This window comes from Oncorhynchus gorbuscha, linkage group LG11 (assembly GCF_021184085.1).
Source record: "Oncorhynchus gorbuscha isolate QuinsamMale2020 ecotype Even-year linkage group LG11, OgorEven_v1.0, whole genome shotgun sequence".
Classification (NCBI taxonomy): Eukaryota; Metazoa; Chordata; class Actinopteri; order Salmoniformes; family Salmonidae; genus Oncorhynchus; species Oncorhynchus gorbuscha.
This window is the reverse complement of record NC_060183.1, coordinates 27,245,123-27,367,997: the sequence shown is the minus strand read 5'-3', so window position 1 is coordinate 27,367,997 and position 122,875 is coordinate 27,245,123. Positions and strand designations below refer to the sequence as shown.

At 42.3% G+C, this 122,875-nt stretch overlaps 2 protein-coding genes and 1 long non-coding RNA gene across 3 annotated transcripts; 1 reads left to right on the top strand and 2 right to left on the bottom strand.

Annotated features, from left to right (window-relative positions):
* Window positions 1-10,088: 10,088 nt before the first annotated feature.
* LOC124047996 lies at window positions 10,089-15,545 on the bottom strand. Its single transcript, XR_006841154.1, has 3 exons — window positions 15,265-15,545; window positions 13,362-13,617; window positions 10,089-10,620 (listed from the first exon to the last, which is right to left on the bottom strand). It is a non-coding gene; the product is annotated as an uncharacterized LOC124047996 (long non-coding RNA).
* Window positions 15,546-18,765: 3,220 nt separating this feature from the next.
* gpam (glycerol-3-phosphate acyltransferase, mitochondrial) lies at window positions 18,766-59,983 on the bottom strand. The gene is made up of 21 exons (XM_046369201.1): window positions 59,831-59,983; window positions 48,033-48,161; window positions 47,621-47,740; window positions 47,046-47,119; window positions 46,222-46,335; window positions 45,452-45,601; window positions 44,967-45,066; window positions 41,467-41,603; window positions 40,990-41,089; window positions 36,651-36,863; window positions 36,346-36,459; window positions 33,573-33,658; window positions 33,155-33,270; window positions 30,884-30,954; window positions 30,143-30,407; window positions 29,678-29,829; window positions 26,469-26,546; window positions 26,151-26,288; window positions 23,414-23,603; window positions 23,007-23,065; window positions 18,766-22,774 (listed from the first exon to the last, which is right to left on the bottom strand). The coding sequence occupies exons 2-21, from the start codon at window positions 48,126-48,128 to the stop codon at window positions 22,658-22,660; spliced, it is 2,490 nt and encodes an 829-aa protein (XP_046225157.1). The 5' UTR covers window positions 48,129-48,161; window positions 59,831-59,983; the 3' UTR covers window positions 18,766-22,657.
* Window positions 59,984-71,997: 12,014 nt separating this feature from the next.
* Window positions 71,998-76,486, top strand: LOC124048422 (60S ribosomal protein L19). Its single transcript, XM_046369200.1, has 6 exons — window positions 71,998-72,058; window positions 73,218-73,324; window positions 74,574-74,696; window positions 75,234-75,354; window positions 75,764-75,874; window positions 76,112-76,486. The coding sequence occupies exons 1-6, from the start codon at window positions 72,054-72,056 to the stop codon at window positions 76,236-76,238; spliced, it is 594 nt and encodes a 197-aa protein (XP_046225156.1). The 5' UTR covers window positions 71,998-72,053; the 3' UTR covers window positions 76,239-76,486.
* The last annotated feature ends 46,389 nt before the right edge of the window (window positions 76,487-122,875 follow it).

Below are 122,875 nucleotides of genomic sequence, written 5' to 3'. Positions count from 1 at the left end.
CTAAAAATTAGGGGTTCAACAAGGGTTCTTCTAAAATCCTCGAAGTTTTCAGAAGAAACTTAGGGTTCTTGGCACTGAAAATGGCACCCAAAAGGGTTCTTCCAAGAACCCCATAGGAGGTGGGGTTCATCGAGGAACCTCCTTAGTTGGTGGGGTTTCTTGCAGGAAACTAACTGCCCAACTGAAACATTTGGATTAGAATTTGAAAGGACAGCAGGTGAAGGCACTTAACTGAAAAATGTAAATATCTCCTCAACTTAAGGTAAGGTTTGTCCCTTGTACATCGATATTGTTTCATAATGATACCATGTATCTTTTCATATTTGTGCAAATCTTTTGAAAACAGAGAATGGACACAAGTCAATGGATATCAAGCAATGAAGAGGTAAGAATGTGTCGGCTATGAGAATATGTTGAAGGCTAGCTGTATTGGGTGCAGATGACTGCTCACTTTAGCATCTGTGTCTGCAGGTATACAGACAAGGACCTGTTTCCACAGGGAATTGTCACTAGATCCTTCAGTAGCTCCAGACAGATCGAGCAACTGATCAAATCCATGGCCTCTGCCATTTTGATGCACACACTAACAAATGTAGCGTGAGAGCCAGAGATACAGTAAATGTCGTTTTCTGAGGAGTAGGACTGGCTTGTATTCCGTCGACGGTGGCATCCTGGTTCAGATGTCAGATCCACTCTGTGACGACCCTCCCACTCTGTCTGCCGTATTCTGTCTTTGTTCTTGTTTCCTTATTAGGATGCCGGTGGGCGGAGTTGAGAGGGTCGTCAGCTACATGGGAAACACCTGGGCCAGGTGTCTCCCAGGATAAATAGACCTCTTCAACATTCATGGAGGAGACTCTCTCCATGCAGACACCTGTTGTAGATTGTGGTGTGGTTCTTGGTGGCCTTTTGTTTGTGTGCTTTGGCACCTTTCAACACCCTGCATTATCACATTCATGCATGCAAAACACTCACTTACACTACGGACTACTGATTACACACACCATTGGATATTTTCCTTAGTTGCTTTAGTTAATAAATATATCTTTTGTTACTCCTTATCTCCACGTTGTCTCCCTTTGTTACGGGCTTTGAGCCGGTTCGTGACAACTCTAAAAAGAGAAGGTTCCTGGAGTATCCTTTAGGGGTTATTCCAATTGAAACTGTGCGGTGACCCCTAAAATGGATCCTCGAAGAACCTTTTGAAAAACCTTTTGGGCCACACCCCTGTTATTGTTTTTGTTATAGGTATTATTAATAATACCAACATAATATTTTAGTTCTCAGTGTTTATTATGATTTTGTTGACAAAGCAGAATAAAAAATAAAAAATCCAAATATGAGGTAAACTCCCAACAGAGCCCCAAGTCCAATGGGTATGTCCTCTGGAGTTTTGATGCTAATGTGTTGATGCTCTCCGTATCCATAGCCAGAATGATTTTGCAGTGCATGGTGATCGAACAGGTTTCCTGTTATATTCATAGAGGTGTAGGTAGGGTGAAGTCTGAATCCCCAAAACATTTGAATGATACAGATTAACAAAATATACAACAGTATTCATGCCTTGGTTTCTGTGGAAAATGTGAATGAAAAAAACTGCTTTGATAATAGTTTTCATACACATAACTTGTCCATAATGTAGAGGCCTATGGGATATTAATTGAAGAGGTAAGGGAGGAGGATGGTAAATGTGATCGGTATAATATCATGCAAATACCAATTGACATACCTTGTATACCTACTGGGCTGTATTTAGGGCTGCTCAGATCAGGAAGGGAAAGAGTCTGTTGCACAACTGAATGCATTCAACTGAAATGTGTCTTCCGCATTTAACCCAACCTCGCTGAACCAGGGAGGTGGGGGGGGGGCTGCCTTAATGTCCACGTCATTGGTGCCCGGGGAACAGTTGCTGTTGGGGCTTAACTGCCTTACTCAAGGACATAATGGCAGATGGCAGATTTTCCACCTTGCTGGCTCTGGGATTCGAACCAGTGAATTTTCGGTTACTGGCTCAATGCCCTTAAGATGACCTTGTGCTGGGGATAATAAAAGGCCACATTAAAATGAGCAGTTTGTCACACAACACAATGCACAGATGTCTCAAGTTGAGGGAGCGTGCAATTGGCATGCTGCCTGCAAGAATGTCCACCAGAGCTGTTGGCAGAGAATTTAATGTTAATTTCTCTACCTTAAGCTACCTTTAACGTCGTTTTAGAGAATTTGGCAGTACGTCCAACCGGCCTCAAAGCCGCAGGGAAAAGTACCCATTTGTCATACTTCAGTAAAAGTAAAGATACCTTAATAGAAAATGACTCAAGTAAAAGTGAAAGTCACCCAGTAAAATCCTACTTGACTAAAAGTATTTGGTTTTAAATATAGTTAAGTATTAAAAGTAAAATGTAATTGCTGAAATATAAATTCCTTATATTAAGCAAAACCAGACGGCACTATTTTCTTGTTTTTTTAATTTACAAATTAAGCATGTGTTTAGTGAGTCTGCCAGATCAGAGGAAGTAGGGATGACCAGGAATATCTTCTTGAAAAGTGTGTGAATTACACTTTTCCTGTCCTGCTAAGCATTCAAAATGTAACAAGTACTTTTGGGTGTTAGGAAAAATGTAAGTAAAAAGTACATAATTTTCTTCAGAAAAGTAGAGAAGTGAAAGTTGTCAAAAAATATAAATAGTAATAGTAACCCCCAAAAACGACTAAAGTATAACTTTAAATTATTTTTACTTAAATACTTTACACCTCTGCGTGTAACCATGCCAGCCCAGCACCTCCACATCCGGCTTCTTCACAACATTGGCAGTAGAATGTCCTTCCTGAACAGCTCAGTGACTTTCAATGTGGCACCATCATAGGATGCCACCTTTCCAAAAAGTAAATTAGTCAAAGTTCTGCCCTGCTAGAGTTGCCCCGGTCAAATGTAAGTTCTGTTATTGTGAAGTGGAAAGGTCTAGGAGCAACAACGGCTCAGCAGCGAAGTGGTAGGCCACATAATCTCACAGAACGGAACCGCAGAGTGAAGCGTGTAAAAATAGTCTGTGTGCCTCTGGAAGCAACGTCAGCACAATAACTGTTTGTCGGGAGCTTTATGAAATGGATTTCCATGGTTGACTAGCTGCACAGAAGCCTAAAATCACCATGCGCAATACCAAGCTTTGGCTGGAGTGGTGTAAAGCTCGGCGCCATTGGACTCTGGAGCAGTGGAAATGCGTTCTCTAGAGTGGTGAATCACGCTTCATCATCTGGCAGTCCGATGGACAAATATGGGTTTGGCCAATGCCAGGATAACGCTACCTGCTCCAATGCATAGTGCCAACTGTAAAGTTTGGTGGATGATGAAAAATGGTCTGGGGCTGTTTTTCATGGTTCGGGCTCGACCCTTTCGTTCCAGTAGAGGGAAATCTGGGGAAGGCCCTTTCCTGTTTCAGCATGACAATGCCCCCGTGCATAAAGCGAGGTCCACACTGAAATGGTTTGTTGATTGGTGTGGAAGAACTTGACCGGCCTGCAGAGCCCTGAACTCAACCCCACTAACACCATTGGGATGAATTGGAACGTCGACTGATAGCCAGACCTTACAGCCCAACATATCAGGGGGGGAAACTTGTGGTTGAAGCTGGATGAAATCCTGAGGGTTTTATGGGATGGTCTAAATTATAAGGCAAAGGAGTGTGCCCTGCCACTTTGTTTATCCTTATCTCCATGACCACTGTGTCATGACTCCTTCCGAAGGTGGCTCCCCTTCCTGTTCGGGTGGCGCTCGGCGGTCGTCGTCACCTGCCTACTAGCTGCCACTGATCCCTTTTCCCCCTTTTCTGTTTATTCGTTGCACCTGTGTTTAGTTTAGGATAAATGGTTGGGCGTTATTTACCAGCCGGCCCGCTTGCTGGTTGTGCGGGATTATTTTCAGTGGATGTGTGTACACGGCTGTAGGTTACGGTGTCCGTGTATTTTGCTGGACTGTTTAGTTCCCCGTGTTTGGGGCGTTGGTTTGGGTTGGCGTCGTTTCACGGTTGTGGTGTATTAAAAGTAGCGCTACCCTGAACTCTCTGCTTCCCGCGCCTGACTTCTTCCTCCACAACACTCCGGGCGTTACACACTGATTACTTCACACCGAAGTTGACTACAACGAAACCTGTCAATGTCTTTGTAATTGTTACAAACAAGCAAAGGATAAAAACACACTTCAAATGAAAATCGAGACGACTGCATTAAAATATAAATAGCCTACCTACGGTATAGGCCTATATAGTTCGATGATATGTTAATCAATTCCATGTTCATTCAGTTGTTTTATCTTGCCATTTGGCTGTGAAATGTTTTGCCTCAATATATTTCCTGATGTTTAGCCTAACGTGCGCATTTATTTGCCAAATCCTGATTTAGTGCATTATTATAGGGTAAGCATTAGAATCTCTCTCTAGGAGCTGACCCGTCGTCAGTATTGTGGCATAACTCTGTTAAGTTTGAATGGAGGAAGCGGATCAGAATGCAGCGCTGCCTTTCTATCATATCAGTATCGACACATGCCTCAACGATGATCTTAGCGAATCTATCTCTGCGTGTTTAGTTTTTTTGGTAAACGCATGTTACATCTTCTACATCAGTGGTCACCAACCTTTTCTGAGTCAAGATCACTTTCGCAGTCGAAAAGCAAGCTGAAAACTACTGCTTACATTAACCTCACACAAACAGTTTTGTAGGAACGAGGTTTGTGCACTAGGCCTAATACACTATCCCAGCATATTGGCAATATGATTGGCTGCCAATATTGTTAATCAGACCATATTATATTTCAAAACTCGAGCTTTGATAACAATATATCCGTTAGTTTAGCACTTGTTGAGGCACTGTGGAGCATGAATTGAAATTATTTGTTTTTTATTTTATTTTACTGGTCAACGAGGTCAAATCACGACGTCAGTGATCTTCAGGTCGAAAAGTCGGAGCTCTGGAAAGATGCCCGAGTTTTCGAACTTGGAATTCCGAGTTGGATGATAGTTCAAAACAATTTTTCACAACCGCCTCTCACGGTCCCTGCTCTCTCCTTCCTTTCCTCCGGGAAGACTGACCAAAGAGAGGGGACACCGTCTTCCACCTGATGGCGAAACTCGAGTCGCACCGCATCTGCCTCATGCACAAATTAATGTTGTTCCAATGACCAGAGAATGTTAAATATTCCTTCATATTAAAATCGACACGACGAGCTGCTAATAATAATACAAATCAGTGCTATCGATACTTGGCTACTCGTTCATTGCAGCTGCAGCCCGAGCGGAAGTACGGAGAAGCGCGTTTTGTAATAGTGTTGAATAGTGGCAGTGCTGAATATAACCTTAAACACGAACTCACTCATAAAAACCGCAGCTTTTTGCTGTATTCATTGACAGTCTCTCCGTGGTCATCGTTTTAAAAGTTATTCAATCTTACATGGAAGCTCTGTAGCCACGGTGATTTGAGCTAACCGATTGGGCAGCCCAATAGATGCACTCGATTTCAGTCACAGATCGGCCAGTCTGCCGAATAGGCGACGACAGCTTTACATTGATAAAGCTATGAGTCTGCTGGTATCCATGTATTATTGTAAACTTTACTGGTTTACTGCTGATTTAGGAAAAATATTGATTTGAGATTGCTGATGTCATTGAGTACTGTGTGATATATTTTTATTTAATTTATTTCATCTTTTTAACCAGGTAGGCTAGTTGAGAACAAGTTCTCATTTGCAACTGCGACCTGGCCAAGATAAAGCGTAGCAATTCGACACATACAACAACACAGAGTTACACATGGAATAAACAAAACATACAGTCAATAATACAGTAGAACAAAATAAATCAAAAAGTCTATATACAGTGAGTGCAAATGAGGTAAGTTAAGGAAATATTTGCTTAATTTGCATGTGCAGAGTTGTAAATCAAACCAAGTGTAGCAGAACTGATTGAATGGCTATTTTTTTACCCTGTAGCCATCTGCAACTTACCACAGGTTAGATAAGTTACACAGTTAACAAGAATCACTTTCTGCCAACCCAATACATTTTTCTTGGTCCTGTGAAGTTGTCAATCAAGCAAATACAAGTGTGAACGCCAAACATTCTTTAAATTTCCATTTATTTTAGAAGAAATAGTGAATCATGCAAAGGTGCCAATATATTTGACCGCAACTGTTACTACCATCTAAATGCATGGGTCATAGGGACACATTGTAAAGTAATACCATTAATTTTGTTATAGACCAATAAAACTGAGGCAATGATTTGTTGTTATATTATTAAGATTTCTATTGCACAGGATCTTTAAATAGTATTTTTCTTTACTGTATGAGTCCTTGCCCTGCCAGGTGCTCCTGTTGACTAAAGCATTTGCCACAATTCTTCTCCAGTGTGAATTACCCGATGACCGCTAAGTTTAGTCGACATCATGAGCACTTTCCACATCCAGGGCATGGAAATTGTTTCTCTCAATGAGTTTGCCGCTGGTGGCATTTGAGATCACTGGTCATTCCTAAAGTGCTTTTCACACAAAAGGCACACGTGTGGTTTGTCAGTGTTGTTTTAGAGCAGGTGCTGTTTTAAATCATTTTTCACACCAAGTGCATTTATGTGATTTCTCCTGTGTGCACCCTCACATGATTTCTATGTGCTGACTTTACATTAAAGCATGGGCCACATATTGTACGCGTGTGATTTCTACCCTGTGTGAATTGTCAAATGGTCTTTGAGCCTTGCCTTCCTACCAAAGTACAGTGCATTCAGAAAGTATTCAGACCCCTTGACCTTTTTTACATTGTGTTACATTACTCCTTATTCTAAAATAGATTTAATAAAAATAAAATACTCAATATTCTACACATAAAACTGGTTGGATCCTGTGTTTTACATTATAGCCATTAGTATATATATGATTAAATATCATCTGATGTTGGTTGTGTGAGGTGTCTGCATTTGTGCACTGGAGCATCATTATGAGATGAAACAACTGTTTGCTACTTGCCTGTTTGTGTGTGACAAGAACCGAGTAACATGGTGTAATATATATAATATATGCCATTTAGCAGACGCTTTTATCCAAAGCGACTTACAGTCATGTGTGCATACATTCTACGTATGGGTGGTCCCGGGGATTGAACCCACTACCCTGGCATTACAAGCGCCATGCTCTACCAACTGAGCTACAGAAGGTGTGACCTGCATGTTGCAAAACTGTAGATAACAGCCCAGCAGATGCTTTGTCCTTGTGTTTGTATGTAGCAATATTGAGCACATGTTGTGACTTGCTGTATCTTACAGAGTTGTGATAGGGAGGGGTGGTCATCACGAGGTTTAACTGAGATGGAAAAATACTGAACAACACAATAGCAGGAACTGAGCAACTGTTCTAACTAGGCTGCGATACCAGAACAGTAAGGATCTATACATCGACGGAGGGAGAACTCCAAGAAGCGCCAAGAGGCGGGGACCCGCCTGAGCGCCTGCAATAGGCTGGGCAAGTTTAAACCACGCCCAGTCTCTACTGTGATAGTTCCAACCCGTCTGTTGGCCTGTCTGTCACAGTATAAAGAATACTGTTTACATACATCTTGTCAGTTCTCTGTTCTACCCTGCGTGGCATTACAGTGAGCCCGTATATACGAAAGTTGCATTTGCCATTTATTACTTAGCTAATAAAAAATACATAGTATAAAATCGGTGACTCATTGTTATATTTATCCTGATACCAGATTTGAATTTACGCAACTCTAACAAACTCCATAATGACAAAGTGAAAAACAAGTTTATACATATACAAGTTTATACACATTGATAAAAACAGAAATACCTTATTTACATAAGTATTCAGACCTATGAGACCTGAAATTAAGCTCAGGTGCATCCTGTTTCCATTGATCATCCTTGAGATGTTTCTACATCTTGATTGGAGTCTACATGTGGTAATTTCAATTGATTGGACATTATTTGGAAAGTGACAGACCTGTCTATATAAGGTCCCACAGTTGACAATGCATGTCAGAGCAAAAACCAAGTCATGAGGTCGAAGGTAATGTCTGTAGAGCTCCGAGACAGGATTGTTTCAAGGTACAGATCTGGGGAATGGTACCAAAAAATGTCTGCAGCACTGAAGGTCTTCAAGAACACAGTGGCCTTCATTATTCCTAAATGGAAGAAGTTTGGAACCACCAAGACTCTTCCTAGAGCTGGCCACCCGGCCAAAGTGAGCAATTGGGGAAAAGGGCATTGGTCAGGGAGGTGACCAAGAACCTGATGGTCAATCTGACAGATTTCCTGGTCTGATGAATCCAAGACTGAAAGCTTTGGCCTGAATGCCAAGCATCACATCTGGAGGAAACCTGGCACCATCCCTACGGTGAAGCATGGTGGAGGCAGCATCATGCTGTGGGGATGTTTTTCAGTGGCAGGGACTGGTCAGGATCGAGGGAAGATGAACCGAGCAAAGTAGAGAGAGATCCTTGATGAAAATCTACTCCAGAGCATTCAGGACCTCAGAGTGGGGAAAGATTCACCTTCCAACAGGACAACGACCCTAAGCACACAGCCAAGACAATGCAGGAGTGGCTTCATGACATGAATGTCCTTGAGTGTCCCAGCCAGAGCCCGGACTTGAACCCGATCGAACATCTCGAGAGACCTGAAAATATCTGTGCAGCGACACTCCCCATCCAACGTGAAAGAGCCTGTGAGGATCTGCAGAGAAGAATGGGAGAAACTCCCCAAATACAGGTGTGCCAAGCTTGACATGTCATACCAAAGAAGAATCGAGGCTGTAATCGTTGCCAAAGGTGCTTCAACAATGTACTGAGTAAAGGGCCTGAATACTTCTGTTAAAGTGATAGTTTATTTTTATAATATGTGCAAAAAAAACAACCAGTTATTGCTTTGTCATTATGGGTTATTGTGTGTAGAATGATGAAGAAAAAAAACAATACATTTTTTAGAATAAGGCTGAAACGTAACAAAATGTGGAAAAAGTCAAAGGGTCTGAATACTTTTTGAATGAACTTTATTTGCCACATTCTGCGCAATAACATTTTTGTCCCGTGTGTATCCTTAAATGCATGTTCAGGGCGCTTTCGCAGCAGTAGTGCTTACCACAATCATTGCACCGAAATGTCTTCTCTCAATGTTTGAGTGCGCTGGTGTTTTTTTTAAAGATAATTTGCTGATGTGTAACATTTCCACACAACGGGCACTGAAATGATTTCTCCCTTGTGTGAATTCTCTGATGTATTTTTAAACCTGAATGCTGTGCTTATGCCTTTTCTGCATACGGGACAGGTATATTTTCTCTCTGATTTGTATCTCACCTCCCCAGTGTGAATCTTAACATGTTTATTCAGTTTTCCCTTACTGCTGAAACATTTCCCACAGTCTTTGCATTGAAACGATTTCTCCTCTGTGTGAATAATTCCATTTGCTTGTAAAGTGTATGCTGTCCAAAAGCCTTTTTGGCAAACATAACACGTAGGCTCACTCCCGTGTGTTAGATCCTAATGGCACTTTCAGCTCACTGGTTTTCCTGCCATTGGTAGACATTTAGAAGCTTTGTTCCTTACATTTACATTTAAGTCATTTAGCAGATGCTCTTATCCAGAGCGACTTACAAATTGGTGCATTCACCTTATGACATCCAGTGGAACAGTCACTTTACAATAGTGCATCTAAATCTTAAAGGGGGGGGGGGCGAGAGGGATTACTTATCCTAGCCTAGGTATTCCTTGCAGAGGTGGGGTTTCAGGTGTCTCCGGAAGGTGGTGATTGACTCCGCTGTCCTGGCGTCGTGAGGGAGTTTGTTCCACCATTGGGGGGCCAGAGCAGCGAACAGTTTTGACTGGGCTGAGCGGGAACTGTACTTCCTTAGTGGTAGGGAGGCGAGCAGGCCAGAGGTGGATGAACGCAGTGCCCTTGTTTGGGTGTAGGGTCTGATCAGAGCCTGGAGGTACTGAGGTGCCGTTCCCCTCACAGCTCCGTAGGCAAGCACCATGGTCTTGTAGCGGATGCGAGCTTCAACTGGAAGCCAGTGGAGAGAGCGGAGGAGCGGGGTGACGTGAGAGAACTTGGGAAGGTTGAACACCAGACGGGCTGCGGCGTTCTGGATGAGTTGTAGGGGTTTAATGGCACAGGCAGGGAGCCCAGCCAACAGCGAGTTGCAGTAATCCAGACGGGATTACTGCCCGAGTTGCCCGAGTTGATTCGAGTGGCTTTAGTTTTGAGATAAGTCCTCCATTTGCCTCCCCATCAACACAATCCCCGTTTTCACTCTTTACTGCAGAACAGTTTGGGTTTGCTGCAGAGGGGCTGAGAGTCACCGGTTGGTTCCTATACTCTGTAGTCCTCTCCATCAACTTCTGTTTTGATCTCTGCACTTATGTTGTTGGGTAGACGTCACTCTGGGTTTTCTTCACTTTGGGTTTGGTAAAGATGTGAAGCATAAGATGGGTCCTGATCATTATCAGATTCACTTTTCACGCTGGAAGGCGTGAATAAGAACACTGAGGTTTCAGAGACCTGTTCCTCTCTAAACGGTGTGGGCTCTGCATCCTCCTGCTTCATATTTGCACTCCCCTTCTGCTCACAGTGCAGCTGATGGGGGGCTAGAGAGAAGGATGGAAAAGTGAGTATCAATGAAGAAACAAAAACTGACACATCTAGGACAGAATAATGAATAACTTGCGTGCTTGGTGAAACGTTTTGGAATGTTTAGGTTGTTTCCAATGTATTGATACAGTATTAGTGGATGCACGTGGCATTCCAGCAACTTCGAGAACAAATATTTTATATCGGAGTTGTGCCTGTCGTTCACAAGCGTATCTGCCCTCTCGTTGGCTAGAATGGCCCCGCCTGCCCTCTGCCTTTGCGAACATTTATTTCCATTGTCAGTCCAGTATCTTGTCAGTATATACAGTACCAGTCAAAAGTTTGGACACAACTACTCATTCAAGGGTTTTTCTTTATTTTTACGATTTTCAACATTGTAGAATAATAGTGAAGAAATCAAAACTATGAAATAACACATATGGAATAATGTAGAAACCCAAAACAACTGTTAATCAAATCAAAATATATTTTATATTTGAGATTCTTCAAAGGAGCCACCGTTTGCCTTGATGACAGTGTTGCACTCTCTCAACCAGCTTCATGAGGTAGTCACCTGGAATGCATTTCAATTAACAGGTGTGCCTTGTTAAAAGTTACGAGGAAAGAAATTCCACAAATTAATGCATTTGAGCCAATCAGTTGTGTAGTGACAAGGTATGGGTGGTTATACAGACGTTAGCCCTATTTGGTAAAAGGCTAAGTCCATATTATTGCAAGAGCAGCTCAAGTAAGGAGAGAAATGACAGTCAATCATTATTTTAAGACATGAAGGTCAGTCAATCAGGAAAATTAAGAACTTTTAATGTTTTTTCAAGTGCAGTCACAAAAACCATCAAGCGCTATGATAAAACTGGCTCTCATGAGGACCAGAGTTACCCCTGCTGCAGAGGATAAGTTCATTAGAGTTTCTAGCCTGAGAAATTGCAGCCCAAATCAATGCTTCAGAGTTCAAGTAACAGACATCGCAACATTAACTGTTCAGAGGAGACTGCATGAATCCGCTGCCTTCATGGTGGAATTGCTGCAAAGAAACCACTAATGAAGGACACCAATTAGAAGAAGAGACTTGCTTGGGTCAAGAAACACAAGCAAAGGACATTAAACCGGTGGAAATCTGTTCTTTGGTCTGATGAGCCCACATTTAAGATTCTTGGTTCCACCCGTGGTGTCTTAGTGAGACACAGAGTAGGTGAACGGAAGATCTCCACATGTGTGGTTCCCACCGTGATGCATGGACGAGGAGGTGGTGTGATGGTGCTTTGCTGGTGACATTGTCTGTGATTTATTTAGAATTCAAGGCGCACTTAACCAGCATTGCTACCACAGCATTCTGCAGCGATACGCCATCCCATGTGCTTAGTGGGACTAAGCCCCCTTGTGCTTCGTGGGACTATTATTTGTTTTCAGCAGGACAATGACCCATCAAACCTCCAGGCTGTGTAAGGGCTATTTGACCAAGAAGGAGGCTGATCGAGTGCTGCATCACATGACCTGGCCTGCACAATCATCCGACCTCAACCTAATTGAGATGGTTTGGGATTAGTTGGACCGCAGAGTGAAGGAAAAGCAGGCAAGTGCTTAGCATATGTGGGAACTCCTTCAAGATTGTTGGAAAAGCATTCCAGGTGATGCTGGTTGAGAGAAAGCCAATTGTGTGCAAAGCTGTTCAAGGCAGGTGGCTAAGGTGGCTACTTTGAATTATCTAAAATATATTTTGTTTAACACTTTATTTTTGGTTACAACATGATTCCATTGGTGTTATTTCATAGTTTTGATGTCTTCAATATTATTCTACAATGTAGAAAATATATTATTTAACACCATACCTACTGTGAAGCCTGGGGGTGAAAACATCATGCTTTGGGGCTGTTTTTCTGCAAAGGGACCAGGACGACTGATCCGTGTAAAGGAAAGAATGAATGGGGCCATGTATCGTGAGATTTTGAGTGAAAACCTCCTTCCATCAGCAAGGGCATTGAAGATGAAACGTGGCTGGGTCTTCCAGCATGACAATGATCCCAAACACACCGCCCGGGCAACGAAGGAGTGGCTTCGTAAGAAGTATTTCAAGGTCCTGGAGTGGCCTAGCCAGTCTCCAGATCTCAACCCCATAGAAAATCTTTGGAGGGAGTTGAAAGTCTGTGTTGTCCAGCAACAGCCCCAAAACATCACTGCTCTAGAGGAGATCTGCATGGAGGAATGGGCCAAAATACCAGCAACAGTGTGGGAAAACCTTATGAAGACGTACAGAAAACGTTTGACCTCTGTCATTGCCAACAAAGGGTATATAACAAAGTATTGAGATAAACTTTTGTTATTGACCAAATACTTATTTTCCACCATAATTTGCAAATAAATTCATTAAAAATTCTACAATGTAATTTTCTGGATTTTTTCTCATTTTCTCTGTCATAGTTGAAGTGTACCTATGATGAAAATTACAGGCCTCATCTTTGTAAGTGGGAGTACTTGCACAATTGGTGGCTGACTAAATACTTTTTTGCCCCACTGTATAACAGAAAGGAGGATTATATTCAATGAGACAACTTGGCCGTGAATGTGAAAGCGCAAACGTGATTATTTGTGGATGCCAATATCACTGCATTTGGTATCTTCACTTGTAAATGCTATGGTAAAATGTTGAATTTACAGCTTGGGTTTAAAACAATGTCTTGCATTAATAAACAGAGATACAATAATGTTTTATTGACCATAATCACATTATGAAATAGCCTACCTTTTGAGCGGTGTAGGTTCCATTTACACTGTGTTCCACGATTCTTCAGAGTTGTTGATGGTGGTGATGAATCTGCAACCAACTCATCCTCAACTGCTGACACCGATACAGGCACAACCAACTCATCCACAACTGCTGACGCCGATACAGGCACAACCAACTCATCCACAACTGCTGACGCTGATACAGGCACAACCAACTCATCCTCAACTGGTACAGGCACATCTACTTCAGCTCGTTGGTAGTTGCTCAGGGTCTAAATAAAATTAGTTAGATATGTCAGACCCTACATCATGTCATACATTTATTATACATGTACATTATGAAAATCATAACATGTACAGGGTACGAAATGCCATTCAGTCAATGCAATATCACAGAAATGTTTCTGGGAGACAAGGATACACAGATGAGATGCTAAGTAGCTAACAAACTAGTTAGGTGAATAAATAAAACATTTAAGATAGCCAGCTAGCTAATGATCTTGGTCAAATAACTATCATACTGAATAAATAAATTGTACTTAATAAATCAAATAATTCCTACCGACCCATTTCCAGTTTTTGTGCTGATCGAATCTGGACATTAGATGATCTATGTGGGGTGCTTAAATGAGGTTGTTGATGATGTTAAACGCAGGGATCGGACAGAGTGGGGTAGCAGTCTAACAGTTCTCTAAATCCCATTTGGAATGATATATCTCCAGGTATATAATCTCGGTCGGTGCACTACACACACGATGGGATGGGTTTATAGAGGCTGCAGTCAGTCAGGGTTGTTAAGTACTTAAATAAAAATACTTTAAAGTTTTTTTTTTTTAGGCATCTGTACTTTATATTTGACAATTTTTACTTTTACTCCACTACATTCCTTAAGAAAATATTGTACTTTTTACTCCATACATTTCCCTTGACACCCAAAAGTACTTGTTACATGTTTAATGCTTAGCAGGACAGGAAAACAGTCCAATTCACACACTAATCAACATCCCCGGTCATTCCTACTGCCTCTGAAGTGACGGACTAAAAACACACATGCTTCGTTTGTAAATTATGTCTGAATGTTGGAGTGTACCCGGGGCTTTCCGTAAAATAAAATAAATTGGTGCCACCTGGTTTGCTTAATATAAGGAATTTGAAATTATTTATACTTTTACTTTTGATACTTAAGTATATTTTAAACCAAATACCTTCAGACTTTTACTCACGTATCATTTTACAGGGTGACTTTTACTGGAGTCATTTTCTATTAAAATATCTTTACTTTTACTCAAGTATGACAGTTTTCCACATCTGGCTGTAGTGAAGTCCAATAGTGTCTGATTGAGGCCCGCAATTCGGGGGGCGTTCCTGCATGTGGCCATTCCTGAATCTGGGAACGTGCCTAATTCTAGTCTTGGCACGTGCGTTCGAGATAACAGCTCGCAGATATAGCGCGGTAGGCTAGTCTACATAAGATTATTAAGGATAAGAGTGAGAATATTGTTATTTATCAAACGGCAGTCAAGCATGGATCATCATCATGTCACCAGAATCAGACCCTCAAAATGTATAGGAAAGGAGTATCAAGATCACTGACACACACACACACACACACACGATATCATCGAGTGATTCCAAGTTTACGTTACGATGGTCATTGTATCCATTTTTGCATAACTAATTGTACAGGAATAAAAAGATACCTCCATGTTGAACAAACAAATTCTGTCGCATTTATACACATTTACTGAAACGTCCTTTTTCCATCACAGCTGTCGTGATTGTTTGTGTACGGTAAGACTTTGTTCGCATAAAAACAGGATGGAAACGTGGTTAGTGTAGTAAAATGAATGTGCAATTGTTTAGCTCAAAATGTATGTGTAATCTGTTGGTGCGTTGGATAGCAGATGTAACAGATTTACCAGGCTTTTGAAGCTGTGAGGAAGCGATGTAATATGTGATGTCCTTGCTATCCGGGATCCTTGGGACACAGACGTAGAACTGCAGGAAAGCAGTGTTCGGCGTGGGCAAAGGACACTGTCTAGCTACCAGTGTCATTCATCCCCATCTTTATTTCATTTTTTAAAATGTAAGCTTTATTTAACTGGGTAAGTCAGTTAAGAACATTTTTTGGAATGTTTGGTTTGTTAAATGTGATACGCCGTGTGGAATGTCTATTTTTATTGTTTACTTCGCTACCCGAGTCATCTCTCTCCGCACTGCTTTCCACACAGACCTAGCCCCGCCCCGCCCCGGTCAATAATGCAGACACTTGCGTTGTGTGTGTATGGTCAATGCATCACATGCAACAATGTTGATGACAACGATGCTATTTTCACTTTGCTTCTTAATTAATATAAATCCAATAGCATTCTATAATTTAATTATTAGTTTGTTTTTACATCTTCAAACAGTCTTTTTTTTTGTTGTTGTAAATTGGGCCTAAATATTGTTAGCTGCTAATCGTTATCTAGCTAATAAATGTACTGAGTCTGAGCAAACGTAACTAGCAATACAACCTGATAATACCAGTGATGGTGTAAACCTACATCTGCATGTTTTTTTAGCGCTACAGTATCTTCTAAATCAAAGAGGAATTATGTGAAGCATGAATGTTAGCTACATGAGGTAGTGAAATGAAAACATTGAATGTATCATAAGATTACAGGGTCCCCTAGGAAACACATATCAACACTTTGATTCCAACTGTCACAATAACTCCTCCCTGGCATTTTAATTTATTGTCATGCCAAACACGATTCAAAGTGCCCCCTATTATATACTATATAATTATAATAATAAAAATAATTATATTTCCAGCAGTTCACCCAAATGTTTTGCTCTAAATCACATCAAATCTCAACAATAAGATTAGGCCTAGATTGTTTTCCCATATTGTGCAGCCCTACATGGCAGTGTAGAAATGACCTCAAATAAGTGCAGGACAAAGCTAGTGGTCCCAAAAGCCAATGGGGACATAAGGATCTGTGTGGACATGACTAACTTGAATGAGGCACTCTGCAGAGAGAGACAAATCTTACCATCAGTGGAGCAGTCACTGGCTCAGTTGGATGGCTCACAAGTCTTCACAAAGCTGGATGCCCGCTCAGGTTTCTGGCAGATACCGCTGTCATCAGAAAGTAGGGCGCTCACAACGTTTTAAACACAGTTTGGCCGTTACCGTTTTAATGTTTTGCCATTTGGAATCGCTTCCGGTCCTGAGCATTTCCAAAGACGCATGTCCCACAGCAGTTGGATGGGCTGAGTGGTGTCATAGTCCACGCGGACGATGTGTGCGGAAGGGACAGAGCAGAACATGATGTAAGGCTCACAACAGTTCTGACCCGACTCCAGGAGACTGGCCTGACACTCAATATAAAAAAAGCACTTTTGCACAGTCAGAGGTATTGTTCTTGGGACGCAAAATCAGTGCAGCTGGAATAGAGCCAGACCCGGAGAAGATCAGCTCCATCACAGATATCCCCAGTCCCCAGAATGTGGCTGAAGTCAGGACCTTCTTAGGCATGGCCACATATGTGGGTAAGTTCCTCCCACAGTTTTCAGATACAACCAAACCCCTGAGATACTTACTAGCCAAAGAGAATGACTGGTCATGGGGTCACATGCAACAGGTGGCGTTTGACAAAATCAAAGGAGACCTGGACTCACAGAGAGTGCTGGCCCAGTACCGTCCCCAAGCTAAGTCAAAGGTATCAACAGATGCATCATCCTTTGGGCTAGGGGCGGTCCTCGCACAGATGCAGGACAACATGGAGTGGCGTCCAATAGCATACATCTCCCGAAACGTATCCGACACAGAGCAAAGGTATGCTCAAGTGGAGAAGGAGGTGTTGGCTATCATGTGAAAGGCTCAGCCAATAGCTTATTGGCCTGCAGTTTACAGCAGACCACAAACCACTGTTGGCTCTGTTAGGGACAAAAGCACTGGACGACTTGCCTCCCAGAGTTCTGCGCTTCCCCCTCAGATTACTGAGGTTCACCTACAAGATGGTGTATGTGCCAGGGAAGGCACTGATCACAGCAGATGCACTCTCCAGGGTCCCAATTAAACATCCATTATTAGGAGGAGGAGCAATGTGTAGAGGTTGAGGTACAGGTGTCCATTAATGCAATAAGGGACAGCCTACCTGCATCTCAGACCAAACTGCAGCAGATTGCAGAGGAGCAACAACGAGACCCCATCTGCCGACAGATAGTGCAGCAGTGCAAAAAGGGATGGCCCAGGCAGGAGGAACTGCCTCAGCTGCTGAAGCCCTATTGGGTGCACCAACGTGACTTCCACTGTAATGGAGACCTTCTCATGAAAGGACAATGGATAGTTATCCCAGAGATTCAGTAATTCACAGCTGGTTTCAATCAGACTGGGACATTTAGGTTAAACTATATCACCATCTAGTGACCACAAATGATACAATATTTGGTTCAAGATTCCCGTACTGAAGGTCCAGATTAATTTCCTATTTTGGAACAGAGTCTAGTCATAATTTACTGTTGAGAGTTTGAAAAGTAGAGTACAAAAGGTGCAATTTCGAAATGTGGTTGCACATCAGCAGTTTAAAAACTTTGTATGTCAGTCAGTCAATTACCCAATGTCTGCAAGCCCTTTAAAAATATTTTTTAGTTTAGATTTACCAAACTAGTAATCATGGTCGAAATACCAACTGTGGGGACCAATGATTCACTCATTCAGATAGCATAAAAAGCCCACATTTCTCTACACCCCATGGCAAAATGTGTAGAATAACTTAAAATGTGTTTCTCTCAAGGTGAGGTGCCCCGAGGATTGGGCGTTGGCCATCCCTGATTTAAGCCAACCCTGTGTCGGTTTTGTTGCCAAACAACCAACCGGTCTATGGAGATGGCTTGAATGGTGCGGCCTGTGCTCTCAGATGCCCTAATAGGACAGATAGACAACTTCATCTTTTGTCTAAGTGTATGGTTTCCATGGTCTAACCTCTTAGAGATCGTGTCAGGAGGAACCTTGCTGAGTTTAGAAACTATTGTATTCTTTCTAGTGCAGTCGGAGTCCAAAGAGTACTGCATTACAGTCCAGGAGTGATAGAACAAATCCAGAAGTGAGAGGTTCTGATCAGGATAAGTTTATGGAAAAATTGGTTCATCACTCATCTGTTAATGTCATATAGTTCTGTAGAAATCCAAATGTTACATTGTCATTTAAGCGAATTCCCCTCATAAAAATACAGGTTTGGCACGTCTGAGTATTGTCTTCATCTCACATAAAAGGATCTCATTAAGGGACTTTTCCCACACAGTAATGTAAACTGATTACAAATGTCATGGACAAAAGGCAATTTCTCTTTTCAAAACACAGAGGCATGAATGCATCACCACAATTTTTGTGATTGATCATCATTCCTTTCAAAAATGACAAGACAAAGCTGCATTGTTAATCATTAATTTATTTAAAAACAAAACAAAAAATAATGTGCTGACAACTGTGCTTGAATATTGTTTTTGTTCTATGGAAGCAGGAACATAAAGAGTGACATTTGTCTTTTAGTAGCTGGTGACTATGGTAAACTTGTGTTCGTGTAAGAAAATAGTTACTTTCTTTTTTAAAATGAGTTACTACTCTTACAGTGAGTTCTTTTAAGTGGCCATGCTACATGGGCCTCAGCTAACATGCACAACATACACCAAAAAAACAAAACAAACTCTACAGTGTATTAAAAGGCATCATGCTCAAAGAATACAGTTAAGGTTTATTGTCTACAACAGGTTAACGTCGCTTGTATGCATCCTTTTGGCATCAACATGTTGCCCACATTAGTGACATGATTCAACCACCATCCAGATGTGCCAAAACTAAACATGTTTGTGCGCTGATCGATCGAGTCTTACAATTAACACATCAACTATTTGGGGGGGGGGGGGGGGGGGGTGTAAGATAGAGGTAACAAACCCAACTTGGTTTCCTACTCAAACTACTATCATTCTCTTCAAATAAAGTATTCACACACACACACACTAGTCTACATTTCTCAGGTTAAGTATAGAGTTCACATTTAGGTACCTATGAAATTGATGGCGACCAGCGGATACAAGCAAAGCCTCGTCTCGACTTGGGCGTGCCACAGGGGTGAGTTTGAGTAACTTACATTATCTGGGTTTATTATTGCTTTAAATACTGGGCTCTCGGAGCGACAGTCTGTACCAAGAGAGTAGATCGTTAGCTGTGATTATGTTCATAGTGTGCACTGCACACCGGTGTCCCCATTCAATACACATACAATAGGTACCGTGTGGCACCTAGCAAACAAGTTGCTACAAAAGTGTATTTCCCCCATGTGTGGTTCCCAAATGAAACATCCAGGCCCTGGCAACACCAAGTTTCAAAATGAGGATTTGATACTCGGTGCCCATTCAACTCCCCTTGCGAGCTTCTGCTATTCAATGTGTCAACTCTGTCCTAATGAATACTAAAGACGTGCAATTCAAATGGAAAATGACAGTCCATATCATAATGCAGAGTTGCATTCAGATTCAGCGCCAACATTCTTAAACAACCGACACCAACGCAGAGTTCCAGTGTTTAATCTAAACAGTTTTACACTATAAATACAGGGAAATGGAATCTGCTACAATTTGACATTGACTCGAGCTAAGCTTAATACATTAACTCATTTTGATGCGTTACATATCAAAGTGCCTTTGCAGACCATGATTGCCAAATTAATAAATAATACCACAATAGGGATTATACACAAACCCATATTTCTCCACCTTAACACCCTACAACACCAAATTAGTATATTTCTTCAAATCAAAAATTGGTAGCAAGTGTAAACGAGACTGGTCTTGAGACGTTCTGTTTTGTTATCCCTCTAGTTCATCTTTTTCAACGTTTGTGTCGTCATAGCCATCCCTTGCACTTTCATTGGCTTTCCCTCTGCTCCCATTACCTCAAACCTTCATTTTCAAACTAGCTTGTGCTGCACATCGGCATGAACGACCCCAACACCTCAGAGACCCAATATTACCAGACAGGGAGTTGGGCCCTGTTCATATACATCTAGAACATGAATCATTCCTTCTTTCCTTCCTTGGCAAGGCTGGATCAGACAGAGTAACAAGTACAGTAGAGACCTTGCTTTCACAGATCAGAGATGTTAAAGACAGGAGGGATGCATTTCTAAAAAAGTCTTAAGAACAGGGCCCTATTACCCAGCCAGAGAGGCTAGTCCACAACGAGAAGGGTCAACACATACTTGTAAAAGGACAAGCCGTGCAGCTGATGGATTATTAGGGTCACACTCCATACTAAAGTCAACCAGGAGAAATGGAGTCGGTACATCAATAGTCCCTCTATCCTAACTAGCTAAAGCTTTGCGGCTTTACGTGAGGCTAAAAAGCACAAAAAAAAGGGAGACAGATATTTTCCTTTAAGTGACTAAAAATAACCTATTCCAGCGTGCAAAGCTAGCTATAGGGCACACACACCTAAATCAATACCTCCCATCTAACTTGCTATCTTCAGGTATTTACTGTTCATAACCAAAAAGGTCCTCCTGTGACTATGCTAACGACAGAACCGTGTCTGGAAGTTCTGTGTGGAGGCAACCATGTGAGTAACCAAGTTGCCCTAAGTAAAGTTAATCTACAGTACGTTCTTTACGAGTAAGAACACATACAATTGACAGAGTAGTTTCCCATCCCACCCACTAAAAGGAAGATAAAGCAGGAGACCATAGATAAGTTCATGGAACATAAGAGGCTTGCTATGCTGATCTTATGCCTTCTGTAACTCGTATGCCAGGTTTGAGGAAGTTTATGTTCTGATGCTGAACATTCATGTAGATGTTGGGTAAACGCACAAATCGGACCCCCCCCCCCACCCACCCAAAAATGATTCACGACAAAGTCAAAGTATACATTGCAAGAGCCTTGTATGGTATTTAAGGCTTCCAAGTACATTTAGTAATATACAAACGCGTGTTGCTTTAGCAACACTATAATCAGTTATTACATTTGAATCATTTTGTAAAAAGGGTGCCAGCACTGCAATGTCCTACTTGGCTGTACTGTAACCTCTGCGGGACTACAGTTTTAATACCTAAACTATGCTACATACTCTCGTGCATGAAGAGGAAGTGCTGGATTTTGCAAGGTATCGTAATGCTTCATGACTCTCGGGAAGAGTATTTTTAAATGTTTTTTTTTTTTTTTTTAAATATTGTGCAGCAATTAATATTTGTTCATATCAGCTCTCTGCTTTAGTTACACATTGAGAAATTATAATTCCATTTCGGCAGATGTAAAACCCTAACCAAATGTTTTACATCTAGCTACATTGCTGTTCCAAATGGCTATGGAAATCATACAACTAGGTTTTAACACCAGGAATTCATGTTTTAACACCAGGAATTCATGTTTTAACAGCGGCAAGTGCCTTGGAATCTGAGCCACAGTTGCCAATTCAGTCAGAAAAAAAAGGTAGCGCGACGAGTCTGCCGATTGTCAGACAACAAAGCGAGTGGCCCATGTTCAAGGTAGCACAAAGGGCAAGTTTCATGTGGTGGGTTGCACCAGAATGCCCTTTCGTTCATACAACATAGAAAAAGAACAACACATGAGGTTAATGTCTTTAGAGGTCTACAGAACCATGGGCTGCCTGCTCACTGTAGATATGCCCATGGACTAAACTTGAGATGAGTAACACTTGTACATCGTGAGTTCGACTTGCATGCTTTTTTATTATTGTTATTTTTTAAATAGTCTTCATTATGTCCGTTTCTAATATGTGGTTTCAGTTTCTAACGTATGGATAGGGGCCTAGCAATGAGCAAATTTTCTACATGCATTCTGGTGCCAAAAAATGCCCATAACCTTTACATTTTGTTTTTTTACACCAAAGGCATTGTTTTTTGTGTTTGTAAAGATGACATTCATTTACAGGACTGAGAGAAAAACAATATGATTAGTCCAACGAAGATGAGTATATATATCCTACAGTTAATTAATCCGTATTCCTATAGTTAAAAGACCAATCCAATTAAAAACGGACTTTCACTGAAGAACGATTATAGAGTCAGATGAGGGACATTTTTTTTTTTTTTCCCCTTTCAATCTAGCTGCACAGTTCTACAGGTGGAAGGGTCTCAACTGGAGGAGGAAGACTGATTTCAAGTCTCTTCTGGCTAATAGTGGTTTCACGAAAGGCACTTCCTGGTAAAGCTTTCCATAGAGTAGCACCTCTGATTGGTTAGAACTAGCCAGTAAAAGCCCTTGTGGAGGGGAGACAGGGTGGGTGGAGCTCGGTGGGAAGGTTGTAGGTCACAGGAGGGTGAAGCCCAGGATGTAATGCAGGAGCTTGTTCCGATTCGCCTGAGGTAGGAAGGTGCTGCTCAGCTCCACCAATGACACACGGTTCTCCCGCCTCTCCTTCAGGACCTGCAGCCATTTAAATTAGAGAACACCAGAGATGGACTTTTACAAAAAAAAAAATACTTTTGAAAAGCTTTTTGGAATTTAGATTAGAATATCAGCAGTTTGTTCTGCAGTGAGCCACCACTGAGTTGTGCATAGATCTTTTCAGAAGTTGACTAACAGAAGACAGTCTTCAGAACTATCAAAACAGAGAGAGAGGATGGATGCTACATGCTAGAATTTAGCGGTCTCTCACCCCAAGTTCCTTAAACGTTCTCACGGTGTTCTTCACGAGGTAGTGTGTCGCACTTTCACCTAAGAGAAGAGAACAGAAGAGGAGAGAGAATCTTATTTCGGGTTGTTTGTCCTGACTAAGATGACCAACCTCAGGGGCTGTACGTAGTAGTCTCAGTAGTGCCAATTTTGGGATCAGTTTAGACTTTTAGATGAAAATGAATTAGAGTACATGGACTTTGGGAGCTGACCCTAGATCAGCACTCCTACTCTGAGAAGCTTCATACTAATGGCCCCAGGTCAGAACATTAGAATAAAAAAGGTGATATTAGGCAGCATTACAGTTTACGATTTGCAGAGCTCCTCCAAGTCTTTACCGAGTAAAAGCCGCAGTACAGAAAATAAAAAATGTCTAACAACGGTTTGTACCGTAGGCGGCCACTCCCTTCTCAGTGCGTGTGAGCAGGTATCGGAAGAGCTGCTGCGTGTACTCTGGCTCGGCCATGGGCTGGCTCAGGCTGTGGACAAAGATGGCCGCCCCGCTGTAGGCCTCCAGTACAGGGCTGAGGAGACGCTGCAGGAAAACAAAGAACTCCTGGTGCTCGGGGGACAGGCTCACCTGTGGACACAGACACACACACACAGCAACTGGTCAGAGATGTCTTTTTAAAAAGTTTGACACAGCTCAGGATTGTTGTGCACAAAACAGCAGCAGCAAACACTAAATCCTGGTACATAAAGTAGGCAATATCAGCGTGTGTAAGGGTGTATGTAGTATGAGTTTGTAATGTAAGGGTGTATAAGTCTAGGTATAATTGCAGAATAAGAAAAGGGCTGCATCCTATTCGATATGGATAAAAAGTAATATCACAATAAATTGACACATTTTAATATTAATAATAATAATAAATGCCATTTAGCAGACGCTTTTACAGCTTACAGTCAGTTACTTCCTATTATCGTCAGGGCTCTACCAACTGAGCTAACGATACAGCAGTTTTCCAGTGCCAACTTTTTAGTGCCATTTAGTAGTAAGACAAGGAAGAAGTTGGATATTTGAGCTAACATGATCAGGGAAAGCATGACTGATGTGTAACATGTCAAAATAGGGTCCAGAAGGATCCGATTTCTTTTTGGCTCTTTAGAGATGAATTTGCCTGCATCTTTTTTTGTGCACATTGGCCTAGGCTATTTACCACCTGAAGAAGTAGGAACTAAAGACACATTAGCTAGATCGAGTGAGTGAGAGCCGACAGCGCTGCGCCGACGCGTCATTCAGGGCAAGTGGCCACTTCCCAGTTGTATTGACGTTTTGCTACATTTTCTTTGAGTAAGGCAACTCCTGTATTCAGCTATTTCAGTCTCTTTTGGCGTTGTTACGGAGGGGCTAGCCCTCAATTTTCTCAAGTTGTGCGTGATAGAATGCGCGGAGTTGGAGCATGCTCAAGGGCTTCAGGCGGGTGAGTGAAGGACAGTGTGCGACTGCAGCACATACTGGGAGGTCCTGGCAGCTTTAGCCCTCTTGGGTGCTGCCATAGAGTTTACATAAGTACTGCCCCACCCAAGAAGCCTCAAGGTCATTGGCCACAGATAAAATGCACATCTTCTCTTCGGTAGCTTTGATTGAACTGAACTTGAGATTTTTTTATCACTTCTGGCTGAAAAGTCATACATTTTTGCATGTAAAAATACAAAAAATATAATAATAATAAATAAAATATTAGCACTGCGGCAGCTACTGGGCAGATACTTTGTCGGCAGCAGATTAATGTACAATTGTCCACGTGTATGGTGTCGTGTGGACGAGCGGCTTGCCTATGTCAGTGTTGTGAACTGAGTGCACCAATGGTGCCAGTGGGATTATGGTATGGGCAGGTATAAACTACGGACAACGAACACAATTGCATTTTATCGATATTAATTTGAACACGCAAAAATACCGTGACGAGATCTTGAGGGACATTTTTCTTTAAGGTATCCGTGACCAACAGATGCATATCCATTTCCAGTCATGTAAAATCCATATATTAAAGCCTAGTGATCCTGTGTAGCTCAGTTGGTAGAGCATGGCGCTTGCAGCGGCAGGGTTGGTGGTTCGATTCCCACGGGGGACCAATACCAAAAAAGTATTGTGTATGTACTCACTACTGTATGTCGCTCTAGATAAGAGCGTCTGCTAAATGACTAAAATGTAAAGAATCTCTTTCATAGAATAATTTCCTCATATGAACTGTAACTCAGTAAAATATAAAATATGCTATATCAAAAATATAAAATGCAACACATACACCACGTGGACATAAATATGTGGACACCTGCTCGTCAAACGTCTTATTCCAAAATCATTAATACGAAGTTGGTCCGACTTTGCTGCTATAACAGCCTCCATTCTTCTGGGAAGGCTTTCTACTAGATGTTGGAACATTGCTGCAGAGACTTGCATCCATTCAGTCACAAGAGCATTAGTGAGGTTGGGTACTATGCATCGGGGCAGGTAGTGTTCTCCTGGTATTCGCCAAACAGATATTAGCGAACGCGTTTCTACTGCTCCAGAGGCCAATGACGGCGAGCTTTACACTCCAGCCGACGCTTGGCATTGCACATGGTGATCTTATGCTTGTGTGCGGGTGCTCAGCCAAGGAAACCCATTTCATGAAGCTCCCGGCAAAAGTTATTGTTCCAACGTTGCTCCCATAAGCAATTTGGAACTCCGTAGCGAGTGTTGCAAACAAGGACAGATTATTTTTATTGTGTGTGTCTCGGTCACCAGCTCTCGACCCAATTGAAGACGTGAGATCTTGGAACGGTGCATGAGACGACGTTTTCCACCACCATCAAGAATACACCAAATTATGGACTTTATCTTGGAAGAATGGAGGAGTTGCATCCATCCAATAGAGTTCCAGATACTTGTAGAATTTATGCCAAGGTGCACTGAAGCTGTTCTGGCAGGTTATGGTGATCCAACATCCTAATAAGAAACTTATATTGGTATATCCTTTATTTGGTCAGTTACCCGTTAATCTATTGTACTACCTTTGATTGAACTACATAGGATAGGAGGGGGGGGGGGGGGGGGGAGAAAAAAAAAAAAAAGTGTCATTTTGGACATCCAAGCTAACTGTCTGTGGTGATTGTTTTCCAAAGGTCAGTGTGGCTGGCTTACTTTGAGGTAGCGGTCCCTCTGCTCCTCTGCAAAGTCGCTGTCCTCGTCCTCCTCATCACTCCTCCACGACAGGGGCTCAGGGAACTTCTTCGGCCATGGCTCCTCGGTGGGGCTGGGGGTCAGCTCCTCCTGGTCCTCCTGGATGAACACACGGACACACACAATAACACAAAACGTGCTTGCACACACGGTTCAGAACATTTGCTAGAAAATTCAGTTAAATATAAGCATTTTCAAATCAAGATTTCATTTGAGCCTGAAGACCTTGTTTTTGGCATTTTTGCAGCCGGTCAGCATTCCTTGTCATGTAAAACTCACCTCTGCCACATACAGAACTCCATACTGGATCAAACGGCTGACAGCATCGTGGAACACCTGATAGATGGTCTGACAGGGCTGGAGAGGAGACAAAAGGTCACTATCGAGAGAGAGACACACAATACAGATATTTTCCCTTTCTGCTCTAGTGACTAGGGTGTATCCAGATTTTCATATCGTCCTCATTCTGGGATTTACAGTATTACCGTCTTAGTACACAAGGGGAGCTAGAAATGGAAAAAAAAGCCCATTGAACCCATTTTAGAGAATTTCCAGAGACTGCTAGCTAAATATGCTAATGAGCAAAAATGAAGATAATGGCAAAAGACAGGCAAATTCAGCTCAAAGTTACACAAGTATTCATACCCCTCGACTTATTCGTGGTTTACAGCCCATTTTCAAAATTGATTTAAGACATGCTTATTCCCCTCACCAAACTACACACAAAACCCTATAATGACAAATTTAAAACATGTTTTTAGACATTTTTTGCAAATGTATTGAACATGAAATACAGAAATCTCATTTACATAAGTAACCGCACCCCTGAGTAAACGCGTTGTATTACTAGCTTTGGCAGCAATTACAGCTGTGAGTCTTTCTGGCTAAGTCATCATGCGCTTTTCACACCTGGATTGTGCCACATTTGCCAATCATTATTTTCAAAATTCTTCAAGCGCTGTCAAATTGGCTGTTGATCATTGCTAGACAGCCATTTTTTAGGTCTTGCCATCAATTTAAGTAGATTGAAGTCAAAAGTAACTCAGCAACATTCACTGTCATCTTGGTTAAGTAACCATAGTGTAGATTCGTCCTTGTTTTAGGTTGTTATCCTGCTGTAAGGTGAATTCATCTCCCAGTGCCTGGTGGAAAGCAGACAACCAGGTTTTCCTCCAGGATTTTGCCTGTGCTTAGCTCCATTTTTGTCCTGAAAAACTCCCCAGACCTTTTCGATTACAAGCATACCATAACGTGACGCAGCCACCACTAGGCTTGAAAATATGGAGAGTGGTACTCAGTAATGTGTTCTATTGGATTTACCCAAACATAAAACTTTGTATTCAGGATAAAAAGTTAAGCTATGCCATGTTTTGCAGTATTACTTTAGTGCCGACATTGGGAAAAAGTAAAAGGGTGTGAATACTTTCTGAAGTCCCTGTAGGTAGGAGTATACTATATACACCGGTATTGATGCATGGACCAGTTTGGGTTTTTACTTTACCTTCTACACCAGTATTTCAATGTTTGGTTTGTTAAATGTGATACGCTACTCTGTTGTGTGTAGCATCCATTTGTATTAGTTTACTCCGGTACTTGAGTCATCCCTCTCCTCTCCCGCCCTCGCATTGCCACTTTCCACACAGACCAAGCCCCACCCCGTCACTCAAGGAGCACAGTTGTTGCTCAACCACGAGACCACTTGCGTTCAGTCTGCATGGTCAATGCAGCACATGCATCAAGATGTTGATGATAACGATGCGGATTTCCACTGCGTCTTAATATAAATCCACAAGCGTTCTACAATGACACTATTAGTTTGTGTATCTTGCAGTCCGCAAACAGTAAGATCTTAGCAAGTTGTGGCTAAAATAAATTGTTTTAGCTGCTAATGCTAATTGCTAGTTTGCTGGCTAGGTAGTAAATGTACTGAGTCTGAGTAAACATAGCTAGCCAATACAGCCTGATACCAGAGATGGTGTAGGCCTAAATCAGCATGTTGTTTGTGCAACACAATCATCTGAATCAAATAGGAAAATATGAAGCATGGACTATGTTAGCTACATAAAGTAGCTCAGAGAAAAACACTTAATGTAGCCAAAGATTATAGGGTCCCATAGGAAACACTGCCCAACACTTTGGTCCCTACCCTGTCACAATAACTCCTCTGGCTTTTTTAAGTGTCCACTATCATTCTATTTCCATGACTTCAACAGCTCACCCAAGTGTTGATCTATATTTTCAGCCTCCAGAGGGAGAGTCTTTCAAAAGCATTTCATGGTTACAGATGTGAGTGCTATCCGAGCAATAGTCATATAGACAGGTTACCTTGGCGTTCTTGGGCACAGGGACACATTTTTGTTGAGTTTGGACTTTTACAAGCGAACGTGAAAGAGAGACATTGTGCAAATTAACAAAGTTGACATATGCTTGTCTGACAGAAAAACCGCACCAGCATGTGTTCACGCTGTCTGTGCAGAGACTGAGTCGCTAGGGCAATGGGCCAACCTGCTCTGCTTGGAGAAGGGCCGAGAACAGAGATGAGAGAGAAAACGCAAGGAAATCAAAATAGCAGTGGCAGCTGTACAGATAACTCGTGCAAAGAGCTTTGACTTCTCAAACACAGCAGAAAGCTAACACTATAGGATGTGCCGTCTCCTTATTAATTCAGCCACTTACTTAGCTTACAAGCAAGTTAAACCAAATACCAGCTCCCTCTTTATCCCATTGTGCCATTTACAAACAAACACTTGACTGGCTCAACTGTCCTGGGGAACTACATGAAGCTTCATAATGTAAACTAATGTGACAGGTGAAATGAAGAATGCAATCTGCTTTATCTCCTAAGGTATTACACAAGTTGACTACAGGTATTAACTTAAAGTAGCTACAAATATTTCACATTTTATTTGAAAAAATATTTTAAAATAAATGGTTTTGATGGTATTGCAAAACAATCCTGTGGCCATTTCCAAATACCCAGGTATACCACCAAAGCCTACTCCTGAATCAAGGAAACAGTGCTTTATCTTCCCCGCTAGATGGTGCAGTTGTATCAGTTATATCAAAATGGTAGAAAACACTGGTTTGACAGAACAGAAATACTGCATAAGCAGTCTCATCTGTTCCATTTAGCACTTAAAGGAAAACGTTGAATTTGTTTCGTTAGTCCATTGTTGATATAGTCCCAAAATGGCTTGCCTGTCAGCAATCAAGTTAAGACATACAAGTTATATTTCTTGAAAAGTTGATCGCTGAAATTCAAAACATTGTGACTATATCAACAGTGGACTAATGAAACAAATACCAAAATAGTTTTGGGGTGTAATTTTCTTATGTACACATTTTGAACAACATTGTGAGAGAATAACTAAAACAGAGTGGCTGTTCAAGAAGTTGTGTGCGTAAAGTAACATGCGCAAGAATGTTACAAGGTTGTTAAGTGCACGCGTCTGCTAAATGACTGGGGGGGGGTGGAAGAAGTGACTGACCGGTGCAACCGCCACTTCATTGGTGAGGAAGTGGGAGAGGCCAGCGGCCTTCCGGATCAGTCTCTCCTGACTGAGGAGGATGCTGGGCCCGCCCTGCTCCCCCTCCACCTCAGATGCCGCCTGTTCCCGTAGCAATGCCAGAGCACTGCATGCTGAGAGGGCAACATTTTTTAAATTTTAATTACAACAAAAAAAGGATAGACAGAGCGGATGGTGAGATGACAAAATTAAACCGAAGTTGAGACATTGATGAAAATAAATGTACATTAGTGGAGGAAATTCAATATATTAAAGTCATGTCTGCAAAAATTTCTACAAAAAAAAAAAAAAAAAGAGAAAAGAAATCCGAACAGAATCCAATAGGGACTTGGCTGCAACACACAATTGGGAAAAACGGATGAATTGGTGTACTTTATTTCACTCAATAGGTTTCCCCATGTCAAAACACAGCGGCGGTGTCAGTACCTATGATGGCGTCTGAGATAAAGACATGGAAGAGGCCGTTGCTGTAGAAGTTGAGCTCGAACAGCGCCGGCACCGTTTTGCTCGGGGCGATGGTGAACTCCGTGTTGCGGTTGGTGCTGGTCACGTGCACACAGTTGTCCAGGAGGTGGAGAGCGTGCATGACCACGTCTTCGGAGTTGCCGGAGAAGCCCAGGTCAAAGTCCCGTGACAGGATCTCCTCCTTCATGTTGAAGAAGTCCTCCACCAGCTTAGACAGTGCAACCCCCTGGAGCAAAAGGGGAGACACACAGACGTGGTGAAAAATAATACTTCCACAATGTTTATTCATAAAATACTTCCAAATGTTCATTCAAACTGAGGATAATTAAGCACTAATACCAAGTATACTTTGAGTAGCAATGTGCAATTGTATTGACAATTTAAAAAGGGTAAAATCCACATTATGACATTATCATACCCAGCTAGGAGTAATTCCTTTTTTACATAAATCAACAAAGACTAAATTAAAACCTGCAATGATTGGCTCATCTCGATGTGGGTTATGACTCAAGGGCCTCAAATTGGGAAGAGCCAATAAACAGCAGTCAAGGCAGATTCAAATTATTGTTGTTGACGTCGGTTAGCAGGGAGTTTAGCGTTAAGCGCATCAAACCGTGAATGGGGATCAATCACTTTAATGCAAGGCCTTGAACCAAAACGTGACCGTTGGATCTTATTCCTGTGAAAAGTAGGGCTGCTTACCTGTCTGTGTCTGTAAAGGAGCAGACAAGCTACAATGTGGGTGGACATGACCGCTGAGGACTTGTTAGCCGCTGTGGGAGGGGAAACAGATGACATGTTATCCGACTAGGGTCACAGTCAGGAAGCCCAGATGGATGACCGAGAGAAAGGACAGTAAACAGTGAGCGACTCTCTCTAAATAACATGTGTCAGCTGGAGCTAAGACAGGTCAGGGCCTGTATTCCTAAAGCGTCTCAGAGTAGGGGTGTTAATCTAGGATCAGCCTGGCCTTTTAGATCATAATGAACACAATTTCATGGACATGGGGGACCTGACCTTAGAACAGTACTCCTACTCTGAGACACCGAATACGGGCCCTTGTGAAATTTGTCCTTTTGAACTCTCAACTAAGCTCTATAAAAAGGTGGAAAATGTGTTAGAATTTGCCTAGGGTTTGTAATTTCTATATTGTTCTAACAAAAAGGGACACAAAAAAGGGGTGCAAGATAAGACTGGGAATAGGCTGAACATGAGAAAGAGAGAGAGAAAGAGAGGGAGAGAGAGAAAGAGAGAGAGAGAAAGAGAGAGAAAGAAAGAGAGAGAGAGAAAGAGAGAGAGAGAAAGAGAGAGAGAGAAAGAGAGAGAGAGAAAGAGAGAGAGAGAAAGAGAGAAAGAAAGAGAGAGAAAGAAAGAGAGAGAAAGAGAGAGAAAGAGAAAGAGAGAGAAAGAGAGAGAGAGAGAAAGAGAGAGAGAGAAAGAGAGAGAGAGAAAGAGAGAGAGAGAAAGAGAGAGAGAGAAAGAGAGAGAGAGAAAGAAAGAGAGAGAAAGAAAGAGAGAGAAAGAGAGAGAGAAAGAAAGAAAGAAAGAGAGAGAGAGAGAGAGAGAAAGAAGAGAGAGAGAAAGAGAGAGAAAGAGAGAGAAAGAAAGAGAGAGAAAGAAAGAGAGAGAAAGAGAGAAGAAAGAGAGAGAGAGAAAGAGAGAGAGAGAAAGAGAGAGAGAGAAAGAGAGAAGAGAAGAGAGAAAAAGAGAAAGAGAGAGAAGAGAGAAAAAGAGAGAGAAGAGAGAAAAAGAGAGAGAAAGAGAGAGAGAGAAGAAAGAGAGAAAGAGAGAAAGAGAGAGAAAGAGAGAGAAAGAGAGAGAAAGAGAGAGAAAGAGAGAAAGAGAGAAAGAGAGAAAGAGAGAAAGAGAGAAAGAGAGAAAGAGAGAAAGAGAGAAAGAGAGAAAGAGAGAAAGAGAGAGAGAGAAAGAGAGAAAGAGAGAGAGAGAGAAAGAGAAAGAGAGAGAGAGAGAAAGAGAAAGAGAGAAAAGAGAGAAAGAGAGAGAGAGAAAGAGAAAGAAAGAGAGAGAACTAGACGCAAGAGAGAAAGAGCAAGAGAGTGTGTGGGTTTACAAAAGGCATCATTTAAATAATACAGTACAATCTGACCACAGAGAGGGTGTCTTCAGTGCCTAATCTTGGGTTTAATGTCAGCCTGGGTGTAAAACATTTACAACTGCAGCCACTGATACTGCAATTCCACCCCTGACCAGATCCTCTATACTCCCCTCGCTGGGATTGGCTGAGAACAACATGCCATATGGCTCCGTAGCAGCTGATTGGCTGACACGAATAGGACTAGCTGAGGAGAATGCCCCTGAATGAAGCTAGGGAGAACCGGTTTGTTTTCAGACCACAGCACAAAGCAGATTGTTGTCGGGGATCATGAAAAATGAAGTTCTAAGGTCATATCCTTCAGTATAGGATTTGTTTAGTAAAAAAAGGGGGTGCTCTTGGTGAGAGGAGTGATAAGGAAAGTCAATGTGCAGTAAGCAGATAACAAGAGAACAAATGTGAGGGGGACTAGATAAGTGGATATTACATGACTTTCTTTTTTTTATATACTTTCTACAAATGCACACATTTACAGGTACATAAGAACATGTGTTATGTTAATAAAATAAATTGGATGAAGAAAATGCCCGTACGCTAGACAAAGTCGTGGGCTGAAGGGTGTGCTACTCTAAACCAATTATCTGTATCTGAAAATGCCATGGGATGCATTTGAACCATCATTTGCTTACACTTTTCGTTGGTGGCTCCACTGACGGTGCATGTGGAGACTGGTTTCAAAAAATGACTCCGTTTGGACTATAATAAAGTGCATATATACATATATTTTTTAATGCGTTTGTGATCCCTCCAGGAATTGAAACTGCCACCGTGGGGTTGCTAGCACCTTGCTCTTACCGACTGAGCCACACAAGACCAACATAGGACTAAGGCCTATGAGAGGGGGTGTTATCGTTACTTACTGAAGAGTACGTGCTTGGCCAGGTTGGCGATGACCTGTCTTCTCCAGGGTTCGTCCGACAGGTCCCTGGAGTTGGGCTGCTCCTCCTGCTCGCCCTCAAACTGGGCCTGATCCGGCCTGAACCAACACACAAAGGGAGGGGGTGGGGAAAAAATAAATACAAATCAGCACACACACAAATCAATTCTTAAAGCTTTAACAAGAGCAAGGTATTGTGTTTCACTTGAAAACAGAATAAGACTTGGTAAAAAAAATACATGGAATCAGCACTATGTCCATAATGTGCATGTTAAATGTTTTATGATGTGGCGGTATGTGAGCCGTTGAACATATTTACTTCCCACTTGGGAATAAAGTTCATTTCAATCCAATGGAATCACATAGGCCTGGTCCAAAAGACAGTGTGTATGTATACATACTGTGCATCGATGATGGTGGGCACCAAGGTCTGTTCCAGGGAGAGGGTGGGAGGAATATGCCGACTTCTTTGCGTGTCCAGGTACTCCTTAAGGACACACAAAAAGATAGGGCGACGTCTCGCATGAGTAATTGGCAGTGAGCAAAATAAACAGATTGCAAATCCATTGAAAAAGGTGAAGGCGTGACGACCCTTGAACAACAGTTGACTATTGAACAACAGTTGACTATTGAACAACAGTTGACTATTGAACAACAGTTGACTATTGAACAACTCCTTGTTAAATATTCACCTGTTTGTAACACACATTAACATTTCCGATGATAAAATAGCAATGGAACTTAGGCTAACGAGTGTTTGGACGATGAGTCATTCCTACAACGGTTGAAGATGTAACGTGCATTTCCCAAAAGCCCACGGAGAGAACGTTCCCTAACTGCGTCGTTACTTCACAATACTGACGGGAGAGAAATGACCTACAGTGCCTTCAGAACCTATTCATACCCCTCGACCTAATCCATCTTGTTTTGTTACAGCATGAATACAAAAGGAGATACTTTTCCCCATTCAGCCATCTACACACAATACCCCATAATGACAGTGAAAACATGTTTTTACAATTGTTTGCACATTTATTGAAAATGAGACATTTCTGTTTTTCATTTACATACAATACCATTCAAAAGTTTGGGGTCACTTAGAAATGTCCTGGTTTTTGAAAGATTTGTCTGTTGCTTTTGTCCATTAAAATAACCTCAAATTGAACAGAAAGAGTGTAGACATTGTTAATGTTGTAAATGACTATTGCAGTTGGAAACGGTAGATTGTTTTATGAAATATCTACATAGGCGTACTGAGGCCCATTATCAGCAACCATCACTCATGTGTTCCAACAGCACGTTGTATTAGCTAATCCAAGTTTTTCATTTTAAAAGGCGAATTGATCATTAGAAAACCCTTTTGCAATTATGTTAGCACAGCTGAAAACTGTTGTCCTGATTAAAGAAGCAATAAAACAGGCTTTGTTTAGACTAGTTGAGTATCTGGAGCGTCAGCATTTGTGGGTTCAATTACAGGCTCAAAATGGCCCGAAACAAAGAACTTTCTTCTGAAACTCAGTCAATTCTTGTTAATAAATTATTTCTATTTCATGTGAGAAATTGCCAACAAACTGAAGATCTGGGACAATACTGTGTCCTACTCCCTTCAGAGAACAGCACAAACTGGCCCTAACCAAAATAGAAAGAGTGGGAGCCCCCGGTGCACAACTGAGCAAGAGGACAAGTTTGAGAACCAGACACCTTATAAGTCCTCAACTGGCAACTTCATTAAATAGTACCCACAAAACACCCATCTCAACGTCAACAGAACTAGACACGAATATACTTGTCCCCTTCTAGGCCAGCGTCCCGGAGATGTCCCCCCCAAAAATTGCACTGTCATTATGGGGAATTGTATGTAGATGGGTGAGGGAAAATCAGACTAACAAAATGTGGAATGAATGAAGCGGTATGAATACATTCTGAAGGCACTGTATATGGCTGCAAATATTAAGGCAGGTAATTCTAACACTAACCCTTGGCTATAATAACGCACTAAAATCACAGACGTGGCACATCATTGCACACAAATGTATTGAAGGAAAAATTACACCGTAGCCTACAATAAGCAAAATACACTTACAGTATCAAGAATGGGTGGTGGCCAATTCTTGATGCACAGGAAAATGTTGAGCGTGAAAATCCCGCCAGCATTGCAGTTCTTGACACATTCAAACCTGTGCGCCTGGCACCTACTACATTACCCAGTTCAAAGGCACTTTAATCTTTTGTTTTGCCCATTCACCCTCTGAATGACACAAACAATCCATGTCCCAGTCCATCGATGTCGGTCTTAACAAGCGATCATGGAAATAGCAGTTGTTCCTAATGTTTTGTACACCGTGCAGAACATGAACTGTATTATTTCAATATGATTTAAATATATAGGTCTAAATAGCCAATACTTGTATTTATCTATTAAATGCAGTCATCTCGGTTTGCACTTGAAGCATCTTTCAAGCCTTCCCTCATTTGAAACAATTGCAAAAGCATTGGTTATTTTATTTGTAGTCAATTTCATTCTGAAGTTATCAGCGTTCAGAGACAGATAAACATCTTGATTCCATGTTTAGTGGAGATCTTCTGTGTAAAGTGCCATGGAGGGGGGGGGGGATCTAATGCTGTACTTAGCTGTTCTACGAGTGGTCTGAGGAAGTAGGTGAATAAGCAGTTTCCAGCGCAACTTAAGTAGCAATGGTTTTGAGCAACAGCTTGGAGATTTATAAAATGCTCCTATGAAGGTTCTAACAATGAATTTAGCCTTAAGATGCTTTAGGAAACCGGGTCTAGTACTCGTGACAAATTTCACCCACAGTGTTTCAACAACCTTTCCACAAATCTACCCCACTTACACAATCACTTTCTTTAGGAAGTATTTCAAACGAATTTCATCTCCTCTGTGAGCGGATAAGACTGGGACGTGTTCATTAGGCACCCCACGAAAGACGACGGACTGAAACAGGTAGGGACTACCTGGACTTATCCACTAACAAACGCTAATTATAGTTTTCTATATCGTGCCCTTAACACGACTCTGGTGTACTTTACAATGGGAGTTAGTTGACTCTTGGTAGGTTAAAAGAGGGAGTAGGCTAGTTGACATTTTCAAACGTCCAGTTAACATAGGAGCTTCACGGAGGGGGCTTGTGTTAAGGTCTCGCTCTCAGTCCTCACTTTCAGAGAGAACGGCTGGGTGAAGTCCACTCTCACACAGCCATAGTTCTTCCGCAGCATCCGTAACACTCCGCACGCGACACCCCACAGACTCTCATTCTTCTTCGGCTTCCCCTGAGGGTTGTAGACAGAAATATAATTCACACATAGCTCTATGGTTATATACTTATAGCAAATACATACACATTTAGGGAGGTATTCAGAGATATTCCCCCAACTACAAAACATAACACAAATCCAACACACAGAACCCATCACACACACCTACTCCTTTGCCTGCCCCGCCCACAAACACACGTCCGTACCAGCTGCTCACTGTTGTAGTTGCCCTCGAGGATGCGGTCATAGGAGATGCCCACGGGCACCACCATCACTTCGGGGATGACGCCGTTGCACAGGGCGTCCACGACGATGGAGAGCATGCCGGCGCGTGCCGGGGAGGGCTTGCCGCTGCGAGAGCGCGTGCCCTCCAGGAAGACCTCCAGGAACTGCTGCTGCCTCAGCAACTCCTCTGTGTACTAGGGGGAAGGGGGGGAATAGATTAGCAATATGATAAATTAGCTGTTTTTGGAGACATGCTTACATGGGTTTCATCTACTCATCTAGAACTAAATTGCCCATTTCTACTCCCTGGTGCACAACACACACCAGAACAATGGACAGCCAAGTGCAACCTAGTGCATCTGACCAGAATACCAGCTGACATTTGTTAATTCTGACGATTCTGTGTGTTGAATTGGTGCAAGTAGCCACCACTCGTCGGCACACAGCAGGTGGTCCCTATAACACAGAGGCAAAAGCAAGAGATGCAACAGCCCCCTACTGCGGTTAACCGACCACAGTTATGGTGTACGTGAGCTTTTGTCCCCATTCTGTAATAAATGCAGTGTGTTCCAACTGGTCTACAGCTTCGGGACAGTAAAGGCTTTAGGGGAATCGATGCTTTGGCTTTAAATAGTCCCGTGACATTTGACAGAGCTGGGAAATAGACCCCATCACGAAACAAGAGATGCAATGATGCCAGTGGCCCTTGTATTTAGTCAGTTATTTTCCCTGCCCAATTGCTTCCTCCTGGGTCATTAGATAAAAACCAAGCCCTCAAACTACCTTACTGTAACAAAGTCTGATTCAACAGCAATGTGTTGGTGTGTCTTTTAAAAATGATGACCCTGCATTAGCCAAGTAGCCTATGGACGCTTTTGCCCTCATGCTTTTGCATAACTCATACAGTACCAGTCATAAGTTTGGACACGCCTGCTCATTCAAGGGTTGTTATTTTTTTTAAAAATATATTGTAGAACAATAGTGAAGACAAAACTATGAAATAACACATTTGGAATCATATAATAACCCCCCCCCAAAAAAAACAAATACAAATTAATTTTATATTTGAGATTCTTCAAAGTAGCCACCCTTTGCCCTGACAGCTTTGCACACTCAACCAGCTTCATGAGGAATGTTTTTCATGAAGGAGTTCCCACACATGCTGAGCACTTGTTGGCTGCTTTTCCTTCGCTCTGCAGTCCAACTCATCCCAAACCATCTCAATTGGGTTGATGTCAGGTGATTGTAGAGGCCAGGTCATCTTATGCAGCACTCCATCACTCTCCTTCTTGGTCAAATAGCCCTTACACAGCCTGGAGGTGTGTTTCGGGTCATTGTCCTGTTGAAAAAACGAATTGTATCCCCACTAAGCGCAAACCAGATGGGATAGCATATCGCTGTAGAATGCTGTGGTAGCCATGCTGGTTAAGTGGGCCCACACCATCACACCACCTCCTCCATGCTTCACGGTGAGAACCACACATGCAGAGATCATCCATTCACCCAATCTGTGTCTCAAAGACACAGTGTTTGGAACCAAAAATAGCAAATTTGGATTCATCAGACCAAAGGACAGATTTCCACCGGTCTAATGTCCATTGATCGTGCTTCTTTGGCCCAAGCAAGTCTCTTCTTATTGGTATCCTGTTTGGTAGTTTCTTTTCAACAATTCGAGCAATTCTTTTCAGCAAAGGCCTGATTCACACAGTCTCCTCTGAACAGTTGATGTTGAGATGTGTCTGTTACTTGAACTCCGTGAAACATTTATTTGAGCTGCAATTTCTGAGGCTGGCAACTCTAATGAACCTCTGCATCAGAGGTAACTCTGGGTCTTCCTTTCCTGTGGCGGTCCTCTTGAGAGTTAGTTTCATTATAGCCCTTGATGGTTTTTGCAACTTCACTTGTAGAAACTTTAAACGTTCTTGACATTTTCCACATTGACTGACCTTCATGTCTTAAAGTAATGGACTGTCATTTCTCTTTGCTTAGTTGAGCTGTTGCCATAATATGGACTTGGTCTTTTATCAAATAGGGCCATCTTCTGTATACCACCCCTACCCTGTGACAACACAACTGATTGGCTCTAACGCATTAAGGAAATAAATTATACAAATTAACTTTAGGCACACCTGTTAATTGAAATGCATTCCATGTGACTACCTCATGAAGCTGGTTGAGAGAATGCCAAGAGTGTGCAAAGCTGTCATTAAGGCAAAGGGTGGCTACTTAGAATATTCTCAAATATAAATATATATATATTTTTTAAACACTTTTGGTTGCTACATGATTCCATGTGTTATTTCATAGTTTTGATGTTTTCACTATTATTCTACAATGTAGAAAATAGTAAAAAATAAAGAAAAACCCTGGAATGATTATGTGTCCAAACATAACTGGTACAGTACCTCCATACTTCGTTTCACATGTTCATGTATCCATCCCCATTTTTAAAGAGCATGTCTCTTCCAATGACCAAAGACAAGATCCGCCAAGATATTTAAAATTATTCAGTCCTATATAGCCATATCAAATGCAAATTTATCTTGTGACTCGCACATACAATTTATAGGAGCCTAATATTAAAAATAAATAAATAAAAGCTCTGGAGAAGTGTCACTGTGATACGTAAAAGCTATTTAAGCTTACATGTTAGGGCTGGGCGATGTATTGAATTAATTTGATACATTTGAATGTATCTTTTAGCTCGATGTTCCAAATGCCCTTATCATAAAAATCCAGATTTTTGCCACAGACTTGTGCTAGCCGTCTCGTCTGGTTTACAAAAAATGTGAAATAAGCACAAAAAAAAAAAATTACACATTCATAAGAATTTGGTAAATCATTATCATTCTGAGAAATATGTATCTCCTTATCCTGGGAGGCCACTTGATTACAATATTGAAATAAGTATAACAGGCTGGGTTGTCCAACAGTTGGAGACAGACAGGAGGGTGTATTCCTAACAGTTCAACTGTTCTACCTTGTTAGCAAAGCAAATAAATCCAAGTTGGAGGGACTTCAAATATAAATATTAGCTGGCTACTCACTAGCATGTGGGGCTTGTGGTTGGGAGACCCGTGTTCATTTTCTATAATACCTGCTACAAGAAGTTTGTCATTGTTAGTAGAGGTGCATTGTGCATGGTTCTGGTTAAATTTGTAACAAAAATAGTATTTTCATAGACTTGAAAGCCAAAATCAGTGACTATTGCAAAAAAGCTAAACTACCTTTCATAAAATAATAAAATTATTAGTGGGTCTTATAGCTGTGGAAGGCTTATCATTAGCCTAGGTATACTTTCACAATTTATTGTATTATTCCTGGATGTTTGAAATGCAGTGTATTGATCTTTAAAATTGTGAAACAATGCTCTTTTTTTTTTACCGATACATACCGTAAATGGAGATGATTTTTAGGCCATATGGCCCAGCCCTACTACATGTTGAAGCCAACTAGAACATTGTGGACTGCAAACACGCCAACCATATTAAGCAAATCTGGATGCTTTTCACTCTATGCCATTTAATAAACAGTATCAACCCACAATGTCCTAGGTCGAGAACATTCCTTGCTCCCCAGTCAAATTAGAGTTGATGATAACAAAGACCCTCAATAACCTACACAAACTTGAGACAAAAATCGCATGCAGTATTTAGCCTCTGAGAATATTTATTGGCCAGTGAGTGGTCAAGCCCTTCACACCTACAATTAATTTATTAATGCATCAAAAACCAGCCCTTTCGCGTCACTGCCAGCTTTTGCGCACATGATTCCCGCTGTGATAATAGCAGAAATATTTCCGACACACCCACTTGACAGCGCTGTACGGCTGCGCTACGATTGCGTTAGGTTTGTTAAAATAAATACCTCAATGTCACAAGGGAGACACAGCTAGTGCCAGTTTAGCCAGTGTGGCCGGTGTGAAATGGCTAGCTAGTTAGCGGTGGTGTGCGCTAATAGTGTTTCAGTCGGTGACGTCTGAAAGTCACTCAGACCTAGAAGTAGTTGTTCTGCAAGGGCTTCTGTGGAGCGATGGGTAAAGATGCTTCGTGAGTGACTGTGGTTGATGTGTACAGAGGGTCCCTGGTTCGAGCCCAGGTTGGGGTGAGGAGAGGGACGGAAGCTATACTGTTACATATCCACATTTCACCAAAACATGGTGTAATAGACTAAAGCCATTAGCAGAGACCCAGAGGCACTTTACACTAAGGCAGATGGACACACGCACACATTCCTTTTCTCTCATGGACAGATACACATAGTGCTCTGTCAGGCTAATAAGTACCGTAAAGGGGATACCATTATCCTCTGTAGACTTACTACATATAATAGAGATCTGTACAAGACATCCTTCTTTCCGTCTGGCGTCTCGTCGAGTTTTCGCCGAATGAAGAATCCTCCCAGTTTACGTATCAATGTGCTGAAAAAAAAATAAGCAAGCCCAGTCATTCACTGAAATGATACAGTCTAATAAGAAAACTAAACAATTCCTGCATCTGGATGGCATATTTCAAACAACTTTAATGGCTAGGCTAGCTCAATAACTTTCACATTGCACAGGTGATTTGAAATGCATTTTCTTCCAAGTGCAGATCTAGGTTCAGTTTCTTCTACCTAGATTCTAACCTCATCCATTATCAGACCTGAGATCAGCTTCGACCAGGTAGTGCTAGGCAGTTAGGCACAGATTTAGGACCAACTTACCTTTCCAAAATCATTAGGCGAAGGGCGGACCAAGATCAGCAAAACTGATCTAGATCAGCATCTAGATGGGTCTTCTTCCAGTTGAAGGCTCACCTGAATATGGGGATGTTGAGGTTATTGCCGGCGGCGATGTGGGGGGCCTTGATGTTGTGGCAGAAGAGGATAAAGGTGATGAGCAGGTAGTCGATGTGAGACTTGTGCACGGGCAGGAAGACAAGGGGAGCGTTGTACTGCAAAACACAGACAACAAAAAAACAACAACAATTTAGGCCATGGTTAAAAGGGCATGGGGTTCACCCATAAAATGGATCATGTTATTCAATAGAGAACTGCATTGGAATAACAATAGTCCAGACCCTGGGTCTCGACCATATATACACAGTGTACTCAGAATCCTTCCCTGTTCCCCACATTTTGTTATGTTACAGCCTTATTCTAAAATTGATTAAATACATTTCTCAATCTACACACAATACCCTATATTGACAAAACAAAAAACAAGTTTCTAGAAATGTTGGCCATTTATTAAAAACAAAAAACAGAAATATCTTATTTACAAAGGTCTTCAGACCCTTTACTATGAGACTAGAAATTGAGCTCAGGCACATCCTGTTTCCATTGATCATCCTTGAGATGTTTCTACCTGATTGGAGTCCACCTGTGGTAAATTCAATTGATTGGACGTGATTTGGAAAGGGGCACACACACCTGTCTATATAAGGTCCCACAGTTGACAGTGCGTGTCAGAGCAAATACCAAGCCATGTCGAAGGAATTGTCCATAGAGCTCATAGACAGGATTGTGTCGAGGCAGAGATCTGGGGAAGGGTATCAAAACATTTCTACAGCATTGAAGGTCCCCAAGAACACAGTGGCCTCCATCATTCTTAAATGGAAGAAGTTTGGAACCACCAAGAGTTCCTAGAGCTGACCGCCCAGCCAAACTGAGCCATCGGGGGAGAAGGGCTTTGGTCATGGTGGTGACCAAGAACCTATGGGTCACTGACAGAGTTCCTCTGTGGAGACAGGAGAACCTTCCAGAAGGACAACCATCTCTGTAGCACTCCACCAATCAGGCCTTGATGGTAGAGTGGCCAGATGGAAGCCACCCCTCAAGCGGGCTGTCGTGCCTGTCACTGGAGTATGCCAACAGGCACCTGTAGACTCTCAGACCATGAGAAACAAAATTCTTTGGTCTGATGAAACCAAGAGTCACGCCTGGAGGAAACCTGGCACTATCCCTACAGTGAAGCATGGTGGTGACAGCATCTTGCTGTGGGGATGTTTTTCAGGAGACTAGCCAGGATCGAGGGAAAGATGGATGGAGCAAAGTACAGAACGATCCTTGATGAATATCTGCTACAGAGCAGTCAGAACCTCAGACTTGGGCAAAGGTTCACCTTCCAACAGGACCACAACTTTAAACACACAGCCAAGACAGAGCAGGAGTGGCTTCGGGACAAGTCTCAACGTCCTCGTGGCCCAGCCAGAGCCCATTCCCAACATCTCTTTAGAGACCTGAAAATAGCTGTGCAGCGATGCACTCCAGCCAAACTGAGCGCTTGAGAGGATCTGCAGAGAAGGGAGAAACTCTCCAAATACAGGTGTGCCAAGATTTTAGCATCATACCCAAGAAGACTCAAGGCTGTAATCGCTGCCAAAGACGATTCAACAAAGTACTGAGTAAAGAGTCTGAAAAAGTGATAACTGTTTTTGTAATTTCCTAAATTTGCAAACATTTCTAAAAACCTGTTTTTGCTTTGTCATTATGGGGTATTGCGAGTAGATTCACAAGGGGGAAAAAACAATTTAAATCAATCTTAGAATGGCTGTGATGTAACAAAATGTGGAAAAAGTCAAGCGGTTTGAATACCTTCCTTATGCAGTGTACGTACACACAAATATAAACTCAACATGTAAAGTGTTGGTCCCATGGTTCATCAGCTGAAATAAAAGAACTTATTTCTCAAATTTTGTGCAAAAATTTGTTTAGATCCCCATTTGTGAGGATTTTAGCATTTGTCGAGATAATCCATCCACCTGACAGGTGTGGCATATCAAGATGTTGAAAAAAACAGCATGATCATTACACAGGTGCGCCTTGTGCTGGGGACATTAAAAGGCCACTAAAATGTGCAGTTTTATCACAAACAAATGGCACGTCTCAAGTTGCCGCTTTCGTCATTTTAGAGAATTCGGTAGTACATCCAACCGGCCTCACGTGTGACCACGCCAGCCCAGGACCTCCACATGCGGTTTCTTCACTGAGTAGTACTGCTGAGTAGTATTACTGTCTGTAATAAAAGCTATTTTGTGGGGCAAAACTCATTATGATTGGCTGGGCCTGGCTCCCAAGTGGGTGGGCCTATGCCCAGTCATGTGAAATCCATGGATTTGGGCCTTCATGAATTTATTTAAATTGGCGGATTTCCTTATATGAACTCAGCAAAATATTTTAAATTGTTGGGTTTATATTTTTGTTCAGTGTAAAGCGAACAGACTGAATTTCCATATCTACCCTCCCTGATTGAAAAAAAAAAAAACATCTGTTCCAGTTTGCATTGTGAATTTTGTGAGCCTCCCCATTTAAAATTGCCATAGAAACAGCCCCTCAACATTGATTGAACTGGGTTAGAGGAATAGAACGCCGCGGATCTGGAGATTAAAATGACGAGGGTGTCAAGATGACGTTGATTGACCCAAAGCATGGAAACGCCTAATGTTACCACCTCCCAATGCTGAAACATGGAAGAAATACAACCAAGAGTAGGACAATCTAAACGGTCACAACAAACTGAAGTTATTATTTAAACACTATTAAGTACAAGCATATTAAAGGTTGTACTATTGTAGAGAACAATCTATTGATTATTTGTATGTGATTCATATTGACAAAGGCTAAAGAAAACTAGGTTTAGACATTAATTTAGTAGCACCCTCTTTGAATTTACCCAGATTTCACTACATGTTAGAGCAGTGAGTGAACGCCCTATAAAAAAGGATAAGTTCAGGATGTTAGACGTTTCCTAACCCTGGAAGTAGTCAACAGTATTGGCAAGGAGAAATTAAAATCCATGGTTTGGTTCTTTAAACAGCCACAATAAACCTCAGCTAACTCTAGCCATCAATAGCTAACAATCAATGGAAGTGATAGGGGCAATCAATAATGGTTCAAGGTGGTAATGGTCATCTAAACGTCACCTTAGTCTTATGTCAAGACAGCTAAACCTGACGTAGCTTTATCCACACACACACACACACAAAAAAGAAAAACACGGTCAAGGTAACATTGCAGAAGCTCTGTCCCCGGGGTAGACAGAAAGGGTCCCATGACTGACCAGGACTAAGGTTTGAATGGTTTAGTGAAGCAATACATTTATATAAATTCCATGAAACATAGTCAACACACACCAACATTTAAGGTAAACGACTCAAAATTCCATAAGTGTACCTTTAATGACAAATGTTACAGATCATGCATGAAATGTTAATCTATCAAAAAGTTATTCACATATTCTAAAACATGAAAGACATTCTTGACGCTGGCGCAACAGTATCGTGCCAGCAGTATAAAATGTTAGCGGTGATTCTAACCTCCGTAGCAGCTTTCTTCACCATCTCCAGCTGGCCTTTGTGGATCTGGATGCTCCAGAAGAAGCCATTGAAGAGCTTGAGAAGAGCCCATCCCGTCAGCCTGAAAGACAAAAATGTACAAGTATGGCTCCTTCAGTGGCATTGTCACTTGATCAAAATGGTGTTTTATTTATTTAAGCAACTTTCGTTTTAACAGGGACAAAACGGCATTCTTCATTTGAGCACTGCTTACAATGATTAGAACTAGCATTTGAGGATTGATACAAATCTGTGTTGTAATCTGATTGGCAGCAATATCCATAGACAAAACGAAAGATTTGTTTGAAAATAACCACACATTTTCAGACTTCAAGGACATTGTGACTTCTAAACCACGACATCGCCCATTTTCAATTATTTCAAAAGGCCGGTGGGAACCCTGCCAGCGCCGAAGAACATTACATTAAGTGCTTTGAGAGTAGAGGACTCGCTGAAAGGTGCTGTACCTGATGAAGGCTGGTGAGATGTTGGCCACCATCTCTTGCAGGAACCCTCTGGCTTTCCGCCTCACCTTGCTGACCGCTTTATGTTCCACCCCAGCCTCGGTGGCCGCAGGATCCAACTCAGTGGCCACCTCCACAATTGCACTCTCCACCCTGGGACAGACAAGTACCGTCAGAGACTAGCAATCTTCTGATTCTTCTTCTACTGGAAAATCAAAAGCTAATGGAGGTTTGAAAGGCATTCTACTCAGAGTTTCAAGGGAGCTATGCTCAGGATATGAGTTTCAAGGGAGCTATGCTCAGGATATGAGTTTCAAGGGAGCTATGCTCAGGATATGAGTTTCAAGGGAGCTATGCTCAGGATATGAGTTTCAAGGGAGCTATGCTCAGGATATGAGTTTCAAGGGAGCTATGCTCAGGATATGAGTTTCAAGGGAGCTATGCTCAGGATATGAGTTTCAAGGGTACCGTTCATGGGAGATTACTGTTATAAAACGCACTGTTAAACTCATGAGAGTTGTCTGCTTTGTCTCTTTGGCTGTGCACCAATACATGATCTCCTTTCCGTCACGACCTCTGATATAAATACATTAGAGATGAAACCAAGGGCTGGTTTGTCTTCAAGTCTATGAAGTCAGTTCAAAAGGAGATGAGGAAGTAATTGACTGAATAATCATGGTACATAGTCTCTTCTTCCAAATCCCTGCTGGTCCCCCCCCCCCCCTCATCCTCCCCTCTCCATCCCTCCCTCCCCCTGTGTCGCTCTGTGATACCTGCTGTTGTTGAGTACATTGTCCACCACGTTGCGAGCGAACATGTCCTTCTGGACGTCCCTCTCCAGAACAAACAGCACATAGCTGAGCCTGCGGGCCAGCCAGCCACGATGTCTGCAAGACCACAGGGAACACTTGTCACATACTCTGCATACACAGTAACCACAACAAATCAGAGTGCACCCAATCACAAGTATATACTATTAAGATAGTTACCGTAGCCTTACAGAAACTAATTTAAACAAAATGATTACATTTTAACAGCTGTAGTCCACCAAGGCGCAGGATCAACTTGGGTGGAATTTAAATGTTTACATTATATTGTACAGTAATATGGTTACAGTGAAATACTTGTCATTATTTAAAATAAATAAAAGCATTTTCACAACCCTACCACCACCAAAATCCACCTGTCATAAGACTCCTTTTGTCAAATATACAAGTTAGTGTTTTGTTGACATGAACATATATGCATTTGTCCTGTTGTTTTGTAAGGCACAAGGTAGCCAATCGGCAACTTTGGGACCACTGAGGTCAGTCACCGGATAGGAGTGGCTGGTGTCCGTTGACAGTCAATTATTCATCCTTAAGTTTTCCACTGTTTCACAGGGACACCCTGAGCTTCATAGACAAGTGGCGAGTACATGTCGTTTGAAGTACAGCATATCTACTACACTGTACCAGGTGTCAAACCTGCGTGCTTGAAATAAACGTTGAATGTCGGCACAACATGTTGAACAGCGTTTGAATACGCCGCCACATGAAAAAGGTCTATTAAAAGAGAAACGAACGACCAATGACTTAAAGTGCTGTGGTGGGCTTACCTGGTGTGGGTCTCATTGATGTAAATCACGTTGCGCAGTCCTAGAGAAGGAATGCTCGAGTTGAAGAGTCTCGCCTGGAAGAAAACAGAGGAGCTCTGTCAGGTAAATCTATTGCAAGCTGGGACACAGAAACGTATGCATAAGTTAATGCGCTGGGGTTCCACGAAATCGAATATCACCAACAGCGGTTTGGCTCTACCTAAAATGGAGGATTGGGCAGATCGGGGAGAATCAGCCATAGAATCTATTCAGTGGAATACTTTTTCCATCCTCCAGGTGGAATTAATTAGTCCCTTCCTGTTTGTATTTTTCTTATGTTTGGTGCCTACATATTCTGTACACCAAACAGAAGAAAACCTGGTGTCAGCAATTTATATTGTGTATTCTTTTGAACTTAACATGAATTGGGGGCATTAAGAGTAATATATAGGTAGAGAACATTGCTATATCATTAACAAAATACTTGATTGATTAATCAAAGCCCTAATGAACACAACCAAGTAATACTCGGGATCACCAGGCTGGGGTTTGAGTAAGTCCACGGCTAGAGTAAACTAGACCACGGCTCGGCTCACCTGACTTTGCGGCGTGCAAGAATGGCAGCAGCGGCCCACGAATGGCCTCTTTCTGTTCAGCAGGCCCTCCTTCCACGTGCTGGTCACGCAGCGCAGGACAGACGGACTGGAACTGCGGTCCTGGACACAGACACTTCAGTTTGCGCCATTGTTCAAAGCAAAAGAATCCCATATAGGAAATAGATAGATTTTTGCACCGTGTTGGTCTTTCACACCCACACAACACCAACAGCAACAGCAATTCTCCTCGCTATCGGTGGTCAAGTCTTTCTTAGCGTTTACTCTACCATTACTGAGCAAGACAGTCCTCCCTAAATTAGCACCAACCCACCTAAAATAAAAATCCCAGTAACTAAAAAAAAAACAAACATGGGGAACCACATCACTACTTCATCGTTCAATCCCATCTTACTGAGTCATCGTTAGGCTGCTTCCAGCGGCTGCCTCCCTGGTCGGCTCCATTGACCTGGAGCAGGCTGTCTGGCCCAATCGTGACGGCCACTTCCATCTCCTCCCTTTATATCACACACCAGCTAGGAATCTGCGGGATCGAGAGACACTCACAATCACAGATCAACACAAATGCCATCAAGAGATCCCCATAGCCATGACCGAGCTCCAAGCCATATGGCGCTTACATACCTAACAGAGCAGGCCAAACAATTGAGGGGGTTTGGACTGGGGTGACAGATGATAGAATTGGGGTTGTGTCAAATTAAAAATGTCCATTTCAGAGTGTAGTTATTTTTAATTCAATTGCACAGCTAGCAGGAGACGGTTTTCTGGACCACACATGATCATGGCAGAGTTTGAAACAAATCCCCACTGGATTGAGACAAACTGTCATGATATGATTCTGCCAGGGGAGGCATAAGTTAACCTCAATTTAATGTTTTTGGGATAGCCTTTCCATCCTACCATTATCATCGCGCACCGCACACATACAGACGGGCGCTCCTGTGGCATTGCCTCTTCAGAAAGTTGCAGGAAATACAAGTCACCGATGCATTCTGTTCATGTCTTATGATAAACCTGGGCAAATAAATGTTCTAATAAGTTGAATACATTTAATTGATTTCCTGCTAAGTTTTTTAAATAAAATTGTTGGAATTCTGTTTTATTGTCCGATTTCTGCGATTACGTCTGCGGCGCAGGTTTTATAGGGCCCTAGAGTTGGGACTGGGAATGACAGAATTGGGGGTGTGAGTGACCTCTCCAGCTACTCAAAATAGATCATGGGGCATCACCACTGGCACGTGGCAAAAAGAGTAGAGATATTTTTTTTCCAGCCCGAGTTCTTTCCTTCACGTCCTTCATGACCTACGTATGTATTACCACCAGAAACCAATTTGCTGACCTGTGGGCGAGAGCCTTTTTCCCCTTCGGTGTCAGGTTATAGGCTACCCACACCCACCCACCCCAAATGACAGACACAAATACACACGTAAAAATACACGCAGATAAACCCATGTATAAACTAATAAGTTAACCTCTATATAGATTCATACATTCACATAATCACACATGTTGCCTTCGAGTCAAATTTTCCTATGCTATAGCATACAATATTTGACATACAGCAGAATTTTAAAAGGGAACAAATAGTTTGAGTTTGCTTTGTTATTTTTTTGCCATGGAAAAAAAGAAAGAAAGTGATACTGGTATCGTCCCAGCCCTAGTAAGCACAACCGAGCTGGCTGTTTCAGAGTCGAAGGGAAAACAGGGCATTTGGAGTGTTCACACACCATCTCAGAGGGATATGAGGCAGAAGTGTGCGACCAGACCGAACCCACCCCATCCAAAGACACCTCAAATTTAAAAATAAATAAAAATGAACAAAACTGCAAAGAATTCCAGTACACCTGGCCCATCCCTAAAGTTTAAGTGAAAGATGGAAAATGTATGGCATTTATGGTAGCCGAGCAGGTTGAGCCTGCTCTGTGGTTGACCAGTTAAGGTGTTCAACAACAAAACACCTAGCAGCCTTACATAGGTGCTACAAATGTTTTATTTTACCTGCTACACTGAAGCATAACTTGTCAGTGTGAGCAGAGCACTACCAACCAGGCCTAGGCATTCGATAAGTATTCAGACACCTTTACTTTTTCCATCCTGCTATGTTACAGCCTTATACTAAAAAGGATTTAAAAAATAAGAATCCTCAAGCTACAGACAATACCCCATAAATACAAAGCAAAACAGGTTAAGAAATGTTTGCAAATGTATTCAATTAAAACAGAAATACTTTTACATAAATATTCAGACCCTTTGCTATAGGACTAGAATATAACCACAGGTAAACTACAAGTTGTACAAATTCAATTGATTGGACATGATTTGGAAAGGCACACACCTGTCTATATAAAACAGGTCCCACACTTGACAGTGCATGTCAGAGCAAAAACCAAGCCATGAGATTGAAGGAATTGTCCATAGAGCTCCGAGACAGGATTGTGTTGAAGCACATCTGGGGAAGGGTACCGAAACATTTCTGCAGCATTGATGGTCCCCAAGAAGACAGTGGCCTCCATTCTTAAATGGAAGAAGTTTGGAACCACCAAGACTCTTCCTAAAGCTGGCCACCCAGCCAACCTGAGCAATCAGGGAGAAGGGCCTTGGTCAGGGAGATGCCCAAGAACTCGACGGTCAGCCTGACAGAGCTCTAGAGTTTGTGTGGAGACTGGAGAACCATCTAGAAGGACAACCATCTATACAGTACTCCACCAATCAGGCCTTTATGATAGAGTGGACAAACTGAAGCCAATCCTCAGTAAAAAGGCACAACATCACACTTGGAGTTTGCCAAAATGCACCTAAAGGACACTCAGACCATGAGAAACAAGATTTTCTGGTCTTGTGAAACCAAGATTTAAATATTTGGCCTGAATGACAAAGCGTCACATCTAGAGGCACCATCCTTACGGTGGAGCATGGTGGTGGCAGCGTCTTTCTGTGGGGATGTTTTTCAGTGGCAGGGATTGGGAGACTAGTCAGGATTGAGGGAAAGATGAACGGAGTAAATCCTTGATGAAAACCTGCTCCAGAGTGCTCAGGACCTGACTTGGACAAAGATTCACATTCCAAAACAACAACAACCCTAAGCACATAGCCAAGACAGAGAAGGAATGGCTTCGGGACAAGTCTCTGAATGTCCTTGAGTGGCCCAGCCAGAGTCCAGACTTGAACCCAATCGAACATCTCTGGAGAGACCTGAAAATAGCTGTGCAGCGCTCCCCATCCAACCTAACAGAGCTTGAGAGGACCTGCAGATTAGAATGGAAGAAACTCCCCAAATACAGATAAGCCAATCTTGTAGTATCATACCCAAAAAGACTCAATTTTTTCAGCAATTACAGCCTCTTCAAAGTACTGAGTAAAGGGTCTGAATATTTATGTAGAAAGAGATTTTTTTTAAATGTATTAAAAACTGTTTTTGCTTCGTTATTATGGGCTATTGTGTGCAGATTGAGGTGGATTATTTCACCCCATCCATTTTAGAATAAGACTTTAACGTAACAAAATGTGGAAAAAGTCAAAGGGTCTGAATACTTTCCGAATGCACTGTACATCCTTTTGATCCCGGGGATGAACTGTGTGTTGAAAACAAAAACCTGAAGGTAATTTTACGCTACAGCAGCGCAGGCCTCTCGTGGAGCCGGCATGCTCACGCCCAGGTTTCATTTAAATTAATAAGAGTCTCTCAAAACTGAAGAACCCTTTCTCACATTGTCAGGCAAGTGACTTCTCTTCACGCAGCCCCCCCAAAAATACTGCTGACTTGTCTGATGGGCAAGTGCCTTTCAGACTAATGCCAATCCCTGGATAGCTTAACACGTTTTACCAGTGAAACGTTCATAAAGCATCTGCACGCCAATTACCAACCACCATGTTTTGTTTCAATCAAAGCATATATTAGCCCTTATGGCGTGAGCTGCTGAGTTTGGGCCACGAGAGAAAAATGCAAGCAGACATTGATTCAGTTTTGATCTGATGAAAATACAACAGAACAGACCATGTCTCACACCAGACAAAGACCTCCAATCACCATGGGGTGTGTGAGAACAGGAATGGAGAAGCAGCGACGGGGGCCAGAGCCTGTGTGTGTAAAGTAGCACCTGCGCCTGATTGTTCAACTAACGGGAAGAGGGGTCCCGACACTCCAGATTTATGGAGGGGCATGGCAGAGGCAGGGTCCACCAAACCCACAGGGCTGTGTGTGTGTGTTTTGCTTGTGTGCACGCATGTGGCGCTGCTGCTCTGTTTTTGAACAACACTGACAGAGATGGCCTATCTAGGCTAGGCCCATCAAGTTGTATTATAATGTTCAAGCCCTGAATGCGGATTAGCTGAAAGCCGTGGTATCAGACCATATACCACAGGTATGACAAAACATTTATTTTTACTGTTCTAATTATGTTGTTAACGAGATTATAATATCAATAAAGGCACCTCAGGGGTTTGTGATATATGGCAAATATATCACGATTAAGGGCTTAAAGGCACTCTGCATTGCAAAGTACATAGTAACAGCCCTTAGCCTTGGTATATTGGCCATGTACCACACCCCTGCATACCTTATCGCTGAATATAGCCTTGCCATTAGTGATTAAAAAAATAAAACAGTTACATTTATCGATACTTTGACTCCAAGTATTGATTTGCAAAAAATCGCGCAAACTGGAAATCACATGTCCTGAGGCTGCATTTATTTTAGCTAGGGATTTTAACAAAGCAAATGTGAGGAAAAACTCTGCTGAAGTTCTAACAGACTGTAGTGGAGGTCGACCGATTATGATATTTCAATGCCGATACCGATTGGAGGACCAAAAAAAGCTGATACCGATTAATCACATACATACAAGTGTTGAAGTAAAAGTGCAATATGTGCCATGTAAAAAAAGCTCATGTTTAAGTTCCTTGCTCAGAACATATGAAAGCTGGTGGTTCCTTTTAACAGGAATCTTCAATAATCCCAGGTAAGATGTTTTAGGTTGTAGTTATTATAGGACTATTTCTCCCTATACCATTTGTATTTCATATACCTTTGACTATTGGATGTTCTAATGGGTACTTTAGTATTGCCAACCTAATCTCGGGAGTTGATAGGCTTGAAGTCATAAACAGCGCAATGCTTGTAGCACAGCGAAGAGCTGCTGGCAAATGCAGGAAAGTGCTGTTTGAATGAATGCTTATGAGCCTGCTGCTGCCTACCACCGCTCAGACTGCTCTATCAAATCAGACTTAACTATAACACACAGAAATACGAGCCTTAGGTCATTAATATGGTCAAATCCGGAAACTATCATTTCGAAAACAAAATGTTTATTCTTTCAGTGAAATGCGGAACCGTTCCATATTTTATCTAACAGGTGGCATCCATAAGTCTAAATATTGCTGTTACATTGCACAACCTTCAATGTTAAGTCATAATTATGTACAATTCTGGCAAATTAATTACGGTCTTTGTTAGGACGAAATGGTCTTCACACAGCTCGGAACGAGCCAGGTGGCCCAAACTGCTGCAGATACAAACTGCTGCACAGAATGCTAGAGATTACACAATTTCCCCTAGTTAAAATGAAATTCATGTTAGCAGGCAATATTGGCTAAATATGCAGGTTTAAAAATATATACTCGTGTATTGATTTTAAGAAAGGCATTGATGTTTATGGTTAGGTACACATTGGTGCAATGACAATACTTTTTTTGCAAATGCGCTTGTTAAAAATCACCCATTTGGCGAAGTAGGCTGTGATTCAATGATAAATTAACAGGCACCAAATCAATTATATGCAACGCAGGACAAGCAAGATAAACTAGTAATATCGTCAACCATGTGTAGTTAACATTGTGTTTAAAAGATAAGTTTAATGCTAGCTAGCACCTTACCTTGGCTCCTTGCTGCACTCGCATAACAGGTAGTCAGCCTGGCATGCAGTCCCCTCATTGAGTGCAATGTAATCAGCCATAATCGGTGTCCAAAAATGCTGATTAACGATTGTTTAATGAAACTTGAAATCAGCCCTAATTCAAATTGGGTGTTTCGATAAAAATCGGTCGATCTCTAGACTGTAGTACACTCAACCACTGCTACTCCAACTGGCAAGATGCCTACAAGGCCCTCCCACGCCCTCCATTTTGCTCCTCCCTTCAGAAACTCAAACAGGAAGAAACTTAAACAGGAATTACCCATGCTAAGGACCATTCGATGCTGGTCTGACCAATCAGAATTCAAGCTTCAAGATTGATCACGCAGACTGGGATATGTTCCGGGTAGCTTCAAAGAATAATAGCGACGATTACACTGAAATGGTTTACCAGGGAGTGTATAGGAGATGTTGTACCAACTGACTATTACAACCTACCATAACCAGAAACCATGGATAGATGGTAGCATTAACGCAAAACTGAACCACTGCATTTGCCATGGTAACCACTGGGATTATGGCCGAATACAAACAGTGTTGTTATTCCCTTCGTAAGGCAATCAAACAGGCAAAACGGCAGTACAGAGACAAAGAAGTTTCAATTAACGGATCAGACATGAGACGTCCGTAATTGTCTGTAGACCCTGCCACATACGTCTGGCTTCCGGACAAGCTAAATACCTTCTTCACCCGCTTTGAAGATAGTAGTGCCACCAGAGAAGGGCCTTCTGGCTAGCGTGAGTAAGACCTTTAAGTGTCCCACAAGGGTGAGTGCTCAGCCCCCTCCTGTACTCCCTGTTCACCCATGACTGCGTGGCCATGCACGCTTCCAACTCAATCATCAAGTCTGCAGACAACAACAGTAGTATGCTTGATTACAAACAATGAGACAGCCTACAGGGAGGTGAGGACTAGAAGTGTGGTGCCAGGAAAACAACCTCACACTCAACGTCAGCAAAAGGAGATGATCGTGGACTTCAGGAAACCCCCTATCCACATTGACAGGACTGCAGTGGAGAAGGTGGAAAGCTTAAAGTTATTTCACTTACAAGTCACTAACAAACTGAAAATGGTCCACCCACACCGTGTGGTGAAAGCGCCTCTTCAACCTCAGGAGGCTGAAGATATTTAGCACGGCACCTAAAATTAGAGGTCGACCGATTATGATTTTTCAACGACGATACAGATTATTGGAGGACAGAAAAAGCCGATACCGATTAAAAGCAGACAATTTTTAAAATGTATTTGTAATAATGACAATTACAACAATACTGAATAAACACTTATTTTAACTTAATATAATACATCAATAAAATCAATTTAGCCTCAAGTAAATAATGAAACAAGTTCAAATTGGTTTAAATAATGCAAAAACAAAGTGTTGGAGAAGTGCAATATGTGCCATGTAAGAAAGCTAACGTCTAAGTTCCTTGCTCAGAACATGAGAACATATGAAAGCTGGTGGTTCCTTTTAACATGGGTATTCAATATTCCCAGGTAAGAAGTTTTAGGTTGTAGTTATTATAGGAATTGTAGGACAATTTCGCTCTATACCATTTGTATTTCATATACCATTGACTATTGGATGTTCTTATAGGCACTTTAGTATTGCCAGTGTAACAGTATAGCTTTCGTCCCTCTCCTCGCTCCTCCCTGGGCTCGAACCAGAAACACAATGACAAAAGCCACCCTCGAAGCAGCATTACCCATGCAGAGCAAGGGGAACAACTACTCCAAGTCTCAGAGCAAGTGACGTTTGAAACGCTATTAGGGAGCACCCCGCTAACTAGCTAGCCATTTCACATCGGTTACACGAGCCTAATCTCAGGAGTTGATAGGCTTGAAGTCATAAACAGCAGAGCTGCTGGCAAAACGCACTAAAGTGCTGTTTGAATGCATGCTTACGAGCCTGCTGCTGCCTACCATCGCTCAGACTGCTCTATCAAATCATAGACTTAGTTATAACATAACACACAGAAATACGAGCCTTAGGTCATTAATATGGTCGAATCCGGAAATTATCATCTCGAAAAAACAAGACATTTATTCTTTCAATGAAATACAGAACCGTTACGCATTTTATCTAATGGGTGGCATCCATCAGTCTAAATATTCCTGTTATATTGCACAACCTTCAATGTTATGTCATGATTACGTAATATTCTGGCAAATTAGTTCGCAATGAGCCAGGCGGCCCAAAATGTTGCATATACCATTACTCTGCGTGCAATGAACACAAGAGAAGTGACACAATTTCACCTGGTTAATATTGCCTGCTAACCTGGATTTCTTTTAGCTAAATATGCAGGTTTAAAAATGTATGCTTCTGTGTATTTATCTTAAGGCATTGGTGTTTATGGCTAGGTATACGTTGGAGCAAAGGCAGTCCTTTTTCGCAAATGCGCACTGCATTGATTATATGCAACGCAGGACACGCTAGATAAACTAGTAATACCATCAACCATGTGTAGTTATAACTAGTGATTAAGTTTAATGCTAGCTAGCAACTTACCTTGGCTTCTTACTGCATTCGCGTAACAGGCGGGCTCCTCGTGAGGCAGGTGGTTGGAGCATTGGACTTGTTAACCGTAAGGTTGCAAGATTGAATCCCTGAGCTGACAAGGTAAAAATCTGTCGTTCTGCCCCTGAACGAGGCAGTTAACCCACCGTTCCTAGGCCGTCATTGAAAATAAGAATGTGTTCTTAACTGACTTGCCTAGTTAAATAAACGATTAAAAAAATATATATATATATTTCGGCAAAAATCGGCATCCAAAATTACCAGTTTCCGATTGTTATGAAAACTCGAAATCGGCCATTCCGATTAATCGGTCGACCTCTCCCTAAAATCGTCAAACCTTTACAGACACACAGTGAGAGCATCCGCTACTAAATAAGGTAGTTCTAGTTCTGTTTTGTATTTTCAATATATTTGCAAACATTTCTAAAAACCTGCTTTTGCTTTGCCATTATGGTGTATTGTGTGTAGATTGATAAGGGAAAAATAAATGTTATCAATTTTAGACTACGGCTGTAACAAAACATGGAAAAAGTAAAGGGGTCTGTATACTTTTCAAATGCACTGTACCAGCACCTAAGTATCATGAGGTCCCTGGCAATTCCATGCCCTACTAGCCATAATGAGAATATCCTTTGTTGGCCCTTGAAATATCCCCTTCCAAATCTCTACAATACTGGGATGATGACTTGGCAGTCTACAGCTGTTGGGCAAGGTCTTCCCTATGACTCGACATTACATTATCTAATCAATAAATACACATGGCAGGTCCAGAAATCACATTCTAGCCATTTCTCTACCAGGTAAACATGAGCTTTATTTTATTTATTTAAATTTCACTCTGCTTTGAGTTCAAATTCAGTGGGATGTCTCATCTGATCGAAGGTCAGGAATATATGGAATCGCCTAACCCTGTGTTTTGGTTAACCTCAAAACACAATTGATCTTGCAGCTGCGTTGCAATAAATGTGTTGTTTTCTTGCTGTACAGAAAATGTTATTTACTTAACCCAAACCCCGGGAACCCTGTTGTGGACAGAAAATCTAGCTCGTGTTTTCCTCTAAAATTGAGCAAAAAAGGGAGTTTGCCTATTCCAAGTGAGCTCAGCGAAAATACAACAGCGCACAATGAGAATACAACCTCCTCCAATCTGATAAGCATCTGTACCCAAAGTTCTTGTTATCACATTGCCCAGGCAGCCTGGAAAGAGGAACTTTCCACTAAACAAAGAGCAACATATTCTGTACTATTGCCTTTCCCTGTAGTCCTGCAGTCAAATGAACCCACTCACTGTAACATAGCAGCAAGCCAACCTTGGGGTGACATGAGATGCAGTATCATAAAAGCCCATCGTCAGGACTTTTAGCTGGAGTCATCAACGGAACAGTGTTTGTCCTCACAAAAGCCCTTATTGCTGTACGTAAGCCGGAAGCTTAACTTTCTGGAAGACAAGCATTAGGTATAACAAGCATTAGGTTCGTGGCTACCAACCTATTTACAATGATTTATCGTTATTCAGAAACGTAGGTCTGGCACAAAGCTATGGGACCGGGTGGAATTGAAGTCAAGTGAACCTTTCTTTTCCCCCTCTCCTTCCTTAGCTTTTCCTTTCACTCCGTCGCTCCCTTTGTCCCCTGTTTTTGATGTAGGTCAATGGCAAGTCTCAGTCGGGCTGAGTGACATGTAGACTATTCTTCTGATCATTCCATTTCTTATGTTTGGCAGTTCATGCCAAGTCAATATAAAAACAGTTTCAATGAGGCTGATTCATTGGCTTGAAATACGTTTATGATACCTAAGCAGAAAGGCTACTACAGTTCATCAAACCTATTACTAAAATTAATCTGGCTACAGTATAAATCCATGGCCAATATAATAGCTCAACATTCACTGTGGTAGGCTTATGCTAATCACTGTGCATTGACAAACAGGAAAACGAGTACACACACAAAAATTAATTTGTGGACAGATAGCTTGGGGAGGAATTCCTAATGTAATTAATCGGGAAAAATCACGCCATGGGTAGCGCCTTCCAGTTTAGAACTAGGTCACCATCAGACGCTGAGAGAATCTCTTTATAAATGGATAGCTACACCAACAAGGGTGCATGTTTAAGTGTGTGAGTATGTATGTATAAATATATGTGTGTGTGTGGCTAATCACTGAATAGGACATAAACTAAGCCAAACTGCTCCTGCCCAGCTCAAGCAAGCAATGAATGACATACTGAGCTTTGCTGCATTGTCCCTTTGTGTTCTTGTAGTAGGTGACCTGCACATTGATGACAGAAGTGTGACTAGAATTCTGCTGGGTTTGCAAAGGTCAATGACCTGCCGTGTTCAAACAGGGGTAGTGAGGAAATTATTGATGGTAGGACTACCATCATAACACCAAACACCAGCTTCATAACATTTTTTAAGGTATTATAATTATTTTATAATTCTGGCTTCACTACTTCTGCCCCAAAAAAAGCAAGGCAAACAGGGGTGTGGGACTTTGCTCATAGAAATCTTAACACGTATGGACGCTTCACTGATCCTGGTACAGGCATATGAATTGCCTGTGGCCATCAATATTTACAAAACAATCTAAGAGAGCTATTATCATTAGTCCTATTAAGAATGCTTCAATTGAACGGACATATGGGGCGGCAGGTAGCCTAGCGTTGGACTAGTAACCCGAAAGGTTGCAAGATCAAATCCCCGAGCTGACAAGGTAAAAATCTGTCGTTCTGTCACTGAACAAAGCAGTTAACCCACTGTTCCCAGGCCGTCATTGAAAATAAGAATTGGTTCTTAACTGACTTGCCAAGTTAAATAAAAAGGTAAAATGATAGATGTGGTACATTGACCTTTCACACATCTTGCAAGCTAGGCATACATATGAAAGGTATAGCTACTGCACACATCGCTTATTGGACTCATTAGCAGTTATACATACATTAATGTTTTCTTCCTAGAAATGGAACGCTGAGTAGGTCGTATGCATGCCAAAACATCTTATCCACGCGTGGGTGGCTACTAGCTAGGTTAATCCGACTCACAAACTGCCTGTTAATCTTCATTAAAAACGGGTCAAATTAAGCCGGACAAGACAGATGCCATTGTGGGGGATGATGATCATGAAATCTTAACGAAAATAATTTCGCAATTTGTTTTTGTAGTGAACATAAAAGTGACGTGTGAAGTAGCTTCATGGCTGAGTAAACTGCATAGGCAAGGACAGGTGCAGTGTTTAGCTACACAGCACAGGCTAGCTCATATTGTTGCCTGATCATCAAATCACAGTTGGATCGATTGTTTAGATGGGATAGAGATTGTCAAATTAGCCGAAAATAGTTTTTGCATTTGAGCTAACCCTAACCTTTTTCCTGACCTTGTTATCCTAATTATCCTAACATAATACGTTAATTATTATAACCTGCTGCGTAAAATAGAAGTTGCCTAGGCAGCCGATTGTGCATGGAAATCCTCCTAAACCGGTTATTAAATTCAAGTTTGACCAAATCTGTATCCCTTCTAGACAAAACCAGTTGACGCTAAGCTAACATAAGCTAGTACTATGACGCTATTTCATTCAATGGTCAACCTAATTCACTCAGGCTAGCTAGCTACCGTTAGTTTAGTTAGCTAGCATAAAGGCTAGTACGACTATACAGAAATCCGCAGGCAATCGCACCGACCCGTTTCATCAACGTCGTGGGACAAATCAACACAATATTAGCTAGCGTTAATACTAAATTTTTAAAAAGTTTCTCAGCCTTACCTTGTATACGACCTCTAGCTGCACCACCATGTCTTGTGAATATACCCCCGTTGGCGCAATGTTCTTCTTCGAGAGTTAATGGCAGACTATCACCAAAGATTTTTTTAAAGATAGACCAGAGCCTGTCGTTTCCAACGGGAGCAAATTAATCCTAGTTGGCCGATCAAGCAAAGAGGTGGGCAGTGACAAACACGAGTGGTGAGATCCTATTGGCGCGTTCTAGCATTTATTTGCATATTTCATTGGGGAACGCCTACTATGTAAAGTGAGCGTGTGCAACCATTCAATTCGCCCATGCACTCCTTCTAAACGCCTTTTTTTTACTTTGGCAAAGTCTTCCAAACTCAGTCCACTCGGTCTGTTACAAATTCTAGTTTCGGAATCAGAAAACTGTAAGGAGATCAAATGTTTAATATATGAGAGAATATGCAGAATAGCAGACAAAATCCATCTCGCCCCATCTTTCTCCCACTGCTGGCCACTGGGCTTCCGTTCATCACCATATTTGGTAGTGAGTGGAAACGGGAACCGGTTGCTTCACATTTTTACATCCGGTGAAATATCTTAGTTCTTTGTTCTTTCTGTGCTACAATCTATTGAACAAAGGAGGTTAGTTTAGAAATCCATTTCATCCTGGTGTATTGCCGCCACCTACTGTACCGGGTGAACAACAAGAAAAAGCAATCCATTGCAGGAAAGATGGCTCCCGCGAGAGTTTGAAAATGTTCCCTTTGGTGTGGCAAAGGTTTTATTAACGGTGCTAAATTGTTCCCTACAAACCCCTGATCAAATTGATATATGATAGCCTCTACGGAAGCTTTCTATACTTAATAGTAATTTATTAGGATCTCTGTGGATAAAGGAGAAAAGTTGGAACGTTCACATCCTCATTTAAAATGATTGTATCAAACAACAATGGAACATTCTATTGAGTGGATCTCGTCTTCAAAACTATGGGATTTGGTAAATGTTTGCCATCAGATCTAATGATTTACCTAGACTGACTCATCATTGAAACAACAGTGTTACAAATAACAGAACTACATATTTGTTTTATGGAAATTGGTCATACTGGCAAATAATAGTCCATGAGATGCAAATACAGTAGTATCTTGGTTTTCTAAAGTAGTTGCCACCTGTAATAGTCTGCTGTATAGCAATACTCATCATGCTAAAATGAAAGGTGTGCTCTTGTCATTTGTTGAGTTCTCCCCAGAAAAATGTAGGTAAACACAAATGATCTCTAAAAAGGAACATTGGTGATTGTAATCTATTATGCCCCTGACCATCATGATCTTAATATTATGCTCTTGAGCCCCAAAAGTTTTGGGACAGTGACAATTTTGTTGTTATTTTGGCTCTGTACTTCAACAATTTGGATTTGAAATGATACAATGACTATGCGGTTAAAGTGTTGAATTTCAGCTTTCATTTGAGAGTATTTTCATCCATATCTGGTGAACCGTTTAGAAATCTACAGCACTTTTTGTACATCGTCCCCCCATTTTAGGGGACCAAAAGTATTGGGACAAATTCACTTATATATATATTTTTAATTTTTTAATTTCACCTTTATTTAACCAGGTAGGCTAGTTGAGAACAAGTTCTCATTTACAACTGCGACCTGGCCAATATAAAGCATAGAAGTTCAACACATACAACAACACAGAGTTACACATGGAATAAACAAAACATACAGTAAATAATACAGAAAACAAAAAGTCTATATACAGTGAGTGCAAATGAGGTAAGATAATGGAGGTAAGGCAATAAATATGCCATGGTGGCGAAGTAAATTACAATATAACAATTAAACACTGGAATGGTTGATGTGCAGAAGATGAATGTGCAAGTAGAGATACTGGTGTGCAAAGGAGCAAGATAAATAAATAAATGCAGTATGGGGATGAGGTAGTTGGATGGGCTGTTTACAGATGGGCTATGTACAGGTGCAGTGATCTGTGAGCTGCTCTGACAGCTGGTGCTTAAAGCTAGCAAGGGAGATATGAGTCTCCAGCTTCAGTGGTTTTTGTAGTTCCTTCCAGTCATTGGCAGCAGAGAACTGGAAAGAAAGGCGGCCAAAAGAGGAATTGGCTTTGGGGGTGACCAGTGAGATATACCTGCTGGAGCACGTGCTACGAGTGGGTGTTGCTATGGTGACCAGTGAGCTGAGATAAGGTGGGGCTTTACCTAGCAGACTTGTAGATGACCTGGAGCCAGTGGGTTTGGCGACGAGTATGAAGCAAGGGCCAGCCAACAAGAGCTTACAGGTCGACGTGGTGGGTAATGTATGGGGCTTTGGTGACAAAACGGATGGCACTGTGATAGACTGCATCCAATTTGTTGAGTAGAGTGTTGGAAGCTATTTTCTAAATGACATTGCCGAAGTCGTGGATCGGTAGGATGGTCAGTTTTACGAGGGTATGTTTGGCAGCATGAGTGAAGGATGCTTTGTTGCGAAATAAGAAGTCAATTCTCAATTTAATTTTGGATTGGAGATGCTTAATGTGAGTCTGGAAGGAGAGTTTACAGTCTAGCCAGACACCTAGGTATTTGTAGTTGTCCACGTATTCTAAGTCAGAACCGTCCAGAGTAGTGATGCTGGACGGGCAGGTAGGTGCGGGCAGTGATCGGTTGAAGAGCATGCATTTAGTTTTACTTGCATTTAAGAGCAGTTGGAGGCCACGGAAGGAGAGTTGTATGGCATTGAAACTCATCTGGAGGTTAGTTAAAACAGTGTCCAAAGAAGGGCCAGAAGTATACAGAATGGTGTCGTATGTGTATTAAAGTAGTCAAAAGTTAAGTATTTGGTCCCCTATTCATAGCACGCAATGACGACATCAGCGTTGTAACTCTACAAATTAGTTGGATGCATTTTCTATTTGTTTTGGTTGTGTTTGAGATAATTTTTTACAATTAAATCCATTTGAATCCCACCTTGTAACACAATAGAAAAATCAATAGGTGTCACGTTCTGACCATAGTTATTGTGTGTTTTCCTTGTTTTAGTGTTGGTCAGGACGTGAGCTGGGTGGGCATTCTATGTTGTGTGTCTAGTTTGTCTATTTCTATGTTTGGCCTGATATGGTTCTCAATCAGAGGCAGGTGTTAGTCTCTGATTGGGAACCATATTTAGATAGCCTGTTTTGTGTTGGATTTGTGGGTGGTTGTTTCCTGTCTTTGTGTTTTCTGCACCAGTTAGGGCTGTTTTGGTTTTGCCAGGTTTATTGTTTTGTATTCGGTTCATGTTTAGTTTCTCTTATTAAAGAACCATGAACTTTAACCACGCTGCATTTTGGTCCTCCTCTCCTTCCCAGGAAGAAAGCTGTTACAATAGGTGTGAATACATTCTGACATACCTTGGTCATCATTTTGGTTTATCTTCATTGTAACACATTTTAAGACATTATTGGTCTTTTACACCAAATATAAATTCAGTTTGGGCCATGCAAAATCAATGCAGTTCCTCCCCATTGAAATGAATGACAGACATTTTGAAAAACAGTAGGCTTATGATACTGATTATTGACTATCTATTATTACTTATTAAGAACTTCCCCAATGGGTCTCCTTGTTCTGTGTGAAATTTGGTGTAGTCATCATCTAGGGCAGGAATTCCAGAATTCTGCAGTTTTAATGCAAATTGTCTTGCAATTTTATGCATTTTTGCCATGTCTAATGTTTATTATTGTGATATTTGAGTGACTCAAACATGACAACAAAATCTATGGGCTAAAAAACTTAGTTAAAAATTGTTAGCTGACATGGGAAAGTTGATCTGAACATTTGATCTGGACTTCCCTCGTGCCCAACATTTTAGGAAACACTAAACTAGGGTACCATGTGATAATAGAACACATCCCAATACTGTCCATTCTGGCTCAATATAACCCAAAATGCATACATGTATGACCTTTGAACCCCCCAATGTGGGCCCATAGACATTCCCATTCCTATTTTTGCAAACCTTAGTATGTGTTGTACTATTTTCTTCTTCTTCAATTGCACTGTTGGTTAAAGGCTTGTAAGTAAGCATTTCACGGCAAAGTCTACACTTTTTGTATTTGGTGCATGTGACAAATAAAGTTTGATTTGATTTATTATGAAATTAATAACATATCAAATTGCCTTAGTTTGAGAAGATTGTTCCCTGATAATACAAAATTACATGAAATACCCTCAATCCTGTTGGCCCAACTAACTGCATGTTTTCTCTCTCTTTGCGCTGTGCAGTTTATAACCATTGCAATAAATGTTACAAAGTACACATTTTTAACATGCAACATGTCAGGATCCTTCCTGTTGGCAAGGAACATTTACCTGTCTGTCAAATCCAACTACCAGTGTTTTTTCAACATCACTTCCTTCTTTTCCCTCTTCTCAACTCCTCCAGATAGGAGACACACTGGACAGGCCTTATTCTTGCCACCTTTGTCTCCTTCACCCTAACAGGGCAGTTCAGGACTTCGGGCACATGTTTCACCACCACAATTTCAGCATTTAACCTCAGCTGGCATACGATACTCCTCCCGTCTATATACACTTGACACATGTCCAAATATTCTGCATTTGTCAGACTGCATAGGTTTGGGCACAAAGTCTTGCAGGCTATATCACATAACCCCAAAATATGACTCAAAACTAATCTCCCAGGTAACTCCATTGTTCCAAAACCCTCACTCCAACAAAAAAAGTCAGAACTAGATTTACTAGTCTTTACTTCTCGTCTCATTTTTGTTCGCTACTGTAATCCATTTCTTCTCACTCGCATCTCCACTTGATGTGCCATCAGTTTTGAACAGAATATTCACTTCTGCTCTCTTTCCTGGCACAATGTTTGGCTTCCAAGCTAGCAAAAATGCTCCCCTTTCTTCTTCTTCTCTTAGGTTTTATGGCGTACTACAATCAAAAAGGTGCATTGCCGCTAAAAACTAGGCGGGGCAAAAACTGAAAACTGTTTAAATTTTTTTTAATAAAAACTGCTCGCTTTTCTCCTTCAGTCAGATTCAAATGTCTACTCAAAATCCTACACAAGCTCTGGGGCCTGCAAGGTGGGAACATCTTCAGACAGTATTACCTGCAATGTCCTGTAGATCCCAAAACCTTTTTGTCGCATTCACAATGATGTCTAACTACTTTGATTTCTTGTTGGTTTTTCCTGTGCAATTTATCGGCTGCATAATTAACACAACAAAATCCACCTTTTTTTTTACTATCAGAGTTTCAGGATCCCTCAATTGAGAAACAAAATTCTCCGCAGCCTGCAAAACATCTATTGACATTTCTTCCTCATTTCAACTTGCTCCTTCAGCAATTTCCAATGCCTTTGCACAGGAGGCCTGCTGGACAGCCTAGATTCTTCATACTTCGACCTCCTTCACTCTTACTCGGCACTAATTGAACTCGGGAATGTGGCTCCCACCACAATTGCGGCACTGTGCATCCAGCAATATGCAGTATTTATTTCAGTCTGACGCACGGCCAAACTTACTTACAATTAGGACATCGCAACGGCCTGTTCAGAAAAGCTCTCACCGCGTATCTCATATGTCCCAGCTATTCATGTGTGGGAGAAACTCTTCATCAGAAAGTAATAACACTGATAAGTTTTCCTTCCGCCTCCATCCACCATATGGTTCAGGCGAAGTGCCTCTACTACTCCCCGTATGTGGTGTATAAGACATTGAGCCTCAATTTCCACGAGACGCCAAAAGATGACACCTTTTACCGCTGCCCTGCTCAAAGCTTTTCACTTCATGCTCCCATCCTTTTCCGAGCCACAATACACGTTCCCTTTGTTCTTCTGACACAATAAATCATCACCATACCACTCCTGGTGACTCTAGCTGACTATTTTGTTCAGCTTTTAAAGCTAATTTCCTAATTGGACCCATTTTGACATGACTTACAGCACCTGTCAAAAGTTTGGACATACCTACTCATTCAAGGGTTTTTCTTTATTTTTTTCTATTTTCTACATTGTAGAATAATACTGAAGACATCAAAACTATGAAATAACACATTTTGAATCATATAGTAACCAAAAAACGTGTTAAACAATTCAAAGTGGCCACCCTTTCCAATGATGACAGCTTTGCACACTCTTGGCATTCGTAAATAAGGTTTTGAAAGTTTTAGAAATGCATTTGTTAATGTCTTCATTCATTTTTGTCAAGTATATTCTATTACAAACACCTTAAAGCATACTTTTAAACTAACCTATATTATGTTAACAAAAAAAAAATATATACATATATAAAAATAGATATATATGAAAATGCTCCTTAAAGTAGAACTTTAACAGAAGTAGAAGTAATATTTAAATACATGTCATTTTGTCCTTGAAACATTACATTGAAATACTGCAGAATGTCATTCATTCCTATGCAGGACTGCTCCGTGTGAGTCGCACCAATATGGCGGACAGTGGTTTCAAAGCCTCACATTGGTCAATACATACAGTAGCATAACCAATCTAGTGTTTGTATACATCATTGACCAGAACAGCACCTGAGTAGACTGTCATGAATCATGGTCAATTATGAATTTGGTCATGGTACAGTCGGAGTGAGAGAGGTAGCAGCAGCATGCCATGTGTATGATGCTGCGGATGTGATAGCATAGACGGGTTGGTTGTTTAGCAACAAAACCAGTGCTGTAAAGTACCTAAGTAAAAATACTTTAAAGTAGCTCTACTTTATTTATATTTTTGACAACTTTTACCTCAATACATTCCTAAAGAAAATAATGTACTTTTTACTCCATGCATTTTTCCCTGACACCCAAAAGTACTCTTTACATTTCGAATGCTTAGCAGGACAGGAAAATGGTCCAATCCACAGACTTATCAAGAGAACGTTCCTGGTCATCCCTACTGCTTTTGATCTGGAGGACTCACTAAACACAAATGTTTGTAAATTATGTCTGAGTGTTGGAGTGTGCTGCTTGCTATCCGTAACAAAAATACAGATTGCTTAATATAAGGAATGTGAAATTATTTATATTTTTACTTTTGATACTTGAGTATATTTTAGCAATTACATGTACTTTTGATACTTATGTACAGTTGAAGTCAGAAGTTTACATACACCTTAGCCAAATACATTTAAACACAGTTTTGCACAATTCCTGACATTTAATCCTAGTAAAAATTCCCTGCGTTAGGTGAGTTAGGATCACCACTTTATTTTAAGAATGTGAAATGTCAGAATAATAGTAGAGAGAATGATTTATTTAATATTTTATTTCTTTCATCACATTCCCAGTGGGTCAGAAGTTTACATACACTCAATTAGTATTTGGTAGCATTGCCTTTAAATTATTTAACTTGGGACAAACCTGTCTGGTAGCCTTCCATAAGCTTCCCACAAAAAGTTGGGTGAATTTTGGCCCAGTCCTCCTGACAGAGCTGATGTAACTGAGTCAGGTTTGTAGGCCTCCTTGCTCATCATTGTCCATTTGGAAGACCAATTTGCGACCAAGCTTTAACTTCCTGACTGATGTCTTGAGATGTTGCTTTAATATATCCACGTAATTTTCCTACCTCATGATGCCATCTATTTTGTAAAGTGCACCAATCGCTCCTGCAGCAAAGCACCCCACAACATGATGCTGCCACCCCCGTGCTTCACGGTTGGGATGGTGTTCTTCGGCTTGCAAGCGTTCCCCTTTTTCCTCCAAACATAACAATGGTCATTATGGCCAAACAGTTCTATTTTTGTTTCATCAGACCAGAGGACATTTCTCCAAAAAGTACGATCTTTGTCCCACGTTCAGTTGCAAACCGTAGTTTTTTTTATTGCTGTTTTGGAGCAGTGGCTTCTTCCTTGCTGAGCGGCCTTTCAGGTTATGTCGATATAGGACTCGTTTTACTGTGGATATAGATACTTTTGTACCTGTTTCCTCCAGCATCTTCACAAGGTCTGTGCTGTTCTGGGATTGAGTTGGACTTTTCGCACCAAAGTGCATTTATCTCTAGGTGACAGAACGCGTCTCCTTCCTGAGCGGTATGACGGCTGCGTGGTCCCATGGTGTTTATACTTGCGTACTATTGTTTGTACAGTTGAACGTGGTACCTTCAGGCGTTTGGAAATTGCTCCCAAGGATGAACCAGACTTGTGGAGGTCTACACATTAGTTTTTGAGGTCTTGGGTGATTTCTTTAGATTTTCCCATGACATTAAGCAAAGAGGCACTGAGTTTGAAGGTAGGCCTTAAAATAAATCCACAGGTACACCTCCAATGGACTCAATTTATGCTAATTAGCCTATCAGAAGCCTCTAAAGCCATGACATCATTTTTTGGGAATTTTCCAAGCTGTTTAAAGGCACAGTCAACTTAGTGTATGTAAACTTCTGACCCACTGGAATTGTGATACAGCGAATTATAAGTGAAATAATCTGTCTGTGAACAATTGTTGGGAAAATTACTTGTGTCATGCACAAGGTATATGTCCTAACCGACTTGCCAAAACTATAGTTTGTTAACAAGCAATTTGTGGAGTGGTTGAAAAATTAGTTTTAATGACTCCAACCTAAGTGTATGTAAACTTCAGACTTCAACTGTATATTTAAAACCAAGTGCTTTTAGACTTTTACTCAAGTAATATCTTACTGGATGACTTTCACTTGAATCATTTTCTATTCATATCTTCACCTTTACTCAAGGAAGAATGTTGTGTACTTTTTCCAACACTGAACAAAACCGATGTGTGCACAACTAAGGGGCAAAGAAGATGGGGTTGCCTTAGATTGTTGACAACATGTAAATTATATATTGTATCCAAATGTTTATTGAAAACATAAATACGTTTGCACAGTGAGCACTTCTCTCTCAAATACATCTTTACAGTTGTAGGTTAGCTTGTTAATATATATTTTTTGCTAAATTAGCATAGACATGACAGGAGTGAAACACCTCAAAACAAAACATGGTGTCAATAACAATATACAATAAAACCTACGATTGCCCACATGGCAAATTATTACTATTCTTGTTAGCAATCTGACCGTTCAAAATCATAACACAGCAAGGCCTTCTGCTTCATCGATGTGCATACTTTTCTTGATGTTGTTGGCCAACCCGTCTACAGCATCATTGGATAAGTTAGTTAAGTTAGATAATGCCCTCGAAGCCGGTGTTTGGAGGATTTATTGGCGCAGGTGTTGTTAGGCCCGATACGAAGTCGAGGGCCGGCAAACTGTGCCAATATATCCCCCAAACACCGGCTTTGAGGGCATTATCTCTTTTATACAACAGGTTACCAACATATTCAAATAATGATTGACATATTTTCAATAAAAACATTATTTGTATTAATTTATTCTAACTATTTAATCCATCCACAAGATATAGTCCCAACTCAAATCTAGGGTTGCTACCCAAGCCGGCTGGTCGTTCGTTCTATCGGTTTGGTTGTTAGAGATGCGAACCAGTTAAGTCTTTTTGTTCTGTATCTATTGACGTGACCCAATCATTTGTTCTAAATGTTCCATTGCCATACTGGCTTGCTTGCTAGCTAGCCAACTATGGCTAACTTACAGTCACGTCAAAAACGTGCAGCCAGAATAACAGCAAAGTAGCAGCATTTGCATTTGTTTAAGCTGCTTTCTAGTGACATTTATTGGAAACATCCATAACAATGATCCAATTAGGCATGATTTCTCCTGGCATAGAAAATGTGCTCTCTTGCCAGGACAATGTGGTTCAGAGGAGGTAGCCAACAACACAACCAACACAATCACTTCAAACTGAAGCTGGAAAGACTGTAAACTATTTGCACTTCATTTCGTTTGACCTTTTTTTCAATTGACATTTCTTTGTATATATCCATAAAAATGATGCCAACTGATTCATGGTTTCGACTGGCTGAGAAACACTGCCTGCTTGTCTGTCTTATCCTGTTCCTTACTATGGGGCAGCTGGAGATCTACTCAGTAGCCTCGGTTTTTCTAATGACTGCCTTGCCTGGTTTACCAACTACTTTGCAGACAGAGTTCAGTGTGTCAAATCGGAGGGCATGTTGTCCGGTCCTCTGGCAGTCTCTATGGGGGTGCCACAGGGTTCAATTCTCGGGCCGACTCTTTTCTCTGTATATATCAATGATGTTGCTCTTGCTGCGGGCGATTCCCTGATCCACCTCTACGCAGATGACACCATTCTGTATACTTCCGGCCCTTCCTTGGACACTGTGCTATCTAACCTCCAAACGAGTTTCAATGCCATACAACACTCCTTCCGTGGCCTCCAACTGCTCTTAAACGCTAGTAAAACCAAATGCATGCTTTTCAACCGTTCACTGCCTGCACCCGCACGCCCGACTAGCATCACCACCCTGGATGGTTCCGACCTAGAATATGTGGACATCTATAAGTACCTAGGTGTCTGGCTAGACTGTAAACTCTCCTTCCAGACTCGTATCAAACATCTCCAATCCAAAATCAAATCTAGAGTCGGCTTTCTATTCCGCAACAAAGCCTCCTTCACTCAAGCCGCCAAACTTACCCTAGTAAAACTGACTATCCTACCGATCCTCGACTTCGGCGATGTCATCTACAAAATAGCTTCCAATACTCTACTCAGCAAACTGGATGCAGTTTATCACAGTGCCATCCGTTTTGTTACTAAAGCACCTTATACCACCCACCACTGCGACCTGTATGCTCTAGTCGGCTGGCCCTCGCTACATATTCGTCGTCAGACCCACTTGCTCCAGGTCATCTTCAAGTCCATGCTAGGTAAAGCTCCGCCTTATCTCAGTTCACTGGTCACGATGGCAACACCCACCCGTAGCACGCGGTCCAGCAGGTGTATCTCACTGATCATCCCTAAAGCCAACACCTCATTTGGCCACCTTTCGTTCCAGTTCTCTGCTGCCTGTGACTGGAACGAATTGCAAAAATCTCTGAAGTTGGAGACTTTTATCTCCCTCACCAACTTCAAACATCTGCTATCTGAGCAGCTAACTGATCGCTGCAGCTGTACATAGTCTATCGGTAAATAGCCCACCCAATTTACCTACCTCATCCCCATACTATTTATATTTATTTACTTTTCTGCTCTTTTGCACACCAGTATCTCTACCTGTACATCACCATCTGATCATTTATCACTCCAGTGTTAATCTGCAAAATTGTAATTATTCGCCTACCTCTTCATGCCTTTTGCACACAATGTATATAGACTATCTTTTTTTTCTTACTGTGTTTTTGACTTGTTAATTGTTTACTCCATGTGTAACTCTGTGTTGTCTGTTCACACTGCTATGCTTTATCTTGGCCAGGTCACAGTTGTAAATGAGAACTTGTTCTCAACTAGCCTACCTGGTTAAATAAAGGTGAAAAAAAAAATTGAACTTGAATATTGAAACATGTTGCAAATGTCGGAGAAAAATACAGAAATCTGTGCTGTTGAAAACTAAATGTTTGTCTAAAAGTAATGTGAGATAATGTTTAGATGCTTTTTACAGTTTATAAATTGCCAGGCTGGGCTGATGAGACAGTGGATTGCTCAGTCAGATGGAACAGAGTAAATAGTCATTTTAATGTCATAGATTTAGCTGGTGGAACTTGTGCAATAGACACCGGCTGGAATGCGATTTTAACCCACCCATTGTATAATTTTCCATGGCGACGAGATGGTCGAAGTATGCTAATTTTAGACCATTACATTAGCAAGTGAAATTTCAACCCACCTGGGGCACAGGGCCATGCAAAACAGACTCGACCATCATTATCATCCAAAATAACAACTTTTTGTGCTTGTGTAACATTCTTTAAAATCTACGGGTTTATTTAATTAGTTGAATCTACTGGAAAACGTACAGTTTGTAACTGAGATAGTACATAAAAGAGAATGGCACAAAAGATATTGGAATGTTGACGCTGAACCAATCATTAGATAAACAGTGCCATCTGGTGGCGTGATCCCTCTAGTACGATTATCCCATAATGCAATTTGTATTATTTGGAATGTACCACTCTGACAAAGGATAGTGAGACTGTACGTAATCATATTATTGTATAATCGTAACACAGGATTTAAAATGTTTAACCATGTAGAAACACTCCTTTAAATTCTACCAGACGCATATTGTTTGCTTAATTAACACGAATTAAGTTTAAGCCCCGTGCACATCTCGATAATGGATAACAATCGTATCTCTGTTATAATGGTAGGGCCCCCATACTTCACACGTCATTCCTTTCTTTCTAAGGGTCGCAGTCATGAGGTAAGGGTCTTGACATATGTCATGACTTTACTCGTTTAAATTACCTGTGTATTTCTGTTTTGGGGTAACATGAAGGCAATGAATGTGGCACAAATGCATTGAATTAATCACATGATAGCTAGCTAAAACAGTTGATGTTGCTGTACGCTGGCTTGTACACGGTCGGAAATGTAATCTAAGATAACATGTCGAGACATGTCTCGTACTCGAACCTAGCTATGCAAAGTTGGTAGCTAATGCAATAGTAGTGTTAACTACTATTAACTTGATAGCCAGCCGGTTACTAACTTTATCTCTAGGTAGCGATCAGCATGCTTCATTTGTGGCTCTTATACTTGTGGTTGGCTAACTAGCTAACTGACATTAGCAATTTGCCCAATAGCTCCCTGCACTCTCCACCATGTCAGTAGTCACATTAAAAGAGAAGCAGAGTGTGATCTTATGGTTGTACAAAGCCCAACGTGGTCTCAGAGCATTTTGTATTCTGTATGTAAAGCCAAAATACTAATTTGTTAAATGTTTTCATGTGGTATGCATTAAATATTTGTGGATGTCCATCCATTCTGTGATATATTAATAATTACAATTAGTATGTTATTTTAAGAATTACAATGCATGCGATATGTTACGAATTACAATTTGTGATAGCTAATGTTAGCTAGGCTAGGGTTTGCTAACTTTGTAAGTAGTTAAACTAGTTTCTCAAATTCTAAAGTTGTCCATGATGAGATTCGAACATACTATAAGTTCGCCATATATGTCCAACCATCCACCTGATCAACCAGCCTCGATTGGTTTTTGCATTAAATTAAGTAATATTCTGTCTTGTGTAACCATACCAAACATAACAACATTCATTTGAGTTTCCCGGGTGTTACAACAGGTCTATGAGACCAGACTACAAAGCCAGCTAGCTGGTTAAGGAAAGGGAGTTGCACAATTGAATGCGTTCAACCAAAATGGGTATTCCCGATTTAACCCAACCACTCTGAATGAGTTTGCTGTTATTGTACTGTAAAACTAGCAAATACATAAGGGTATGAAGCCTAGCTGTGATGCAAACTACCCATTGCTATTAGTTAGTAGTGTAACGCTTATTTATGTCTGCAATTGAAGGCTATTCATTTGGATGGTAATCAAGTTTTTTTGCTTTACCCAGCATGCTCAGGCTTCAGAAGCGATTGGCGTCCAGCGTCTTGCGCTGTGGCAAGAAGAAGGTATGGCTGGACCCCAATGAAACCAATGAGATTGCCAACGCTAACTCCCGTAAGACACTCCTCTTTACACCTCCATGCTAGGGAGACTAGCCCAATAATGTACCAAAGAAGCCTGTTTAGAGGTGAATTGGACCTGGCAGCAAAAAAATATAATCTAATCTCGTTTGACGCACTGCTCTAGAAACATAAAACCCTCTACTTTCATATCACATCTAAATTATTTCACAAATGCAAAATATACACTTACTGTACACTGTTTTAACACAGTTGCAGCCAATAGTATTTTTCAGTGACAACACATTTCTGCCGTCCATCTTCCGTTTACACACAGTTGTTCAGAGGTTAAGTTAGCACAGACAGTCGACTGTCTTAAGTCATTTTTCTGTAAACAAGTGCTGTAACATGGAAATATGGCCGTGTGGGAACTGTTAAGGGTTGCGTCAATTCGAATCTGGTATCAGAACAAGTATGACACTGAGCCACCGATTGTATACTATGTACTTTTTATTAGCTAAGCAATAAGTGGTAAATGCAATTTTCGTATATACAGGTTCGCTGTAACACCACACAGGGCAGTACAGAGAACTGACTTGTTCCTGACAAAGTTATTATAATATACTCTGACAGAAGTAGTTCCTGCTTCCGAGCTGGCTTCTCAGAGTAGAGACTGGGCGTGGTTTAAACTCACTCAGCATATCGTTGATTGTTGGCGCACTAACTGGTCCCAGCCCCTAGGTGCTTCAGCGGTCAGGCGTTGTAGCTGTGTAGAATATCTATGCGCTCATACTCTCAATACAGTTATCACACACCTGGCTCCTGTTATCTAACAAAATACTGTTTGTTCTCTACACTACGTTCTGTATGTGTCCCCCGCAACTCATTATAACTGCCTACACCCAAGGTTAGCCATTTTCCGCTTATGTTACTTTTGACTCACACAGACACCCTCATGATAGACCAAGCATATTTTCAACCCTCACAGAACCCTAGCCACACAAGTGTGTAGTAATTCAACCTTTTGTTTTCAGAAAATTATTTCTCGCTGATATGAAAGATTAGTTCCTTATGTTTCCAAAACCGTACGGCAAGCGATGCATGTTAATATTTAAAACAAGCATTGGGGCTCTCAAAAAAACTGCCTGTGTCTGTCTTTGACATTCTGGAAAGTTCATGTGTTTGTGCAGCAGGGAAATGTTCCAAGGTATCAATAGTTGTGTTCTTGTAAGATGCATATACCAAAATAGACCATGGGACAAGGATGACCACATACAAGTTAATCAACTTGTCTACCCCTGCAGGCCAGCAAATTCGCAAGCTGGTGAAGGATGGTCTGATCATCAGGAAGCCTGTGACGGTGCATTCCCGTGCCCGCTGCCGCAAGAACACGCTGGCACGCCGCAAGGGACGCCACACAGGCATAGGTGGGTACAGAGAGGTTCTCAATACGGTCATCCCATCATATAGCCAACATCATGGCCGTGATAACATTGTTCAAAGTGGCTCCCTGTCCCCTTCTCTCCCTCATTTGAATTGAGAAGGTGCATTTGTTTTAGCTCGCCAGGGGGGTGAGTTTGCACATTCAAGATCATTCCATTGGTTGTAATGTTCAATCTCTACCCAATTGGTGCACCGGGCTAGCTAAAACAAATGTACATATTGAAATATCTGGACAGTTGAAGAACAAGGTAACCTGCCTAAATGCCAATTTGTAAGTCGCTCTGGATAAGAGCGTCTGCTAAATGACTTAAATGTAAATGTAAATGTAAATAGAAAATGTCTGGGTCCTGTAGACCTCTTTGTATATTATTTTCATATATCACCAGTGCTAAAAAAGGGGAGGGAATCAGAAATCTATAAATCCAAAGATGACAAGGTTTTAATTAACAAATGACCTGTTCAGGGTGTTGACCTATTGCTGGGCTGTGTTACTATATGATGATGATTCTCCCCCTGCCCAGGTAAGAGGAAGGGTACAGCCAACGCCCGGATGCCAGAGAAGCTCTCGTGGATGCGACGCATGAGGATCCTGCGGCGCCTACTGCGGCGTTACAGGGAGTCCAAGAAAATTGACAGGCACATGTTAGTCCACATTTAGATGTCTGAGTCATCTGGTTGCAATTGAGGAAGAATGTTATCCTGGAAAAGACTGGGAAATGTTACATTTTTCAACAAATGTATCGCTTTGTAATGAAATGTGGTGCAAAATACAACAATGACCCTGAAATTAGTATTCAAACCACAAAAGTATCTTAAAGTCAAGATTGTAGTGAAGTCCATTATCTGTTCTTGAGACTGATACTTGTAATCGGTGAACTGTAGTTTTGTCCTTGGGAACATTGTGTAACCCTGGTGAAGTGTTGAACGTCTAATGAACCATCTCAATAGGACATACTGATGTTGTATTATGCACAGAATGTGTCTGGAGTGTTTGTGATTTGAGTGGGAACATTGGCTTGTCCTCAACTCCCAGTACACTTTTTCTCTCCAGGTACCACAGTCTCTACTTGAAGGTGAAGGGCAATGTCTTCAAGAACAAGCGCATCCTAATGGAACACATTCACAAGCTGAAGGCAGACAAGGCTCGCAAGAAGCTCCTGTCGTAAGTCGACACTACAACTCCCATCAACCTCTGCTTGTTACCTAGCCAAAACAAATGATAATATGGCTCTCATAATTCCTGGACTATGGTTAATTTTCACTTCAGATGAGGTTTATCAATGAAATCAAATGTTTAGTTCTTCACTAACTAACCCAGATTTAAACCTAGCCCTGTATTAATTGAATAGGAGTAATTCATTTGTGTTCTGTAACCTCTCATCTGTTTCTCGCACACCAGTGACCAGGCCGAGGCTCGTCGCTCGAAGACCAAGGAGGCCCGCAAGCGCAGAGAGGAGCGCATAGCGGCCAAGAAGGAAGAGTTCATCAAGACTTTGTCAAAGGAGGAGGAGACGACCAAGAAATGAGTCGCCCATCCACCCCCCTTCCACCTTTTCAATGTTTTTTTTTTTTTAAATGGACCCAAAACAGTCAAGGTTCAGTTTCCGTCTGTGACGTTATACTATTTTCTGAAGTTTTTTGCTATTGCCACCAATACCAATTGAAAAACTACCACAACTTGTTCAGTGCCTTCAGAATGTATTCTCACAACCCTTTACTTTTCCCACCTTTTGTTGTCTTACAGGTTGAATTAAATAAACATTTATTACATTGAGATAGTTCTACTGTGGTATTTTGTGTAGGCCAGAGACTGTTTTTAGGAATTTGTACATTGATAGACTCCGATGTTTCAGCTTTTCGTTTAAGTGCTCAACCCCTTTGTTATGGCAAGCCTAAATAAGTTAGATAAATTAAGTCACGTAAGTTGCATGGACTCACTCTACAATGATAGTGTTTAACATGATTTTTGAATGACTACCTCATCTTTGTACCCCACACATACAATTATCTGTAAGGTCTCTCAGTCCAACTATGAATTTCAAACACCGATTCAACCACAAAGACCTGGGAGGTTTTCCAATGCCTCGCAAAATGGGCACCTATTGGTAGATGGATAAAAAAAAGACATTGAATATCCCTTTGAGCATGTTGACATTATTAATACACCTAGTCACTACAAAGATACAGGCATCCTTCCTAACTCCGTTGGCAGAGAGGAAGGAAACCGGGCAGGGATTTCACCATGAGGCCTATGGTGACTTTAAAATAGTGGCAGAGAAGGAAGCCTGCACAAAATAAAAAATATTCCAAAACATGCATCCTGTTTGCAACAAGGTACAAAAGTAATACTGTAATTTACTTCTTGCCTTGAATACAAAGTGTTATGATTGGGGCAAATTCAATACAACATATTACTGAGTACAACTCCATATTTCCAAGGATCCTGGTGGCTGCATTATGTTATGGGAATGCTTGTAATTGTTCAGCAGGACAATAACCCAAAACACAAGGCCAAATATACACTGGAGTAGCTAACCAAGACAACATTGCATGTTATTGAGTGGATTAGTTACAGCTTTGACTTAAATCGGCTTGACATTCTATGGCAAGACTAGAAAATGTCTTGTCTAGCAATGATCAATTAACTTGACAGAGCTTGAAGAATTTTAAATAGAATAATGTGCAAATATTGTACAATTCAGGTGTGCAAAGCTCTTTAAGACTTATCCAGAAAGACTCATAGCTGTAATTGCTGTCATAGCAGAACAAAAATATAAAACGCAACATGCAACTATTTTACTGAGTTACAGTTCACATCAGGAAATCAGTCAATTGAAATCAATTCATTAGGCCCTAATCTATGGCTTTCCCATGACTGGGCTTGAACCCGATCGAAAATCTCCGGAGAGACCTGAAAATAGATGTGCAGCAACGCTCCCCATTCAACTTGACAGAGCATTACAGTATCTGCAGAGAAGAATGAGAGAAACTCCCCCAAAGCAGGTGTGCTAAGCTTGTAGGGTCATACCCAAGAAGAATCGAGGCTGTAATCGCTGCCAAAGGTGCTTCAACAAAGTACTGATTAAAGGGTCTCAATACTTATGTAAATGTAATTTCCTATTTATTTTATTTGATAAATTAGCAAAAAAATTAAAACGTATTGCTTTGTCGTTATTGGGTTTGTGTGTAGATTGATGAGGGGGAAAACAATTCAACCAATTTTAGAATAAGGCTGTAACCTAACAAAATGTGGAAAAAGTCAAGGGGTCTGAATACTTTCCGAAGGGGGGAGTTTTGTTAAGATTATCGACCCTCAGACCGAACATTAACATGCATCGCTTGCTGTACGATTTTGGAAGCATAATGATCTTATCTGTCATATCAATGAGAAACAATAATAATAATTGTAAAAACGGTTAAATTGATTAACTGTCTAGAATGCTCCAAATACCTGTGTGAAAGCACACGTTGGATGGAGGCACCCATAGCTGTGTAAATAATGTGCAATATTGTTACAGTAAGTGTATATTTTTTATTTGAAGGATTCTTTCTCGCTGATGCAAGATAAGGGCCATACGTATTGAAAGCTGTATCGCGAGCGATGATTATTGACCTTTCTAAACGTTAAAACACTGCGTCGGGATTGTAGTTCACAAGGCGGTCGTGGGCGAAGCTAGTGGCCAAGAACCGTAGTGATTGACTGTACCGAATGCAAGGATAGACTTATCTTTATACCCAGGTGTGAAAGGATTCATGGAAACAAAAGGACATTGACCTTATATCCTGACAAAGAACTGCAAGCGTCAAATACAGTAACCAGGAGCAGGTAGGGAAACCCTGGGAGAGACATGAGAGAAACATCAGTAACTTTGGGAAATTGAGTTAACACATGCACCCCCCGGTTGATACGACATCAATTAGGCAACTATTAGTGCGTTATGGCTAACTTCCCAGGTCTCAGTTGGCCAAGACATGTCACGGGCGCTCCAGGGCTGTTGTGACCCAAGCCAACATCCCGTTGTGGTCAAACGTCACTTATGACTGCGACAAGAAAAATCTCCTGTTCACCTCCAAACTGTTCAACATGTTTGTCCAGGTAATCAACAAACTGGTATGAATCATAAGGAGATTTGTGTTCATATGTACACATGATTTATGCGTGTAATTAATGAATGAATGTAGGGCCTAGCATGGCTTATGAATTGTCAGCACATGCTTAGTTATAATTACAGAGTGTTTTGTGTCCAATATGTGAAAGTGGCAGGTGGCTACCTCACGGGGAATATAGAATATCAATTACATTTCCAGATCACTGCTGCTGTTGGTTAGAAACCCTCCATTGCCCACCGCTGTACATGTCTTTGCGGTCAGATTCGGAAAGGGCTGCACCTGCACAGTGTTCTCCCATTCACTGACGTGAACAGCGCCCTCAAACAGATGAGCTCAAAAGAAACCAACATCTTTGAAGCTACGCATTGCAAAATGTTTCGCAGTGATGACGACATCCACATACAACACCCATTCTGCCAGTCACGTTCTGTTAAAGGTCCCCAAGCACACACATCCCTGGGTCGCTCGTCTTTTCAGTCCGCTGCAGCTAGCGACTGGAACGAGCTGCAACAAACACTCAAACTGGACAGTTTTATCTCAATCTCTTCATTCGAAGACTCGATCATGGACACTCTTACTGACAGTTGTGGCTGCTTTGTATGATGTATTGTTGTCTCTACCTTCTTGACCTTTGTGCTGTTGACTTTGCTCAATAATCTTTGTACCATGTTGTTGTGTTGCTACCATGCTGTGTTGCTGCCTTGTTATGTTGTTGTCTTAGGTCTCTCTTTTTATGTAGTGTTGTGAAGTGTGTTTTGTCCTATATTTATATTGTATTTATTTAATCAAAGAAAAAATAATCCCCGTCCCCGCAGGAGGCCTTTTGCCTTTTGGTTGGCCGGCATTGCAACGGACTTGTCAAGATAAAAAAAAATGAATGTTATAAAAAAATTGAGAACAAAGAGATACTGGTTTAGAAACAAATAATGAATATTAATAGATGCTGTGGGGGTGCTTTGCTGGTGACACTGTGAATTCAAGGCATACTTAACCAGCATGGCTACCACAGCATTCTGCAGCGATACGCCATCCCATCTGGTTTGCGCTTAGTGGGACTTGTTTTTCAACAGGACAATGACCCGAAACACACCTCCAGGCTGTGTAAGGGCTATTTGACAAAGTAGGCGAGTGATGGAGTGCTGCATCACATGACCTGGACTCTACAATCACCCAACCTCAACCCAGTTGAGATGGTTTGGGATGAGTTGGACCGCAGAGTGAAGGAAAAGCAGCCAACAAGTGCTCAGCATATGTGGGAAATCCTTCAAGAATGTTGGGAATAGAGGTCGACCAATTATGATTTTTCAACGCCGATACCGATTATTGGAGGACCAAATAAGCCGATACCGATTAATCGGCCGATTTAAAACAACATGTATTTGTAAAAATGACAATTACAACAATACTGAATGAACACTTATTTTAACTTAATATAATACATCAATAAAATCAATTTAGCCTCAAGTAAATAATGAAACAAGTTCAATTTGGTTGAAATAATGCAAAAACAAAGTGTTGGAGAAGAAAGTAAAAGTGCAATATGTGCTATGTAAGAAAGCTAACGTTTCAGTTCCTTGCTCAGAACATGAGAACATATGAAAGCTGGTGGTTCCTTTTAACATGAGCCTTCAATATTCCCAGGTAAGAAGTTTTAGGTTGTAGTTATTATAGGAATTATAGTACTATTTCCCTCTATACCATTTGTATTTCATTAACCTTTGACTATTAGATGTTCTTATTCATTAACCTCCGTCCCTCTCCTCGCTCATCCCTGGGCTCGAACCAGCAACACAACGACAACAGCCACCATCGAAGCAGCGTTACCCATGCAGAGAATGGGAGACATTTGAAATGCTATTAGCGCGCGCTAACTAGCCAGCCATTTCACTTCGGTTACACCAGCCTCATCTCGGGAGTTGATAGGCTTGAATGTCATAAACAGCCCAATGCTTGACGCACAATGAAGAGCTGCTGGCAAAACGCATGAAAGTGCTGTTTGAATGAGTGTTTATGCGCCTGCTTCTGCCTACCACCGCTCAGTCAGATACTTAGATACTTGCTTGTATGCTCAGTCAGATTATATGCAATGCAGGACACGCTAGATAATATCTAGTAATATCAACCATGTGTAGTTAACTAGATTATGATTGATTGTTTTTTATAAGATAAGTTTAATTCTAGCTAGCAACTTACCTTGGCTTACTGCATTTGCGTAACAGGCAGTCTCCTTGTGGAGTGCAACGAAAGAGAGGCAGGTCATTATTGCGTTGGACTAGTTAACTGTAAGGTTGCAAGATTGAATCCCCCGAGCTGACAAGGTGAAAATCTGTCGTTCTGCTCCTGAACAAGGCAGTTAACCCACCGTTCCTAGGCCATCATTGAAAATAAGAATGTGTTCTTAACTTACTTGCCTAGTTAAATAAAGGTATAAAAAATCTATTAAAAAATAAAAATAATAATTACAACAAAAAAATGTTATGAAAACATGAAATCGGCCCTAATTAATCGTCCATTCCGATTAATCGGTCAACCTCTAGTTGGGAAAGCATTACAGGTGAAGCTGGTTGAGAGAATGCCAAGAGTGTGCAGAGCTGTCATCAAGGCATACATTGGGTACTTTGAAGAATCTCAAATATAAAAAATATTTCAATTTTGTTTGGTTACCACATGATTCCATATGTGTTATTTCATAGTTTTGATTTCTTCACTATTATTATACAATGTAGAAAATGGTAAAACTAAAGAAAAACCCTTGAATGAGTAGGTGTGTCCAAACTTTTGACTGCTACTGTATATGTTGGGGTCAATGGAGGGTGGATAAGAACGAGGTGTATGGAAAATTACTGACTGAGACAAGAGGGAGTGCAGAAATGTTACATTCTGTCAAACATGTTATTGTTAAATAGCATGGCTCTGAAGGAGGTTAGGCAAAAGGCAACAGTCTGGTTTCAGTCACTGAAAAGGTAGGACAGCCATGGACTAGGGAGGAACGAGGAATTCGGCCCAAGGTCAGGTCAAATGAAGTGAGAAGGAACAGTGGAGAAGGAACTAAAACTAAAATGACCAAGTAGGTGACCTGGAAGGCAACACAAATCAAAGAGACATATTCCTGTAAGAAATGGTCTGATGTCAAACTCTTGGTTCATACCTCTATGAGACATGGTACACAAACGGTGAATCTAACACAATTCTCTTCTCAATAATAGTTTATCAGTATCTCTGCCCCTCCCAGGAGTCTTAACATGTTCAATGCCAATGTGTCTCAAAGAGCTAATGTTGTGACGAGCCTCCATGAAATGCGCAGCCACAGGGTTTCTCTGGTCAAGGGTCCTGATATTACTCCTGTGTTCTGCTGTCCTTGTTTTCAGAGCTCGTTTCATTTTTCCTACAATAGCATCGACCACAAATACACTTGATCGGGTATATCACATTTTTTTGTGGAACATGTAATGATGCCCTTAATCGTAAATGGCCTTGCCTGTAATAAGGTGATTGAACATTGTGCGTTTGTTCGTGAAGTTGCCGTCCGGCACATTGTCTAGAAAAGTACTACGTGGCACTGTTGGACGATCAGATCTCACCACCATTTGACTGATGTTGGGGGCACGTCCGAAGACTTCCTCTCAACCAAATATTTCCCAATTGTTCATGTTGAAATTACATGGTGGGCCCACTCTCTCTCTCCCCCCTCTTTCAATATCTCCTCTCTCTTCCTCATCTCTCCCTCTTCTCTCTACCCCACCCTCTCTATCTCTTCCCCATCTCTCCCCACCCCAGTCTCTCTCCCCCCTCTCTCTCTCCCCCTTTGAACCAAGGCTATGAGAAAGATTTTGGCAACAAGACCAACCTTGTGACTGCCAATCCCAGCATCCTTGTAGGTTCCTCTGTGTTGAGTGGTCTGAAACTTGGTCACCATTCTGATAGGTTTGCCTCACTGATGGATCTTCTGCTCCCTTTCGTGGAATCTCTTAAACGTGTACAGCGATGCTCCTCCTCCCCGCATTCTCCTACCAGCGCAACATGCCATCTCTGTGCTTTCCGTTTACACTCTCCAGGAGAACCACGACCTAGTCCGGCCTGTGTCCCTGAAACCCGGAATACCTGCAGAGGTTGCCAACATTTTGGGATGCCAAGGGCCTGAAGGTGAGCAGGAACTGTTTGCCGAGGTGTATCTTTACGGGTTCTGGCCCTTCTGTACACATCCGAAACCTGACCAGCAGAAACTCATGGGTCTCCAAAAGCGAGGGCTGCTGAGGATGCGCCTGGATGAGTGCCCTACAGAGCCCAGTACTTATGGATAGACTTTTATTTGACGATTCAGAAATGACCGGTTATTTACGAAGACATAGTCTTGCGATGGCATCCTTCCAAGTCTCTGGAGGAAGCCTGTAAATCTAGGCTAAATAAGATCTTACATGGTTAAAAAAAACAAACAGAAGAAGTAGTCGTGTTCGCAGCCATGCCTGAAATGATTTCAAAAGAGAGGCGAGGAGTCTTGGACCATCACAGTGTAGAAGAGAAGAGCTCTCATTACTGAACATTTGTTATTAGATGTGATAGGACATATGAACCAATGATGGGCCTTCTCCCTCCCTCCCTTCCCAGGAGGTCTCCTTTCTCCCTCTGGCCCTGTCCCCATCTCCATCCGAAGGCACCTTGTGAGCTGGTCCCTATCCTGTCGTGAGATGAGGACCTGGTTCTCTATAGCCTAGGTCTTGACCTGTTCTCACCAGCACCTTTTGCTTCCTGATGAAGTTATGTCTGTGTCAGGGCCATATGTGTCTCTATATTTGGCCTGGTATGTGTTCATACAATTCCAGTTGTTGGCATGTACTCTGCATTGCAAGGGTAAGCATCTCAGAGACCAGACGATTAAACCAATGTGTATTGTTTGGTTTATCCCTTTTGTATTACAGTTCAATACTCAATAAACGGGATTGAGGCTTGTTCGGGGTTTGTGGACTTCATATTGCCTATTTGACGGTTAAAACAATGCTTTTAAAGGTATTTGTAAAATGGTGGGTAGGAGAGTTGGGCCAGTAACCAAAAGGTTGCTGGATCGAATCCCTGAGCTGACAAGGTAAAAATCTGTCGTTCTGCTCCTGAGCAAGACAGTTAACCGACTGTTCCCCGGGCACCTAAGACATCGATGTCATTCTATTTTATTTTTTATTTAACTAGGCAAGTCATGAACAAATTCTTATTTACAATGACAGCCTACCCCGGCAAAACCCTCCACTAACCCGGATGACGCTGGGCCAATTGTGGGCCGCCCTGTGGGACTCCCGATCGGTTGTGATACAACCCGGGATCGAACCAGGGTCTGTAGTGACGCCTCTAGCACTGAGATGCAGTGCCTTAGACCACTGCGCCACTCAGGATCAAGGCAGCCCCCCGCACCTCTCTGATTCAGACGGGTTGTTTTAAATGCGGAAGACACATTTAGGTTGAATGCATTCAGTTGTACAACTGACTAGGTAACCCCTTTTCCTTTCCCTTTACCTATTTGTGGACTGTAGGCCATGTTCAGTTGTTTGCTTTTCATTGCAATACATGCTTAGTACACAAGAGAGCGTACTCTTACCATTTACAACAGGCCAGACAAAGGATGTGGTCATTGTGGCGCCAACATTTTCATTCTACTGTTCTCCCCCAATGGTTTAAAGCCAGTCCTTACCAACATACCTTGGAATGTTGCACTGAATCTGAGTTGTGTGCAAGCAGATTATTAGTTCAATTACAGTATGGTTGTCAGTCAGAAAGCACTGCATGCACATTTAGTCTGTCCATGTAGTGTATCGTACACCAATTTCTTGGAGTTGATTGATTTATGATGTGCTCTCGAGTACTTCGAGACCATCAAAAGTATACAGTATGCACCCGTGACATATGCCTGTGACATATACAGTACCAGTCAAAAGTTTGGACACACCTACTCATTCCAGGGTTTATCTTAATTTTTTAAATTTTAAATCTACAACGTAAAATAATAGTGAAGACATCAAAACTATGAAATAACACATATGGAATCGTGTAGTAACCAAATATTTCATATTTGAGATTCTTCAAAGTAGCCACCCTTTGCCTTGATGACACATTTTCACATTCTTGACATTTTCTCAACTAGCTTCATGAGGTAGTCACCTGGAATGCATTTCAATTAACAGGCGTGCCTAGTTAAAAGTTCATTTGCGGAATTTATTTCCTTCTTAAGGTGTTTGAGCCAATCAGTCCTGTTGTGACAAGGTAGGAGTGGTATACAGAAGACAGCTCTATTTGCTAAAAAACCATGCCTATATTATGGCAAGAACAGCTCAAATAAGCAAAGAGAGGCAACAGTCCATCATTACTATAAGACATGAAGGTCAGTCAATGTGGAACATTTCAAGAACTTTGAAAGTTTCTTTAAGTACAGTTGCAAAAACCATCAAGCGATAAGATGAAACTGGCTCTCATGAGGACCGCCACAGGAAAGGAAGACCCAGAGTTAACTCTGCTGCAGAAGATAAGTTCATTAGAGGTACCAGCCTCAGAAATTGCGGCCCAAATAAATGCTTCTCAGAGTTCAAGTAACAGACACATCTCAACATCAACTGTTCAGAGGAGACTGCATGAATCAGGCTTTCATGGTCGAATTGCTTGGGCCAAGAAACACGAGCACTGGACATTGTACCGGTGAAAATCAGTTGTTTGGTCTGAGATTTTTGGATCCAACCGCTGGCCTCCATAATCACTTGACCTCAAACCAATTGAGATGTTTTGGGATGAGTTGGACCGCAAAATTAAGGAAAAGCAGCTGTCAACATGGGTGGCTACTTTGAAGAATCTAAAATCTATTTTGATTTGCGTAGCTCTTTTTTTGGTTACTACATGTTTCCATATGTGTTATTTCATAGTTTTGACATCTTCACTACTATTCTACAATGTAGAAAATAGTAACAATAAAGAAAAACCCTTGAATGAGTAGGTGTGTCCAAACTGGGCTGTGGGGACGTCATGTCCTTCTGATAATCTATCGGAAGGGTGGGGGAGGACAGAAGGCCCCAACTCGATTGCAGCTAAACAAAAACCACACTGCAGGTTTACTCAGAATGTTTGTGTTTTATCAGTTGTTAACAATATTAAAACTGACATACCCCGAAGTTTCTCCTCTCCAAGACATTGTCATTGAATATCATTGGAATGGGAATGGCCAAACTATGCAATTTCAATCCCATAAACTGTCTAATGACGAGAAGGGGGAAATGACATTGCAGTACAGATGGAATAACTCTAAAATACACACTTAGCCTCCTCTAATTGTTAATCTAAACCTACTCTAAGGTAACCCTAAAGCTATTGGAATAATAATCTACTTTGTTGCCAACACTTGCTCTGCATACAATTAATTATTTCCACTCGCCAATTTCTCAAATTGTATTTTCAAACACCATAAAGAATAATAGTCTGCCAGCTGCCCAAAGAAAGAGCCTCCCTAATGTACGTGAGAATCTTGAACCTGGCAACACTGTGGTCTTGTTTGAATGAGTGCCCCAGAACAACGTGCATATAGTCAGTTAGGAATAAAATGTATTATGTACTTTATTACAATTGTGGAGAACAATGCAAGCAAAAACCACGAAGGAGCCAGGAACTAGCAGCTACACAAGGGTCATGTTCTCAAGGCAGGAAACTGAAGAATAAAGTATGAAGCAGAGTGAAATGGGGAGTTCTAGTTTACTGTTGCAAAACTTTTTGCTATGGTGTGCCCTGATGAACGCGATCCAGGTACCAACAACATGTCATTTCATTAGCGATTTCTCTCTCACCACCCACCTGCAACGTTGCTGTTTTTTTTAACGCTCAACATTTTCCCTCGCGTATCAAGAATGGTCCACCACCCGATGGACATTCAGCCAACTTGACAAAACTGTGGGAAGCATCGGGAGTCAACTCAATATTAAGAAGGTATTCTTAATGTTTTGTACACTCGGTGTATGTAGCCCATTTATCTGATGCTGTCTGGCCCCAAAAAATGTATGACATGCCATACTCCTTTTGTCCAGACAGCATCAGATACATGGGCAACACATACATGTCCTCTGACTCTGTCTCAGCAACAATGGCAGTATTATCATCAGCACCTGTCTTTTTACTTAAGGGCCCCAGGGATTTGTTTCTACTAAGCTAGCCTCGCCGAGGACCAGACTTCCCTAATACGAGTAAGCGTGGGGAAGTTCATGACAGAAAAATAGCTAAACCGGTGTGGGGATCAGTGATGCCTTGCTACACGTCAAACCGATCAAATGCCTTGCTTGGGCGGAGCTCAAATTGTGCACACTAGATTACTGTCATAGGTGCAACAGTGCATGATGATTATTTTTTACAGTCTATGGTGAGGATGGCTGGGAAATAACTGATTAAAACCCCACCAAAATATGTTGATGTATGTCGATTTTGTGTATAGAGCACACTTCTGACAAACAGAATTAAGATTTTCCTCCAGGAACCACACTCTGCAAAATGTGTCCTTCTTGGTTTGAAAACAGTGACAAATATAACAAGTAGCACCAACAGGCGTGTGGGGGAGGGTTCTTGAAACGTTGCATCCAATAAAAATATTGCCGATGGGAGACAGTGGACCTCCTACACCAAACTTTACAGTTGGCACTATGCATTCAGGCAGGTTGCGTTTTCCTGGCACACGCCGAACTCAGATTTGTCGGTTGGACTTTCTGATGGTGAAGTGTGATTCATCACTCCAGAGAATGCATTTCCACTGTTCCAGAGTCCAATGGCGGCAAACTTTACATCACTCGAGCCGACCCTTGGTATTGCGCATGGTGATCTTAGCTCCCGACGAACAGTTCTTGTGCTGACGTTGCTTCCGTTGGCTATTTGGAACTCAGTAGTGAGTGTTGCAACTGAGGACTATGCACTTCAGGGAGCTTGTGTGGCCTACCAATTCGCAGCTGAGCTGTTGTTGCTCCTCGACGTTTCCACTTCACAATAACAGCATTTACAGTTGACCGGAGAAGCTCTAGCAGGGCAGAAATTTGACAAACTGACTTGTTGGAAAGGTGGCATCCTATGAAGGTGTCACGTTGAAAGTCATTGAGCTCTTCAGTAAGACCATTCTACTGCCAATGTTTCTGTATGGAGATGGCATGAATGTGTGCTCGGTTTTATAGACCTGTCAGCAATGGGTGTGACTGAAATAGCCGATTCCACTAATTTGAAGGGATGTTCACATACTTTTGTATATATACAGTGGGGCAAAAAAGTATTTAGTCAGCCACCAATTGTGCAAGTTCTCCCACTTAAAAAGATGAGAGAGGCCTGTCATTTTCATCATAGGTACACTTCAACTATGACAGACAAAATGAGAAACAAAAAATCCAGAAAATCACATTGTAGGATTTTTAATGAATTTATTTGCAAATTATGGTGGAAAATAAGTATTTGGTCACCTACAAACAAGCAAGATTTCTGGCTCTCACAGACCTGTAACTTCTTCTTTAAGAGGCTCCTCTGTCCTCCACTCATTACCTGTATTAATGGCACCTGTTTGAACTTGTTATCAGTATAAAAGACACCTGTCCACAACCTCAAACAGTCACACTCCAAACTCCACTATGGCCAGGACCAAGAGCTGTCAAAGGACACCAGAAACAAAATTGTAGACCTGCACCAGGCTTGGAAGACTGAATCTGCAATAGGTAAGCAGCTTGGTTTGAAGAAATCAACTGTGGGAGCAATTATTAGGAAATGGAAGACATACAAGACCACTGATAATCTCCCTCGATCTGGAGCTCCACGCAAGATCTCACCCCGTGGGGTCAAAATGATCACAAGAACGGTGAGCAAAAATCCCAGAACCACAAGGGGGGACCTAGTGAATGACCTGCAGAGAGCTGGGACCAAAGTAACAAAGCCTACCATCAGTAACTGATGTAACACACTACGCCGCCAGGGACTCAAATCCTGCAGTGCCAGACGTGTCCCCCTGCTTAAGTCAGTACATGTCCAGGCCCGTCTGAAGTTTGCTAGAGAGCATTTGGATGATCCAGAAGAAGATTGGGAGAATGTCATATGGTCAGATCAAACCAAAATATAACTTTTTCGTAAAAACTCAACTCGTCGTGTTTGGAGGACAAAGAATGCTGAGTTGCATCTAAAGAACACCATACCTACTGTGAAGCATGGGGGTGAAAACATCATGCTTTGGGGCTGTTTTTCTGCAAAGGGACCAGGACGACTGATCCGTGTAAAGGAAAGAATGAATGGGGCCATGTATCGTGAGATTTTTAGTGAAAACCTCCTTCCATCAGCAAGGGCATTGAAGATGGAATGTGGCTGGGTCTTTTAGCATGACAATGATCCCAAACACACCGCCTGGGCAACGAAGGAGTGGCTTCGTAAGAAGCATTTCAAGGTCCTGGAGTGGCCTAGTCAGTCTCTGGATCTCAACCCCATAGAAAATCTTTGGAGGGGGTCGAAAGTCCGTGTTGCCCAGCAACAGCCCCCAAACATCACTGCTCTCGAGGAGATCTGCATGGAGGAATGGGCCAAAATACCAGCAACAGTGTGTGAAAACCTTGTGAAGACTTACAGAAAACGGTTGACCTCTGTCATTGCCAACAAAGGCTATTTAACAAAGTATTGAGATAAACTTTTTGTTATTGACCAAATACTTATTTTCCACCATAATTTGCAAATAAATTCATTAAAAATCCTACAATGTGATTTTCTGGATTTTTTTCTCATTTTGTTCTCATAGTTGAAGTGTACCTATGATGAAAATTACAGGCCTCTCTCATCTTTTTAAGTGGGAGAACTTGCACAATTGGTGGCTGACTAAATACTTTCCCCCCCCACTGTAAATAGTGTAAGAAAGCTCAGGTTGGAAAGAAACGTGGAATTGCCTGTATACCTTTTGATGTAGAAATGCCCTATTCACCTACATTAATTTTTCGTCCCGGTACAGGGTTATCTAAAAGAACGGAGAACACCATTATGTTCACGAGAGTCTCATCTCTCCAAACTGTTTGGACGCTACAGACGTTTTTGTGAAAAGATCAATTTTTGAGATGTCTCCTGGTCTGACAAACACCGCTGTAGCGATGCCACCATTCCACCGCAGATGAGGAAGGGTGATATCGGCGGATGCGGTGGATAGAGACGCAGCCCAAGCAACAACAACAAAACATCTATCTTGTTTAAACAGACAGATATTGAAGGGGAATTTTATTTATTTATTATTATGCCTTGAGTGGAGCATACTTCTATCTATTTTTTTATCTCATTGGGCCCCTGGATAATGTGAGGACTGAGGTAATCGTCTCTTTTGCCTGATGGTAAGTCCACCAGTGCACCCGCTCATGGTTCCTTGATTGATTGATTTATTAGAGTTATATGTGTCATACTCATATTCATTGCTCAGCCAATCAGCTGGTCAAAGACCGAGTGGGTTCGATTTGACTGAACTGTGCGGTGACCCGTCATATGACCAGGAAACCAGTGAAAGTGGAGCATCCTGGGTTTGTGGTCAGCTTTCCACGTGGCCACCCAGTTTACACCACAAGGTAGTCGGTCAAAGGCTTGTTGGTATATGGTGGGAATCGGTGTTCACAAAAAATGTGAAGTAGCCAATTTAAAAAAGTAGCTGGCATGGGGGAATGCAGGGTAGTGTAGAATTGGTATGTTGACTCTACCTTGGGTGAATGTGTGTGTCGTGTCTTTGGCTATGCCGGATTAAGTGATATGACATGCTGTTCTATAAAATCCTTTCTCCGTAATTAATATTACCTGATTGAGCTAATCATGTAAATGTAATTAACTAGAGAGTCGGGGCACCACGAAATAATATTTATAGAGCTGTTATCTTCCGAATAAACTCTTAAAGACCTAGTAATATTTTACATCAATAGCTGTCAATATTAATCGTCACCTTAATTCAGTCTCAACTGAAAGTTGTAAATTCTTGGTTATCTTCACGAACCCTGTCTAACAAGTTGAATCAGCAATGCAAAATTGTGTTTAATTATTTATTTACTAAATACCTAACTAATCACACAGAATTACATATACAAAGAATGAATCATACCTTGATTACAAATTACGTCATAAAGGAAAACGTCCCTAGCGGGCGGAACAGATATCACATTTATTTATATAGCCCTTCGTACATCAGCTGACATCTCAAAGTGCTGTACAGAAACCCAGCCTAAAACCCCAAACAGCAAGCAATGCAGGTGTAGAAGCACTGTGGCTAGGAAAAATTCCCTAGAAAGGCCAAAACCTAGGAAGAAACCTAGAGAGGAACCAGGCTATGACGTGGCTAGTCCTCTTCTGGCTGTGCCGGGTGGAGATTATCACAGAACATGGCCAAGATGTTCAAATGTTCATAAATGACCAGCAAGGTAATAATAATAATAATAATCACAGTAGTTGTCGAGGGTGCAGCAAGTCAGCACCTCAGGAGGAAATGTCAGTTGGCTTTTCACAGCCGATCATTAAGAGTATCTCTACCACTCCTGCTGCCTCTAGAGAGTTGAAAACAGCAGGTCTGGGACAGGTAGCATGTCCGGTGAACAAGTCAGAATTCCATAGCCGCAGGCAGAACAGTTGAAACTGGAGCAGCAGCACGGCCAGGTGACCTGGGGACAGCAAGGAGTCATCATGCCAGGTAGTCCTGAGGCATGGTCCTAGGGCTCAGGTCCTCCAAGATAATTAGAGATAGCATACTTAAATTCACACAGGACACCGGATAACACAGGAGAAGTACTCCAGATATAACAGACTGACCCTAGCCCCCCGACACATAAACTACTGCAGCATAAATACTGGAGGCTGAGACAGGAGGGGTCAGGAGACACTGTGGCCCCATCCGATGATACCCCCGGACAGGGCCAAACAGGAAGGATGTAACCCCACCCACTTTGCCAAAGCACAGCCCCCACACCACTAGAGGGATATATTCAACCACCAACTTACCACCCTGAGACAAGGCCGAGTATAGCCCACAAAGATCTCTGCCACGGCACAACCCAAGGGGGGGCGCCAACCCAGACTGGAAGATCACGTCAGTGACTCAACCCACTCAAGTGACGCACCCCTCCTAGGGACGACATGAAAGAGCACCAGTAAGCCAGTGACTCAGCCCCTGTAATAGTGTTAGAGGCAGCGAATCCCAGTGGAGAGAGGGGAACCGGCCAGGCAGAGACAGCAAGGGCGGTTCTTTGCTCCAGAGCCTTTCCGTTCACCTTCACACTCCTGGGCCAGACTGCGCTCAATCATATGACCCACTGAAGAGATGATTCTTCAGTAAAGACTTAAAGGTTGAGACCGAGTCTGTGGCCTAATATCATTGGTTAATAATCAAATATTAAAATGTCATACAAAGAACAGCATACAAACAACAAATGGATAGCATACGATCATAGATTAATTTGACTACACAAGTTTACAAACAATTACAATGGCAAAGTTACAATTATCACAAGAATGGCTTAAGATCAAAGTCTACATTTGCATTTGAGCTCCTAGAGTGTGCGGCTCTCTTTTATTTTCAAGTTTCTATTCTGCTAGCCAGCACCTTGTCTTAATAGGTGTGTGTTTCTTTTTCTTCTAGATGGGATACTCTGTCTGTTCTTTCCTAGCCCGCGTTTGCAGTTGCTGTGGCTAACTCAACGGCTAGGAGGTATCACTTCTGTAGTGAATAAGAGTTCAAAGTTCATACCATTCGCAACCAAAGCTCACGCTGAGGTTGGCTTAGTTCTGTATTTGACATGTTAGTCCTTTTCACGCAGAGGCTGCAGACCTACATTTTCGTCAAGGCTTTATATAGTGGAGCGAGAAGGGTGTGTCTGAAAAGTTTTATAACCCATGTCTCTTCACAGGGCGGCCCACTGCTTGAGCAGAGCCCTAACGCTATGAAAACCCAAATCTCTCATTTGGAAGCTAAAATTACATTTAATCTCTACACCAATAATTTTATATTCAAACATTTAAATTGAACAACAATTCCATGTGACTCTGATAACTACAATGTGCAGACTTTCCACTGTAGAGTTTATGTCATCCTGTCATTGATGAGAATGTCTCAGATGACAACCGAACTGACATAATATTCATTAAGTACCACCCCATATGTTCAATTGGTCAGATTACCAGAATATAGTTCATTTACCCCCACCTTCTGATGATGTTCTATGTTAACCAAGGGGTTTTCAAATGTCACATCAGTAGGGTAGAGAGAGGAAAAAGGGGGGAAGAGGTATTTATGACTGTCATAAACCTACATCCCGGGCCAACGTCATGACATGTGCAAATGGGAAAGGGGGGCGCTACCTACCTGGCATATGGAAATAAGGGATAAGGAAATAAGGAACCTTGATCTGCAATCCCTGGTATCCTATAAGAATGGACATGGACCTGTGTGGAAGGAGAAGGGAGGGAGAGTAAACAGAATGCTATCCTGTCTCCTCTGATTTCATTGGATGTGTAGTCAAGACAACAATTAACAGGGGAATAGATATTGTTAGGTTCAAATTTGGGAATAAAATGCAAGCATTGCTGGTTGAATGTGGTTTCATAGCCGTATTGAGTGATTCGGGCCTACTATATGTATTTGAATGATGAAAAACATGCATTGATAGGCATCCCATCTTCACATTCTCTTCAGTATGAGCTACAATAACCCCAGTCCAGTAACACTGCGTAAAAGCGAGCCCAGTGGTACACTAACACCAGTCCAGGTACAACGTAAAAAAGCGCGCACAGCGGCAGAGCGTCCACCTGCATCTTTTATGAAGCACTTTTTACAGTCCTGCATTAAAAATAACCAAGGGTCATCGACTCACTCTAGGTAAAGTTTGGAAGTGAACTGAACTTGCTGTCCACATAGACAGAATTTATTTTAAGCCCATTCGTTTATTAAAGCTCAAAAAGCACTCCTGCGTTTCTGCCTCCTGGCATGGTCTTTTTGAGCGTTTAAGAGCAGATATTTTTTTACGACATAGTCGTGTTTCTCAAAAGGCAATTTATTTCAACTCGCAGACCGCAACTCACGCCAGGGCTTTTTGAGGGTTGGCTCGGGAGTAAAAAAAAGTCAAGGAGCTGCCACTGAACTCAAACTAACTACCCCTGAGTAAGCAGAGCCAGAGAATACGTCTCACTCTTCTGGATAGCAATGGTTCGAATGCATGTGTACCTGACGTCACACTGCTTGCTTAGCAAGTTACGCTTCCTCCTCATTTGGCTCACACCATGGCTCTAACCCAGGACTTTTGCCTTGCTAGCACACTTGACCACTCTCCCAAAGTGGCAAACCAGTCGGCCCCACCGAAATGCTAGCGATTTGATGGTGCAAGTGGGGACACTTCAGGCTGAGGAAATTTGACACGTAAAAATTATGTATTTTTCTGGTTGTGAACTAGTTGTTTAGTTGAACTGACGTAACCAGATTACAGGTAAAGACATGTTTTCTGGCTCATAATGTCCAGTGAACAACCTGACCCATGATGTCACAGAAGACGTCAGCCTGACGGGATTGTATCCAGTTTTGCCCGCTGTGTGATGGGTTTTATTTTATTGGCCAAACCCAGTTGTTCACCAGTTCATGCATGAGCAAATGTCCCAGTCACGGAACATGTGACGTGGATCAATGTGTGTCCACGCTGCTTCTCATCCGTGACTGATCAATTTATCCACCAAGCTGGGTGAGCAATAATTTGTCCTGGTGCCTGTCAATTTCAATTCTTGTCTGGTTGTGTGTGTTTAGCTCAAATCTCTGGAGAGACAGAACGGTCAGGTAGAGATTCAAAGATGAAGAATACGTTGTTTTTTTTACCCTCTTTTACTTATTTCAGATCATCTCTCCCTACCACCCGGTGGTAAAAACAAAAAACGGTTTTCAAACTGGTTGCAGTGACACCGAACTGATCAGCTTTGCCCGCTAATCACAGGCCTAAACCTAAACGTTATGGCCAACGACGGGACATGTACGCAACTGTGACTTGAATGTTGCGTTTGCTCCTGGAGTAAATGCCTAAACAATTGATTTCAGTCCTGTTGTGTGGCATGCGGGGGGACCTGGGTTCAACCTCTCGGTCTCATCTTCAGAAAGAGACTTCTCACCCTCACAGACAGACAGACAGACAGACAGACAGACAGACAGACAGACAGACAGACAGACAGACAGACAGACAGACAGACAGACAGACAGACAGACAGACAGACAGACAGACAGACAGACAGACAGACAGACAGACAGACAGACAGACAGACAGACAGACAGACAGACAGACAGACAGACAGACAGACAGACAGACAGACAGATGTTCTGTTTCTAGCCTGTCAGCGGCTGCTTTATGACGGTTATTACCTTTCATGATGTTTTCCAAAAACCATCCTGGAGGGAGGCATTAAAGCCGCAGCCGCTTGCGCAGAGTCTGATGGCTGAATCATAACTTACCAGAATGGCATCGTCAGTGGGGGGGGGGGCCTCCTCCGCCATCCTCCCAGCTCTCCCCGCGATAGGTTTTGTCACCCAAATTAGACTTTGGGTGTGCCAGCCAGTCATTTTCACTTTTGTTTAAGGATGCCATCTTTTATGGGCCCTGTGCTGAGTGGGTGTGACTGAACGTGTTTGCAGACAAGTCTGTTGCTAAACAGGAGAGGCTGGGTAATGAGTGTGCGATTCTACTAAAATAGCCTCCCTGTAAATGTATAGAATTGTATAGAGTGATTTGGATGGGTGTACATGGCATAATGTACTATATCACTCTTGGAAGGCATATGCCATAGATGACTGTTTATTTCATCATTACCTAATGGATCCAGAATGCGCAATATGTGGAATATCATGCCATACGGATAGCGTTTTGGGTAAGGATTATCTATTGAGAGACGTCATAGGGATTACTACTGTGAGGGAGAATGTGGGCATTGTATGATGCACCTACTTATCCCAGTGAATTAATTTATTCATTACCAGGAGACAGCCACTCTTATTTCCTGAAGTGTGTGACTTACACCATGAAGGCCGAGACGTAATCTTATTTGAATTATTGGATGGGGGGAGGGGGGGGCAGAATTCTCCATGACGTCTTGATGTTGCCCTGTAAAAAGACGTCCTTACCTGGTTGTAATCTGGTTATAAAACATCTCCTTCACCAGAAAATTACATAATTTTCACATAATATGTCAAAATGTTGCCTATCATCTCAACACTATCATCTCTTATTGAACCTTGATAAAATGCACCTGTAATCCCTAGTTTGGCCTTTGACACCCAAATTGCCTGAGACAGTGACGTTTGATCTCCCCTTCCTTGGACTACAGCTTCTTATCCCCCCCAATCCAATTCTCTCTTGCTCTACTAAATACGTGTATGAGAGAACGAGAGATCGTATTATATGAAAGCGTGGAGAGGATTGAGGGATTTATTTGTACCTCTTTTGTTTCTTTCTTGGAGAGATCAGGCGAGGGATTAATTGTGTTTACAGTCACGGATCAGCAGGGTTGGCAGTCACATCTGAACTCTAGATACACTCGTGTTTCTCTGTGATAACAGAGCTGTATCCATCCAACTGCCCCAGTTGTTGACTCCAGTACACCTGTGGCATCACACTTTGCAGGGCATTGCCCTCTAAGATGGAAGTTTTCCCGAAATACAGGAAGTCATTTATTTCCAATGGATGGAGAGCGACTTGAGGCGACGCGAGCCATATGTCAGCGTTGACGATTTCATTCCAGTGAGTGGGACGAGGCAATATAGTTATGAAATATGAACTTTATGCAAGTATATCTGTGATGATATGACAACCGATATGACAACCCGAAGCAGTGTGTCAAGCAATCGAGGAAGGCAAGGTCGCTCGCTTTGACATTGTGCAGGAATGGCTCAAATCAATTCACTATCAAACATGTTATGAGCATGCTGTTGGCCCCCAGAGCAATGCCAGGATATTAAATTGCTTCCGGTGGACAGAGACTATTCGAATAAATACTGTTAAATGACCATCCCTAAGCCTAACATTGACCACAGTAGGATTCAGGGTAGTCATGCCCTCGCACACGCCTTCGAGCTCATGTTAGGTGCTGCAACCGGAACTATACTAATCCCGACCCTTGAACTTTGTCCCATACGCAGGCAATCAAACCATGCATATAAAAAGGTCCTTGTGGGCTTATTTTGATCAAAACAAAGAGTTGACATGTAAATTCACTCAAATAAATGACCTGAAACATGGTATAAAGACAATACATGAAAAAATGTTGACTTTAGTTCTTCCAAATCATGCCTCTTATTTCTACTGCACCATGACCTCTGTCAGCTACAATACATTCTAATCTGCATTAATGGTAACTGTTACTTCTGTAGCCTACTTTGTTGCATTGATCATCCATGAACCATGTAAATCCATTGCCAAAGTAGCCCTGCTGTTTAAAGTTTCTATTAGAGGAAGACTACAAAAGCTTTTCTCAGTGGGAGCTTTCCTCATTTATTGTCATTATTATCACCACACATCCTGCTTTGGAGATTGGTTTTCCCAGGCAGGTGGTCCAGACATCACACAGGCACACACAAAGCACACAAAGCACTGTGGGACATTAGAATTTGGCAACACGTGACGCGGGAGAGAGATGGCCATGAGAATGATTGGGACATTGTTCCTATTGGCAGAGAAAACTCAAAGATATTGAATTCATATTTTGTACCGTGTGAGAAATGCCTCTTGCGTGTGTGTAGATCTTTGTTTTGGTCGCACTGTGTGACGTGGTGTCATCTAATTCTGCGTGTGGCCACATCGCAAAGAAACGACTTGTTCCTGCAAAGATGCTGGGAAATGCTAGATGTGCGGCAGCTAAAATGGTGAGGAACCTTCTTGTGCGGTACAGAACATGGATTTAATATCATTCTCTGTTTTTTGAACCACTTGCAACTGGATACGGACATTTTTAAGATAACTTTTCCCCGAATCGAGAATGAAGACAGAATCGCCAAGAGCAGGTTAGTGTACCATCAGTCCTATTAGCCAATGTACAATCATTGGGTAACAAAATGGATGAGCTCCGAACAAGACTATCCTACCATCGGACATTAAAAACTGTAATATCTTATGTTCATCCACTGAGTCGTGGATGAATGACAACATGGATAACGTACAGCTGGTGGGGTTTTCGGTCCATCAAAAAAACAGAACAGCTGCCTCCGGTAAGACAAGGGGTGGCGGTACAGAGGGTCTATTTGTAAATAACAGCTGGTGTACCAAATCTAATATTGAGGAAGTCTGGAGATTTTGCTCGCCTGAGGTAGAGTATCTCATGATAAGCTGTAGACCACACTATTTACCAAGAGATTTTTAATCTATATTTTTCGTAGCTGTCTATTTACCACCACAAACCAATGCTAGCACTAAGACAGCACTCAACGAGCGGTATAAGGCCATAAGCAAACAAGAAAATGCTCATCCAGAGGCGGCGCTCCTAGTGGCCGGGGTCTTTAATGCAGGGAAACTTAAAATTTTCTACCAACATGTTAAATGTGCAACCAGAGGGAAAAAAACTCTAGACCACCTTTACTGCACACACAGAGACGCATACAAAGCTCTCCCTCGCCGTCCATTTGGCAAATCTGACCATAACTCTATCCTCCTGATTCCGGCTTGCAAGCAAAAAACTAATGCTAAGCTACAGGACTGTTTTGCTAGCACAGACTGGAATATGTTCCCGGATTGGCTTCATCAATAAGTACATCGATGACATCGTCCCCACAGTGACAGTACATATCCCAACCAGAAGCCATGGATTACAGGCAACAACTGTACTAAGCTAAAGGGTAGAGCTGCTGCTTTCAAGGAGCGGGACCCTAACCCAGACACTTATAAGAAATCCCGCTATGCCCTCCGACAAACCATCAAACAGGCAAAGTGTCAATACAGGACTAAGATTGAATCCTACTACACTGGCTTCGACGCTCATCAGATGTGGGAGGGCTTGCAAACTACAAAGGGAAGCATGGAAGCATAGCATAGGAAGCAAAGGGAAGCATAGCCACGACCTGCCCAGTGACATGAACCTACCAGATGAGCTCAATAACTTCTATGCTCGCATCGAGGCAAGCAACATTGAAGCATGCATAAGCGCATCAGCTGTTCCGGACGACTGTGTGATCACACTCCATAGCTGATGTAAGTAAGAGCTTTAAACAGGTCAATATTCACAAGGCTGCAAGGCCAGACGGATCACAAGGATGTGTACTCTGAGTATGCGCTGACCAACTGGCAAGTGTCTTTGCTAACATTTTCAACATCTTCCTGACCGAGTCTGTAATACCAACATGTTTCAAGCAGGCTACCATAGTCCCTGTGCCCAAGAACACCAAGGTAACCTGCGTAAATGACGACCGACCCGTTGTACTCACGTCTGCACCATAGTCCCTGTGCCCAAGAAAGCGAAGGTAACCTGCCTAAATGACTACAGCCCCATAGCACTCACATCGGTAGCCTTGAAGTGCTTTGAAAGGCTGGTCATGGCTCACATCAACACCATTCCAATTTGCATACTGCCCCAACAGATCCACAGATGATGCAATCTCTATTGCACTCCACACTGCCCTTTCCCACCTGGAGAAAAGAACACCTATGTGAGAATGCCACTCATTGACTACAGCTCAGCGTTCAACACCATAGCACCCTCAAAGCTCATCAATAAACTAAGGACCCTGGGACTAAACACCTCCCTCTGCAACTGGATCCTGGACTTCTGACAGGCCACCCTCAAGAGGTACGTGTAGGCAACAACATATCTGCCACGCTGATCCTCAAGACGGGGGCCCCTCCGGTGTGCGTGCTTAGTCCCCTTCTCTACTCCCTGTTCATCTATGACTGCATAACCAAGCATGACTCCAACACCATCTTTAAGTTTACCAATGACACAACAGTGGTAGGCCTGATCACCGACGATACAGCCTATAGGTAGGAGGACAGATCTGGCAGGGCGGTGCCAGGATAACAACAGAGCACGCCCCCATTCTCATTGACGGGGCTGTAGTGGAGCAGGTTGAGAGCTTCAAGTTCCTTGGTGTCCACATCCCCAACAAACTGTTTTGGTCCAAACACACAAAGACAGTTGTGAAGACGGCATAACAACGCCTATTCCCCGCTCAGGAGACTAAAAAGATTTGGCATGGGTCCTCAGATCCTCAAAATGTTCTACAGCTGCTAAGGCAACTGCTCGGCCTCTGACCTCAAGGCACTACAGAGGGAAATGCGTACGGCCCAGTACATCACTGGGGCCAAGCTTCCTGACATGCAGGACCTCTGTAACAGGCGGTGTCAGAGAAAGGCCCCAAAACTTGCCAAATACTCCAGCCACCCTAGTCATAAACTGTTCTCTCTGCTACTGCACGGCAAGCTGTACCGGAGCGCCAAGTCTAGGTCCAAAAGGTTTCTTAACAGCTTCTACCCCCAAGCCATAAGACTCCTGAACAGCTAATCAAATGGCTTCCCGGACTATTTTCAGTCCCCCCCTCCCCCATTTGTACGCTGATGCTACTCTCTGTTTATTATCCATGCATAGTCACTTTACCTCTACCTACATATACAGTTGAAGTCGTAAGTTTACATACACTTAGGTTGGAGTCATTAAAACTCATTTTTCAACCACTCCACAAATTTCTTGTTAACAAACTATAGTTTTGGCATGTCGTTTAGGACATCTATTGTGTGCATGACACAAGTAATTTTTCCAACAATTGTTTACAGACAGATTATTTCACTTATAATTGACTATATCACAATTCCAGTGAGTCAGAAGTTTACATACACTAAGTTGACTGTGCCTTTAAACAGCTTGGAAAATTCCAGAAAATGATGTCATGGCTTTAGAAGCTTCTGATAGGCTAATTAACATCATTTGAGTCAATTGGAGGTATACCTGTGGATGTATTTCAAGGCCTACCTTCAAACTCAGTGCCTCTTTGCTTGACATCATGAGAAAATCAAAAGAAATCTGCCAAGACCTCAGAAAATAACTGGTAGACCTCCACAAGTCTGGTTCTTCCTTGGGAGCAATTTCCAAACGCCTGAAGGTACCACGTTCATCTGTACAAACAATAGTACGCAAGTATAAACACCATGGGACCACGCTGCCGTCATACCGCTCAGGAAGGAGACACGTTCTGTCTCCGAAAGATGAACGTACTTTGGTGCAAAAAGTGCAAATCAATCCCAGAACAACAGCACAGACCGTGTGAAGATGTTGGAGGAAACAGGTACAAAGTATCTATATCCACAATAAAACAAGTCCTATATCGACATAATCTGAAAGGCCACTCAGCAAAGAGGAAGCCACTGCTCCAAAACCGCCATAAAAAAGCCAAACTACGGTTTGCAACTGCACATGGGGACAAAGATTGTTCTTTTGTCTGATGAAACAAAAATAGAACTGTTTGGCCATAATGAACATCGTTATGTTAGGAGGAAAAGGGGGAGGCTTGCAAGCCGAGGAACACCATCCCAACCATGAAGCACCGGGGTGGCAGCATCATGTTGTGGGGGTGCTTCGCTGCAGGAGGGACTGGTGCACTTCACAAAATGGATGGCATCATGAGGTAGGAAAATTTTGTGGATATATTGAAGCAACATCTCAAGACATCAGTTAAAGTTAAAGCTTGGTCGCAAATGGGTCTTTGACTGGGCAATGACCCCAAGCATACTTCCAAAGTTGTGGCAAATGGCTTAAAGACAACAAAGTCATGGTATTGGAGTGGCCATCACAAAGCCCTGACCTCAATCCTATAGAACATTTGTGGGAAGACCTGAAAAAGCGTGTGCGAGCAAGGAGGCCTACAAACCTGACTCAGTTTCACCAGCTCTGTCAGGAGGAATGGGCCAAAATTCACCCAACTTATTGTGGGAAACTTGTGAAAAGCTACCCGAAACATTTGACTCAAGTTAAACAATTTAACGACAATGTCAGCGATTGGGTGCAGAGTGAAAGCGGAGTCAGGCACAGGACACAGGTATAGAGTAAAATGAGTTTACTCAAAGAATAAAGCAAAATTCCAAATAGGAACATACAACACAACTCTAACACAAACACAACCACCAACGACATGAACAATCACGGACAGAACAGAAATGTATGTCAGATGGTTAAATAAGGAATGTAATGAGGGAATGTAAAACAGGTGTGTGTGTAATCAGACAAAACAAAACGAAACAGAAAAATGGATCGGTAGTGACTAGAAAGCCGGTGACGTCGACAGCCGAACACCACCCGAACAAGGAGAAGGGCCGACTTCGGCGGAAATCGTGACAGGCAATGCTACCAAATACTAATTGAGTGTATGTATCCTTCTGACCCACTGGGAATGTGATGAAAGAAAGAAACGCTGAAATAAATCATTCTCTCTACTATTATTCTGACATTTCACATTCTTAAAATAAAGTGGTGATCCTAACTGAACTAAGACAGGGACTTTTTACTAGGATTAAATGTCAGGAATTGTGAAAAACAGACTTTAAATGTATTTGGCTAAGGTGTATGTAAACCTCAAGACTTCAACTGTACATATTACCTCAATTACCTCGACTAACCGGTGCCCCCGCACATTGACTCTGTACCGGTACCCCCTATAGATAGCCTCGCTGTTGGTCCTTAATTATTTGTTATTTTTCTTATTTTAAAATTGTTTAAATGTATATATTTTTTACATTTAACCTTTTTTTTACTAGGCAATTCTTATTTACAATGTCGGCCTACCGGAGAACAGTGGGTTAACTGCCTTGTTAAGGGGCAAAACAATAGATTTTTACCTTGTCAGCTTGGAGATTCTATCCAGCAACCTTTCGGTTACTGGCCCAATGCTCTAACCACTAGGCTACCTGCCACCTGCCACCCCTTTTTTTAAATATTTTTTTTTACATCAGTTAACATTTTTTCTTTACTTAAAACTGCATTGTTGGTTAAAAGGGCTTGTATGTAATCATTTTGCGTAAGCGTGGCGTTTTGTATAAGCTAACCTGTAACACCCACCAATGGAAACATAGTTATCACATATCTGGCGTACAAACTGTAGCTTGGTGCAATCCTCCCCTTCCCACTCTCTCTTTTGAGCTGATTTGATCAAAGTATGAAATTGCTCTCCATTAGAAATGTATTTTGCACGCAGGACATGTTAATGAACACAATGAACTGCCAATATAATGATCAAATACAATTAGAAGCTTATAGGTTGAACCCCTACACCATAAAGGTAGGTTGAACCCCTACACCATAAAGCATTATGATCAATACAATTGAAAAAATGTGTCCGTATTGAACGATGTTTGTCTTGAATGTTGTACATGTTATTTGACTTTTTCTGATTAGCTTATTTGATTTAATTCTCAGGTATAAGAAACTCATCCATAATAGACGCCTTCAAACTATTAATGCCCTTGTACCTACTTTTCATTCCAGAGCCCTTCTAAGCTAAGATAGATCTTAACAATGCCTACTTCTAGAATTGGCCTAAAGCCAATGGACAATCAATAGCCCATTTAATTTTGTTTCGGGTGTTAATGGGTATTTTCAGTCATTGTAATAATGCTCAGAGTGAAAGAGGTGTGAAGTCTCCTGGAAGGGTTTACGTCTACTAAACCTTTCCCATTATGTTTGTAAGCACCACAGCATTTCCAGAAACCATTGTTTGAAAAGTACTCATACATTTCATACATACAAAGTAGTGGGATAGAGGTTGGAACCAAAATAATTGTTCAATCTATTATTTCTTAAATTAACCGAAGCTATATACTTTTTTGTTCTGTCTAGGAAAAGAAAGTTCTGAACCGGCTCGAACCCCCAAAAAGTACTGGTTTAAATAAATCCTTTCTGTCCCTTTATAAACCTCTTAAATATATACTGTATGTTTTTACATATAGTTCGACGTTAAATTAGGTGGAGCGGATAGAGCAGCTTGCTGTGGAGCGGGTAAGCAATTTAATCTGTGGGCCTATAGCAAAGTTGTGAAGAGCAAATTGTATTTTGCCGTAACAGCCTGGTTTAATCATAATGAAAGACATACACACACACACACTGTGCTGCCAGTCACAGTGTAGGGTTCGAGATGCAGCTGCAATTTTGAGTGTGAGAGTGCTAGTGAGGATTGAGGAACCACTGGGCATTTTATGACATGCCTTATCTGAATTAGGCCCACAGAGTCCTACCTATGGAGCAGCAGCTTCTATGGAGGAACTTTTAATGTCTGAACTTCCGAGTTGGTTTCATGTCGGACCAGAGCAAACGTTACCTAGCTAGCTAACACGCGTGTGTGTGCAGCGCAGCACTAGAATTGAAAACACTTCTTAACTTTTTGTAGTCAATAATACCAATGTGAAACTTGATAATTAGGCTATAGACTCCTTAACTAGCATTGAAATGTTTTTATTATTCTCTAATTAAATATATATCCCTAATTTCTGAATTACACTTGTAACGTCATCAGACGGTTTACTGTAACCTATGATTCAGGGGGGGGGGCTTTGGTTCCCATGCTTCTAAAATAACGGTTTTGTTCTGGAACAGTATAACTTTAGATCACTTTTCTTTTCGGTTCCTAAAATACATTTGTTCATTTCAGGTTCTGGGGTTTCCTGCCCTTGGTTTGGCATGCTCATGGCAGGACCCGGATGGTCTATTTAGGAATAGAATCATATCTAGTTACTTCCATCCCATATATAGTGCTGTGAAAAAGTATACTCAACAAAAATATAAATGCAACATGTAAAGTGTTGATCCCATGTTTCATGACCTGAAATAAAAGATCCCAACATTTTCTCAAATGTTGTACACAAATTTGTTTACATCCCCTGTTAGTGACCATTTATTCTTTGCCAAGATAATCCATCCACCTGACAGGTGTGGCATATCAAGAAGCCGACTAAACAGCATGATCATTACACAGGTGCGCCATGTGCTAGGGACACTAAAAGGCCACATTAAAATGTGCAGTTTTGTCACACAACACAATGCCAAAGATGTCTCAAGTTTGGAGGGAGCCTGCAATTGGCATGGTGACTGTGGGAATGTCCACCAGAGCTGTTACCAAAGAATGTAATGTTCATTTCTCTACCATTGGCCGCCTCAACGTAGTTTTAGAGAATTTGGCAGTATGTCCAACCGGCCTCACAACCACAGACCATGTGTAACCACGCCAGCCTAGGACCTCCACATGTGCCCTTGCCCAGTCATTTGAAATGCATAGATTAGGGCCTAATGAATTTATTTCAATTGACTGATTAATTTATATGAACTGTAACTCAGTAAAAATGTTGAAATTGTTGCATTTTGCATTTATATTTTTGTTCAGTATATTTGCCCACTTTCAAATTGTCTCTACTTTTGCTTATTTTCAGAACTGGGAACCTGAGTGAACAAATAACACAACAGTTACATACTTATTTAATTTATTTCATAAACAAATGCCCCTGTGTGAAAAAGTAATTGCCCCCTTACACTCAATAACTGGTTGTGCCACCTTTCGTTGCAATGACTCCAACCAAACGCTTCTTGTAGTTGTTGATTAGTCTCTCACGTCACTGTGGAAGAATTTTAGCCCACTCTTCCATTCAGAACTGCTTTAACTCAGCAACATTTGTGAGTTTTCAAGCATGAATTACCTGAGCTGTTTCTTTCCTCTATGGCAACTGAGTTAGGAAGGATCCCTGTACCTTTGTAGTGACTGGGTGTATTGATACACCATCCAAATTCAGTGTCTGTTTTTTACATTTTTTACCCATCTCCCAATAGGTGCCCTTTTGCGAGGCATTGGAAAACCTCCCTAGTCTTTTGTGGTTGAATCTGTGCTTTAAATTCACTACTCAAATGAGGGGATCTTACAGATAATTGCATGTGTGGTGTACAGCAATGAGGGCTGCAATCCCGTTAACGGGATCAATATGACAACAGTCAGTGAAAGTGCAGGGAGCTAAATTCAAAACAACAGAAATCTCAAATAAAATTCCTCAAACATACATGTATCTCATACCGTTTTAAAGGTAATGTTGTTGTTAATCCAGCCACTGTGTCCAATTTCAAATAGGCTTTACAGCGAAAGCACCACAAACAATTGTTACGTCACCACCAAGCCACAGAAAAACCCAGCCATTTTCCAGCCAAAGATAGGAGTCACAAAAAGCACAAATAGAGACAAAATGAATCACTAACCTTTGATGATCTTCATCGGATTACACTCATAGGACTTCATGTTACACAATACATGTATGTTTTGTTTGATTAAGTTCATATTTATATAAAAAAATCTGAGTTTACATTGGCGCGTTACATTCACTAGTTCCAAAACATCCAGTGATTTTGCATTGCCACATCAATTTTACAGAAATACTCATAATAAATTTAGATGAAAATACAAGTGTTACACATGCAATTATAGATATACCTCTCCTTAATGCAACCGCTTCGTCAGATTTCAAAAAAACTTTACGGAAAAAGCAAACCATGCAATAATCTGAGAACGGCGCTCAGAAAAAAAAATATCCGCCATGTTGGAGTCAACAGAAATCAGAAATAACATTATAAATATTCCCTTACCTTTGATGATCTTCATCAGAATGCACTCCCAGGAATCTTAGTTCCACAATAAATGTTTGATTTGTTCGATAATGTCCATTATCTATGTCCATTATTTATGTTATGTTTATTGTTAGGGTGTTTAGTACACAAATCCAAACGCTTGTACATGGCCAGCCGAACGTCGGACGAAAAGTTAAAAAAGTTATATTACAGGTCGTAGAAACATTTCAAACTAAATATAGAAACAATCTTTAGGATGTGTATTCGATAGGGCTGAGTTAAAAAACTACAAACCTCAGATTTCCCACTTCCTGTTTGGATTTTTTCTCAGGTTTTTGCCTGCCATATGAGTTCTGTTATACTCACAGACATCATTCAAACAGTTTTAGAAACTTCAGAGTGTTCTCTATCCAAATGTACTAATAATTTGCATATATTAGCAACTGGGACTGAGGAGCAGGCTGTTTACTCTGGGCATCTCTGGGCACCTTATTCATCCAAGCTACTCAATCGTGCCCCTGCAGCCATAAGAAGTTAAACACTATTTTTGCACAGAGTGAGTCCATGCAATTTAAGCATATTTCTACTCCTGAACTTATTTTGGCTTCCCATAAGAAAGGGGTGGAATACTTGACTCAAGACATGTCATTTTTAATTCATTTGTTGACATTTCTAACATAATTCCACTATGACAGTATGGGGTATTGTGTGTAGGCCAGTGACACACTCAATTGGATACATTTTAAATTCGGGCTGCAACCAGGCAAAATGTGGAAAAAGTCAAGGGGTGTGAATACTTTCTGAAGGCACTGTATAACTACAAACTAAGGAGGCTGTCAGGACTAAACATAAAAAGTAATTAGCATAGCTATAAAGGATACAACATAACTTCAAGCAAGGTAATATACATGGTTAACTTACATTTCTCCTACAATATAAGACACTTAATCATATCACGCAAAATGGAAGGATAGCGCCACCCCATGGCATCACCAATCAAACTATTCTAGAGTGTAGGAAGGAGCATGCTGCTTAAATACGGAACTGAAAGGGGTGAAAAAGGCAGAGGTGATTAGGGAGTTGGAACAGGTGTGTGGAGGGAAGGGGCATGGCCTAGGGTAATTGGAAGCAGTTGGAGTCCTGTAGGGGTCCCATGACCCTTTACAACAACAGCAGTCAACTAGCTAGCAAGGTACAAGAGTTGTTTATCTTCCCAACATCTTCAATAATTTGTTTCTAAACTATTAACAAGCTCGTTAGCTACCACATGTTCTTGTCGATCAGCTCAACAAAGTAACTAGTAAGCAACAAGACATACCAAATAACAGTTTAAAAAACACTTGAGGGAAATCAGATTTGACCGTTCAGACACAAGCCGCATGGCCCGGAATCAGATTTGTATCTGACTTCAAACTACGAAGGTGGTTTGAAATGTGTCTTGAAATATTTTCAAGTTTAAAGTCATATGTACAGGATACGCATGGTATATTGTCCAACTAATTACATGTTCCGTCTCGACAATGCAACAACAATAAGAAATAATACAAATAAGAATAGGAACATAAAGTAAATGGCAGCAGAATATAATTTTTTTGGGGCGTAAGTATAATACAGGAAGGCAGAATTTATAGTACAATATTTACACGTGTATTGGGGAAGGGGGTACCGGGGAAAGTGTATAAATTGAGCAGTATAACAAGAGTCTGGTAGCAACAACTGTAATGTGTGCTAAGGTTTCGGAGAATAGGAGCAGGTGGTCAGTCCAGTTCAAGTGTTCAGCAGTCTGATGGCTTGTAGATAGAAACAGTCTCTGAGCCTGTTGGTATCAGACCTCATGTTCTGATAAGTCTGACCGATGGTAAGGGAGAGAACAGCTCATGACTGGGGTGTGTGGGGTCCTTGAAATATCCGATTCCATGCGTTTTTAGGCTATCCAGACTGCAGCAAAAATAACAGATACTAATTGGATGTGAAAATAAATTAATAGGATTTGAGACACTTCAAACTGCCAATTTGAGCTTTAGAGACTTTAGTTTAGCTGGATGTTGTAACGGTTTTCTTCCTCTTCTGATGAGGAGCATGAAAGATCGGACCAATGCGCAGTGTGGTAAGTGTTCATGTTATTTATTGGAACAGAAACACTAAAAAAAATAACAAAGGGAGTGAAACAAAAACGAACCAGTCCTGTAAGGTGCAGCAACACAAAACAGAAAACAACTACCCACAACCCAGAGTGGGAAAACAGGCTGCCTAAGTATGGTTCTCAATCAGAGACAACGATTGACAGCTGCCTCTGATTGGGAACGATACCAGGCCAAAACCAGAAATACAAAACATAGAACAAAAACATAGAAAAAAAATAACATAGAACGCCCACCCTAGTCACACCCTGGCCTAACCAAAATAGAGAATAAAAAGCCTCTCTATGGCCAGGGCGTGACAGATGTTTTATTTACTCTCATCAAACATAATACCATCAGATTATGTACAGTAAAATAGTAGTCACTGACACTCAAGGATATATAAAGCATAAGAGCAATTGTCCCTCTAAACTGCACACGAGCGCATACTCGCAGTAGCCCCAAGAATGCTACATAGCTCCCCTGGGACTGTCAGGCAGCCAAGGGAGAGAAGCATGAGATTGAACACTCAATTTTCTAGAGCAGTGGTCACCAACCGGTCAATCATGATCTCCAAGGCATTCCTAGTCGATCGCCAAACATTTCTGTAAAAACGATAATGCCTTGTGTTCCTATATTTTTTATTAGTCTCAAGCTGTTGGCATTAGGTGTACCCGATTCACGTGCCGGATAGGCAAACTGATGCCATTTTGATCCATTTCATGTGTCTGAAGGTACAAACTCTGCCTTCCTGGCGGGCCCAGAGAGCAAATCAAGTCAATTATAGGTCTACAGCTGCCCAATCGGATGGTTCAGATTACCATGTCTGCAGTAATTTAGAATAAAAGAAAGCAACAGAAAAATGTATACTCTGAGATTTCAAAACGTTTAAAACAATCACTAGAGAGAAACTGTCAAGGAATACAGCAAAGAGCTGCTGTTTTTAATTATTTTATTTAACCAGGCAAGTCAGGGCTAGGGTCCTTTTTTCTCAATTTCTGCCTGACTGACGTGCCCAAAGTAAACTGCCTATTGCTCAGGCTCCGAAGCCAGGATATATATACAATTGGTATTAGGGTGTCAGCACTCTATGTTCAAGGTTTGTTTCTTCCAAAACGAGTAAGAAATATGAGTTTTAGTACTGGGACACAGTATTGGAAATTTGTGTTTGGGCACGCGAGGAAGACAAGACACACCTGCTAATATCGGTTTCCTATTGAACATACTTCTTTCTGTATGAAATATTATAGTTTATAGTTAGTATTTTAGGGTATCTGTGCATTCAATAGAAATGTATTTTGACTTGTTTTAACAAAGTTTAGCGGTACATTTTTGGATTCCTTTCTCTGCATGTTGAACGAGTGAATTACTCAAATCGATGGCGCCAACTTAACTGACTTTTTGGGATATAAAGAAGGATTTTATCTAACAAAACAACACTACATGTTATAGCTGGGACCCTTTGGATGACAAATCAGTGGAAGATTTTCAAAAAGTAAGTGAATAAATTGCTATTTTTTTAATTTATGAAACCTGTGCCGGTGGAAAAATATTTTGATGTGCGATGCAATCCTCAAACAATCGCATGGCCTGCTTTCGCTGTAATGGCTACTGTAAATCGGACAGTGCAGTTAGATTAACAATAATTTAAGCTTTCAACCGATATAAGACACTTGTATGTACCTACATGTTTAATATACATAATTTTTATGATTATTTATTTGAATTGCACACCCTCCAGTTTCACTGGAAGTTCTCCCACTAGCAAATTCTTATTTGCAATGACAGCCTAGCCCGGGGCAAACCCGGGCGACGCTGGGCCAATTGTGCTCCGCCCTATGGGATGCCCAATCAAGGCTGGATGTGATTCAGCCTGGATTTGAACCAGGGACTGTAGTCGTAATGACACCTCTTGCACTGTAGTGACTGTCATGACACCTCTTGCTCTGAGATGCAGTGCCTTAGACCGCTGTGCCACTCAGGAGCCCAGTGAGTTGATCTTTAAGTTCTTACTCCGCACTGTCAACACTTTGTATTCAACACTTTTATAGGCCATGAAATGTGCGTTCTTCCTATTTCCACTCAGCTCTACAGCAAGCAGTGCAGCATTAATTAATGAGTAGGCATGTGTATTTATAGGCCTGCGTTGTTATTATTAGCAGCTTGGGTATTTTTTATTAGAGGAATATTTCACTTTCTCTGTTGATAGGAGTAACAACATGAATTTGTGAATGAGCATTTTTGCATTAAATAATGCAGTGCGACTCGAGTTTCCCCATCAGCTGGAAGACGGTGTCCCTTTTTGGTCAGTGTCAGTGGAGGAAAGGGAGAGCGGAGGGATGTTGAGAGGCGGACCGTCACTCTGCTGCTCTCTCCCTCCACTGAGACTGAACATCAGATGCAGACACCAGCAGCCCAGTAAAAGAAAAAGCAAATAGTTTAAATGTATGCTCACTCAGCTGTGCCTCACACGTAATAAAACAATGGATCTATTACCAGTATGATCATATAGCCAACCTGGTTGAAAGAATGCCAAGGGTGTGCAAAGCTGTCATCAAGGAAAAGGATGGCTATTTTAAGAATCTCAAATCGAAAATAACCTGTTTGGTTACTACATGATTCCATATGTGTTATTTCATCTTTTTGATGTCTTCATTTGTATTTTTTCAATGTAGAAAATAGTACAAATAAAATAAAACGTGAATGAGTAGATGTTCTAAAACTTTTGACCGGTAGTGTAGTTCGTTAGACAGTTCACACTAGAGAAAAGTCTTACCACTACTCTGAGTGTGGAGATAATCTTTCTCTAATAGGCAGCTTAAAATCACACCAGATACATACAGGAGATCAAAACAGATATCTGATGTAGATTCAACCAGAAAACCAGACATGTCCATTTGGAAATCCAAAATAATGTTTACTAAGTTTTCACTGTGAAAATGGATTTAATCATCGGTGTTATGATAGGGCTTTAATTTCATTAGTGCATGCTTTTGTTGATTGGATCACATTTAATAGCAGTGAAACATTTTGTCTTTAAAGCTGATACTATAAGGGCACAAGGCGAGACCCAAATGCAAACACAGGAGGCAGATGGTTGAGCGCCGATATTTTTTATACCATAAGGGGTAGGCAAAAGGCAGGTCGGGGACAGGCGAGAGTTCATAAACCAGGGTAGAGTCCAAACGGTACCAGGGGATAGGCAGGCTCGAGTTCAGGACAGACAAGGGTTCAGTGAACAGGTCCGAGACCAAGCAGTACAAGGGGTTAGGCAGGCTCGAGGTCAGAACAGGCAGAGAGATCAGGCAGGCGGATTCGGCATCAGGACAGGCAAGAGTCAAAACCAGGAGGACTAGTTAAAAAAACAGAGACTGGGAAAAATAGGAGCTAGGAGAAACGCTGGTTGACTTGGCAAAATAAGACGAACTGGCACAGAGAGACAGGGAACACAGGGATAAATACACCGGGGACAAAAGGGGAAAACAGGAGACACCTGGAGCTGGGTGGAGACAATCACAAAGACAGGTGAAACAGATCAGGGCGTGACAGATACATTACTTTTTATTTTACTATTCAATGCTTGGTCTACTATATTTTTACTATTTAATGCTTGGCCTAATATTTTTACTATTTAATGCTTGGCCTACTAGATTTAGATTTAAAGGTTTGTTTTCTCAGTTGAAAATACTCATTATTTTTGGAATAATCTGTCACACCCTGACCATAGAGAGCTGTTTATTCTCTGTTGGTTGGGGCGTGATAGTGACTAGGGTGGGTCATCTAGGTGATTGATGGTTTATGTTGGCCTGGTCTGATTTGTATTTTTATTAAAATATGTGAAACCCTACGCACGCTGCGCCTTGGTCCAATCATTATAACGATCGTGACAGAAGATCCACCCAACAACGAACCAAGCAGCGTGCCCGGGAGATAATGGCATCCTGGTCTGCAGAGGAGATTAGGGAGAGAACATCCTGGACTTGGGACGACATTATAGCAGGAGAGAAGAGCCTGCCATAGAGGCATGGCGGAAGCAGCGAAGGAGGGACAGCGACGAAGTCTAGGAGGTAGGCCACAGAAGCCCAAATAATGTATTTTTTGGGGGGGGGACATGGCGCAGTCGGCGGAGCCGAGGAGCGATCCAGAGCCAGTCTGGGAGAAGAAAGAGAATTTGGAGGAGAGAGAAATGGGAGAGTTGTTGAGTTGGTGGAGGATGCAACGATTTGGAATAAAGGAACGTGTTGTCAGTTTGGTGCCACCAGCTCCCCGTACTCGTCCTGAGAAGTGGGTTAAAGTTCAGGAACAATTGAAGCCGGCTATACGCACCAGGGCTCCAGTGCACCCTCACAAACCAGTACGTCTTGTGTCAGCTCCTCGCACTTGCCGTGTGAAGTGTGTTAAAGTTCCAGTACCTTTGATGCCGGCTATACGCACCAGGTCTCCAGTACGTCTCCACAGCCCGGTACGTCCTGTGCCTGCTCCTAGCACTCTTACTCAAGTGCGCTTTCCCAGTCAGGTCTTACTCAAGTGCGCTTTCCCAGTCAGGTGCGTCCTGTTCCTGCTCCTCGCACTCTCCCTCAAGTGCGTCTCCCCAGTCAAGTCCGTCCTGTTCCGGCTCCTCGCACTCGCCCTGAGGTGCCTGACCAACCAAACATAGAGAATAAAAATATTTCTACGGTCAGGGCGTGACAGTACCCCCACCCCCCTAAAGGTGCGGACTCCGGCCACAAACCTGACACTATAGGGGAGGGTCCAGGTGGGCATCTACCTCGGTGGCGGCTCTGGTGCGGGACGCAGATCCCGCTCCACCTCTAGCTCCCCCCACTTCGGTGGCTCCTCTGGTGCGGGGACCCTCGCCGCCGACCCCGGACTGGGGACCCTCTCTGCAGGCCCTGGACTGGGGACCCTCGTGGCAGGCCCTGGACTGGGGACCCTCGTGGCAGGCCCCGAACTGGGGACCCTCGTTGCATGCCCCGGACTGGGGACCCTCTCCGCAGGCCCTGGACTGGGGACCCTCTCCTCAGGCCCCGGACTGGGGAACCTCGCTGCAGGCCCCGGACTGGGGACCCTTGTTGGAGGCCCCGAACTGAGGACCGTCGCTGGAGCCTCTGAACTGGGGACCGTCGCTGGAGGCTCCAGACTGGGGACCTTCGCTGGAGGCTCCGGACTGAGCATCGATGCTGGAGGCTTCGTGCCATGGATCCTCACTGCAGGCTCCGGGTCATGGATCATCACTGGAGGCTTCATGCCATGGATCATCACTGGAGGCTTCGTGCCATGGATCATCACTGGAGACTTCGTGCCATGGATCATCACTGGAGGCTTCGTGCCGTGGATCATCACTGGAGGCTTCGGGCCATGGATCATCACTGGAGGCTTCGGGCCATGGATCATCACTGGAGGCTTCGAACGTGGAGCCGGAACCGGTCTCACCAGACTGAGGAGACGTATGGGAAGCCTGGTGCATGGAGCTGCCACAGGGCTTACCAGACTGGGGAGACATACTGGAGGCCTGGTACATGGAACCGGAATAGGTCTCACCGGATTGGGAGATGCACTGGAAGCCTGGTGCGTGGAGCAGGCACCGGATGCACTGGGCCGTGGAGGCTCACTGGAGGTCTCAAGCGTAGTGCCGGCACAACCCGTCCTGGCTGGATGGTTACTTTCGCCCGGGCTGTGCAGACACACCGGAGACACAGTGCGCAGAGCCACCATCCGTCCTGGCTGGATGCCCACTCTAGCCCGTCTAATGCGGGGAGCTGGAATGTAGCGCACCGGGCTGTACACACGCACTGGAGACACCGTACGTTTCTACTTGCCGTGAGCATGGGGAGTTAGCTCCGCCAACCTCCCCATGTGCTTCCTGGTCTTCCTTGCCAGCCTTGACCCTATGTAGCGCTGGTCCCCTTGACTAGCTGCATCCGCACTCTTCACTGCTTCCACCTGCTCCCACGGCAGGTGATCCATTCCAGCCAGGATCTTCTCCCACGTCCAGGATCCCCTTCCTTCCAGAATGTCTTCCCATGTCCACTCTGTCTGCTCCTCCCGGCCATGCCGCTTGGTCCGTTTGTGGTGGGTAGTTCTGTCACGATCGCCATCATCGTGGAAATGACCGGACCAAGGTGCAGCGTGGTGAGCGTAAATTTTTCGTGATTATAAATGTCGCCAACAAAACAAGAAACACCAAAAACTAACGTGAAGCTTACTAGGGCTATACAGGCCATTAACAAAGACAACTACCCACAAATACAAAAACAAAAAAGGCTGCCTAAGTATGATTCCCAATCAGAGACAACAATAGACAGCTGTCTCTGATTGAGAACCATACCCGGCCAAAACATAGAAACACAGAACATAGAGTTTCCCACCCGAGTCACACCCTGACCAACCAAACATAGAGAATAAAAATATCTCTACGGTCAGGGCATGACAAAGACTGAATAAGCTCAGGAGTAAAAATGTGCTTCATAAGTTACAGAATAAGTTGCATGGACTAATAGTGTTTAACAAGACTACCTCATCTCTGTACCCCACACATACACTACATGACCACAAGTTTGTGTATACCTGCTCCTCGAACATCTCATTCCAAAATAATGGGCATTAATATGGAGTTGGTCCCCCCTTTGCTGCTACAACAGCCTCTACTCTTTTGGGAAGGATTTCCACTAGATGTTGGAACATTGCTGCAGGGACTTGCTTCCATTCAACCACAACAGCATTAGTGAGGTCGGGTACTGACGTTGGGCGAATAGGCCTGTCTCGCAGTTGGCGTTCCAATTCATCCCAAAGGTGTTCGATGGAGTTGAGGTCAGGGCTCTGTGCAGGCCAATCAAGTTCTTCCACACCAATCTTGGCAAACTATTTCTGTATGGACCTCGCTTTGTGCACGAGGGCATTGTCATGGTGAAACAGGAAAGGGCCTTCCCCTAAACTGTTGTCACAAAGTTGGAAGTACAGAATCATCTAGAAATGCTGTAGCGTTATTTATTTCCAGTATTGAATATACTATTTTCTGTTTCAAATTTGATCGTTTATTTATATATTAGGATACCTGAGGATTGATTAGGAACATTGTTTGACATGTTTGGACCAATTTTATTGGTAACGTTTGGGATTCATTTTGTATGCATTTTGAACGAGGGGAAACAGGTGGATTATTGAATGAAGTGCGCCAAATAAACATACTTTTTTTGTGGATATAAAGAAGGACTTTAACGAACAAAAGGACAATTTGTTATGTAACTGGGACCCTTGTGATTGCAACCAGATGAAGATCTTCAAAGGTAAGGGATTTATTTTATCGCTATTTCTGACTTTCGCGATGCATCTGCTTGGTTGGAAAATGTTTTTAATGCTTTTGTATGCGGGGCGCTGTCCTCAGATAATCGCATGGTGTGCTTTCGCTGTAAATCCTTTTTGAAATGTGACAATGTGGCTGGATTAACAAGAAGTTAAGCTTTTAAATGATGTATGACAGGCCCTGGGACGGAACTCTGGTGTGGTTCCTCTGGGCGCCGCCTACTTCAAAGGTAAGGACAGTCTGTCTGCAGTCCAATTCTCTACCCTTCTCCCCAAAGTGTGCAGTCGTTTATGGGATGCTGCTTGTGTGTGTGTAGTGAAGTGGATGACTCGGTTCAGCAAGAGTAAAACTTCCGGTTTGGAGCGAGTGGTCGCATCGGCACTTCGCTCCCGCAGGTAGTATAACTTTTTCATTAAATTTCATTATATTTCATTATAGCACAACGGTTTGATTTGTCTAATCTTAGCAATTTCTTCTCAGCTAGCTACATAGCCGTCTTTGTATCAAAGATAATTGCGTAATTATCGTATTTCGCCGTCCTAACGTAGTCTTCACTAGCCAGCTAGCTAACGTCCACCGATTAGCTGCACTGTAGAACTATTACACTCAACTGAACGACTTGATTAGTGTAGTGTTAGCTAGCTACATAGCTGTCTTTGCTGTCTTCGTATCTTCGTTCCAAGATAATTGTGTTGTTTAGGTTTAGAGTGTGTAGTCTTAGCGTGATTATCTTAATTTACCGAGGTTAGCTAGCCAGCTATTTGTCGTCCTTAACGTAGGAGACTCTGCTAGCTAGCCAACAGCTAGCCAACGTCTACCGAATAGACTCACAACCCGGTCGCATTCACAGGTAGTATCACATTTTCATTTCATTTCATTACAGTACAACGGTTTGATTTGTTTGATCGTAGCTAGCTACATAGCTAGCTACATAGCCGTCTTTGTATCAAAGATAATTGTGTAGTCTAGAGCGATTTTCTAGGTTAGCTAGCCAGCTATTGTCGTTCTTTTAACGCAACGTAACGTAAACAACACTACTAGTTAGCCAGCTAGCCCCCGAATAGCAGCACTGCAGAAACTATTACACTCAACGGAACGACTTGATTAGTGTAGTGTCAACAACGCACCCACTGCCAGCTAGCCTACTTCAGCAGTACTGTATCATTTTAATCATTTTAGTCAATAAGATTCTTGCTACGTAGCTTAACTTTCTGAACATTCGAGACGTGTAGTCCACTTGTCATTCCAATCTCCTTTGCATTAGCGTAGCCTCTTCTGTAGCCTCTCTGCACAGACCATACAAACGCTCCACACCGCGTGGCCGCGGCCACCCTAATCTGGTGGTCCCAGCGCGCACGACCCACGTGGAGTTCCAGGTCTCCGGTAGCCTCTGGAACTGCCGATCTGCGGTCAACAAGGCAGAGTTCATCTCAGCCTATGCCTCCCTCCAGTCCCTCGACTTCTTGGCACTAACGGAAACATGGATCACCACAGACAACACTGCTACTCCTACTGCTCTCTCTTCGTCCGCCCACGTGTTCTCGCACACCCCGAGAGCTTCTGGTCAGCGGGGTGGTGGCACCGGGATCCTCATCTCTCCCAAGTGGTCATTCTCTCTTTCTCCCCTTACCCATCTGTCTATCGCCTCCTTTGAATTCCATGCTGTCACAGTTACCAGCCCTCGGAGAGTTCATCAATGAGCTTGATGCCTTGATAAGCTCCTTTCCTGAGGACGGCTCACCTCTCACAGTTCTGGGCGACTTTAACCTCCCCACGTCTACCTTTGACTCATTCCTCTCTGCCTCCTTCTTTCCACTCCTCTCCTCTTTTGACCTCACCCTCTCACCTTCCCCCCCTACTCACAAGGCAGGCAATACGCTCGACCTCATCTTTACTAGATGCTGTTCTTCCACTAACCTCATTGCAACTCCCCTCCAAGTCTCCGACCACTACCTTGTATCCTTTTCCCTCTCGCTCTCATCCAACACCTCCCACACTGCCCCTACTCGGATGGTATCGCGCCGTCCCAACCTTCGCTCTCTGTCCCCCGCTAAATCTCTCCTCTTCCATCCTATCATCTCTTCCCTCCGCTCAAACCTTCTCCAACCTATCTCCTGATTCTGCCTCCTCAACCCTCCTCTCCTCCCTCTCTGCATCCTTTGACTCTCTATGTCCCCTATCCTCCAGGCCGGCTCGGTCCTCCCCTCCCGCTCCGTGGCTCGATGACTCATTGCGAGCTCACAGAACAGGGCTCCAGGCAGCCGAGCGGAAATGGAGGAAAACTCGCCTCCCTGCGGACCTGGCATCCTTTCACTCCCTCCTCTCTACATTTTCCTCCTCTGTCTCTGCTGCTAAAGCCACTTTCTACCACGCTAAATTCCAAGCATCTGCCTCTAACCCTAGGAAGCTCTTTGCCACCTTCTCCTCCCTCCTGAATCCTCCTCCCCCCCCTCCCTCTCTGCAGACGACTTCGTCAACCATTTTGAAAAGAAGGTCGACGACATCCGATCCTCGTTTGCTAAGTCAAACGACACCGCTGGTTCTGCTCACACTGCCCTACCCTGTGCTCTGACCTCTTTCTCCCTCTCTCTCCAGATGAAATCTCGCGTCTTGTGACGGCCGGCCGCCCAACAACCTGCCCGCTTGACCCTATTCCCTCCTCTCTTCTCCAGACCATTTCCGGAGACCTTCTCCCTTACCTCACCTCGCTCATCAACTCATCCCTGACCGCTGGCTACGTCCCTTCCGTCTTCAAGAGAGCGAGAGTTGCACCCCTTCTGAAAAAACCTACACTCGATCCCTCCGATGTCAACAATTACAGACCAGTATCCCTTCTTTCTTTTCTCTCCAAAACTCTTGAACGTGCCGTCTTTGGCCAGCTCTCCCGCTATCTCTCTCTGAATGACCTTCTTGATCCAAATCAGTCAGGTTTCAAGACTAGTCATTCAACTGAGACTGCTCTCCTCTGTATCACGGAGGCGCTCCGCACTGCTAAAGCTAACTCTCTCTCCTCTGCTCTCATCTTTCTAGATCTATCGGCTGCCTTCGATACTGTGAACCATCAGATCCTCCTCTCCACCCTCTCCGAGTTGGGCATCTCCGGCGCGGCCCACGCTTGGATTGCGTCCTACCTGACAGGTCGCTCCTACCAGGTGGCGTGGCGAGAATCTGTCACCACGCGCTCTCACCACTGGTGTCCCCCAGGGCTCTGTTCTAGGCCCTCTCCTATTCTCGCTATACACCAAGTCACTTGGCTCTGTCATAACCTCACATGGTCTCTCCTATCATTGCTATGCAGACGACACACAACTAATCTTCTCTTTTCCCCCTTCTGATGACCAGGTGGCGAATCGCATCTCTGCATGTCTGGCAGACATATCAGTGTGGATGACGGATCACCACCTCAAGCTGAACCTCGGCAAGACGGAGCTGCTCTTCCTCCCGGGGAAGGACTGCCCGTTCCATGATCTCGCCATCACCGTTGACAACTCCATTGTGTCCTCCTCCCAGAGCGCTAAGAACCTTGGCGTGATCCTGGACAACACCCTGTCGTTCTCAACCAACATCAAGGCGGTGGCCCGTTCCTGTAGGTTCATGCTCTACAACATCCGCAGAGTACGACCCTGCCTCACACAGGAAGCGGCGCAGGTCCTAATCCAGGCACTTGTCATCTCCCGTCTGGATTATTGCAACTCGCTGTTGGCTGGGCTCCCTGCCTGTGCCATTAAACCCCTTCAACTCATCCAGAACGCCGCAGCCCGTCTGGTGTTCAACCTTCCCAAGTTCTCTCACGTCACCCCGCTCCTCTGCTCTCTCCACTGGCTTCCAGTTGAAGCTCGCATCCGCTACAAGACCATGGTGCTTGCCTACGGAGCTGTGAGGGGAACGGCACCTCAGTACCTCCAGGCTCTGATCAGGCCCTACACCCAAACAAGGGCACTGCGTTCATCCACCTCTGGCCTGCTCGCCTCCCTACCACTGAGGAAGTACAGCTCCCGCTCAGCCCAGTCAAAACTGTTCGCTGCTCTGTCCCCCCAATGGTGGAACAAACTCCCTCACGACGCCAGGACAGCGGAGTCAATCACCACCTTCCGGAGACACCTGAAACCCCACCTCTTTAAGGAATACCTAGGATAGGATAAGTATTCCCTGTCACCCCCCCCCTTTAAGATTTAGATGCACTATTGTAAAGTGACTGTTCCACTGGATGTCATAAGGTGAATGCACCAATTTGTAAGTCGCTCTGGATAAGAGCGTCTGCTAAATGACTTAAATGTAAATGTAAATGTAAATGTAAATGTATTTTCATGAATGTTTAATAATATTACAATTTATGTAATTTGAATTTGTCACTCTGCAATTTCACCGATATTGTCTAGGTGGGTCGCTTGAGGCACGCCTAGCCCAAAGAGGATAACTTTTTAAGGCTAGGGGGCAGTATTTGGAGGTTTGGATGACTGAGATGCCCAAAGTAAACTGCCTGTTACTCAGGCCCAGATGCTAGGATATGCATATGCATGGAAGTATTGGATAGAAAACACTCTAAAGTTTCTAGAACTGTTAAAATAATGTCTCCGAGTATAACAGAACTGATTCAGGTGGCGAAACCCAGAGGACAATCCATCCAGGAAATGTTTTTGTTGAGGTCATTGGACCTTCCAATGTTTTTCTATGGGAAAGCCTAATTATTAGGACCCAGATTGCAGTTGAAATGGCTTCCACTAGATGTCAACATTCTTTAGAAATTGTTCAATGTTTTTTTTTTCTCCGGTATTGAAAACAGTTTATTCCGTCTTAAATTATATTGATTATTTACATATTAAGGTATCTGAGGTTGGATTAGAAACGTTGTTTGAAATGTTTGGACCAAGTTTACAGGTATCGTTTTATATTGCTTTGTAGGCATGTTGGGGAGTTGGAACAGGTGTATTTCTGAATCAAACGCGCCAAATAAATGGACATTTATTTTATTGCTATTTCTGACTTTCGTGATGCATCTGGTTGGTTGGAAAATGTTTGTGACGCACTCCGGTGAGTTTGTGCACTTGGTTATGATTTCCCTTCACTGGAACTAAGGGGCCTAGCCCGAACCATGAAAAACAGCCCCAGACCATTATTTCTCCTCCACCAAAATTTACAGTTGGCACTATGGACAGGGGCAGGTAGCGTTCTCCTGGCATCCGCCAAACCCAGATTCGTCCATCGGACTGCCAGATGGTGAAGTGTGATTTATCACTCCAGAGAACGCATTTCCACTGCTCCAGAGTCTAATGGCGGCAAGCTTTACACCACTCCAGCCGACACTTGGCATTGCTAATGGTGATCTTAGGCTTATCTACGGCTGTTCAACCATGGAAAACCATTTGATGAAGATTCTGACTGACATTTCTTGTGCCGATGTTGCTCCCAGAGGCAGTTTGGAACTCGGTAGTGAGTGTTGCAACCGAGGACAGACAATTTTTACGTGCTAGGCACCCTCAGCACTCGGCAGTCCCATTCTGTAGACTTGTGTGGCCTACCTCCTCATGACTGAGCTGTTGTTGCTCCTAGATGTCTCCACTTCAAAATAACAGCACTTAAAGTTGACGGGCAGTTCTCGCAGGACAGAAATTTGACAAACTGACTTGTTGGAAAGGTGGCATCCTATGACGGTGCCATGTTGAAAGTCACTGAGCTCTTCAGTAAGGCCATTCTACTGCCATTCAAAATGATGACTTTGAAACAGTTACTAAATTAAATGGCAGTAATAGGAGAAAACTGAGGGTGGATCAACAACATTGTAGTTACTACACAATACTAACCTAATTGACAGAGTGGTAAGAAGGAAGCCATACAGAATACAAATATTCCAAAAACATGCATCCTGTTTGCAACAAGGCACTAAATACTGCAAGAAATGTGGCAAAGCGATTATCTTTTTGTCCTGAATACAAAGTGTTATGTTTGGGGCAAATCCAATACAACACGTTACTTATTACCACTCTCCATATTTTCAAGCATAGTGATGGCTGCTTGTAATCATTAAAGACTGGAAGTTTTTCAGAATAAAAAATAAATTAAATGGGCCTTAGCACAGGTATAATCCTAGAGGAAAATCTGGTTCCGTCTGCATTCCTCCAGACACTGGGAGATGAATTCCCCTTTCAGCAGGACAATAACTGAAAACACAAGGCTAAAAAATACACTGGAGTTGTTTACGAAGAAGACAGTGAAAGTTAGTGAGTGGCCGAGTTACAGTTTTGACTTACACTAAGACTTTAAAATTGTTAGTCTAGCAATGATGAACAACCAATTTGACAGAGCTTGAAGAATTTTGAAAAGAATAATGGGCAAATATTGCCCAATCCATGGATGGAAAGTTCTTACAGACTTACCCAGAAAGACTCGCAGCTTTAATCGCTCCCAACGATGATTCTAACACGTATTGACTTAGGGGTATGAATACTCATTCATGTGAGATATTTCATTTTAAGTTAATTAGCTTAATACAAAAATAAAAACATGTTTTCAATTTGTCATTATGGGCTATTGTGTGTAGATGGGCGAAGAAAAGTAAATAATTCATCCATTATGAATTTAGGCTGTAACACAATAAATGTCAAGGTGTATGACTACTTTCTGAAGGCACTGTAACTATGCAGTCTGTTGGATGAATCTGCATACCACTGTGGCCTAACTTAACCCTGTTCCTCTGTTTCTCTCACCCTGCAGAGCCCAGGGCCAATTAGAGAGCCTCACAGAGAGATGGGAGACGGACATTCATCCCATGCTTCTGCTACCACATCCTCCTCTTCCGTCTCCTCCCCAACTGCCTGCCCCCTGTCCATCCCTACACCTGTCAACATATCCCCCCCCCCCCTTCTATACCACTCTCCCTCCCATCTCTATCTATGACACGCTGCAACCCATCCTCCTGCCCCATCTCTCCCATCCTGGATGACAGCCATTTACTAGGAAACGGGAGCTGAAATGCTGGGTTTGGAGAGGGACAGGGTGAGTTGAGGTCTAGGATGAGACTCTGGGATTAATTGAATAGAATAAAGAGTTTCACCGTAGATTCACTGTA

Coding starts and splice junctions, on each gene's coding strand:
- gpam (XM_046369201.1), bottom strand. CDS start 48,128: ATGGAAGTGGCCGTCACGATTGGGCCAGACAGCCTGCTCCAGGTCAAT. Junction 47,120..47,620: donor CTTGCACGCCGCAAAGTCAG/GTGAGCCGAGCC, acceptor GTTTTCTTCCAG/GCGAGACTCTTCAACTCGAG. Junction 22,775..23,006: donor GAACGTTTAAGGAACTTGGG/GTGAGAGACCGC, acceptor AAATGGCTGCAG/GTCCTGAAGGAGAGGCGGGA.
- LOC124048422 (XM_046369200.1), top strand. Junction 74,697..75,233: donor GGGACGCCACACAGGCATAG/GTGGGTACAGAG, acceptor CCCCCTGCCCAG/GTAAGAGGAAGGGTACAGCC. Junction 75,875..76,111: donor GCTCGCAAGAAGCTCCTGTC/GTAAGTCGACAC, acceptor CTCGCACACCAG/TGACCAGGCCGAGGCTCGTC.